A 144,179-nucleotide genomic window follows, 5' to 3' on the forward strand; every position below is an offset into this window, starting at 1 on the left:
CGCCTCAGTTTTTGTGTGCGTACACCCTTACCCTGTGAGGAGCCTCCGGTGTCCCCAGGCCCACCCCAACGAGCACCTGGGAAAGCAGTCAGCATCTCAACCCAGCTCGGCCCTCGGGCACAAAGGCTGCCTAATGACAGGCGTGTTTCTGTGGTGGAATTTCGAAAGCAGCAGGCAACAATTTAATTAGCTCCAAGTCAATAAATCTCCATGAACCCCAGCAAGGCAGTAAACCACAAGCCTTGCTAGCAATTATCAGCAGAAGAATATTCATGTAGAACCATGATGCCTAACATTTGGCAATACCCAACATGAAATATTTATAAGTTTCTGAGAACAACGAACAATGGAGAATGGCATTAAAATGCATCAGACTTAATTCTGCTGGAATCCTTAATTTAGGAAGAATGCACACGAAAGGACACAAAACACAGGAAAACCACAGATGACAAATGGTCAAAGGAGAGACAAATCACAAAATAAGTTCCCAGGCGCTTCACAGAATGTTTCTTTTTGAAAGTGACTGCATGCATGTTTTATGTAGGAAAATGTTGATCCCGGTGGGAGGGGGGGTCACAATGCTTTACTCACATATTTGTTATATATAACTACTCATCATATTATAATTCCTTACATTAAGCAGTCACTGGAGTCTGCCTCAAGTTTCACAACGCTAAACACTGCCATGGATTAAGAGGTGACTTTTGGCTTTGATGGAAGGGTTTTGATTTGAGAATTTATGATAATTTTGATATAAGAAGCTAATGGAATAAGACAGATAAGCATGTTTACCAGGCCCCAAGCTTCACCGTCTGCAAGATATGTGCACCCCACACACATACTTAACTAGTTGCAGTACAATTCAAATCTAGCAGATATACCCAAGTTCTTTGGGCTGACTCTGTCTATAGAAAGTAGAATATAGGGTTTCTCTCTCTGAAGTCATAAAAAGAGCTAATTTTCAAGAGAGGCAAAACAAAAACAAAAACAAACCAAGAACAACAAAAAAACAAACGAACAAAAAAACCACACCCCAAAACCAAAAAATAAAATAAAAACAAAAAAGAGTTGTAGACAAGCAGAATGTTATTTTTCCTGAATTATCATGGGATTACTTTCATTCTCTGATCCTTTATTATTTTTTTAAAAAATGTTTTTATTGATTTTATGGAGAATAAAAGAGATGGAGAGAGAGATAGAAACATCAATGATGAGAGAGACTCATTGATCAGCTGCCTCCTGAACACCCTATACTACCTGGGATCGAGCCCATCACCTGGGCATGTGCCCTGACTGAGAATCGAACCGTGACCTCCTGGATCGTAGGTCGACACTCAACCCATGAGCAACACCAACTGGGCTCAGCTGCCTTTTAAATCCTGCCAACCCTCCAGCAGCTCTTTGGAAGTGGAGTTTATGACATTGTTTATTTCGAGGATGATAGCTACTTCTCATTCGTTCAGCGCTGCCTCCCAATGAAGACCCAGTCTGGGGGGTCCAGGAAGGTCCCTCTGAATAAGTGGAATCTGATCTGACCTGAGGGGTGAGTGGGCTTTTACTGTAAGGGAAAGGGGAGCCACTCCAGGCAGATAGAACTGCATGGACCGGAGACTTGGGAATTCAAAGGATGGCAGGACCAATAGGGATGTAGGGCAGAAAGTTTGGGAGGAGGGCGACTTGAGAATACCTTATGAGTTAGATACAACACACAGGCTAAAGACTGCTCTCTCTACACCATAGGCAATGGATGTCTTTAGGTGGGAGAATAATACGAGCATATCCTGACTTTCAAAGATCAGTGGGGTTGTGGTGATGTCTTCCCTACGGGAACTGTATATCACACCTTGTCATGTACACCCCATGTGCCCAGTGCGGTATGAGCACCGTGCCAAACAGATGCCTACTCACGATGAAGGAAGAAGAAAGAGCAGGCCCTGAGCTGGTCTTGGACAAGCATCTTCCCTTTGCTTCTGACAACCTTGAGGTTCCCTCAGCTATTTTGTGTCTTCTTCAGCCAGTATTGGTTGAAGAGAATTCCATTTGCAGCAATATCCTTCATAATACACACTCTTTGTTAAAATAAACTCATTTATGTTTATTTTCTGCATAGAAATAAAGCATGACTAATGACCAACTTTCTTTCCTAAATTCAATAATTGTTTACTTGAACACCTATACTCTCTCATCATTGATGTTTCTATCTCTCTCTCCATCTCTCTTATTCTCCATACAATACATTTGTCTTTAGAAGGAGCCAAAATCATCCCTTCTCCTCCCCCCCCCCCCAAAACACACACACACACACACACACACACACACACAAAACAACCCACTTCAATACAAAGCAATAATTATACTTTACTGAAAGTCTGTATGAAGTACATATTACATATTTTGGGGTACTTTCAAAGTATTTTCTAATCAGAACTGAATTACAAATGACAGTTAACTTTTTAAACCAGTCCAGAAAATTAAATGTAACTGAACTAGCTCAGGTCCCTTTGGGGTGTGAGTGTGTGTGTGTGTGTATGTGTGTTCGTGTCTGTTCATCTTGCTGGTAAACAAGTTGTACACCACTTTTTTCCTTTTTTTTTTTAAATCCTCATCAGAGGATATTTTTCAGTTGATTTTTAGAAAGAGTGGAGGAGAGAGGAAGAGACAGAGAGAAACATCAGTGTGAGCGAAACACATCAATTAGTTGCTAGGGAGGAGCCTGCCACCAAATAGAACCTGGGCTCCTTTGGTCCACAGGCCGACATTCTGTCCACTGAGCAAACCAGCTAAAGCTATGCTACTTCTTTTCTACGTCTCGAATTTCTAGCCAAACTCTGGAATGGATGAGGTTCACCTTTAGTTTCCTTCTATCTCCTTTCTATGTCCTGTTAACATGGCACATTCTCCCTAGACCCCCAGCCGTGCAGCATCCCCCCTGCCTACACGCAGCACGGCGCTCAGGACAGTCCCGTCCCCATACGTGTCCTATCTGTTTGGCAGACGCACTTGTCACCTGGTGTGAAAACCACACAGATAGCTGGGCTGGAGGTGGGCTTAGAGGAAAGGAAGCCCAGAGGGCAAGGAATGTGTAGTCTTTAGTCTACAGCAGTGGTCGGCAAACTGCGGCTCCTGCGACACCTGTGGCTCCTTGGCCCCTTTGAGTGTGGCGCTTCCACAAAATAACACGTGCGGGTGTGCACGTACAGTGCGATTGAAACTTCATGGCCCATGAGAAGAAGTCGGTTTTCAGCTCTCAAAAGACATTTCAATCGTTGTACTGTTGCTATTTGGCTCTGTTGACTAACGAGTTTGCCGACCACTGGTCTACAGGGAAGACAGATAGTAGACACCTGATTATAATTGGAGAAGTACCAGGGTCTGGTGGGAGCATGTAGTCCCGTGATTGAGCAAACCTGGGATGTAGGAGAAAACCTGCACCGAGAAAATGGTGTTTAAGGAGTCTGTGTGTAACAGAGATTTTGTTTTTTTTCGGCAGGAACTTCTCTTTGTCTCAGGTAAATCCCTGTCTCCAGCAGCCCTGGGCTCTATCGCTGGAAAGCACCCTCCTCGCCAGGCCAACCCAGGACAAGCTCACTGACGAAGTGCCAGCCGCCGCTGGGAGGGGGACCCCTGGAGAACCAAAGCCCTCTGCGTTCATAACCTTCTGACCACATCAACCAGGGGCTTTGTGGTCTCTGTGTTAAGAAAACAGTCTCAGAAGTTGGGCCACGTTGGGATCAAATCCTGACCCTACCCGAAGAGCTGTCTACCCTTAGAAACATTGCTTAATGTTAAATTAGCCTCAACATCCTCATCTACAGGACAGGGAGAAAAAATACCTGACTTACATTGTTGTATCCATAGGATGATTTGAAGGCGCTAGAGACAGACAGCCCTGATTACACCGGCGTAAACAGTGAAGTTTGTTATCACATGCTAAAAGCAGTCTGCTCCGTGGAAATTCATCAGAACCCTGGTTGCATTTCTCTCTGGTTATCTCCATCTCTACCCACCCCCTGTGTGCGACCTCTGGCAAACAGCAGGTTCCGGGAAGTAGGTCAAAGTTCAACACGGAACAGAGGAAGAACAACAGGCTTTCTCAGGAGTGAGGGAACCCAGCCAGAAACATGAGCACATGTCTCATCTCCCTCAAGTCTTGTTGGCCAATGCTTGGTCACATGTTCATTCCCGAAGCAGAAACTGGTGGAAGGAATGGGAGGGCCCTTAGACCAATCAGGGCCACCCAGGTGCTGAGCGGGAGGTGACTTCGTGGCCTTGTGGCTGGACGAGGGGGACCACGGAACAGAATCCTGGCTCTGGGGAAAGAGGTACGGGGTCCTGAATTCTGGGAGCGTCTGTGAGGATCCCATGCAAAGTGCTGCTGCTGTGCTTGACTCACATAAATAATGAATCACATCGCTTTGGGGAAAGGGCCATGTAGGAAGTATCTGCAGAGAACAGAAACCAAAACAATCAAGGCGCTCACCTCAGCTCAGTGGCATCTGCTATAACAAACCACAGTACCCTCTCCCCAAAAGAATATCCCATTCTGCAGCAACAGGCCTGGCAGGTGACACCTACCTGTTCGGTCTGTTCAAACAATCAATTCATACCTCCTCCCCTGGGAACTGACCTTTAGGCCACAGTGATAGATGAAATAGAGAAGTAGACAGAGACGGGGATGGCAGGACACACACAGCCTTTATTGGAGGGAAGAGTACCCCTGCCGGCTGCTTCCACGGAGAGGGGCAGAAGAGAGCGAGCGTGGGAGAGGGGAGTACTGGGGTGTGTGTGTGTGTACAATCACCTTTAAGGATAAGGGGCGGGGCTTAGGGCACTCAGCACACGCTGATTGGTGATTAGGGACCTAGGGACTTAGGAATCGGGGGGCTTAGGGTATTTGGCAGGTGCTGATTGGTGGTTCAGAGCTCAGGTTTGTCTGGCCACAGGTGGGGTTTACATCTGTCCATCTACTGGAGGAAGGGAAGATCTATCACACAGCTGACATTCCCTGTCGCTTAGACCACATTCCACTTGCTAAGACCATTGTCTTTCCCCTCCGGACCTTTCCAGGATCTGGACACTTGCGGAGAATTCTCTGCCCAGAAAAAGCCCGCCTGGCGTCCTTTAAAACCTCTGATTCCCCATCCCCAGGTGCTGATGCCATTTGGGGGCTCGGCCCCTCTGGGTTCCAAATGACCTAACAAATGTCTTACCCTTCACCACCTTTGGCCTCGTGCGTTTCTCCTCGGGAGACCCTAACAGTACCTGGGGTGGGAGGCTCTGTGACACTAGAGAAGCCTCTAGAAAATGCCATAGGATGTGCAGGGTCAAAGTAAATCCTAAAGTGGTAGCTGTCCCTCCTAAAGGGGGCATCTCAGTGGAAGATGCCTGGGGCTGTTTTAGAGTCTTCCAGACCTGACACGTCAGAAACCAGAGGCCCACTGGGGTCGGCCAGCCACCGGAGGCCACCACCCCCATGAGTTTCTGTCTCTAGTCTCCCTCTCTGCAAACATCCCCCCCAGGCTCCCTGGATGCCTGCAACACCCACCTACCCTCCCAAACTGCCCTGAACGTTTGACCCCAACAAGAGCTCCCTCCAGTGATCAGCCCCGTGACATGGGAAAGAACCTCCGTGGCCTTGGAAATGCGCGCTCCAGCCTTCAGAGCCGAGGACCAGGCACATCGGGGAACCCGCACAGGGGAAAGCCGGCAGGGGAGGGGAGGGGAGAGTTAGTTCTGAGCTACTTTAATTCTAAATGCCTGACCTCGAAAAGCTGCCTGCTTTGGGTCCTGCCTGCTCCTTCCACCTCTCAGGTCTCCTCTTTTGTTTTGTTTTTCTAACCCATTTGGCGTCTTATCTGAGTTGTCACTCATGATTTGGCCTCTGGGGTTGCTGACCCAATTTAGAACGTTTGTTTTGGCTCTGACTTCACATTCCTTCGGGGACTTGACTTTCCTGAATTACCTGTCTGCACCTTGCGCAACTCTCAGCAATAGAGGCCTCATTCCTCTGACCTCTCCCCTCCCAGAGAGGAGGGTGCCCCTTTGCCGGCTCCAGGTCCCCCTACCCCCCCTGCCCAGAAGGGTGATTACCCAAGAGAATTCTGTAATTCACACTCACCTTCTTTCCTTGTACCCTATGAACGTGGCAGTTCTGAAGAGGTAGAAGAAAGCCATCTGATTGAATTGATTCCATCTCACCGGTGAATTAATCATACCCATTTAACACTTAAGCTTATCTTTACTATATTTCCAGTTTTTAGAAGTACATAAATGGCCTGGCCGGTGTTGCTCACTGGGTTGAGCGCTGTCCCATGCACCAAGAAGGTTGCTGGTTTGAATCCTGGTCAGGGCATATGCCTGGGTTTCAGGCTCGATCCCTAGTAGGGAGCGTGCTGAAGGCAGCCGATCGATGCTTCTATCTTCTCTAAAAAAAATCAATAAAAACATATATATGTGTATATCTATATCTATATCTGTATCTATATCTATATCTATATCCATATCCATATCCATATCCATATCCATATCCATATCTATATCTATATCTATATCTATATCTATATCTATATCTATATCTATATCTATATCTATATCATATCTCTATCTCTATCTATATCTCTATCTCTCTATCTCTCTATCTCTATATCTATATCTATATCTGTATCTGTATCTATATCTATAGAAAGATATAGATATCTATATCCATATCCATATCCATATCCATATCCATATCTCTATCTCTATCTCGATCTCTATCTCTATCTCTATCTCTATCTCTATCTATATCTATATCTATATCTATATCTCTATCTCTCTATCTCTCTATCTTTATATCTCTATATCTGTATCTGTATCTATATCTATAGAAAGATATAGATATAGATATAGATATATATTTAAAGAAGTAAATAAATGTAACAACACAAAGTAAAATATTTGGGGCCCAAGAAGTCTCAAGGTGGCGAGTTTCTCCCTCTGGGAAGCTGGAGTGTCCCCCGTCTCCCTGAGCTATTATTTTTTAAAATATATTTTATTGATTTTTTACAGAGAGAAAGGGAGAGGGATAGAGAGCTAGAAACATGGATGAGAGAGAGACATCAATCAGCTGCCTCCGGCACACCCCCTACTGGGGATGTGCACGTAACCAAGATACATGCCCTTAACCGGAATCAAACCCGGGACCCTTCAGTCCGCAGGCCGACACTCTATCCACTGAGCCAAACCGGTTTCAGCCTGAGCTATTATTTTTACCTCCACCCTCACTTTGTTCTGAAACCACAGAGCCCATAAGTGTTTTCAGTTTAAGATGACTTCCGTGGTTGTCATAGTGGGCACATAAGCCAATCAGGAGTGAATATGCAAATAAACCCAACCAAGATGGCTGCAGCCACAGAGAACAGGAAGGAAGCTTGGGTTTTCCCGGCAATGGAGGAAGCCAACCTTTCCACCTGCCCTCGCTGGCCTTGGCCAGGGTCGGAGCCGGGAGATCGGAGCCGGTGACCGGAGCGAGTTGGGGATCCCTGTCCAGGGCCTGAGCCTTGTAAATATATAAAGGGATTGTGGTTTTTTCCCCCTGGCTCCAGACTAGAGCTCTCCAAATCTCTGTAAGTGATAAAGGTGCTAGGTGCATCTTTTGTTCCAATGTTAGTTGTCCACCCCAGTTTCTGACAAAGAGATTCTTAATTCCTTGGGCTTTCCTGGCTGACAGGAGCATCTTTGGGGTAATGAGGTCCCTCTTGGTGGGCGCCTGGGTTACTTCAGGATGGGGGCTGGTCACCGGGAAGACCAAGCCTTCGTTGGAAGCTTGGAACTTTCCTCTCCACTCCCCCTCCTCCAAGCTGGGGAGAGGGACCAGAAGCGGAGTTACTAATGAATAATGCCTCTGTGATGAAACTGCCTTCAAACTCCCTAAACTACAGTGTTCAAAAGATTTCAAGTTCGTGGACACATGGCCGGGAGGGTGGCACCCCCAATTCCACCAGAGCTGCTGTGCTTGGGACCTTTCCGGCCCTCACCCTGCGTATCTCTCCATCTTACTGTTCATTTACCATTTATCATCTTCCCTCTTCAAAGAAAAGGCAGTAGCCGAAACTGATTTGGCTCAGTGGATAGAGTGTCGGTTCCAGGTTCGATTCCGGTCAAGGGCATGTACATTGGTTGCAGGCACATCCCCAGTGGGTGGTGTGCAGGAGGCAGCTGGTCGATGTTTCTCTCTATTGACATTTCTGGCTCTCTATCCCTCTTCCTTCCTCTCTGTGGAAAACTAATAAAATTATAAGAAAGAAAAAAAAAGAGAAAAAAAAGAAAAGGCAGTGAATGTCAGTGTTTCCTTGAGTTCTGTGAGACATCATAGCAAGTTATTGAACCCAAAGGAAAGGGTCATTGAAACCCACCATTTGTAGCCAAGTCCAACAGAGGCCTGGGTCACCTCGGGAATTGGCATCTGACGAAGTAAGGGCAGTGTGTGAGACCCCGTCTTTCACCTGTGCGATCTGACACTAGTTCCAGGCAGATGGTGTGGGACAGGTCTGAAGTGCAGGCCACCAGCTGGTGTCAGGGAATTGGTGGATGTGGGGACAACCCCACACCTGCTGTCAACGTGTTGTGAGCAGAGGGTAGAGGGATGGTATTTTCCCTTCAGCAAGCTAACGAGGGGCTATTGGCAGGCGATGGGTGGTTATACGCATGAAACACATGCCTGTCCCTGAGTCAGAGGTGCGTGTGAACTTCTGAGTCGTTTTGGAGACTAAGAATACAGAAGTACTTGCTATGACGTCTCACCATGTATCTGCACCTTCCACCAAACCTTTACTGAGAAAGCATGAGCCCCAGAATAGGCGCCTTTTAAAGCTCTTAAATGATGTACACAGGCAGTTCCATCCGTAACTGCCAAGTCCAGGTCATTAGTAGAAACAACTCTCGATGTTGTTATGAAGCTGCTTGATAAACAGGTTGCATAGACATATATCACTTCCTACGATAGGAAAGATCTGTGTAACTCTTATAAAATAAATGAGTATGATAGTCCCGTGGAAGCCGGCAAGGGGTCCCATGTAGTGTCCAAACGCAAGGACACTGGAACATGAGCAGACTCCAGAAAAATCTCCATTCGCCAAGGGACCACTTTTCAGTAACTGCTCAGGTCCGGTGACAGTGACTTGTTCATGAGACAGAGGCTCATATCCATGGCAACGTCCTATTGACATCAGTGAGCAAGCTTGTTTCAATGAAATGGGCCTCACGTTTGAGAATGAGCACATCCTTCGTGTAGGATGCTTATCTTCCTTCCCAGAGTGTGACTAATTTTGTTATCTCGGTTTCTGGAACATTTATCGGTTTACCACGACAAAGCCGGGAAATATGTCTACTGACATTCAAAATAAGAAACATATTTGTAGCTAGAAAAATAACAATATAAAAAAATAATTCCCCAAATTGAATATCCTTCTTTGTTTAACTTGAACCCCTGACAAGGGTTAGTCAAACAGCAGAGCACTTTTTTATGTTCTGTTGAGAAGCACAGACTGAGAGGAGCCAGAGGCCTGAGAAACTTAAAACTGCTCTGAAACCGCCGTCATCTCTCCTAATTAAAGAGTAGGCTTCTCTGAATCAGAGGACACTTTATAAGAAATGTAATTTATGGCAGCCCTTAACAAGGAAGGGGGAGAGAATCAAATTAAAAGCCTTAGGAAATAAAAAATTCAATAAAACAAAGGCAATCATCTATAACTCATTCATTATTTGTATATAAAGGCTACTACTAGGTTCGCTTTAAAAAAATTTTTGTAAAGAAAAAATGAATTTGCCTTAGCACTTTATAGACTAAATTCATTCCATCTTTGATTATCAGTGTGGTCTGTTGGAATGACACCAAATTCCAGGTTAATAAGTCTAAATTACTAAACTATGTTGGCTTTGCCTATATCAAGTCTGATAGAAATATATCAGTTGCTGGCTTTGGGGGATGTGTCTGTGTGTGTGTGTGTGTGTTTTTAACATTCCCAGGAAAAGAATTTATAGTGACTGTATATTTCTACTCTGGCCGCCAGAGGTCTCTACTCACCACTACAAATATTCCGAGCCTGGTTCCCGAACTGAGCCACAGACAGGCAGTGTGGACGTGCTCTTGGGTAAGAATTGCAAACTCTCAGGCCCTCTCTGACCAGAATCTGAGATGGAACGTCTCTAGGTGATGTGTGCGTACAGTAAGTTTGAGAGGCCTTGTTCTAGGTCATGGGAGTAAATAGTTTCCTTTCCTATAGGATCAGGATGCAGAAGTTTGAAAACTCAGAGGATCTTGCCATCCAGTTTCAAACCCAACCTCCTGACTCCAGATTAGTTTGTTTTTCATAAAAGCATTACAAGCCAAAAACTAGTCTTTTCCTTCAAATACTTGTTCTAGCCCTAACCGGTGTGGCTCAGTGGATAGAGTGTTGGCCTGCAGACTGAAGGATCCCAGGTTCGATTCTGGTCAAGGGCATGTACCTTGGTTGCAGGCACATCCCTAGTGGGGGGGGGGGGGGGGTGTGCAGGAGGCAGCTATCGATGTTTTTCTCTCATTGATGTTTCTAACTCCCTATCCCTCTTCCTTCTTCTCTGTAAAAATAAATAAAATATATATTAAAAAAATACTTGTTCTAAAGTGTTTCTTGCATGACACTTCTAAACAATCATAATCATGAACCCTTTTTAAATTTAATATCTGATTTAGATTGGAGTTGAAAAGCCTGTAAGTATTATCTAACACTAATCTAAATTTCCTCTTTTTAAAAAAATATTTTTTTATTGATTTTTTTTTTTTTTTTTTTTTTTTTACAGAGAGGAAGGGGAGGGACAGAGAGTTAGAAACATCGATGAGAGAGAAACGTTGATCAGCTGCCTCCTGCATACCCCCTACTGGGGATGTGCCTGCAACCAATGTACATGCCCTTGACCAGAATCGAACCTGGGACCTTTCAGGACTCTATCCACTGAGCCAAACCAGGTAGGGCTAAATTTCCTCATTTACAGAGTTGGGACCTACAGTAGCTGTGGGCTCTCAGTAAAGATTCCTCTCCATCCCATCCTTTAAAAAAATTATTTTCTTGGTAAAAGAACTGGCGCTGAGCTAGAGGAACTCTGGGAAAGGGACAGGGCTTGTCAATCAGGATGCGTAGCTCCCTGCGCTACTTGACAATCCCAGGATTCCTTACGGGACACAAAGCCTTGGACAAATCTTTTCTGCCATGCGTGCAGGGAGAGCCCAGAGTGACCTGAGAGCAGGGGCACTTCCTGTGGTGCCTCAGAGGGGCACTGTCAGCCTCTATATCATGCTCACAGGGAGGGGACTCTCTGGCCTGAGAGTATCCTGATTTTCAATGTAGTATCAAAAAAAAGGAAAGGTTTCAATTCCAATTGGCCAACAGAGAAAAATATTCATCTTTCAAAGTTGTCCAGAGCCAAAGAGAGGATAAATAAATATGATGATCAGATCACACCCCAACTGAACAGACCTGCTGGAATAAATGGGTTTCTAAATAAAAAATTAAAGAGAGCACTAATGCCTGGCCAGTGTGGCTCAGTGGCTGAGCGTCAACCTATGAACCAGGAGGTCATGGTTTGATTCTCAGTCAGGGCACGTGTCCGGATTTCGGATTCAATCCCCAGTAGGGGGTGTGCAGGAGGCAGCTGATCCATGATTTTCATCATTGATGTTTCTATCTCTTTCTCCCTCTCCCTTCCCCTCTGGAATCAATAAAAGTATATTTTTAAAAAATCTTATAAAAAGAGCACTTAAGGACAAAGCTATAAAACTGCACATTAAGTAAAAAGACTTTTTAATAACCCAATTAATTCAGTAGGTGAATCAAGAGGGTGAGTGGTGACAGATGACAACTATATGAGTTGACTGGAAAATGGGCCACCATTAGCATCACAAATCACAGAGCAAAGCAGGCAGAGATTGAAATCACGAGGGAAGAGATGAGATTTGGAAATGGGTGCAGGATGCCTGTCAGGTGGATAACACATTCTAGAAGTAAAGAAAGGAGCTCATGAAGTGGAAGAACTAATTTGAAATAACTTAGGATAAGTTTTTCTAAGCCAAAGAAAGGTGTAAATTTTCTGAGTAAAAAGGCTCAGAAGTCTTGATGGATGAGACAATCATACATTCTGGTAAAAGTTTCCAGGCTTCCCCTTTTGACTGTCATTGGATTTTTTAAACATACATTTTTTATTGACTTCAGAGAGGAAGAGAGAGGGAGAGAGAGAGATAAAAATATCAATGATGAGAGAGAATCATCGATTGGCTGCCGACTGCATGCCCCACACTGGGGATCGAGCCTGCAACCTGGGCCTGTGCCCTGACTGGGAAGCAAACCGTGACCTCCTGATTCATAGGTTCACGCTCAACCACTGAGCCATGCCAGCTGAGCATCATTGGATTTCTTATCTGCCACACAGGAAGCTGGAGGACAGTGGACTCTTATCTTTAGGTGATTGAATGAATCTTATACGAGGCATTTACAGTAGCTTATTGTTAAGGTGAAAGACATTGGAAGATGTGTACTAATCAGAAACTAAACCATTGTGCGTCCCATCTGAGGTAAACACTTGACAAAAGAACTAACACAGAGACTTCAAGAACTAACTAACACAGAGACCCAAAGAACTGACACAGAGACTTCAAGCTGGGGAAAGGTAAAGTAGGAGAGAATTGGAGATAAATAATTTATTGATTTTATAAATATGCCATTAAATATTGATGGATAGAGATGGAACATGTAATGGATCCACTTGTGTGCCCTGAAAACAAACAAGTTTGTTTTGAAGTTAAATTCTGTTTAGTTACTTCAGCAAAACCTTACAAATAAGAGTGCGAAGGGAAGTAAAAACCTTAGAGAGTTTAATTAGCAGAGGAGGGTTTTTGGGAGGGGGGAGAAAGGGTAAAAGGAAAGGATTCTACAGATTTCATGCCATTAGGTTGTGAGCAAAATGTGGAGAAATGAGAAGGAGGACATCAGTAGGGAAACTAGTTAGTCTCAGAGGGAGAAATACCTTTCAGAGAATAGGGCAATAGAGGCATTTGTTCTGATTTATAAAGCAGAAAAACAAACAAACAAACAAACAAACAAACAAAAAAACAGGTCATTAATTGAATGTAATATGATGGCAGAATTTCTAAATTAACAAGATGAATATGAAATGCACAGCAACAAGATCAGACCAATAAAACTAAACCAGGGACAACAATGTTAAGTAATAACCATATAATAACAGGGAAGGAATAGTTAGCATTTCCTTTCTTCTGTGTTGTTTGGGTTGATTCTGACATTCTTTGTCTACCTTTTTAAATGGAATATTTAGCTCATATATTGTCATCTTTTTAAAAATGTATGTAAGTCTTTTATTTTGCTAAGTACTGCTTTGACTGCAAAACACAGAAGTGTTGAGATGTAGCATTTTCCTTACTTTGTAATTCTATGTATTTTCTGAGAAGTTAAGACTTCTTTTAACCCATAGATTATTTATTTTTAATCCCCAAACTTGGTTTTTAGAGGTGCAGTGTGGAATTAATTTTTTTTAGTATTGGTGTCTAATTTAATTGTGTTGTGGCCAGAAAATAGATTTTTTAAAAAAATATTTGCTATGCTTGCTTTATGGCCTCCAATATGATTTTTAGATATAATGACTTTTTGATCAAGCTTACTCCTTTTTGCTTGCTTGACCTGTCAGTTGCTAAAGAGGTATATTAGAATCTGTCACTGTCATGATTGATGTCTAATTTGTAATTCTTCCAAATTTTGCTTAATATATTTTGAAGCTATTTTATTGAAGCTATACAAATTTTGAATTGATATATCTTCCTGGTGAGTTAAAAATTGTATCACTATGTATTGCCTCCCCCCTCCCATACATACCCTCCCTCCCCAGAGTTTTGTGTTCATTGGTTGTACTTATATACATGTATACAAGTCCTTCGGTTGATCTATTATCTCCCCCAGATATCCCTACACTCTCTGCTGTAATTTGACAGTCTGCTTGTTGCTTTACTGTCTCTATATCTATCTTTTGGTTCATCAGTTTATAATGTTCTTTATTATCCATAAATGAGTGAGGTCATGTGGTGTTTCTCTTTCATTGACTGGCTTATTTCACTCAGCATGATGTTTTCCAATTTCATCCAGGTTGCTGCAAATGATGAGAATTCCTTCTTTTTTATGGCAGAATAGTATTCCATTGTATATATGTACCATAGTTTTTGATCCAATCATCTGCTGACGGGCACCTAGGCTGTTTCCAAATTCTAGCTATTGTAGATTGTGCTGCTATGAACATAGGGGTGCATATATCCTTTTGCCTAGCATGTTTTTTATATATTTTTTTAAAATCAACCTTACTGTGTTCTAAAGTGTTAAGTTGATTACTAGCAAACAGAATGCAGTTGTATATCTGAAAAGATCTGGTCTATCTTTATCTTTGAACTAGATATATTAATTAGTCCATTTATATTTAGTGTGCTTATTAACTTGTATTTTCTAATTGTCCTTTTCTCTCCTTCTAGGTTTCTCTCCCTCATACTCTTTCTTGCTCTCTTTTGGAGTTAGTTTTTGTTCCATTTCTTAATATTTTCCTTCTGGTATTTTTAAGTGATACACTGATTCCATTTTTCAGTATTGACCCCCAAAAATAGAACATGCATACTTAATTAAAAAAATATACAGTTAATAAATAGCTTTACCCTCCTCCAAAAAATATAAAAGCCTTAGTTGGCATTTTCCCTCCACTTACTCCTGATTGTGTGATATTTATTATCCTATATAATAAAAGGCTAATATGCAAATTTCCACTGGGGAGTTTGACTGACTGGGAGTTTGACTGCTCGCTATGATGTGTGCTGATCACCAGGGGGCAGCATGGAATGAAGGAAGGTCCAGCTGGCAGCTGGCAGCCAGAGGAAGGAAGGTCTCTGTCAGCCCTGATCACCAGCTAGGCTTAGGGATCCTACCTGTACATGAATTTTGTGCACCGGGTCTCTAGTAGTTTATAACAAGAAATATACTGGGGTGGAGGGTGGAGGCAGGCTAGAAGATGGGATAGGGGGAAAGGAGACATATGTAATCCTTTCAACAGTAAAGATTTAAAATAAAATGAAAAAGGGAAATATATTTTTGGTCATCATCCCTGGTTCTGGCACAAAGCTGCTAACACTTGAAATTTCCCAAGTGACGTTATGTGAAGGAGGTGGCATTTGAACCTCACCTGAAGACAAGGGCTGGTTGCCTAAAGAACCAACCATGTGATTAGCAGGCGGGAACTTTCAGGGAAGGGAGAGGGGCTGGAGGTTGAATCAGCAGCCAATGGCCAAGGCTTTAGACAACCATGGGTGTGTGGTGAGCCTCCATAAAAACCAGAAGGGACTGGGTGTGGAAAGCTTCTGGATTGATGGACGCATGTAAATTTGGGGAGAGTGGCCTCTGAGGAAGGCATGAACGCTCAGCACCCTCCTTCCCTAACCACTAAGCTGTCCACCCGAAACCAATACAAAATAAACTTGCAAGAAAAAAGTCTATATTACTCTTTGAGGTTTCTAGAACATTCTGTCCCCCGACCCCTTTCTTTGTTGTTGGTGCTGGAGAAGGTTGGCATCAGCTGGCAGAGGATGCCCAGGCTTCCCGACGGCCCAGCCACATTGAGGCTGCCTTCCAGGCGGTTGGATAAATACAAGTATTGCCACTTGATTTTGGTGCCCAAGTATGTCTTACCAAGCATGAATCAATTGTAGGTAGGGTAACCATATGGCCCAGTTTACCCAGAACATTCCATATTATTGTTTTTTGTTTCAGCATAATAACGACACTCTCACTCTCAGAAGTGTCCTGGTTTGGATGATACATTATATGGCCATTCTTCTTTTAGCTGACAGCTTTTAACTTTATTGCTTCTCACTGCTCATATTGTTGGAGATTAAAGTATGCTTTCTATGATGAAAATACAAAAGTCATTAATTATTTCTATGGACAAAAGCACCCTGTGACTTAAAAGACAACTGTTCAGAGTTAATTACACATCCGACCCTCGCAGTCTCTGTAAATGAGCAGCAACTTAATTAGCTTCTGTTGCAAAGGAAGCGACTGGGAATCGCCATAAAGGCGGTCCAGGCGTTGCTCAGGCTCACCAGCCTGGATGCACTGAGACCTGTGACCCAGGGGGTCGGTCCACCAGCACTGCTACTCACTGGCAGTTCCCTGCACCCACACCTCCTGTCCCCCTGCCTCCCAACCAAAATATTTCTGGGACTTTCCCAATACCCAGCCTGTCTACATCAGTCCTGCGTTCATTCCCTAGTCTGTCTCCCTTCTCCATGTCAGTGGCCTTACCATGGTACTTGCTGTAGCGGTTGGGCCACACATCAGGCCAATGTCTTTGCACAGGTGCCCTTGATCAGTGCTCTCCAAGCTGCTCATCATCAAGGCTCACAGCGTGGCTGGGCTCCATGACAACGGCAGGGAAAGGCTCTCTGCTGACCCCAGTTGGTAGCATGCTTGTGCTCGGAGTTTATCATTTTCAGGCCCTTAATCCTCACTTTTATCATGGCTCCAACCAGGCCAGAGGGCTAGAATGGAACTCTGTGTGGTCTCTTTTCGCTTTGTCTTCCCTCTCTACCTCCTTCTTTTGGTCAAACAAAGCTCCCCATCAGATTACTTCGTGCACAATATACTTGGTGAGGGACATGTGAACTTCTAGAAGTATCCCAAACCCAGCCTCATCCTATTACATAGGACTTTGTAGTAATTAGGACTGTTTGAAGGTAGAATGACATGCCTGGCTAGGTCACGACTTGCCGGTAACACTGGCAACGTTCAAGGACTAACTGGGTCTGTGTCAAACCCGGGGGATTAGAGGGGTCCCTCCATTGGGTGAGATCTTCCACTTCAAAGCCGTGCAATCCGGGGCCTGCCGCTCTAAAATTAAGTCACATGCTATCCATCAGCACAGAAATGTGAAAAAAGTGTGTGTTTTTTTTCTCTCCAGTATGACACATTGGTTAGATTATGTTATTTACAAACTGGGAGAAGACCGTGGGTGAAAGATGCATTTTTGAAGCTAAGCTACCCTTTTTGCTTGCATGATTTTTCTTCTCCCTTTGCTCTTAACTAGTATTTTGGTTTGGGACAGGATATTCCTTTTTTTTTTTTGTTTGTCTGTTTGTTTTTGTTTTTTTAAATATTTATTTACTTATTTATTTATTAAGGTATTATATGTATACATATCTTTCCATTGCCCCCCCCCCCCCCGGGTTTTTCGTCCATTGGTTTTGCTTATATGCATGCATACATGTCCTTAGGTTGATCTCCCCCATTTCTTCCTATCCTCCCCACTATTTTTTAAAAAAATATATTTTATTGATTTTTTACAGAGAGGAAGAGAGCGGGATAGAGAGCCAGAAACATCGATGAGAGAGAAACATCAACCAGCTGCCTCCTGCACACCCCCTACTGGGGATGTGCCTGAAACCAAGGTACATGGCCTTGATCGGAATCGAACCTGGGACCTTTCAGTCAACAGACCAATGCTCTATCCAGTGAGCCAAACTGGTTTCAACAAGGGACAGGATATTCTTTTTGGACTCTTTATACCGTTGGCTCATCCACTTAGCCCTGCAGGTCAAACCCTTTTATGCCTACATTTCGTAGCAGAGCAGAGGCTGTCTGCTGCCATCTTGGTGATGAATGAACCCAGCCCTGCTCTGTGGTGAGCCTGGCAAGGTGCCTGGTATGCAATCACTCACCACTCCACCTTCCCCGTCAAAGATATGGGGTTGGTAGGTCTTTTGCCACTTCCTGGTTTCCCGTCACATACTATTCACAATAACTGACAGGATGTATACCAAGCTATGAGTAAGACTCCTTCCCCAGCAGCACCTAATCTTCTGTTTGGTTGCCGTTGCCATATCATCAGCATTTCTTCCCGGGGCAAGAGGTCTGCCCAGAAGAAGAGTTGGCATGGCGGAAACGAAATTGTAACAGAGGTTACTGCTCCAATTCCGCTTGTAGCAAACTTAGTGCTCTGGGGAATCAAAGGAAGCCAAGAGAGTTTAAATAAATAGTTCTGAATACTCAGTTACGCCCTCACGTTTAAAAATATCACTTTACATAAGCTGCATGCATATGCAAACCATATGGGAGACCCGAATCCGTTCCCTCCTCTGTAAAGGAAGGGGCTGGATGCAACAGCTGTGCTCTCCACCCAACACTTCGCCACGCAGTCAAGCATTACAAACATGAAATAATTAATTCTAGAAAATGTAACCATCCATCGCTGTCATCTGAATGTGTTTGTGCACAAATATTTGCACCGACCCTGCAGACACAATGCAAATATTAAACCATGTCTTATCTCTCATTGGCAGATAAACTAGGGGTGACTTCGCTCTGCCGGTGCATCGTGACTTGAAAACCTTCCCAGCTGAGCCAGGCCTGGCCCACGGGCTTGCGGGGTGTCTTCGCTGAGGCGCCTCTGCCTTCCGGAACCTTCCTGCTGCATTCCTCCATTCCCCATCCCCTGTCTAAGTCCATTTCCCCAGTTTGTAACTTTGTAGTGCCACACTGTGGGATTTTGCAGCTCTTTACATGGTTCTATGATATTTTTGGAGAAAAGCAGCTCTAAGAGGGACAGAGACGGAGAGACACAGAGAAAGAGATACACCCCTTTCATTCTCTCTATTACCATTTATCTCTTTCTCCTTCCCTGTTTCTCTACTTTTCCTCACTTTAAAACTATGAGAACTGCCTGGCCGGTGTTGCTCAGTGGTTGAGTGTCAACCTATGAACCAGGAGGTCTTGGTTTGATTTCTGGTCAGGGTACATATCCAGTTGTGGGCTCAATTCCTAGTGGGGGAATGTAGGAGGCAGCCAGTCAATGATTCTCTCTCATCATTGATGTTTCTATATCTCCCTCCTCTTCCCTTTCTCTTTGAACTCAATAAAAGATATCCATTAAAAAACCTCTGAGAACTATTTTATTAAGTCTGAATATGCTGGTGGTCTTTTTTTTTTTTTAAATATATTTTATTGATTTTTTATAGAGAGGAAGGGAGAAGGATAGAGAGATAGTTAGAAACATCGATGAGAGAGAGACATCAACCAGCTGCCTCCTGCACACCCCACACCAGGGATGGGCCCACAACCAATGTACATGCCCTTGACCAGAATTGAATCTGGGACCTTTCAGTCCACAGACCAATGCCTACCCACTTAGCCAAACCAGTTTCGGTGATGCCGGTGGTCTTGATCCAACATCTAGAAGGGTTCAAGAATCTGGAGAAGCACTGTGTGTAAATTAACACAGAGTCCAGAGACGAAACATAATTTTGAAAGGCATTTGGGGGGCCAGAGGAGCTTGGCTAAAGAAACCAAGTTCTCCTTTGTCTCAGGACCCCTTGCTTTTCTCTTAACACAAATTGTCCTAAGGCAAAGTAGACATACACTTCAAAGACCAGGGTTTGGTCTACAGCAGTGTTTCCCAAACTTCTCTCATGATGAGAATCACCTGGTGGAGTTGTTAAAACACAGATTCCTGAATCCCAACTAAGAAGTGCTAAACTAGAATTTTTGAGAACATATAGGTAAAATTGCATACCTAACTTAGTGCTGTGTATATAACATCTGTCTTAGAGCACTAGTTCAGTATACAATTTTACCTATATGTTCCCCAAAATTCTAGTTTAGCACTTCTTAGTTGGGATTCAGGAATCTGTGTTTTAACAACTCCACCAGGTGATTCTCATCATGAGAGGTTTGGGAAACACTGGTCTACAGAATCCATTGTCCAGATTGGAAGAATTAACTCTGGCTGCTCAGGTGTGTAGCCAGCAGGAGGCAATAACATGTAGATTAAAATGCCCTTAACTGTCTGGCAGCAAGCAATCATTTATGCATCCTTTTCAGGTTTGGGGAAATGCCCCCAGCCATTCCAGATGATTCAGCCCTGCTGACATGCTGGAATTGGCTTCCAGCATGAATACATGAGAAAAATGCATATTATGGTTCTCTCCTTATGCAAAAATACTTCATCCTTAGCCAGTAGGTGGGCCTGAGCCATATTTCCTTGCATGTTTTCTCCTCTGCCCTGTGAGTTTCTATCCCCGTTTGGGTACAGCCTAGGGTGAGGCAAGGAACACTAGAATCGGTCTTAGAAGACTCAAGCTTGAATTCCTATTGAGAATGTTACTAGAGTTGACTTTTCCATTTCACTTATGCTATGCAAATTTAAGATATATGCAAATATCAGTATCCACATATACCCACACACGTAGATACACACATTTTTATGTGATCGCCTAGTCACTGTAACCTTCAATATTTTCTTTCTCATTATAAATTGATGGACAGTTTTGTCTTGCCCCAAATTTTACACCATGGAAGTTGAGTCTTTTGAGTGTATAGTCACAGTGATTTTTATTTTGCTTTCAAATAAAAAGCATTAGGACAAGTGGGTCTATTCTACACATAGCCTGTGCTCTCTGTGCAGGGATGTCAGATGTCTGCTAACTCCCTGTTGTGTAAAGAGATCATCTCTAAATCCCTTGAGTGGCTGTTTAGCTGAAGTTTGGAGTCTCTTAATCTTATATTTGATGCTAAACCAAATAGACCCTTAGGGAAGAATTAAGGACAAGCCAGACAGTATACAATTCTTATTTTGTTGAAGATAAATCGTGTTTGTTGCATTAGGTGATCCCTACAGGGTTAGTTGAGAGCACTCTTACTCGTATACCCTCTCAGATAAAGCCATCTAGCTACACAGCTGGACTAAAGAGATTACATACTTTTATTTCATTATTTGCCATTTGGGGTATTGCCCTTTTGAAAATCAGAATGTTGTTCAGATTAATAAATAAGGTCATGCCTCCAAGACCACAATGAACCAACATCAGGGGGAAGGAGGTAAGTAGCAAGCCTTGATCCAAATGCCAGGAGCTTTCTTTGTGCATCTAGACTAGATTCTTGGGTTTTGTCCACAGGAACACCAGTATTACTCAAACAATAGGAAACAGCAGAGACTCATCAGGAATTAGCAAAACTTTAAGGAAACAAAAAATGAGCACGAATTCCTAAGAAACTGCTTTTTAAAACAATAACTCTCCTTTGGGTTGATATTGTGATATCTAAAATATATCCTTTGGCTTCAGAAAAATTATCATTGGCGAACATGTTATTCTGTTAAAATACAGATTTTGCCTAAAATCTAAGTTAAAATGAAAGCAACTCAAGTACTTCTCTATGAGGCTATTTAAATGTTTTTCTTCAATTGGAGGTTATATTTACAGTAATCGCTCGTGTTTATTGCTCTTGCAACAGTTATTTTTCTGGAATTCCATGGTATTTGTTCTTCTGTTTATCTGAACATTTCTCTTTTTCCATTGCTCTGTTTGGATGCTCTGCCTACCTAATTACTAAGTCCCACCATCACTGCAGATACCACAGAAGCTTTTATTCGGTACCAGGGTTCTGGTCAGGGCCTGTGGCCTCTCCTGGATACCACGTGCATGTACTAGGTGCCAGGCCATGACACTGGGCACTGCGAGGCTGCTGGGTGCTACAGTCTCTGCCATCCTGTGGCACCATTGCCTCCCATGGTTCGCTTTCGCCCGAGACACCCCGGAGCCCATACAGCAGATACTGAGGCGTTCCCCCTCAGGGCTGGGAGGGAAAAAGGGTGCTGAGGTGCATAATGTTCCTTGGAAACTTGGGAGAGGATTCTTGACTCCCTTTTAATGTTATGGGACATTAAACTGATCCAGCAGCTTGTGCCCAAGTTTTGTGAAGCAACTACATGGAGTGGCCAGTTTATTATGATCTCTGAACACATAATAATCTGGCCCCTCAGTGTATATCCTATATAACAAAAGGCTAATATGCAAATTGTCTCATAGGCCATGAGTTCGACCAGCAGGCAGGCCAGCCAACCACAAATGTCCCCTCCCCTGGACAGGCTGGCTGGACACCACCCATGCACAAATTCATGCACTGGGACTCTAATATGTATATACTGAATGGCCAGATTATTATGCGTTCAGAGATCATAATAATCTGGCCACTCAGTGTATATTCCCTTTTCTTATGCTACTCTACTTACATTCTGTTTAAAATAAGAGTCAGGTATGGGTCCATGGGGTGGGACCAGGAGACAGATCAGAAAGATCAACACAGCCATCCTTTCCCTGGATCACTCCCTTTTGAGTCTTGTAAGAAGCACATCTGCCTCCCTCTCTCTCCCTCAGGACCAGTGTTACGTGTGTGTTTTTCTTCCCCAGGAGTCATTTGGTTTTCATATAAATAGACTGCTACTTTCCCAGGTCTGAGTTCCAGAGTTGGAGGCACTCAGGCTTAAGCGGACACGACACTCCATATAATGCAGCCCTCCCTGGTGAGGACAGAGAGAGCAAGGGGTAATGTTCCCGAACCCTGTAGGTAAATTATTTTTTTATTTTTATTTTAAAAAAATATATTTTATTGATTTCTTTACAGAGAGGAAGGGAGAGAGATAGAGAGCTAGAAACGTCGATGAGAGAGAAACATCGACCAGCTGCCTCTTGCACACCTCAAATTATTTTTTCTGACCTTCTGTTATAATATATGTAGACTATTAATTCTTATCATGCACATAGCTATATTTTACTTCTTTATTTTCTTTACTTTGCTGTGCCTCAGTCTCCCCTAAGTGAGGTTCATAATAGTATTCAACTCATGGGGTTTCCAGGAAGCTTCAATGAGTTAATAAATGTTTCATATTTAGAAATGGGCTTGTATAGTGACCGCTACTTTAGTGTTAGCTATTATTATTTCTCCTCACCTTTTCTCATTTATTGTGTCATAGCTTGTCGTTCCTTGGCTAACTTAGTGGCTGCCCACATTTACAGTCACTATAGTCTTCTCCCAGCTGCCGGAGCCCACTTTGGAAATGCTGGGCCCATTGGTAGCATTTCTAAGTGAGAGACTTGATCTGACTCTGACTCTCAGTCCATTCTGCTGAGAAAATTCGATTCTACAAAAGTCTGGAGGAGAGAGCTCTGGATGGTGGTGCCTTGTGGACTCCCACGTCTCAGCTCAGTGAGTAAATGTTTGCCAATTATCTACCTTGTGCCGGGGGCCAGGCACCACCTCCTCTTGTCCTCGACTGAATGGACTCTTCCTTCCCCATGGAGGCAGCTGGGCAAGGTGAGTGGCTTCCTCCCACTCACTCCCAACAGCCTGGGAGAGCCCATCCATGCAAGGAGCAACCAGAACTTGGATTTGCTAGAAAAAGAGAATGTGGGGAGTCAGTAGGTGAACTTGTGGGGCGTCAGTAGGTGAACCTGTGGGGAGTCAGTAGGTGAACCCGCGCCAAGCCCAGGGGTGACTAACCTCCTGCTCCCTGGTTTTGCCCTGAGTGTGCAGTTTTGCTCACATCGAGGTAGGGCTCCTCTCTCCCTGTGACTCACCGCCCTCTCCAAGGAGGGGGTGTTACCTGGGAACATTCCCTTGGGCTGACCTCAGCAGCAGTCAGCCCTGACCTCGCCTGTCCGAAGGGCACTCGGGGCACTGGCTAGTGACCACAATAGCTTCCTGCCTCCCCTCACACCCTGTCTGCTAGAAGGCAACTTTCCTGGGAACTTGGCAAGTGACACCTGGTCAGAGACCTTTGTTCTTCCACACAGGAGGAGCGGGAGGGAGAGGAGGATATAGGAGGGGTGCAGGTGTGCAGAGCAGCAAGAAGAACCCATCTCAGAGGGCTCCCTGGGCTTGAGGTTGGGGTCATTGGTGGACTCGGACAGACTTTGTCACAGGGACTGCCTGGTAAACACAGGCTGCGGAGGGACCCTCCCCTTCAGCGGGGCTGGGAGAACACCAGAATGGCAAAGGGTGGCCTGGGGAAATGTCTCCTGGGGAGACATCTGGGGGTGTCTCTTCTCCATCTTCATGAATCCATGGGAAAATCCCAGCACAGGCATAAAAACAGAGCAAAGGGAAGATTAGATTGGTTTTAAAGATATTCTGAGGTCTGCCGATTCAGATAAGACCCTGAGAGAAAAGTAAAAATTCAGGCCCTCTCCTGGCTTTGAGTCATGGAGTAACCAGATGATATGGTAACTCAGAGGGCCTCCAGCTTCCTTCTTTTAGAAAAAGGAGCTCATGGTATCTCCTGCCATCTCCCCAAATGATACAGAAGGGGAGATTTACTGCACGTAGACATTGGTAGCATTGCAGTAAAAGCCACTGGTATTCCTTTGTGCCAAAGCGGGGCATGGAGTGACCTGCCAACTGTAGAGGAAGAGCTGGGCGGTGGAGACATCCCTCTCCAGTTCGAGCTAATGGTTAGGACCTCAGGTCTGAAGCTCGGAAGCAGAGTCAGGAAGGAGCTGCAGTGTCCCCTGAGGGCTGGCTATCTACATGGGACTGATGGGGAACTCCCATGGACCGGGAACTCTCAGGGCAGCATTGGAACAGGGGGCTTGTCTTTGCCCTGATGAAAGATGGAGCTCAGGAGAAAGCCAAAGCGGGGGAAGGGAAAGATCATGTGAGAAGAGGAAAGGAGAAAGAATCAATGCCCAGGGTAGACAGACTCATCATCAGGAGAAAAAAAGCCTCTCCTCCACGGAGCCATCTTGAGAAAGACTGCTTCTTGGAGAAACGCTCCAACAGAACACAGAGACTGTGGTGTGTTCCAGAGGCATGGTGGTGAGAAAGAGGATCTTACTCACTCGTGTATTTCGATGACTATGCTCTTAAGTTAAAAGCCAGGCTGCATCCAGTCATTAAGAGTTTATCTGGCACCTCCCCACTCACTCCCAGACAAGGCCTTCAGAGCATACAGAGCCCAGGAAAAGGCCAGTCAGATGCCACCAGGAACACCAACCACATGGAGGCTCTGGTCAAAACAAAGGGGCAGAAACTAATTCCCAATCTAATCCGTCTCTCTCTGATTAGAGTGAGTCCTCCATGAGGCAGGAAGCCCTGTCCTTCGTGCAGGGTTTTCAGCTGGGTCTAGCTAGGGTTTAAAAGGAATTCTTCATGTCCAGTCCCTTTTTAGGTTGGGCTGAGTCATTTTCTAGGGAGGCAAACCTCCGCATACCTCCAGATGGTCCATGTGAGGAATCATGGTGGGTGAACACTTGACAAGAAAAGGAAATGCCTCCATTGCCAACTGAAAGGTCAAGGTGAGGTGCCGGTAATGACCAAGTTCTCTAACATCTGTGAAAGGCGGAAACCTTCACTGCTTCACAAGACAGAAGCAGGAGTGATTTGTTTATCTAAAGCACATGTGTCAAACACAAGGCCCGCGGGCCAAATCCAGCCCGCCAGGCCTTGCAATGTGGCCCGCACCGCGCTGTCATCACTGCACTCCGCTGTCAGTTTATGACATTGTCAGTTTATGACTGTTCAGTAAACCATTCGGCCCGCGATTTAGGCTGGATTTTAGATTTTGGCCCCTTCTCTGATTGAGTTCGACACTCCTAATCTAAAGGGAAATAGCCCCCTGAGAACCACAAAACTGGAAAACCTATTACAGATTACCCTGTAGTCTAACCCCTGGGCCACATTTTTAAAAAAAGAGTTTAGACAGACAGATGATAAAAAGTAAACATAGTTACAGGTGACACAAATAGTGAGGTGGTGCCTGAGAGACAGAAAAAGAAAAGTTGTAGTTTTTATTCAAGTTTAAAAGAACACCAAGTAGTTCATTACACTTGAGCAAGAACACAGCCTATGGTCTACTCTAGACGTCCATCACAACGCCCTCCATCCTGGCTGCAGCCTGCGGGTCCTGCTCTCACCTCACCACTCCTCCTACCCTGTGCCCTGAGCTCTTACCTCTGCAGAGATACCTGGAAATGCAGGGACCAAAGGAAGGCTAAGGATAATATCCAAATTAACAAAACAAAAAACCCCAAGCCCTCCTCCACACACTGCCCCACAGGAAAGATGGGATGTGGGTCTTTCTGTACAGGAATTCCGAGGGAAATAAGGAGCATTTCAAGAGGTACGTAAGATGAAATCTTTGTTAGGAGGATAAATAAATAAATTTGTGGAAGACAATTTGCAACACACACACACACACACACACACACACACATATATACACATATATACATATATATATATATACACATATATACATATATATATATATGTATAAAAGCCCAAGCAACCATCTGACTGTTTGATTGTCTGACTGTGATGTGCAATGACCGTGTGGCTCAGTGGTTGAGCATTGACCTATAAACCAGGAGGTCATGGTTCTATTCCCTGTCAGGGCACATGCCCAGGTTTTGGTCTCAAGAGAGGGAGTGTAGGAGGCAGCCGATCAATGATTCTTACCATTGATGTTTCTCTCTCTCTCTGCCTTCCTTTCTGAAATCAATAAAACGTATATAAAAAATTACAGTGGGAAGAGTAGGAAGATATGGGGGAGATAAGAAATCAACCGAAGGACTTGTATGCATGCATATAAGCATAACCAATGGATGCAAAACTCTGGGGAAGGAGGGCATGTATGGAAGTGGGGGTGGGGAGGAAAATTGGTAAGATATGTACACATAGAATACCTTAATAAAAAAAATGAAAAAAATATAAAAAATATGCTGAATAAAGAAGACAGTCACAAAGATTACATGTTGTGTGGTTTCACTTATATGAAATGTCCACAATAGGCAAAACTATAAAGACAGAAAGCAAATTAAGATTGGCCAGAGTCCTGGGGAAATGAAGGGTTGGGAGATAATGGATGTGAAAGTCTGTGAAAGTACCAAAAGCCATTGGATGGTGCATTACAAATGACTGAATTGTATGGTGTGCAAATTGTACCTCAGTGATGTTAAAAATGAAGCATTTGTATCATAATTGAGTATTATGTGTAAAGACTGGTGGTCTGGAGAGGAAAATGTGCACACCAGCACTTCTCAAACTTTAAGTTACAAATCCCCTGGGGATCCTGTTAAAATGCAGATTCTGGTCAACAGGTCCTGGGTGGGCCTGAGGTTCTGCATTTTCAAGTTTCTAGTGGTTGCAGACACTGCTGGCTCATGGGTCACGTTTGAAGGATGTAAAGTATGTAGAAATAAAGTTGTTGTTTTTTTTTCCTTGAAGAAATTGTTCAAGGATTAGTGAGACAAGGCACCCAAAAAATGGGATTAAAGAAGATCTGTTTGTGAAAGGTGTGTATATGCAAATATTAAGTGCTATACTATTTTTCTGAGGATTATTTAAGTTTCAGAACTTAGAACTCTCTAAGAAAATGACCATACTGTTTTTCAAGACCTGCCTCAATACCATATTAATGTATGTTGGCCACTGTTTCTTGACTATCCCTATCCTCAGCCAATAATCCCTTCTTTGTTTCTATCATTCTCATGTCACAGCACACAATCGTGACTTTGTTCTCTGGTTTGTTCCCACATGACTAGCCCATTCCTGACTAAGCGTGCTGGGACCGTGGTGTAGAGCTGAGAGTGAGGGTCTTTCCTGAGTGTAAATGTGAGCTAGGAGAGCTTTCTGAGGTTGTCATAGCTCTTAGTCGCTGAACGATGATATAAATTCCTATCAATGAAAAAGGCAATGACTGAGGAAATTGTTCAGGGCTCAGAACATCAAACGGTGATCCCATTGTCGCCAGTGACTGACAGAGAAAACACAATTTCTCACCCCAGGATGCTGGTATGCCAGTTGTGTCATTGACTTTTCAATGCAGACAACTTTCCTAAAGTCTATGGATGCAAGAACGAACAAGTTGAATAGGAAAGATTTACTTGTTTCTATCTGTTATGTTATGCTTTTACCAAGAGCTGGATTATCAACTCAGTTTAAGAAGAGCTTTTATAATACTTGTGGCTCACCTAGCAGCCTGGACTGGAGATCTTCAGTTCCTTTCTTTTTTTTCTTTTTTTTTTTTTTTTTAAATGTATTTTTATTGATTTCAGAGAGGGAGAGACATAGAAACATCAATGATGAGAGAGAATCATTGACCAGCTGCCTCCTGTACTCCTCCCCACTGGGGATCAAGCCTGCAACCCGGGCATGTGCCCTGACCGGGAATCGAACAGTGACCTCCTGGTTCATAGGTTGATGCTCAACCAGTGAGCTACTCTGGCTGGGGGAGGTCTTCAGTTCTTGCATTGTCTAACTTTCCTCTGACCTTTCTGGCGATGGGAGCTGGGAAAGGCACGGCACCCGCCAACCCGCCCTGCTGCAGCCAGCAAGTGTCCATAGCATCCAGCCCCTGGCTCCGGATGCGGAGAACACACTCTGTCCTGAGCCAAAACAAACACTTCCCCATCTGGGAGGCCCACTGAATGACAAGCGGCTTTTGATGTAGACATCACTCCCCCAGAGAGCCATTTGTGTGGAGGCCAGCGGGGAGAGGGAAGGAGCTTGTCCGCCAAGATGCCCTGCTCTCCTGTGTTTGCTTCCTGCAATGCGATCCTCTGGGGTTTGGGTAGAAGCGATTACCCTGGCCCTTTAAAAGGAAAGTTGCTGCTGAAACCAGATTCTTGCTGGCAGAGCCCTGACATGCCTGTACTGGGGCTGATGAAATAATCTGCCGAGGACTGAGCTCACTTCGCAGGCCTTTGTGACTGGAAGTGGAGAGAAACCAGGCAGAGGTGTGACTCTACCACGTGTCATGTCGGGGACTCTGGGTAGCCTCCGGAGGTTTATGGGTCCTTTATCCCAGAAAGACTGAGACATCGTTTTGGAAAACGGAATTCCTGCAGTAAAAGCATAACACGGAGAAGCAGCTCAAAAGCAGAGCACCCTTGGGCCACTGCCAAGAAATAGAGGTGTGTCTTAAAGCTGATCCAAGTTTGGGGACCCCAGAGAACAGGACCCTACAACGTAATGAAAATTTTAAAGCATTGCTTTAAAATCATGGAAAAACAGAGGATCCAAGATGGCTGCTCGGGTATACACCTAGCCGCAGCAGCTCACAACAATTTCAAGGGAATACAACTAAAATGTAGAGTGGACATTGCCCAGAGCTACAGGTAGTCGACTGACTGAAAACTCTACAATAGGAAGGAGGGAGAAAACCAGAAGGAAAATCAGAGGAGCTGAAAAAAAGCCTAAGGTACGGAGACATGCTGCGCGCTCGCACGCACGCGCGCGCGGAGAAGTCGCAGCCGGAGAGGAGGAGAGGGCTGGGTGCTGCCTGGCGTTCCCTAGCAGGAAGGAAATAGAACCCCCAGCCTGGGCTGAACCCCCGAACCGGCAGCGCTGAGCCCCAAGTTATGTGCCAGACCCTGGGGACCCAGGCTCCGGCAGGGGGAGACAATCCCGGGGGACGGCGAAATGCGGGGCCCCCGGAGTCGCGCGCACATGGCGCGCAGAGGACTGAATGTTGACTCTGATGCTGGATTACCCTAGCCGGAAGAAACAAAGCCTCCGGCGGCAGCTCTGAGCCTCAGTCCAGACCGCCCAGAACTCCAGGTCTGGGCCAGTCCCTGGGGACCCAGGCTCGGGCAGGGGGAGACGGAGCTGTGAGGTGGAGTCCTGGGAGCGCGGGGAAAGGCCGAGCCCCCGGAGTCGCGCACACTGTGCGCAGAGGACAGTCTGTTGACTCTGATCCTGGACTCCCCTAGTGGGAGGGAGAAAGAAAGCTCCAGACTGGAGGAACGCCACGAGGAGCAGGAGCCCCTGCCGGACACCGGCCAGCCGGGCGCCAGCAAGGAGCCGGGCGACCGGGCCCCCAGTGGGGGGGGTGCCCCTGAGCCTTCGACTGCTGAGTGCTGGCAACGGAGCCAAGGACAGGGGCTGCTTCCTGGGCGGCGCCGACCCCGGCAACAGGCTGGAGCAGCGTGGGAGCCCGCGGAGAACAAAGGGGTGCCACAGGCCAACCTGCTGAGCTCCCAGGACAAGGAGGAAGAAACCAAAGAAGTTCTCAATGTGAAGAAATCAAGTGAGAGCAAATGATAGTAAAATTACTTAAGAAAGAATACAAAGAAGATCTTGAAAAATCAAAGACTAAGTCAGAACTCAATGCACCAGCCAACATTGCAACATAAATGCGTTTTGTTTTTTTTTAAAAAAGAAAAAAAAAAAAAAGAGAGAAAAGGGACAGAATGTTGGAACAGCGGCGACCAGGCCTAGAGTGGCCAGGCACAAGGCAGTGGCAGCTGGGCCCGGAGCAGCAGTGGCCAGGCCCCAGAGCAGCAGCAGCCAGAACAAGAGCATCAACGGCCAGCACTGGAGCAGCCAGACCTGGGGCAGTGGCAGCCAGGCCTGAGGCAGAGGCGGCCAAGCCCAGGGTGGCCAGTCCAGGAACACCCAGACACAGAGTGGCTGGGCCCGGAGAAGCCCGGTCCAGAGCAGCCGGGTTGGGAGCAGCCAGGCCCAGAACAGCAGTAGCCAAGCACGAAGCATCCAGGCTGGGAGCGGCCAGGCTCAGAGCAGCCGGGTCGGGTGCGGCCAGGCCCGGAGCAGCGGCGGCCAGGCTGGGAGCGGCCAGGCCTGGAGCAGCTGGGTCTGGTGTGGCCAGGCCTGGAGCAGCGGCTGCCAGGCTAGGAGCGGCCAGGCCCGGAGCAGCAGCTGCCAGGCTGGGAGCATCCAGGTCCGGAGCAGCCGGGTCTGGTGTGGCCAGGCCCGGAGCAGCGGCTGCCAGGCTGGGAGCGGCCAGGCCCAGAGCAACAGCTTCCAGGCTGGGAGCGGCCAGGCCCGGAGCAGCCGGGTCTTGTGCGGCCAGGCCCGGAGCAGCGACTGCCAGGCTGGGAGCGGCCAGGCCCGGAGCAGCCGGGTCTGGTGCGGCCAGGCCCGGAGCAGCAGCTGCCAGGCTGGGAGCGGCCAGGCCCGGAGCAGCCGGGTCTGGTGCGGCCAGGCCCGGAGCAGCAGCTGCCAGGCTGGGAGCGGCCAGGCCCGGAGCAGCCGGGTCTGGTGCGGCCAGGCCCGGAGCAGCAGCTGCCAGGCTGGGAGCGGCCAGGCCCGGAGCAGCCGGGTCTGGTGCGGCCAGGCCCGGAGCAGCGGCTGCCAGGCTGGGAGCGGCCAGGCCCAGAGCAACAGCTGCCAGGCTGGGAGCGGCCAGGCCCGGAGCAGCAGCTACCAGGCTGGGAGCGGCCAGGCCCGGAGCAGCCGGGTCTGGTGCGGCCAGGCCAGGAGCAGCGGCTGCCAGGCTGGGAGTGGCCAGGCCTGGAGAAGCGGCTGCCAGGCTGGGAGCGGCCAGGCCCGGAGCAGCCGGGACTGGTGCGGCCAGGCCCGGAGCAGCGGCTGCCAGGCTGGGAGCGGCCAAGCCCGGAGCAGCGGCTGCCAGGCTGGGAGCGGCCAGGCCTGGAGCAGCCGGGTCTGGTGCGGCCAGGCCCGGAGCAGCGGCTGCCAGGCTGGGAGCGGCCAGGCCTGGAGCAGCCGGGTCTGGTGCGGCCAGGCCCGGAGCAGTGGCTGCCAGGCTGGGAGCGGCCAGGCCTGGAGCAGCCGGGTCTGGTGCGGCCAGGCCCGGAGCAGTGGCTGCCAGGCTGGGAGTGGCCAGGCCTGGAGAAGCGGCTGCCAGGCTGGGAGCGGCCAGGCCCGGAGCAGCCGGGACTGGTGCGGCCAGGCCCGGAGCAGCGGCTGCCAGGCTGGGAGCGGCCAAGCCCGGAGCAGCTGGGCCTGGTGCGGCCAGGCCCGGAGCAGCGGCTGCCAGGCTGGGAGCAGCCAGGCCCAGAGCAGCGGCTGACAGGCTGGGAGCGGCCAGGCCCGGAGCGGCCGGGACCGGAGCAACCGGGCCCAGAGCAGCCGGGTCGGGTGCGGCCAGGCCTGTAGCAGCAACAGCCAAGTCCAGAGCAACTAGGTCGGGAGCGGCAGTGACCAGACCCGGAGCAGCTGGTTGTGGAACGAACCAGAGCAACAGAGGCCAGGCCCGGAGCAGCCAGGCCCGAAACAGCTCGCTCCTCGCCTGTCCCTGCCCACGGCTGCCTCTCAGACATGGCTGGAAACTTTTGCGGGAACTTGAGGGTCTGCTGAATCAAGTGATGAAGGCTTAGATCTGGATGTGTTGAGTTAGTATAGCGCTGGGGTGTTGATCTGTGAGTGCCTTGGGTGGGGCCTGGATGAGGCTGGTTGACCTATTTGAAAATGTCTTTTGTGTGAAGTGTATCATTGGGCATGTGGAGGTATTATTGATATGAGAAAATACTAAGTAACAGATTTACTATCTGAAAAGGGATTTACTATCGGGGAAAGGGAGGGAGGAAGAGACTGAACATAAACTGTGCACCTATGGATGAGGACAATGGGGGATGGGGAGGGGGCAGAGGGTGGGGTGGGAACCTGGTGGAGGGGGGAAGAAATGAGGAACCTTTGTAATAATATGAACAATAAAGATTGATTTAAAAAAAAAAAAAATAAAATCATGGAAAAACATCTCAATGATTTGTAAACTTATGTACAACACTGGATTCAGGTGGTTTTCACTAAATTTCATCCTAAGTGATACCTAAGCATTGAAGAAGAAAACAATCCCTCCTGTAAGAGGAGTCCCCTGAGGATTTTTATAAACGCTGCCCGCTGACCTGCTGAGTCACGCTGGGCCAGAATGCCTTTCAGCATTGAGCCCATCTAAGCAGACCCCTGTTTAAGGGGTTCAGCTGCTGAGAATATCGGGACAGTGTCATCATACACCCAAGGTGTCATTAATATGCAGGCTGGCATATTAATGACGCTGAGACTCAGACTGAAGGAGAAAAATCTCACAATACAGAGCAAAAGGCTTGGGAAGTTGCAGATTCTTGCTTCCTTTCAGTTGGTGCAGAAAATGGAATTAAGTGGGTTTTGTTTTTGTTTTTTAATATATTTTTTTATTGATTTCAGAGAGGAAGGGAGATGGAGAGAGAAATGTCAACAATGAGAGAGAATCATTGATCGGCTGCCTCCTACACACCTCCACTGGCAATCAAACACTCAACCTGGGCATGTACCCTAACCTGGAATCAAACCATAATCTCCTCATTCATAGATTGACGCTCAACCACTGAGCCATGCCAGCCAGGTGGAATTTGATGTTTTAGAGCAGTCATCCAGGAAAACCTCACTGCTCTCTCTGTCCAGCTGTCCAGCTTGGGGTTGACCACCAGGTGAGAAGTCTGAGGAGGGAGGCACCTCAAGAAGGGGACCATGGAGTTATAGCGGTTTCAGTGCAGGCATGCAGCATGGGAGGCCAGAAGCAGAGCCTGGTGCAGGACCTGGCAGGGGCTGAAGTGGGTAGACACCTCGGACATCCCCACATGCCCATGTGATAGGTCCATCCAGGCCTCGGCATCAGGGAGGCTGGCAGCTTGGAAGATCACTGGCCTGAGTTGACCAGCTGATCCAAGAGAGAATGTTCTCAGTCTGGGGTACCGCAGGGCACACTGTCACAGTGGGAGTGTACCTAGGGTAATTCAATTGAAAATGTTCTATTAAAATTGGTGCACAGCTCTTACTACCCACCTCATCAGAGAGGCCGTGTTTGCATGACATGACTAAGAAAATAGAAAATGTGCCTTCAGGGTTAACTTTTGGTATTCGTAATGGAGCACAGCATATAGAAAAATACAGAGAGATTTGGTGTACCAGAGGCCTCAGACATCTCAGTGGGGGCAAGGGCGTAATTCTTTATAAAGAACAGTGGTGGCTGTGCTGTGGAGGAGAGACCACTGGCTTTGAGCACGGACTTGATTCCAGTCTGAGTTCCGTCACTCACCAGTTATAAGAACTGTCTGGCAAGTCACAGACTCGGAGGTTCACTGCCATGCTCTGTACTTGGGGATGTTGTGTGCCCGTGGGGTGCTGATATCAGATAAGGCCGGGACAGTGCTTTGCCAACTTACAACCCTATATAATTTGAGGGACATCATTTTTTCCTAAGTAGTGGCTGTTGTCATCAACTATAAACCACACATCATCATAAATGGCATCAACACTTTCATTAAGTGCTGACTGTATACAACACAAGGAGCTAAGGAATGGGGAAACAAAGTGGTTTCAGGGCCGTGGACCTCAGGGCCCTCACAGTCTTCTTAGAGAGAGAGAACATGCTGCATCACCACTCATTATAATAAAATAAAAAACAGTACCCGCATCCGCAAGACTGACCTAATAGTGAGTCAAGAATGACCCAGGAGCCCTAGCTGGTTTGGCTCAGTGGATAGAGCGTCGGCCTGCGGACTGAAGGGTCCCAGGTTTGATTCCGGTCAAGGGCATGTACCTTGATTTTGGGCACATCCCCAGTAGGAGGTGTGCAAGAGGCAGCTGATTGATATTTTTAACTCTATCCCTCACCCTTCCTCTCTGTAAAAAATCAGTAAAATATATTAAAAAAAAAAAAAAAAAAAAAAAAAAGAAAGAAAAAGAAAAAGAAAAAGAATGACCCAGGAATGAGGAGTGCAGAGGATAAAGGGGAGCTAGCTTTTATGGGCAGGATCAAACATGAGCTGAATGTTGAAGGTCAGCCAGGACGTTGCTGGGTCCCCAGTAAACATTTGATCACACATGGTACAGGGGGCTTAGTGGAGAACAGAAGGCATGCAACCCCATGCTTACAACTCTCCAGATCTCAACTTTCTCTTAAAAATGTAGGTCACCCATCCTGGTTCCTACATATATCAGAGAAATACTGTAAGAAGGTAAAATGATATTTTAAATACTAGGACGTTAAGTCTTTTGGAACAGAGAACTCAGGTAAACAAAGAGACTATTATTATGTCATTCATAGTTTTTCAATGTTTTCATTAGACACCAAGCTAAGAACTTCTATTTATGCAACCCAGGGAGTCTATGAATGAAGGATTTGCTCGTATGAAGGATTTTTTTTTTTTTCTTGGTGCTCAGAACACAGGAGTATGTGAGTGAAAACCAGACAAGGGACTGGATTAGATGGCCAGTTTCTGTTTGCTAAATGGCACACGGACACCAAGGAGAGCCAGCTGTAGCCATTCCCAGGGCTTGTGGCATGCTCTAACATCATTGCAGGAACACGTGTCTCTCCTACATCCTTTCTTTCCTTTCATGGTCACTTCAGAGGAACCACAAAGGAGAAATCCAGACTTCCCAGCACCTGGAAGGTGATAATCACACGGCTCGAGCCCACTGCTCGGGAGACCAGCTCCCCGAAGCCTGCGCGGGCCCTGCCGAATGCCTTCTGCAGGAGCACTTTCGAGCTGGTGCTGTTGAGAAATGCCCTCAGTTTTCTTCTTTCCAAAGCGTTCTCCTTTGGGCTGTTGCCTTTTCAGCGCTGAAACAAAGGGGGCTGTCCAGTGATAAGCAAGGGCCCAGCAGCTGGCGCAGGGCGGGCCCCGTTGGCAGGAGGAGGGCTGCGATCAAATGAGTGACTCATAGTTGGAGGAGGCTGCCAACCCAGCTGCTCTGTGCCCCACGTGCCTTCTGTGCTGAGAACACAGTCTCCCCCAGCCCTCATCAACGCACGAAACTGTTCCGCCGGCCAGAACACCCAGCGAGCCCCTTCATTCTATCCATATTCAATCAGGTACTTGAAACAGCAGATGACTCATCTTGGACATAGCCAAGACCAACGGCGTCAGGCTCCCTTTGTTGAAGAGTTAACTGTAAGTTCCAGAAAGGATTCCAGTGAGTGGAGTCCTTGTTGCTTGCAGGGCAGCTCTCTGAAGTCAGGGAAAGCCATGACCACACTGGAGCCTCAGGAAAGCCAAGCCACAGAGCAGCACAATCTCTTTTTTTCTTTTCTTTTTATTTTATTTTATATTTTATTGATTTTTTACAGAGAGGAAGGGAGAGAGATAGAGAGCTAGAAACGTCGATGAGAGAGAAACATCCACCAGCCGCCTCTTGCATACCCCCTACCGGGGATGTGCCCGCAACCAAGGTACATGCCCTTGACCGGAATCGAACCCAGGACCTTTCAGTCTGCAGACAGATGCTCTACCACTGAGCCAAACCAGTTTCGGCTCTCTTTCTTTCTTAAACATCTTTCTGGAAGATCATCTGGAAGTACTTTCTGCTGAGACCTGGCCATAGTTCCCAGGTTGAGTTTGCTGTAAGGGATCCAGGTGTAGTTTATCAAAGAAGCATTGGATTTCAAGTGCAGAGGCCAGCAGCGTCACTCCTGGAATGAATAAGGGTCTTAGGATGAATTTCTTTAACTCAGGGGTCTGCTACTAATGCTGACTGCGGTTTGGAGGCAAGGTTTCCATCTAGGAGGAAAGACAGTGGTATCTCCCAATGGCAATAACATGTGTTGTCCTGAGAACCAAGAAGCAATAGCAGTGGGGGATTATTAAAAGTTGGATGAATTAATGAATGAACGGGTTGGAGCAGGGTGGAAAGGATGGAGGAATGGGGTCAGGGTAAGGGAGAGTGATACTTCTCTGAGTATTTTTAAAAATAGTTTTGGTGTAAGTGTCATGGTATATTTTACATACTCAAAATAAAACCAGTAAGTCTGGCAAAACAATGAAAATTGTTTCCCATTATCATGTTTGGAATGGTCAGGAAGTAAAGGACTCAAATAAAGGGCACACACGTTAAAAGTTTTTCTGGCTTTTAAGGAATCTGAAAAAAAAGCTCTGAAATGGAAATCGACCCAATCTAGAGTTCTATAGCTTCCTCATCCCTGGAAATCTTTGTATAGACATACAAGTATTTGCATGATGCCAGGGAGGGGTTGACAAGCATGACACTATAGATTGAATGTTTATGTTTCCCCAGAATTTGTATGTTGAAACATAATTCCCAATGTGATGGTATCAGGTGGTGGGGTCTTTGAGTAGTAATTAGGTCAGGAAGGTGGAGCCCTCTTGAGTGGAATTAGTGCCCTCATAAAAGAGACCCTTGAGAGATCTCTTGCCCTTTCTGCCATATGAGAAAATGACAAGAATACAGCCCTTGATAAACCAGGAAGTGGGCTTGCACCAGAACCAAATTTGTTGACACCTTGATCTTGGCCTTCCCAACCTCCAAAACCATGAGAAATAAATTTTTGTTGTTTATAAGCCATCTAGTCTATGGTATTTTTAAAAAAATATCTATTTTACTGATTTTTTACAGAGAGGAAAGGAGAGGGATAGAGAGTTAGAAACATTGATGAGAAATATCCATCAGCTGCCTCCTGCACACCCCCTACTGAGGATGTGCCCGCAACCAAGGTACGTGCCCGCAACCAAGGTACCTGCCCTTGACTGGAATTGAACCTGGGACTTTTGAGTCTGCAGGCCAATGCTCTATCCACTGAGCCAAGTCTATGGTATTTTGTTACTGAAGCATGGCTGGGCTAAGATCTGTGAATAGCCTTTTGGAGGTTATGGGACGTTATCAGAACTGGATTCAGGATAGTGGTAATGCAGGTGATTTGTCTCTGAGTCTTGTATTCTCGTTTCCTACCTTCTCTTCTCTCCTTAAACCTCCGTGATTAGTTCTCTCAACCTATATCCATTCCTGATTATCCCAAATGATGCATTAAGTCAGGTTTCTGTAGAACAATCTTTAAGTCCTAATACCATACATAAAAGTTTTGATAGTCTAACCACATCTAGTGTTCAGTACAGTGTTGTTTTAGAAGATAGCTATAATCACATCCGGTAAAGGATCCAGAAAGATTTTAACCTAGAATTCAGAATATGTGATAAGTGTATATGTTCAAGTTCCCACTGAGGTAGTCCAATGCCAAGTCAGCCATTGGCATGCAGAAAAATCCTGAGTAAACTTGACCTTTGCTTCCTCTACACTAGAAAGTGGAATAGATGTTGTCAAGTCCTAGGAGAAAAGATGCAAATCAGAGAAGACTGAGTGTCCAGAATCCAGTAAAGATCCAAATTGATCATGGAGATTCTAGCCAAACCCCAGATCCTCCTAAATCAATGATGTTTGGGTTAATTTGGACTCCTTTTCCTTGGACCATCAGGCTACCTCATAACCTCCTTCCCAAGGCAAGGATCCTCTTAGATACCTTCTGCCAGGAATAGTTCTCCTTTGCTGTCCTTTACCCTCATTAATTAGCATTGGAAAAGAGAAGAAAAGAAAGAGTAATTTGTCAAGACATTCACTCCATGGAAATTCCCCCAAATGTGTTATTCTTGCCTTTATTTTTAGCAATGACATCAGTTGGGTTAGATTTGGGTTTCTAATGAATCAATTCCATTCACATCACTCTTTATTAAATATGCCAAGCAGATTTTTACATTACAAAGTTACTCATTTTTAGTAAGAGTTATTTAATAAGTTCATCTTTAGATCTTCAAGGATTTATAGCTATTCAACAGAGTGGGGAAGGGCTGCCTCATTTATTGGCTATATATTTAAAGAAGAAGTTTTGGAGAAGTTATTCAAGTAACATGTGTCTTTCCTCTTCAAAACCCTCCTAATTGTTTGGTGGTCATGTGGACATCACAGAAGAGCATATTCCAGCCCTAAGTTCTTGAAAACCAGGAAGTGTTACACAGTACTACAGCTCCCCAGAGCCCCATCGTTTCAGATCTGAGCCTTGGGTTATGATAAGTAAATAATCTTTGAAGTGCTTATCTTTGCTTCTGGCAAGGGTATCACAATTCAGATGTACAGCTTCATAACGCCTACAGGAAAGAATTTAGAAGAAGAAAAAAAAGAATCCACATCTTGGCATGAAACAGGGGAAGGCACACTAACAACAGAAATTACAAATGTGAAGAGGATATGGGGGCGACTTGACTCAGAGCTGGAGAGAGAGAAAAAAAAGAACCACAAGATTTCAATACCAGTAGTTGGATCTAAAGCCAAGAAAAGAGATGAACTCACAGATACCAGGAGTATTAAATAACCAGATGTTATGAGACTGTCATCATGGCATCTGGATATTTAATACCCTTACTGCCGAACCTCAGTTCTGTGGAATAAGCTGCTGTTTCTGGACCAAATCTAGTTGGTGCTGAGCTTCCTGAGAGATGAAGCCATACATCCCAGGTGCACTTTGAAGTTACAAAAGAAGTTCTATTGAGCCCCGGAATTTAGTGGGACTGGAGCTGTCTGCCAAACTTAGTGTTTGTAGCCACAGGACCCACGTGGCTTACCATTTATGGGAAAAGCCAACCTGGTGGAGATGAATGGTTTCTACCCTAGAGAACCTCCTTGATGGAACTGGCTTGAACGGTACTTAGTTGGATTTCACCAATGATGGGTACAAGCAATTGCCCCACCTAGAAAAATGTCTTTAAACATGGAAGTCCTGGACAAATCCACTTCAGAACCAAGCACTGGGAATGGGCTTCCTTTACAGGAACTGTTTCCTGTAATGACACACAGAATTGTGCAGTCAGCTGTCTTCTCCTTTTCTTGGCTCGGAAGTACGTTTTATGTTTGATGGCCATCATTCTTTTCAATCAGAATGTATTGCTTATGTTCTCCCCCCGCATTTTTTACTTTTTGGTTCATTTTGGTTCTTAAAAACTCTTTTACAACCTCCCCTCCTGCACCTGCCCGCCCCCCCCCTCCCCCCCAATGAAGTGGGTGGCATATAAAAAATGTGCAATTAATTCAGAGATTTAAAATGTGCCTTTGATGTGTGTTTCCAAACGGCACCACACTCCCCTGGTGGACTATTTGTCTCCTCCCGCCCCATTGTTTATTTCCCCCAAGTGAGAAAGAACAAGAAAGCAGAGCAGCAATTCCACAGTGGAGGGTTTGCTTGGAAAATTCTTGGGAACAAACAACTGACAAAATAATACCCTCTGAAACTTAGGTCCTGTGGAGAATTATGATTCCAGCGTTCAAAGACTCTTTTCTCTTGTTCCAAAACAGAGTTGGAAGTGGGTTTTAGCCAGTTCTTTCCTGAATGCTTAAGTAACAACTGAAATAAAAAAATGTGACTACAGGTGCCGTCTTCACCCAGATGCATGGAAATGGAATGTCTACCTACCATTCCAGGCAGAGGGCGGAGCTTGCAAAAGCACGGACATGGACATGCAGATGGGGATCTGGCAGAGTTCCCCACCCTGCTTGCTAGCCACATCCCCAGATGTTTAGGACATCCATGCAAACCTTTGCCTTTGTCTCAAATTGTCCATAATAATCAACACGGTTTTAGGAATTCGTTCGGAAATTGGAAGAGTGTCCTTTCGATAAGAATACGTGGGCCTTGGGGGCTGTTTTCCTTCAAATGAGTAACGGTTGACCTTGGGTCACTTTGAAGAGGAGAAGTCCTGGTGCTTCCTAGTTCTGTGTCCATTTTCTTTTTTTTTCCTGTGTGCATTTTAAAGGCATGGTAGCCGGCTCCCCTCCGAGCCTGGCATCCCGCATGTGCACCTGGGCAGCGCTCAGCTTGCTGCCATGAAGCCAATGAGGACTAAGACATCCAGGAAACCTGTAGGGAAGAAAGGATCCCAAACGAGTCTTAAAGACCCAGTTGGAGTATACTGTAGGGTGCGCCCACTGAGCTTTCCTGATCAAGAGTGTTGCATAGAAGTGATCAATAATACAACGGTTCAGCTTCATACTCCTGAGGGGTACAGACACAACCGAAATGGAGACTATAAGGAGGACAAGTTCCTCTTTTGGGTAACATTTTTCCTTCACCGGGAAAGGAGGGATGTATTCATGAGAACTTGGAGGTCATCTGACTACCCTGTCAGTACTGTCCTGTATTCCATCTACAAAAGGAAAAGCGATGGCATCTACATCATCAATCTGAAGAGAACCTGGGAGAAGCTTCTGCTGGTAGCTCGGGCCATTGTTGCCATTGAAAACCCCGCTGACATCAGTGCCATCTCCTCCAGGACACTGGCCAGCAGGCTGTGCTGAAGTTTGCTGCTGCCCCTGGAGCCCCTCCTATTGTCGGCGGCGTCACTCCAGGAACCTTCACCAACCAGATCCAGGCAGCCTTCCGGGAGCCAAGACTTCTGGTGGTGACTGACCCTAGGGCTGCCCAGCAGCCTCTCACAGAGGCGTCTTATGCTAACTTGCCCACCACTGCTCTGTGTAACACAGACGCTCCTCTGCGCTATGTGGATATCACTATCCCTTGCAACAACAAGGGGGCTCACTCAGTGGGTCTGATGTGGTGGATGCTGGCCCGGGAAGTACTATGCATGCGTGGCACCATCTCCCATGAACACCCGTGGGAAGTCATGCCTGATCTTCCCTTCTACAGAGATCCTGAAGAGATTGAAAAGGAAGAGCAGTTGAGGCTGGAAAGGCTGTGATCAAGGAGGAATTTCAGGGTGAAGGGACCGCTCCTGCTCCCGAGGTCACTGCTGCGCAGCCTGAGGTCACAGACTGGTCTGACGGCGCAGGTGCCCTCTGTGCCCAGTCAGCAGTTTCCTACTGAAGACTGGAGGGCTCAGCCTGCCCCTGAGGACTGGTCTGCAGCCCCCACCGCTCAGGCTCCTGAATGGGTAGGGACAGCCACTGAGTGGCCTAAGCTGCTCTCCCACAAATTCTCAACTGAACAGAAATAAGGTTGATGGAAAATAAAGTTTCTTTAAAAATAAATAAAATAAATAAAATAAAATAAAAACAAGGATCATGCCCTGCTGATGTGGCTCAGTGGTTGAGTGTCAGTGCATGAACCAGGAGGACACTTCCCTGATTCCTGGTCAGGGCACATGCCGGGTTACAGACGTGATTCCCAGTAGGAGGCATGCAGGAGGCAGCCAATTAGTGATGTTTCTCTCTCATCGATGCTTCTATCTCTCTATCCCTCTCTGTCCTCTTCTCTCTAAAATCAATAAAAACATTTTCTTAAAAAAAAAATAAATAAAAAAAATAAAGGCATGGTAGCCGAAACTGGTTTGGCTCAATGGATAGAGCATCGGCCTGCGGACTGAAGGGTCCCAGGTTCGATTCCAGTCAAGGGAATGTACCTTGGTTGCGGGCACATCCCCAGTAGGGGGTGTGCAAGAGGCAGCTAATTGATGATTCTCTCTCATCGATGTTTCTAACTCTCTATTCCTCTCCTTTCCTCTCTTTAAAAAAAACAATAAAATATATTTTAAAAATAAATAAATAAAAAATATGATCCTTTAAAAAAAATAAATAAAGGCATGGTAACACACTGACTGTAGTAGACAGCAGGTGCCAATAAGGGTTAAACGTTTGCGTCTTTAAAACTGGAAACCGGAAGGAGCTTAGAACAGCAGAACGCTGGTCTGGGAATGAGAGCTTGAGTTCTACTGCTGCCTTTCCACGATCTAGTACAGGAAGAACAGCCCACGGCCACCCCCACCATTCACCGCTTCTCCCTGCTCGGGGAGGCTGATCCCGCCCAGGCATCCCCCCACCCCCTCCCCTGGCTGTCTGGTGTCCCGTTGGTCTTGGCCTGGAGATGACAGGTGGCAACGAGTAGGTGGTTCTCCCGTGCCAGTCTCTGCCTCATCATCGTCTCTTCCCTTAACCTTGCCCCCACCTTTCTAAGGTTTTTACATCAAACTATCTGGAGTGGATTCTGTTTTCATCCAGGCCTCTCACCAACACCCGCGTTAGCCAAGTGGAAATGGTTTGGAGCAGTGGGATTGAATTCCCAACCTGTGGAACCACACCAGCCGCGTCTAGATTCCGTCTGAGACTGTGGGGGTGGAATTGGGAGGGAAACGGGGAAGATAGGCCCCCACCAAGCCTGGGCTAGACCTGCTGCTCTATCAGGAGAAGGGCAAGACCAAGGCCACTCCAAGGGGCCCAGCCATTTTGCTTCAGTTTTACCCACCAAAGACAGTCATGCACTTGGACACCTGGGGATAAAAGAGCTTTGCTCGTGACTCAATCAAAAAATTTTTAATGACTTTTTTTGTTTTGTTTAAATAACAATTAGACAGGAAGGTGACAAGATCCAGGCTTCATTCTGCTGGCAGCCGGGTCCCCAGGACCTGGACTGAGCCAGAGCGTGCATCACCGCGGAGAGACCAGGAGCACCCGGGAGCAGAGGGGGCCCTGGGCGGCACGGACACCCTCATCAGCCTTTTCCATGGACACACGTTATGTACACATTACATCCGAGTAGGACAGTCACTGTACCATTTCCCCAGGGAGACACGAAGCTTTCTGAGGCAGGCAGGGCGCGGCGGGGTCAGGCCACGGAAAGGGGCCGGACGTGAAGCGGGTGGATAGCCAAAGTGCAGGCGGGGGCCGCGCTCACAGCAGCTGCAGGAGCCTGAGCGACTGCAGGAGGGCGCTGGGCTCGGCGGCCGCCAGGTACTGGCAGCAGAGCCAGTCCTCCAGCTCCACCCCTCGCCTGCGGTCCACGGCCTTCTCGGCGAACTTCATCATCATCAGGGCGCGCTTCATGTCGATCCAGTTGTGCAGCGTGCTGCTCAGCGCCTCCTCCGAGGCCCCCGGGCCCCCCTGCTCCACCAGCTCCCGCCGCGGCCCCCACAGCAGGCACTGCAGCACCCTCTTGGCCTCCCCGATGCGGATGCGCTTGATGGGGTCGGCCTCCAGCAGCAGGTGGGCGAGCCGCTGCAGGCCGGGCGAGTAGAGGGACAGGGCGGGCAGTGGTGGCAGGTCCTCCCGCCGGTAGTCCTGCTCCCACAGCTGGGCCCGCACCTCGAACGGGTTGGGCTGGTGCAGCAGCTCGTAGATGAGGATGCCCGTCTGGAACTCGTCGAACTTGCTGTACTGGGAGGCGGACACGATCTCAGGGGCCAGCCGGGCCTGGCTCTTCTTCTGCTGCAGGTTGGCGGTGCTGCCCGGCTTCTGCTTGGCCTTCAGGAAGTTGCTGATGATGAGCCGGGGCAGGTGCTCCTCCCTGGGCGCCCCCGGGCAGGTGGGGGGTGGTGGGGGGCTGGGGGTGACCCTGGTGGGGAGGGTGGTGGAGGGGCCGGGGGCGGGACTAGCAGCAGGGGCAGTGCCTGTGGTGGAGGGAGAGGTGCTGGTAGTGGTGGGGGCGGCGGCGGAGGAGGAGGCAGGGGGGCCGGGGGAGGCCTGGGGGGTGCAGTGCACCAGCAGCAGGTTCTCCAGGCAGAGGTCCCGGTGGATGACCCTGTGCTCCTTGAGGTGCTCCAGCCCGTTGCAGAGCTGCAGCAGCAGGAAGCACACGCGGCGCTCGTAGGCCTCGGGCTCGGCCCGGTGGGTGCCGGCCGAGTCCCGCACGAAGTCCGAGGCGGTCTGGTGGGGCACCTCCCGGGTGATGACCACCACGCAGTCCTGCTCCTGGGCGGGGGGCGGGGCGGGCGGGGCGGGCGCGGGGTCCTTGGGCACGTCCTTGGGCACGTCCGGCGGGGCGAGCATGCTGGAGGGCACCGAGGCCACGAAGTGGCCGCAGTCCTGCTGGATGTTGAAGTGCACGGGCACCGCCGGGCTGCAGTAGGAGGCCCCTTTGGGCTCGGGGCTTTTGCAGATCTGCGGGGGGGAAAGGAGAGGCGAGGTCAAGAGGGGGATCCATCCTCTGTTCAACCAACGGTGTTGGGGACATTTGGAAATCCCCCTGTGAAAAGGTGAAGTGAAACTTCCTTCACGCCATGCACACACATGAACTCAGAATGGTCACAGAGACTTAGGTATAAGGGACCGAACACACAAATGTTAGAGGAAAACAGAGGCAAGAATCTTGGGTTGAGCAAAGACATCTGATACCATACCAAAAGCATGGTTCCTAAAAGAAAGAATGGATAAGTTTGACCCCAGCAAAATTCAAAACTTTTAGGCTTTAAAAATGTACCTTTAAGAAAAAAGAAAGGGCCCTAGCCGGTTTGGCTCAGTGGCTAGAGCGTCGGCCTTTGGACTGAAGGGTCCCAGGTTCAATTCCAGCCAAGAGCACATGCCTGGGTTGCAGACTCGATCCCCAGTAAGGGGCATACAGGAGGCAGCCGCTCAATGATTCTTCTCATATTGATGTTTCTATCTCTCTCTCCCTCTCTCTTCCTCTCTGAAATCAATAAAAATAAAATAAAACAAATAAAAAGGAAAGGCAAGCAAAAGGCTTGGGAGAAAATATGGACAAGACACATATCTGATAAATGCTTTGTATCCAGTTTACAAAAAAAACTCATCACTCAGTTATGAGATAAACTTCCCAATGAAAAAGTAGGGCAAAGGTATGAACAGGCATTTCACCAAAGAAATATGTAAATGGCCATAGGCATCTGAAAAGATGTTTCACCATCATGAGTCATTAGGGACATGCAAATCAAACCCACAGCGAGATACTGGCTGCCGCCCACTAGAATGGCCATAAGGAAAAGGACAGACAATTATCAAGTGTCTATGACGATAAGGAGAAATGGGAACACTGATCTAGGGCAGGCGGTTTGTAAAAACAGTGTAGTCACTTTGGAACATGGTTTGGCGATTTCTGTAGAATGATCACACAACCAGTAAGAGTGGGGTCCCAGCCAAAACCGGTTTGGCTCAGTGGATAGAACGTTGGCCTATGGACTGGAAGGTCCCAGGTTCGATTCCGGTCAAGGGCATGTACCTTGGTTGCGGACACAACCAATAGGTGGTGTGCAAGAGGCTGCTGATTGATGTTTCTTACTCATCTATGTTTCTCACTCTCTATCCCTCTCTCTTCCTCTCTGTAAAAAAAATCAATTATATATATATATATATATATATATATATATTAAAAAGTGTGGGATCCCTGAGCAACTACATACAGTGTGGCCCCCGGCATTGGTAGGAAGACTTCCCTCTGCCCACAGTGCCAGCTGGACAGATCCTCAGGAAGCCAGATCAGAGCATGGGCAGTCAGCCTTGCTGCCCACCCCCAGCACCTGAATGGGCAGCAACCTGACAGGGGACTGGCCTGACCACAGGGGTGCATCCTTCCCGGGAACCTCAGGGTCAGACGCAGGCCCTAAGCTCGTGGGCCTTGGCTACGTTCTCTGAGGCTGCCCTCGTTTCCAGATCCGGGTACAGACGCACTGCCTTCTGGCTGGCCTGACCTGCAGGGCTGATTTCAATGAAACTGCCACGTGAGTCAGAGTAGCTGAAGGAAAACAGAAAGCTCTCCAGGGCCAGGAAACCCAACGGGCCAAAGGCACCCTCTGAGCGGAAAGCAGGAGTAAGCACACAGGTGTTCGCAAGCTCCTCTGGGGAATCCCCACACCCCTCTCTTCAGCATCTTTCTGTACTAATGACGACGCCAGCCACCCGGCCCTCCAGCGGCACTAATCCTCATCAGGTCGCCACACAACGGGAGAGCCTGGAGCCAGACACCGTGGGCCTCCAGTGCCCTGTAATTACCCCGAAAGGGACTGAAGAGGGTCTGTGATCTCCTCTCCCCAAGGCTGGTGCACAGCCTCAGCCTGGCTTTGTGGAAGGCAGGGATCAGTGTGTAATCCCCGGAAGAAAGGCTTCTCGCATCCACCCGGAACACACCATCCAGCGGACAATCCCAGAATAACCCTTCGGGCTGCTGCGCGGCCCCGCTCCAGTGTCTGCAATGGTCACAAGCTCACAGGCGCTGTTTTTAGAAGTTCCACAGCAAGCACTTTGCACAGAGATTTACTTATGCTGCAGCTACAGAACCCTTCTCAGCACAAATCTTGGGATCAAAAGAGTTCAGCCTCTTAGGAAACTTTTATCAACCTAACGGGGAAGCGGGGGAGGTAACACATTAGTCTGGCAATTTTTCTGCTATGGGAGTGGGATAGAAATAAAAGGGAAGTGCATTTAGCCTAGATTTTGGTTCCATTATGCCAGCAAACATGATTTTGGAATACTTTATCTAGAGGGCATTGTTGCAGGCTCTTTCTTATTCAACTGTCCTTAGCTTTTAAATGGCCGTCTCCTGCCCAGCCGATGTGGCTCAATGGTTGAGCGTCAACCAATGAACCAGAAGGTCACAGTTGGATTCCCTGTCAGGGCACAAGTTCCAGTTGTGGGCTTGATCCCCAGTGTGGGGTATGCAGGAGGCAGCCAATGAATGATTCTCTCTCATCATGGATGTTTCTCTCTTTCCCTCTTCCTTCCTCTCTGAAATTATATATATGTATATATGTGTATATATGTGTATAGATATATATATATTATATATAATTACAAATAAATAAATACAGATACTCTGGCTTTTGGAACACTATTAACTTGAAGGAAATTTAGGGGAGTGGTCCTCACAGATAGTCTTGCATATAAATACCAACCACTGGGTATGGGCCAGCCTGCAGTGCTCTCTCTGAGCATGTGGGAAACACAGTGCTGATGTCTGGGTCACTCCCTCCAGTGAGGGTATCTCAGCCACATGGCCACCTACCGAACTCCTGCGTGAGTGAGGCGCTGTGTCCACTCAGCCCTCTACGCATCAAATCCCATTCAATCTCCACCCACCAAATGAGGTAGATGGGATTACAGGAGAGGAAGCCGAGGGTCCACGAGGCTCCATTTGCTCACGATTATACAACAGACAAGAATTTGAGAAGCCAGAGCACGGGCTTGAGCGTGCAAGAGACCTCGGTTTACGCATAAACTCTGCAAACATTGATAAGCTGCCGATGCGCTGGGTGCTCGCAGCAGCTCTGTTCTGAGAAGCAGCCACACACAGCGAATTAGCGAATTCTGAACCACGGCTCCCGGGGGACATGCAAAGGGAAGTTCTAGCCAGCCTCAGGTTACAACATTTTCATTAGCTGGCCAACATAGAACCCTGTTTCATGTGGGTTTCTGTTCAGAGATGCCTCATTAACAGATGCTGTTGATTCATTAACACTGAACTCACGGCCAACAGCACTTTACCTCCTGCCTGCATGGAGCGGGTCCAGTGCTCTCCCAGAGGCACACCACAGCCCTCAGGAGCGGCAGACAGGACCCCAGCACTCAGCCTGGCCACTTAAACAGCATCGTCACTGCCAACAAGCCCCAAACTGTGAAGAACGAGGCAGTCACTAGACCACGGGAGGGACCCTGTTGACAACGAGCGCTGAAACCAGGTGGAGCGCCCCCTTGTGCCACCACTGCTGGGAATTTGCAGATGGGGCGATTCCAATCCTCCCCCCTCTGTGCATGTCCAGAAATGACCACAAAAATGCCGTAAGCATTTGAGTTACAAATATGTTTTAGCAGTGAATTCACAACATGGAATCCATACAGTGAGGACTGGCTGTATTTATCTCCAAGTCTGCCTTCTACCCCCTGTACAGGGCAGGATCAGCTCCTTCCTGGCGGCTGCTGGGAGCATTCAATGACACAACACGGGTGTGGCTCTCAGCACTTGCGTGGCTCTCAGCATGGGTGTGGCGCTTGGCCCAGGTGAGCAGTCGCTGGGGAAGGTTGCTATGGTGATGGCTCTGGCAGGTTTGGCGGCAACCGTGCTCCGTGCACACCCCAGAGCTGGTGTGTAGGTTATTGTACCAACCGAGGGCGCAGCTGCCTGGGGCATGGGCACTGTTTCCAAGGACCCCCCTTTCTCCGGGGTCTCCAAGGCCCGGCCCTGCGAACACTCCCAGGGGAGCGCTGACAGTTCGCACAGAGATGTAAATGAAGGAGCAGCGTCCATGGCAACCGTGCTGGATGTGGTTCAAAAACCAAAGAGCGGGTCATCTGGCTGCACAGACAGCTGGGTGGAGGGACGGGAGGGACAGGGGCGGGCAGCTTCCTTTCCATCCCCACCTGCCCCACCCCCTCATTTCATTTTCAGGCGTCTGCAGCGTTTTTGTTTTTTTTTTTGGCTCAAGACATTCACACAAACCTTTGATTCAGCTCCCATTTCAAACGTTTGGTTGAGCCAAGTCTTCCTTTAAACTTTGCAGCCTGGTCCTCACTCCCTGCAGAGAACCTGGGCGAAGTCACGTCTGTTCAATAAGAAAAAAAGGCCCAGCCGGCCCAACCCAGGCCCCTAATCACTCAACGGAAGCTCTGGGCCAGCGGTCGGCAAACTCACGAGTCCACAGAGCCAAATACCAACAGGACAACGATTGACATGTCTTTGAAGAGCCAATTTTTAAACTTCAACTTCTTCTAACGCCACTTCTTCAAAATAGTGGTATTTTGTGGAAGAGCCACACTCAAGGGGCCAAAGAGCCGCAGGTGGCTTGCGAGCCGCCGTTTGCCGACCACGGCTCTAGGTGACTGAGGAATGAACCTGGCTTCGAAACCTCACACACAACTAATAGCTTTCCCCCTGCCCTGTACGCATGAGCAGGGCTACAGAGCAGCCGTCCCCTCCTCTCTGCTGCGAGCCCCAGAACCAGGGCCCGGCATCAGTGGGAGCAGGTGCGAGCTGGCCTTTGTCCACAGGGCTCCCTACAGGCTCCCGACAGAGGCTCCTGCCCGCCAGGCGCAGATGAAATGAGCTTGGCGACAGACAGGCTCCAGAGGGGGACCCGCTCCCCTTCTCCGGGAGGTCAGACAACCGTGCTCCCGTCTAGACCAGGCAGCTAATGAGGCGGAACAGCTGCACGTGCGAAATGACGCTCACACCCCGCCCGCCCCCCAGCACCAGGCCCGGCACAGGTGCAAACGGATCTTGCGGTTCCCCCGTCTCTGACCATTTCCAGCCCTTCTCCGGAGCCCCCTCTCCACGGGACACCTGCACTGCCGAGTGTCCAGCAAAATCAGACGGGGAACACGTGGGGCCCTCTTCCTTCGAAGACCAAGGCCTCCTATCTCCCCGTTTCCTCAGGGTTTACTTTCCTACTGAAACGAGAAGTAACGCTTGCCTTTAACATCCTCCGGGGCAGCTGGGTTTTTTGCATTCACAATGGAGAATGCAGCTGATTCTACATTGTGACAGGAGGTTCTAGATTGCAAGCTGCACGTCGCAGTCACGTGTAGAAAACCCCGAACCCTGGTAGATCTCGTGCCAGAGGGCCCCTCAGTTCTTTGCAGGAGGGTCACATTGCTTTCGCCCTCGGGGCCAGAGGGACGAGGCCTCTCCCGCCAGGCTCTTTCCCGCTCACATGGAAAGGCCAGCTGTCTCCTGACGGTGAAAGAGGCCCAGGTCCAGCCCCAGGAGACGAGGAGAATGACTGATGCCCTTGGACCGGGAAGGCGGACGCAGAGGGAGGATGCACAGCTCCCTTGCTCAGGTTCACTGGGGCGAGCGACAATGAACTTCCCCAAGGCGCCTCCATCCCTGTGGTGTTCAGGGATCTCCATCTACGTTCCTTTCGTCGGTGGATACGGACCCCTGGCGCTGGGCGGAAGGTGGGAAGGGGCTGATCACATTCAGCTCACTGGAGGGTCCGCTCACTCCTTCCTCTGCCGGATACAGCACCATCCCAATAGGAGGGGACATGCCAGCATTGTGTTTTTCTTTTTTTTAACCGTGGTTGGGGGAGTGGCAGGGAAGGGACCTTACCAAGAGAGTAGCTATTGGGGTTAGATATAAAGAGGTAATGAAGCCGAAACCGGTTTGGCTCAGTGGATAGAGCGTCGGTCTGTGGACTGAAGGGTCCCAGGTTCGATTCTGGTCAAGGGCATGTACCTTGGTTGCGGGCACATCCCCGGTAGGGGGTATGCAGGAGGCAGCTGGTCGATGATTCTCTCTCATCGATGTTTCTAGCTATCTATCCCTCTCCCTTCCTTTCGTAAAAAAAAATCAATAAAATATATTAAAAAAAAAAAAAGTTAAAAAAAAAAAATAGAGGCAACGAACTTCAGGAAGTCCACAGACTCTCATTCCTGACCTTGGTGATTTCTTCCGTGTAGTGCCCGTCCTCTGGACACAGCCCCTCGTCTTCCAGGGCCTTGATTTCTGTACAATCACTGGACCTTCCTCATAGCCATCCCCTCCCCCTCCTTTTTTTTTTTTTTTCATAGGAAGGCAGCAAGTAATTGTATGTAGTTCCTTGAACATAGAAATCAGTGGTTCCCAATCTATCATTTAGGGTGGTGTCACTAATTTCTTAAAAGAAAAATCTCAAAGTAAAATTCAATGCTAATTTCCTTGGCTAATAATTGTAATCTTTTAAAATTTCACTCATACATAGGAAGCTGCCCCACCAAGGCTATTTAACATTAGTTTGCTATTTACATCTTTTCTAACTGGAAGCAAAACATCTTGGGACAGGTGATGGCAAAAGAGCGTTCAGGGTTCCCCTCCTCATTCCCAACCGAAAGCCTAAGCTTATAGAAGGGCCACAGACCCATCAGACATGCAAGGCACACTGAGAGGAGATGAAGAAGTCACACGGGAAGGCTTGAGTCAATGGCCAAGATCCAAATGGCCAGATGTGTGCAGATGCTCAACCAGCGGGCTTGAAACCGCACTCTGCGAGAGCAGTGGGGTGTGGCAGCAACAGCCCTGACCCAGGGGCAAAGATTAAAGAGCTGTGTTACCTTGGACTAATCACTTGGCTTCTCTGAGCTTCATTTGTCTTAACTGACATGATGGTAGCACAGGCATTGTAGACAAGACAACGCATCCGTCTCAGCCATCGGCTCACTATGGGCAAGTCACTTAATCATTTTAAGCTGCAGATTCCTCATCTGTGAAACCTACCTACCCTGTGGGGATTCAAGGTCATGTGGTTCATGCAGCTGGAAAAGAGTCTAGTTGTATAGTGAATGCTCAGTCAATGCTCTTACCCTTATTGTTCAAGGTCTAAAGGACAATATCCTAACTGTCTGAAGGACAACACCCTGTCTATCTTCTGTGCTAGACTGTAAATTCCATAGGAACCTCATGTCCACTTCTCTATACTCAGACCTTGAGGAAATACCTGGCCTATCGTAGGCACTCAGTAAAAGCCCCCTGAATGAATGAAGGAACTCTCGTTGCATTAAAAGACAACTGCTATCTTAATCCAACGAGATCACCTCCATTCATGCCTGGAAGCACAAAATGAATCATCCATTCACAGTACAAACCTCAACGCACCGTGCCCTTTGCCAGGCAGAGTGAGGTCACCCAGTATTCAGTGCTAAGAGGAACCTTTGGACTCAGCCCTCCCCTGGAAACCCGGAGAGGCGAGGACTCGCTCTGGCCACAGTCCCGCCGGAGCCAGGACCAGCGGGCCGTGCTGCCGATGCGGAGGGCGGTACCTACCTTCACGGCGTAGGTGCTGCCGGGGTCCTTGGAGCAGGTGGCGCAGTAGTAGATGGCGTCCCCCGAGTCGCAGCAGGGCTTGTTGCAGGTCAGCTTGAAGAGCGACCAGTTGTTCTCGTTGAAGTGCATCTCCTTCTTCTGGCGGCCCATGAACAGGTCCTCGCACTTGGCCACGAGGCGGACCAGGGACTGGGCGTAGAGCCCCACCAGCTTGGTGTGGGTGCCCTCCCTGCTGCTGATGCTGCTCAGCAGGCTGTGCAGCTGCAGCTGGTTGCTGCCGGTGGAGGCCTGGCTGGCCACGCTCAGCTGGGAGGAGGAGGCCGAGGGCACCCCCCGGCCCTGCAGGTTGGGGCTCCCGCGGCCGCTTCGGCCGCCCGCCAGCCCCGGGGCCGGGATCCAGTGGCCGTTGCCCTTGAACGCTCTCTCCAGAGGCTCCGAGGAGAAGGCGTGATGGTGGCGGCTGCCGTGGCTGGAGGAGAAGCCGAAGGGGGACTCCTCGTGCGTGCGGACGTTGATCTCCGAGTGGCTGAGGTTCAGCTTGGGGCTGGCCGCTCTGGGCTTGGGGGAGCCCTGGGTCCAGAAGAAGCCGTCGGGCGAGGAAGCTGCCCGGCTCACTAGCTTCTTCTGGGGCAGGGGCGGCGGCTGCAGGGGGCTGCTGCGGGACACGTCCTCCGTGGAGCCCGAAGGGAACGGGACGGGAGCAAAGAGCTTCTTCCCGCTGCTGCTGGGCGAGTGAGGCGGCTCAGACGATGGGCCTGACATGGAGAAACAAATAGGCTGGAGGTCAGTGCCATTCATTCCAGAACCCCGTGGACTTGCATCTACCTACTGCCCATCTGTCTGTCTGTCTATCTACCCACCCATCCATCTAGCTAGCGAGCTAGCTATCACAAAGCAATTCATTTTATTTTTATTTACCTCTCGAAGTGACGATATCCGCACAAATGAAAACCATTTAAATACAAAAACAGTGCACAGGCCTGGCTGGTGTGGCTAAGTGGACAGAATATACGTCTGCACACTGAAGGGTGATGGGTTCGATTCCCGGTCAAGGGCACGTACTTGGGTTGCAGGTTCAATCCCCGGCCCATCAGGGTGCATGCAAGCAGCAACCAATCGATGAGTGTCTCTCACATTGATGTCCCCCCTTCCCCGCCCACTCTCAAAAAATCAATGGAAAAATACCCTTGAGCAAGGATAACAAAAAAAACCAAAACGGTGTAGAGTGCCAACGAAGTCTTCCTTCTATGTCGGCCCTCAGCACCCAGGCCCTCTCAGAGGAAACCATGGCAGCAATTTCTCACGCATCCTTCTGGAGACACACCAATCAAATCAACGAACGCCATGCACACATGTACACAAAAAAGCAAACCTGCCCACTGTAGGTAACATGGCTTTTCTTCACTTGATGCAACTTAAAGATATATTCAAATATCTTAAAGATATTTCACAGCAGGTGTACAGATCTATGTAGTTCCATTTCACAGCTATCGATCATATATCATCCTATGCAAGTATCATCATCCACTTATCCAGTCCCCTCTTGAATGTCACTGAGGCTGCTTCCCATATTTTGCAAACAACACTGCAACAGCAGCCACACACCTGAATGCGTGCAGTTTGGCTGGATTTCGTTAAAAAGTCAGGTTTATAGAGGGTGCAATTTACCCACAGTAAAATCCCTCCCTCTTAGTGTGCTGTTGTAGGAGTTTTGACAAACATTGACTGGTGCCTCGGGGGCAGGCCTGGCCCGCAGATAGTTTAGAAGGCACAGGAAGGTGGTTTCAGTAAAAACAGCAGCAGCAAATAGATCTCAAGGGAAAGCAAATGTGTCCAGAACCCCCGGTCCCAGAGTGGGGACACTTTCTGGGGTTGTGGGGAGGTCCCCCATGGCCACAGGTCTCCACAGAGCATGGGGGTGTTCAGAATCATCCCCGGAGATGAGATGACGGGCTGGCCCAGACAGGATGGAGGCTGCACTTGACACTGGGCCGGCAGATAACGTGGCGATTTTCCAGTGAAACAGGAAGCCAGGTGGGAAAAGTTGTAAGGAGAAGCTACGGACATCGGAAATGGGAAAGGGCAAGCTGAAATAAGCCCCATCTGTGTCATTCTAAGAACTGACCGGAAGGTGCACCCATGACTTTAATAACAGCTTTTAAGGAGGGTTAAGAACAACAACACAGGAACTGTGTTCGTAGATTGGAAAACGCACCCTGTCGTCCTGGTTACAATGTAAAAGGAATAGGGGTCTTAGAGGGAAGGGAACGGGTACTTGTGCTGTGCACCCCGCATTTAGTTCCCGGGGCCACGTCACCGTGTGGGCCCGGACCACCCCCGCCTTCGCAGCACGGCTGGGGGAGGAGGCATAACGCACACACAGGCCCGGAGTCTGCGTGAAAGGCCCAAAGGAGGCAAACTCTCTATGAATGTTGTATCCCTCCTGCGGGTGCACATGACCTTACTATTAGCCTTTAAAAAAAAAAAAAAAGATTTAAAAAAATTTTTTAAAGAGAGAGGAAGAGAGAGGGATAGAGAGACAGAAGCATCCATGAGAAACATCATTGTCATCATCATCATCATCATCATCATCATCGAATGACTGCCTCCTGCCTGCACCGACTGGGATAAAGCCCGAAACCCAGGCATGTGCCCTGCCTGGGAATCAAACCAGTGACCTTTTAATCTTTGGTTCGACTCTCAACCACTGAGCCACACCGGCTGGGCTCTCCTAGCCTTCTATGCCCACTCTGAGTTCCTCTCTGCTTTCTCCAACCCGCATGGGGACAGAGTGGGCCCCCAGGACAAGCACTGGCACCAAGCCCTTCAGATCAACAGTGGGTCTCTGACTTAGGGTGCCCGTAGGGGGGAGGACCCTCTCAGGAGCAAGGTGAATGACCACTCCTCAGGGCTCACCTTGCCCTGGGCAGGGTAGATGCTGACACCCATGCCCCAGCCTCACTGCCAGCCAGACACACACACCCCCATAGTGCGTGACAGCAGGGGGCCTCCTGCCCAGTACAGCCCGAGTGCAGAGTTCACAGGAGCACAAAGCCGGTGCACACTGCTGTGCGTTGAACACAGGAGCTGGGAGCCAGCAGGCTCATGCCGAGAAGCCTGTGCAGCTGAGTGAGGCTGTCAGGGCCCACGCCCAGCACCTGCCACCGGGCCCAGGAGGAGTTCAGGATGGCAGTGCCCCTACCCACCTCGCCCTGCCTCAGCGGGCTGTGGTAGGCGGGGCCCAGGCTGAAGGAGTGACTTCTGTCCCTTCCAACAGGCCTAGGTTAATGATAAATCAAGCAACAGTGGCACAGTGGGACCGCCCACTTCACACACCTGTGTACACTCTCCCCTCGACAGTCCGAACGGGGCACATGGGAACCGATCAGAGAGGAGGGAGAGCTGATGGCACTGGTCTCTGCAGCTGGAACCCTGGCGTCATAGGTCCCCACCCCACGCTCCGGTAACAAGCTTTTCTCCTCCAAGGGCTGGGTCAGCAGTGGGGACAGACGAAGGCTGGGTCACCTCCTCCCTCCTTCCCGGAGCAGCACAGGCTGAGCCGGGAGGATCGTGTACTAACCCCCAGGCTACAAAAGGGAGGAGCGAGACTTTCCCAGGGCCCCGAGCCTCAGCCACCAAGCACCCAAGTGATGAGCAAGAAGGGGCCGAGCAGAGCTACGTCCTTTCCCAGCCTTTCTGCCTTCTGGACAGCAGAAGCCTGCCCCATCGAGCTGCCGAATCCTAAATTAATTTATTATGAAAATGCAGAAGAGCCTGGCTGGTGTGGCTCAGTGGTTGAGTGTCGACTTATGAACCCACCAGGAGGTCATGGTTTGATTGCTGGTCAGGGCACATGCCTGGGTTGCGGGCCTGATCCCCAGTAGCATGCAGGAGGCAGCTGATCAATGATTCTCTCATCGTTGATGTTTCTATTTCTCCATCTCCCTCTCCCTCTCTTTTTGAAATCAATAAAAGTATGTTTTTTTAAAAATATATATTTTATTGATTTTTTACAGAGAGGAAGAGAGAGGGATAGAGAGTTAGAAACATCGATGAGAGAGGCATCGATCAGCTGCCTCTTGCACGCTCCCTACTGGGGATGTGCCTGCAACCAAGGTACATGCCCTTGACCGGAATCGAACCTGGGACCTTTCAGTCCGCAGGCCGACGCTCTATCCACTGAGCCAAACCGGTTTCGGCTAAAAATATGTTTAAAAAAACACACACAGAGAGAATATGGGGGATGAGGAGAGAAAGCAGGGTATGATGTGCATGCTTTAATGAGTGCCTCCAGCAACAGGGACAGCCTGCCTGGTCCAGTCCAGCGACTGGGGCGGCTCTGACACATCAGTCCTTAGTCCCCTCTGTCAATCCTGTGCTTATTTTATGCCCCAATCCTCACTGGCTTTTCCTTGCGAGCATCTCCTTGATGCCTCCACACGCCCCTTCCTGCCTCTGCCCTGCTCTGCGGGGTGAACTGTAACCTTTGTGAACCCCCCTCCCCGCCTCTGCCGAGTTTCCTCATTTAAAAATGGACTGGATGGCATCGCCTTGAGGCCCCTTCCAGCACCGATAGTCTATAATTTCAGCCACTCCCTCCACCTCGACCTCTCCTAACATGCACTTTGTCTCAGGGCCGCCCCTGAAATAAAACACCTCCACGCAGATGGCTACGCTGCCCTGCCTCTCCCTCCCTATCTCTTCCCACAGCTGCCCACGGTGAACTCCCCGATCTGTAAGGGCAGCAGGAATCTTTAAACAGCCTGTCTGCACGCTCTTCTCCCACAGACTGCTGGAGAGAATCAGGAGGCTCTGCTTCAGCACAAAAACTAACGCGTGTGTCAGGCGGTGGGAAGGCAAGGGTGCGCCCTGGCTCTCCTGGGGACCGTGGGGGCTGAGCGAGGCAGAGGCTTCGATCAGACTCCTAGCCCACGACCACGTAGGCAAGGCGTGCTGGGTAATAGGAGGAGGTGTGGCTTCAAGGACCAGCATGTGGGCTGGTTCATTTTTCGGTCTTTCTTAGACACTAGTGTTTGCCACCCAGCAATCCCCGCGAAAAGTGCAAAATCATCAGGAGGATGGCGCTGCAGAAGGACACTCCCCAACCCGCCACTTCCCAGCCGATGTCAACGACGGAACCTACAAGGGCCTCTCAGGTGTGTGGGCTCACGGCCCACAGGAAGGATGCACTCTGCCCGGACAGCAGGCTATTACAGAGGCATGCTGTGCTTCTCGTAGTCAGAAAAGAAGTACTGCCTGCTACTGTAGCAGGCACCGCCTTCCGACCGGAGGCACCCTTCGGAACCCATGGGTACTTGAGGCTGTTCTCCAGATGTGGCACCGGAGCAGGTGATCAGACCACAATGCACCCGATAGCCGTAGGCGCCCCAGGCCCCTTGGTGCCTCGGGTGTTCTTAGGGCGATCCTGAAATAGATGCCGGCAGGTGGCCCTTCTGGGTGAAACCGGCTTCTCCACCGCGAGTCACGCAGTAGCTGCCTTCTAGGGATCCGGCCACCCTAAAGACCCACCCAGACACTGTCATTTTCTTGACTCTTAATGTGAGAGCCTCCTCCTAAACACAACAAGCGGCTCGAGCCTTACTATTTGCAGCAGCTGCCACACTCCGGGTTTAGAAGAGGGAGCACACATGCCTCCACACCTAAAATAGTTCCGGAATTCACACGCAAACCACTGGTTCAGAAGATTGTGTCTAAAATCATCCTGAAAGACTCGGGCCAGAGGCCGATATTCCTAGGACTCAGCTCCAAGGGCACATGAGACGGCTTCAAACACAGGCACACCTCGAAAGACTGTGGGCTTGGTTCCAGACCACCGCAAGAAAGCGAGACCTGCAATAGAGCGAGTCATGATCTCTTTGCCAAGGGAGGGGCGGGTCTGGCCTTCCCTTTGTTAAAAAAAAAAAAATATGCAACATCTGCAAAGCCCAATTAAAAGAAGCACAGTAGAATGAGGTATGTCTCTATGTCCTGGTTTATGCTGGCATTAGATCACTCCGTTTCCAAATTCTGGCTTACGATCAGGGTAAAAAAAGGGGTGAAAATGAAAAAACTTTTTCTGAGAAGTCTGCTTACATCATAGTTATGTCAGTGTAGGTTTTTGTTTTATTTAATGATTTTGCACGCTAATTGGGCCAGAGAGCTCCAGATCCCAGCTCCTTGAGTTTTCCTCCCAATTTCCAATTCTGCATGCAAAGCCAGGGGCCGACCACAGAGAACACCTCCGCTCTTTAGGGAAGAGAGACTGTTTCCTGTGGGAAACTACCCATCGCCCATGGGGCACTGGGCGGGATCTGAAAGGAATTTAGGGGGAGGTATGCCAGTTAGTGCCATTATCGTTAGAGAGGAGAGACATCAGAATCTCAATGGTCAGGAAAAGCAGCTTAAGCCCTTTGCAGGAATGCAGGCCAAAAGTTCAAACCGAGTAGGGCTGTGAGGTTTTCCTTATTGCAGGGTCCTCCTCTCGCTGGCTTTTAATAGGCACTTTCATTGTTCTCCGCAGACAAAATGAGAGCTGAGCTTAAAAAGGAAGTGGTCAGTCCAGTTTCCAGCCGAATGAATGGGCACGGTTGGGCTTCCTCGGTGCACAGCTCTGCCTTCCTGCAGCAGCTGGGCCAGAGGAGGCAAAGCACAGAGTCACAGCAAAGAGTCCTCGAGCTCCAAACCTGAGCTCTTGTGACTTACTATCCTCCAACTTCCAGGAAGGTAAAGCAAATGGAACTCTCTTTTGCTTAAAAACTTGGACTATCGCTTTCTTTTCTAAAAATGAGGATCATACATTGTCTAGCTGGACATGGCTGTATAGGTTTATCCATTCATCAGTCAGTATCTGTTGAGCGTCTATTCAATAAAAGGCACTGGGAACAGAGCAGATGGAGAAAATCTCGCCCTGCCCTGCAGCTCCCTGCAGCCCCTCAGGTTCAAGGTGAGAAAACCACAGCCATCTGTGCAGGCACCTTGCCAGTTTCGCACAGGAAGCAGTCATCTTGCAAGATTCCATCAAACCCTTTCCCCACCCCCAGAAGATGAGAGGGGACGGGGCCAGAGAATGTTCTAGCCTCGCATGTCATTTTTTCCTCCAGAGGAAAATTGTGCAACCTCTTGTTTGGTCCCACAGTCTGAATAGTCTCGACTCTGAGAGAGAAAAAAAAAAAAAAAAAAAAAAGCAAGCAACAAAGCATTCCTTTAAAAGGAATCAATCCTTGCTTTCTCAAGAAGGTAGACGTGGTCTGAAAATGGAAGCATGTTATTAGCATTTTACAACGGGATGGGAAATGTGGCATTTGTGAGGAGTCTCTCTGGACCACTCAATCATCCCAAGGAACAATAATCAGGACATGAATGCAATTTACATGCAAAAGAGACCCACTGTCTCGGTTTGGAAAAAGGGCTCGGAAAACATGCCTACAGCCTAAGCACGCCTTTCCATCCCTGTGAGGACACAACCACTAAGGGTTTTTTTCTCCCAAATTAACAGTAACATTAAAAGTTAGCTTAGAGCCCTTTCCCAGGCTGTTGCTCAAAGTGCAAATTGACATTTTTTAAAGGATAATCTGGTAACACCTATTTAAAACGCATATATATTTTGACACATCAATTCCTACTTGTAAGAATTTGTCTTACATATATGTCCATGAAATTATTTCACTCTATATCACAGGATCTTATGGTAGACTTGTAATGAAAATAAGCTAAACATGCACTGATGAGGGGAGGGTTTATTTAACCGATTCATACAATGAAAAACCAGGCCGCATTAAAAAAAGTGAGGTAAATCTAGAGGTTGTGATTTAGAAGACGTCAAGATAGAGTAAGAACAAAAATGCATAGGAATAAAGTTTATAATATTTAAAGCATGGATAAAAGTTTCTAAGATGATACAGAAAAAGATGTTCAAGGCGGGGATGGGAGCTGCCACGGGGATATCCGGACACTGTGACTTTTCATTCCGTACCTTTCTCCATTGTTTTACTTTTCACCATGACCTGTACTGACTTTATTGAAGTCATTATATACCGTATTTTCCGGCGTATAAGACGACCCCCTAATTTTACAGTTAAAACATAGGTTTAGGCCTATATTCGCTGTATAAGACTACCCCCCGCTTCCGAGGCAACACCAGTTCTTTTTTTAATAGACCGCCTCTCCCAGCACAGAACCCATCAGTTTAGGATCAAGTGCTTTAACAAGCCTTTTAATGGTCTGAAAACACACTATTTGTAGCTAGAGATTTTTAGATGCCCTTTTCAAGACCACTTTTATTTCTTATTTTATTTTAAAATATACATATTTTTATTTTTTAATTTTTTGCTGTATTTTTTAAAATTTATTTTATTGATTTTATACAGAGAGGAATAGAGAGTTAGAAATGTCGATGAGAGAGAAACATCAACCAGCCGCCTCCTGCACCCGCCCCCCACTGGGGATGTGCCCGCAACCAAGGTACGTGCCCTTGAGCACAATCGAACCTGGGACCTTTCAGTCCTCAGGCCGATGCTCTATCCACTGTGCCAAACTGGTTTCGGCAATATATATATATTTTAAAGTTAAATTTGTTATTGTTTGAAGTATTACATATGTCTCCTTTCCCCCCCATTGTTAAGACCACCTTTTATTATTTCTGTCCGGACAGCAGTTAAGAGCCAACCCAGGCACCAAGAGGTCACGGGTTGGATTCCCAGTCAGGGCACAGGCCTAAGTTGCAGGCTCGATCCCCAGTATGGGGCATGCAGGAGCCAAGTGATCAATGATTCTCATCCTCGCTATTTCTATCTCTCCTCCCTTCCCCTCTGAAATCAATAAAAATATATTTTAAAAAATACCATTTCTTCTCAGATAACAGCCTGAGCGGGGAGCGAAGGCTCAGTGAAGGTCAGGCTGCCACTCATTCTGACGGATGTCTGATCTTCGTGGACTTGCGCTGCCTCTCTTCCTGACAGGTCCTCCGACCCTCCCCGCCACCTTCCCATCTCCATTTCCCCTGCAGCACCTACGGCCGTCTGACACACTGGCTATTTAACTCCTTTATCTTCCTCCCTGTCCACCTCTCCCCACTAGGATGGGATCTCCATGAAAGAAGAACTGGACATTTTGGGGTGAGGGTGTCACTGCTGTATCTTCAACATCTGGAACTGTACCCAGCACACAGTTTACATTCAGCAAATAACTATCCAATTAATGATTGAATTAATATGTATATTTTTAAAAACCTACCTGGCATTATTATTGAGAACAAACAAGCTGACTACTGTCAAGATATTTAATTAACTTTCTGTATCTTTGGCCTGCTAGCTATCAAAGTACGAATACCTACTTTGCCCTGGTACATACCTTCATGTGATTTATAACTGTGCTCACTGTATAATGAGACCTCTTATCTAGTGTTCCTGCCTACAGTTTCAGTTCAATAAAGCACTCTCTCATCTTCTGGACTATGGGAACCTGACATCCACTGATTCTTGTTAAACTGCCAAACTGAATTTTGTTCTCCTAAACCAGAAAGGAAATCATCTTAGCAGCATATAAGATTTGCATATTTAAAAGTAACCATTTGGCCCTAGCTGGTTTGGCTCAGCAGATAGAGCATCAGCCTGCAGACTGAAGGGTCCCAGGTTTGATTCCGGCCAAAGCACATGCCCAGGTTATGGGCTCAATCCCCATGGGGGGTGGGGTGGGGCATGCAGGGGGTAGCAGATCAATGATTCTCTCTCATCATTGATGTTTCTCTCTCTCTCTCCCTCCTCTTCTTTCCTCTCTGAAATTGATAAAAATATATTTAAAAAATAAACAAAAGGAACTATCTGAAGCAATAGGCGTCTTCTGAAGATGATTTCATTTAACCGATTCCTTCCCCTCATCCACCCACCGTTCACTTCCTGGGCAGTATTCACAGATCTGTCCTGACACGGGCCCTCTGTCCCTCCTGCACCAGCTTAAACAACTGCTTAGACGGATTCTTCCTTCTACTGAGCTGACTCACTGTTCAACGGAACTGCCCACATAGACAAATGGGATAACAGATGTGCTTTGAGGAGCATGAAATGCGATACAAGCAGAAAATAAAGTTAATATTGATACAAAAATATCTGTAAACATATTTAGACAGACTTGTTTAAAAAATGGGACAAAGTTATTGATGACACCTGTTTGTTTTTCTTAAAAATTTAGGACTTTTTTTTTTTAAAAATATATTTTATTGATTTTTAACAGAGAGAAAGAGAGAGGGATAGAGAGTTAGAAACACAGATGAGAGAGAATCATCGATCAGCTGCCTCTTGCACACCCCCTACTGGGGATGTGCCCGCAACCAAGGTACATGCCCTTGCCCGGAATCGAAACTGGGACCTTTCAGTCCTCAGGCCGACGCTCTATCCACTGAGCCAAACCGGTCCCGGCAAGACTTTTTTTTTAATCACAAAGCCTGAATAGGAGAAATCTAACCTTCACCATGAGTCCTGATGTGCCTCCAAGGAGTTCACACAAGCTGCTACTATGATATAGCCTGGAATGAGTTCATGCTGACCTCACTCTGGCCAGCCATGCTGTAGGTGTGAAGTCAATGCATCATTTTCATTAGTGAATTCCTACTGTCAGAATAAGTATACAGAGAACCTAACTGTATATTATGTCAATATATAATATTAGAGGTAGACGCTACATTCTGGTTTTAAGGATCTTCTGCTTAAACTAATTCTACCTCTCCTATTCTGAGCCACTCTCTCAGCTTCAGCACCAGGTGACAAATAGTAATAGGAGGCACAATAAAAGTGAGTAAAAACTCATGGGACTGAAAGAGAATAATTCAATAACAGCCGTTAAGCAAGCGGTCTTGGTTAGTGACGAGGAGCTGAATCTAGGGTTTCTCGCATTTCATGACCAGTGGTTCTATATATTCTCTGGACTGATGCTTACGTGACATTAGAGAGAGAAAGAGAGAGAGAGAGAGAGGGAATGAGACAGTGCCCCTTTGGTCTCTTGCTAGTTTCAAAGCATGATTCTGGGGACAGAGCCATACATAGGAGCAGTAGTAAGAAATAGTTTGCTTTAAGGTACTTTCTTGTGGATCTGGGACTCCAAATTCTGAAGTGTATTTCCTCTGAATAACTGGATCACAATAGAGGGATAATAATAAAAATATAATCATTTTAATTCAAAAATGACAAGGTTAGGTGTCACCTTTATTCTCATCGATCCCCAGAGGCTCCCTCTTTCCTACCTCCACAAATCGGTTTCTAGGGCCTTGGACAATCAGCCTCTGCTTCCTGCCAACCTCACGTCCCATTTCCCCTGCCTGTTCCACGGAAGTGTGGCAGGCTGGTCTTCCCCTCTCCCCTGAGCCTTTGTTCCGCCTTAGTGTCTTCTTAACCTGCAAAGCCCTTTCCTCCTTAATCCTTGCCATACTTCAGACACGAGCTCAAGTCCCATCTTCTCAAAAAGTCTTTTCTGAACCCTCCATCAGCTCACTGACTTCTCCTTCTGGAAGCCTTTACAAGCACTCATGTTCTGGGCAGCTCAATTTCCTACCTTATTCCATCCATGTGTTATGTGTTGTTATTTGGTTTGTTTGTTAATCCTCACCCAAGGGTATTTTTCCATTGATTTTTAGAGAGTGGAAGGGAGGGGGAGAGATAGAGAAACACCGATGTGAGATAGACACATTGATTGGTTACCTCCTACATGCGCCCCAACCAGGGATTGTGATTGCAACCGAGATACGTGCCCTTGACCGAAATCAAACCCACGACCCTTCAGTCCGAAGACCGATGCTCTATCTACTGAGCCAAAGTGGCTAGGGCAGTGTCGTGTGTTCTAACCTTATCTTCCTACACAGACCTTAGGAGCTCCAAGAGCAAACATCATGATCTGCTGGTTCCGAGAAGCAAAGTGTTGAGGTCATTATATCCAGATCTCATCAACACCAGCTGGCAGGTGGCCAATGAGGACTCCCCCATAGAACTGGTCACATCCCGAGAGAGAGGGTCAGGGCTGGCCAACACAGGGACTCATGGTTCACGGGCCCGACCCAGCCCTCTGTGGAATAATATGTCTTGTGGAATGTTTGCACAATGGGATGGGAAAAGGAAAAAGATAGAAGCCCAGGAAAATCTGCAGAAAAAGAAAATCCTTTCTGGCCACATCCTACTCGAATCAAGGCTAAGATATTTCCTGTTTTTAAGTTAGAGCTATCAGAAGTTTCCCATCAGAACACACCACAGACGGACTTATAACACACGCTTTTGCCCTAGTGGTACTCATCTTTTAGACAGAAAAATGTTGGTGACAGTAACTTTTCAATGGAACCCTCTACTCTGAAAAATGCCTACTGACAAGCAATACTTCCTCAGGAGCGAGAGGGGAAGTCATGTTGGCACATGTCGAAACCTAAAGTTACAGCCAAGTTCGAGAGAAATGCAGGAGAGGACACACACACACACACACACACACACACACACACACAAAGTGTTGAAAGGGAGAGAGGTTTTAATACTGCCCATCACAGCTACAGAAAAACAAGAGTTCCCTTTCAGGAACATACCCAATCAGGACATAGCCACATATTATCCAAAGAGTGGAATGGATGGTGGCCTAATGAAACCTGCATACTTTTAATTTAATAGACATTTATGTAAACGCCTGCCGTGTCCAAGCGTGCACATGGGAACACATGTGAGTGCATGCATGCACCCAAGAGAGCTCCAGGTAGGGGGAGGGAGAAAGACCGAGAGGAACACGGAGGGTTGCCAAGAAAGAGGAAACTTTGGTTGGCATGTACCCAGTCCCGAGAACTAATCCCGAGCACAGAAATGGAGAGCAGACCTACACTTAGGTGGCTCATTAGCCAAGGGATTAGGAATCTTTCAACATGCTTTCAACTTCTGCCTCCTCCCATCTTGTTGCCATGCGATGCGCTGTGTATAACTGGGGAGTGCAGTATGGGATGAGGCACCTTGCCATATATTCACTAGGGAATTATAGTCAAGTGCTCCTCGGTAGAGTCTACTTCATGGGAAAAGCAGGGCCCAGAAAGGGGGTCTAGCTCAGTGCCGGGACTGACTGGCAGACCCCGAGCGATGATGAATAGATTACTGTGTGAAAGAGAGGCTAAGGGGCTGTTTTGCTTTAGGAGCAAAAAGCCTTGTTCACCTGCCTTCTTAGGCTTTTATTGTCACAACAGCTTGAACTAAAATTAACCTCTAGATACAATTAGTAAAGTGAGTATCCTTGAGAAAGCACCAGTAATGTCTTTCAAACAAGGACGTTTTGAAGTCTAAATGTAAAAGATTTTAGTAAAATACCCAGGTGGGAGGGCAGGGGGGTCAGACTTATTTGGAAAAGTCAAGGCAGGCGCTGCCACCTTCCGCAAGGTTCTCCAGAGGCCTTGGACCTTGCAGACTTTCTAACCAAGTCCCGTGCTTCCCCACAGCTCAGCCCTTGCAAAATTCTGGCAGTTAACTTGGGCCTGGCCTTACAGACTCAGGAGAACCTCAGCCTCCTTGTCAAGGTCAAGTCTGTTACCTCCATCACTGCCGGTCCTGGAGTCCGAGGCCAGGCTGTCCGTGGAGCCTGTGGTGAAGCTGACGTGGACACTCCTGAAGGACGGGCTGAGGCTCTCTGCGGAGCCCTGGCTCACTTTCTCCAAGTCAGAGCTGCTCTTGTTCATTTTCAAAAGGTGCCTGAAAGTTTTTGGAAGAAACAATGAGAGTGGTTAATTTAGTTTCAAGTTAAAACCAGGTTTATTGACCATGAACGCACTATGCTCTCTCTTGAAACCTGACCTATGCCAGCAAGTTTTAGAAAAATGATTTTGGGAAGAGAGAACAGGGGCTCTTTTGAAACTGTATGCACATACATGGCAGGAGGTTCCTTGGGTGGTTAGAAGAGGTGAGTGCATTAAATTTAGACAAATGTCAAAGCCATGATTTGGAGCTTTCATACTCTGACTATGTCTTCTAACACATTTTTGTCATCTATTATGTCCTGTGCAACAACTCTACAAAGAAAAATAGAATATTATATTATAAGCCAATGTATAGAGGTATATAGAAACTGGGTAGCTTTTGCAAGATCACAAAACAAGTAAATTGCAAATCAAGACTAAAAACAGAATTTCTTTTTTTGCCCGGTACTCTCTTGACATAGTTTCAAAGAGTCTAGGTTGTTCCTTGGAATTAAGAGAAGCATCATTTAAAAATTTTTAAACTTTTTTATTTAAAAAAATATTTTTTACTGTGAGGAATGGAGAGGGATATAGAGTTAGAAACATGGATGAGAAATATCAATCAGCTGCCTCCTGCACACCCCCTACTGGGGATGTGCCCGCAACCATGGTACATGCCCTTGACCGGATTCGAACCTGGGACCCTTCAGTCCGCAGGCCGACGCTCTATCCAATGAGCCAAACCGGTCAGGGCTCGTTTAAATTTTAACCAGACTTCTAATGCAATGCCTAGTCAGAACCATGTTAACATAACCCTTAGTCCAGAATTATGGAATACATCTGCCCTTAGGCTTCCTGTGAAATCTTTTTGTTGCATTTCTAAGACAACATTACCAACAAACCAGGGACAGGAATACCAAGTTCACAACAAAGGCCTTGGCCTTGGAGAAAACAGTTCCATTATCAGGTAGGGTGTTTAGTGTTATTGATTCCCCCTCCCCTCTTTCCAAGGGCTACATGAATATTCACTCTGACCTGACATTTTCACCACAGGGTGAGACAGAGGCCGATCAATGCAGGTCCTTCCCTGCGGGCGGTAACCCACATTTGTCTGAACTGATATTTCCTGATGACATTCTTGCTCCGCGGACAGCGGATCTATATCTCGATATTTGCTGTAGGAAATACACAATGCAGGATTGATTTGGCATCAGAACTGCCTTATTTAATGCATGTGACCTTACAGTCAAAAATGTATTGATTGTTCTTTGGCTCAGCATGGCCAGGCCCTGGGTAGCTCTTCAGAGTCACTGGAATCCTTTGTTCATTAACAGAAAAGTTTAGAGAAAGTCTGTTTGCCACCAGGAAAAGTGTTTTCTAGAAACATCTCTCTCTCCATCTTCAACCCTGAGAACCACCATGAAACATGCCTTTAAAGCTGTTAAACAGGAGTGTGACATTGATGGCAATAGTATGATTAACAGATTTTTATATTTCAATTTCACTGTAGGAATCTTGGAAATATCAAATCCTTAGGAAGGGCTATGGTAAAATACAATCATAGAGGTTTCCTACAATATTTTTATCCTCACCAGATCCATCGTAATGGCTCCTCAGATGAAGCCAAAATAAGGTGTGAATCGCAACAACTCCCTGGTGTAGGAGAGGAGCCAACTCTATGGCAGCCCAACTACTCTGCCCCCTCCAGAGTGGTCTCTGCTGTCTCTTGGGTCTTCAGGCCCAGAATTTTGCCAAGAGAGAAATTCCAGCACCATAGCTGCTGAGCTGACATAGCCCCCATTCCACAAACATAAGAAAAACACTCAATGTATATAAATAGATAAAACTAAAAAAATACACAAGTGCATGTATGAGTACACACACACACACACACACACACACACACACACACATTTACAGTAATAGCAATCATTGAAAGAAAAGAGGGAACTCAATGAGGGAACTCCACAGGGTGGACTCTGTGTGTCTGCATTTATAATAAGCTCCCAGGGGAGACACTACACAATATGCTTCAACACCACATGCACGCTTGCTGGGAGTGTTGGTCAATATTCTTCATCAGGTTAAGGAAGTGTTTCCATCCAGGTTTTTGAAGTGTTTCATATCCTTAAGTCATTTATAGTTATTGAACTTGATCAAATGTTTGTTCTACATCTACACAAAAATTATTGTTTCCCCTCCTTTATTCTGTTCATGGGGTGAGTCACATTAATAACTCGCACACTTTAATTTACTGCACATGGCTGGATTCAGTGTGACTAATATTTAACTGAAGATGTTTACATTTACATTCAAATGTGAGGTTAGCCCGCTATTTTTCTTCCTGGTACTCTTCTAGTCTAGTTTTGGTATAAAGGTTAAATCAAAGCCATAAAATGAATTGGGAAACATTCTCTCTTTTCGATGATATAATGTAGTATATATAAAATAGGGATTATGTGTTTCTTGAAAGAATGCTATAACTCCAATGTCCATCAGAAAGAAATGGTTATGTTGTGGTATAATCTTATAATGGAATCTTATATAGCATTAAAAATAAATGTACTTGATTTTAATGTACCAATGTGAAAACTATGCTTAAAATGAGTATTACAAGTAGCTTTCAAAAGACTCGAGTAAAGAATACAAGTGGTATTAAGTAGATATACCTCTTATATACATTTTCGAGACAATGTTATATATTTTTTCCATGTCACATATATGTAATATAGTGGAATTAATACTCATAAACTTCAAGTTAGTGGTTACTCTGGGTAGCAAGGAGAAAAATGAAAATTAAGTAAGGAGAGATTTTTCCACCATACCTGTAATATTTTGTTTTAAAAACCTAATATAATGGCAAAATGTTGATACTTGAAAAATCTTAGGGAGATACACGAAGGTCTGCTAAATGAATTTTTGACCTTTATTGTATGCTTAAAATATTGCATAAACTGAAAATGAACACTTCTAGGAGCAACAAAAACCCCTAGGGCCTGAATGAGCCCAGGAATGTCCCGGCACCTCTGTTGGCCTGTCTGTGAGCCTCCGAAGGGCACAGACCCAGGGATGACCCAGTGGGGTTTCCGTGAGGCCCCCAGCGGGACAGGCAAGCCCAGTGAGGGCTGACCCATCACAGAACAGCCCCGGGGGTGGAAAAGGTTATTTCTCAGACCTGACGACTCTCCTGAGACTCTGGAGGTGAGTTCTTCAGCATCTCGTCACTCGGAGGGAAAAGTCAGTTTTGAAGACTCACCAAGTGAATGCAGACAGAATCAGAGTGTTCCTAGGATTGCAGGATGCATTTTCCGCAGATCCTGTGTGTGTGTGTGTGTGTGTCTCTGTGTGTGTCTGTGTGTGTATGTCACGGTGTGTGTGTATGTCTCAGTGTGTGTGTGTGTGTGTGTGTGTGTGTGAAGGGAAGTGGGGAGCCTCCTGGAGCAGACTTGGGTACATCTTAGTGTCTAAGTCACAATTTCATGTCGTCATGGCTTCCGGGGACATTCCTGCTGTTTCTCTCTGAGAAGAGGCACGAAGAGCCCAGGATCCCACCAGGGAACGAACACCCAATAGGCATGCGGAACGCTCCGGTGTAAGTGGGGAGGGAGAGGGCTGGCCCTCCTTAAGAGCAAAATTTTGGGAGTGATGACTCTGGTGTGTGAGACGCATCAGAAACCTTCCACCCTGGAAACCTGCGTAATCTGCACTCTTAGAGAATTTAACCCGAGAATGAGCAAAACCACGTCAGATTTAAAAATCAAAGGGGAAGCCTGTGCAATGGATTTCTCAAAAAAAACTCTGAAAAGGGCTTCCTATTCTGGGTCCCCATAGAGCCTTCTGTGAGACCTAGGGCCAAAAGGCAATCTGAACACACGTAAAACGCACACCACGGCTATCCTTAGGTTTCTTTCAGGGCACCTTCCCCTTGTGGATGACAGTTTGTTTTTCACAAAACTGGCGCAAACCACCCATACGATGAAATCTGATGTCATGTCAGTGAAGGAAGTGGTTTCAATGGGCTGAAACCACACGCACTGGTCCTTCCTCTCCGGTGGTGAGTAAGACTCTTATCGGGGCCGGGGGAACGCGGCCCGCACAGATGTCTTTGCCCACGCAGAGTGATAACCGACTCGCTCCGGCTCAGACTTCCTCTCCTGCCTCCCCCTGCCCATCAGCCGCCGGCACCGGCGAGGAGGGGGCCATGCCGGGCCGGTGGCACCGCGTCCTTAGAGACTCCGGGCCCTGCAGCTGCTGCCCGGTGTTTTCAGAGCGGCTTTTCCCCCTATTGTCCTCAGAGAACGGAGCCTGGCCGGTGCTCTCCACACGGTATGGGGGGAAAACTAGAAAAAATAAAAAAGGATCCGGGCGGAAGAGCCATCTGCCAGACTTCCTCGTTTGGAGGAACAGCCTCTTCTAAAAATACCCCTGAGCTGGAGGCATGTCCGAAAGACTTCACAGAGGCCGGGCCGGTGTGTGAGGGGCAGGGGCTGGGTGGCAGGCTTCCCAGGCCGCTAGATTTCAAGTTCAAGAGTGCGATCTCAAGTGTGCCCGGGGCAAGTTTTCATTTTCACTGCCCTCTGCCGGGTTAGTCCACAGACGTCAGGTGGAGGGAGCGCTTTTTGCCTCTGGAGCAAAATCTATGAAAATCCGAGTGATGCCAGTGAGCAGCTTTAGGCTAGCCCTTTAGATCCGGACACATGCAAACCACCAAGTTCTTTGGGCTGCTCAAAGTCACTGCTAAGTTTAGTGGGGACTTGAAGAAGAACTCGGAAGGCGTAAGCAGGTTAGAAAACGCTATACACACTGAGAACATTACCGAGAAGAAGACAGAATGGGTTCAGATGCAAATCAACTAGGTCTCACCTAAATCAAAGAATGGAAACGTCTTACCATCCTAGACTCCAGCCCGAGGCGCCATCCTCACCAGCTGGCCCCCCAGAGCCCTGGGCCAGGCCGGGCGGTGACTGCAGGGTCCCTGAGGACGAAGGGCCGGCTGCAGGGGCGGCCCAAGCGCCCCGTCAGCCTGCGGTGAATCACACTCAGTTCCTCTCTGACTTCTCTACAAAATGCACTTCCTGCAAAACCACAGGAAGGTGGGGAAGGCTCTGCCGCTGTGACCTGCTGCCTTCAGCCTCCAATGGACGCACTGGGCTCCATCGGAAGGAGGGATTCAAACACCCTCCGCAATGCAGTGAGTTTCACCCTGTTTAGCAATCTCTACTGTTTAGCTACATCCTAAAGTGAGAATCCTTAACCGACTCACGCTGAGACACCAGGTCTGCCTGGCGGATAAAAGCACCCTGTTTTAAACGTACGCCCGTGTCACCTGGAGTGTGTCCCCCGTCCTGCTTATCCTGAACACCACTTCGGGTTTTTCAACAAATCAACGTTGATTACTGTGTGCCAAGCACCGTGTTAAGTGTTGGGGATACACCAGTGGGTGGAGCAGACACCATCCCTTCTAACTGGTCAAGCTCCTAGAAAAAAAAAGTATACAGAGGGTTCAACCACATCCTCAGAAAACATTTGCAGCCTTGGGTAGAACATCTTGGCTCCAAATCTGTCCATGGTACCGCTCTCTGGATGCTGGCCGACGGGAGTCCTGCCCAGAGCTCCTTAGGAGATTCCCAACCTCAGCCACCACACGGGATCAACCCAGGTCCTCCCTGGCGACAAACACACGTTCCAGACTTCCTCCGATAATCCCGCTTTCAAATAGTCCCTGCCCCCACTGTTTACCCATTAGAACATGTTTATCCATAGAACACATGCATGGATTTCTTGTTTGGAAAACAAATGATCACCCCTTTGGCTAATATACTACTACCATACTATAATACTTGCCCTCGAAAATCCTTCTCTCCAACTGGGCTAGGCCAGTGGTCGGCAAACTCATTAGTCAACAGAGCCAAATATCAACAGGGCAAGGATTGAAATTTCTTTTGAGAGCCAAATATTTTAAACTTAAACTTCTTCTAACGCCACTTCTTCAAAATAGACTTGCCCAGGCCGTGGTATTTTGTGGAAGAGCCACACTCAAGGGGTCAAAGAGCCAGTCGCATGGGGCGCGCGAGCCGCAGTTTGCTGACCACTGGGCTAGGCCCTCACTGTCCCTAAAGCTCTCTGTGTTCTGCTCCACTCCCCACGATGATGCAGGAAACCATTCTCTCTCCCCCTCAAAACATTTCCATCCTTAAGACAGGCTCAGTATTACTTACCTACGAAGCCCTCTCCAACCATGTCAGCCGGCTGACTAGCCTGTCCCTCTGGAACTCACACTGAACTGCACCTGACTCACATCACTGAGCATTCACTTAGGGTCCCGGTAAGATTACTCTAATTGTCTCATGTGAAACAGGCTTATTGTAGCTACCCCCAAATTACAAACTGTTTCAGGAGCTGTGTCATAGCCAGGACATGCTGGGACACAGTCATTATTAAACGCTTCTTGCTTAAGTTTATCTGCCTCTGTTTCAATACGTCGTTGGCATCTGAGAAGATAAATGTTTCCTTGAAGAAAAAAAACTATACTTGCCCAGCAAGACTTGCAAAAGGCAGGAACGATGAGCAAACAACCACCCCCAGGAAAGCTGGGTTCAATGGCAGGACCCTTCTTCTAGCTACAAAAAACAGCAGTCCCAGAATATCCTGACTTGGCACAAAGCTTGTAGTTTTTTTATTGTTGTTGTTTTCTGGGATATGAGATGAGAAAAGCAGATTAATGAAGCTGGACAGGTTTTTATTGCCTTTACCTTTGGTATTCTTAGATGATAATGCTAAGGGGATTATTTGAGCAGTGGCTAAGTACCACCTGAAAGGACTAGCAAGTCCAGTCTGCTTTGGGGGCATCTTTCCCCACTGATGGCTCAGCTTTACAAAGATAGGAAGTCAGCCGAAACCGGTTTGGCTCAGTGGATAGAGCGTTGGCCTGTGGACTGAAAGGTCCCAGGTTCGATTCCGGTCAAGGGCATGTACATTGGTTGTGGGCACATCCCCAGGTGGGGGCATGCAGGAGACAGCTGATCAGTGTTTCTCTCTCATCAACGTTTCTAGCCCTCTTTCCCTCTCCCTTCTTCTCTGTTAAAAAATCAATAAAATATTAAAAAAAAAAAAAGATAGGAAGTCAGTTTCGTTGTTGATCAGGTGATCTCTCTGGCGCAGGCCTATTCATTTGCATTGCAGTTAACGCACTGGTGACTTCGGGGCTCTGAAAAGCCCTTCGGTTCAACCTGAAGATGAATGTGCTTTGCATTCAGTGGAAACCACTTAAACACAGAACGAAAGCCATACTCATTTTTAAAGACAGAAAAGACAGACACCTTTAAATTAGTTAGTAGTTGGATTTGGTCGAGGATAAAAATGCTTAAATTGGTCAAATGGAAATTTGTAGGCATTTGCTTGGCTATCTACAGATCTACTTTGGCATTGAGAGATACTAATATTTTAAAAAGATGGCCTTTCTGGCCTCAGAGAATCAGAGTTGTTTATTTGTGGCCCCAGTCTGCATGGTTATGTACTGTCCTACAGCAGCTCTGGGCTGCCTGGGGCAGGAGAGGGGCCAGCAAATGTTTATCCAGTTATCTAGGACAGAGAGGTTTCAGCAAAGGCTGAGCACAGGGAGAGGCAGCTGCTGGGAGCAGGTACGAGGGCAGAAAACCCCGCAGCTCAACCCATCACCCAATTCATACACTGTCATCTCTAACACAATTGTTTTAAGAACCACGAGTTCTTAAGAACCAGGAAGCTCTTACATCTGTTCACACCAGGGGCAGATGGGATGAGAACATGAAAAGAAAGAGATGAATAACAAATGGAGGTGCAGACAGAGCAGCTGCAATCCGGAGGGGCACCCCCAACCAGCTGCCCAGCTCACAGGCCGGTTCTGTGTGGGAGGACCCACACAGAGGAACCATGGGGAAGAACAGCCAGGCAAGCACTTGAATAGCAAGTGTCCCAGGTAGACTGCAGAGTTACCCAGGAAGCCCACGACTGTGGTGGTTAAGGGTGTGAAGCCTGGGTTTGGGTCCTGGCTCCACTGCTTTTATGGGCTTTGCGCCTTGGAAGAGGCTCTTAATCTCTGTGCTTTTAGCTTCCCGTCTATAAAATGGGGATAACAATGCTTACGGGGCAAATAGGAAGGTCCATTGGGTTTACCGAGTTAATCTTTAACAAGTGCTACAAACAGCACCGGGTATGTAGAAGGTGTAAAGTTATGTAGAAAGATGAATGTAGATGGATGGACAGACGGATGGATGGACAGACGGTCGGATGGATGAAGAGAGAGAGAGAGGAACAGAAACAGAGACACCGAAAGGCAGAGACAGAGAGAGGACTTCAGCAGCCTCCAGTAAACCCATAATTCCTTGTATGACCTGGATAGAAGACAAAAACAGCAGATGGGTTAGAGATCTCACTCTTTCCTGGTACCTCCACTCTTATGATGTCTCTGAGGAGACTCAAGGAAGAAAGGGAATCAAGGTGATGCTTTTGATCGCATGCATTATTCTCAAATAACAAGGAAGAATGGATTTGCCCATCAACCAACCAGAACTCACTTTGAATCTACATAATCAAGAGCTTGATAATTTCCAGTGCAATCCCAGGTTCAGCGGCTGGCATACTCCTCAAATGACCAGGTTGCTTAGCTCCGTCATACAAAAGTTTAGAAACAGAATAACCCTTTGATTATGTAGCTTGCCTCCCCCTGCTGAAAAAGAACCTCCCATGATGCTTTTCCCCTTCACCCTCCTCCCCATCCTCTCTGCCAACACACAGAAGGTTCTGGTGATCGACTAAACCAAAACATTAGCAAGTTGTTATCCGCCAATTTGGGACTTGCTGCTGCTCTTGTCCTGACCTATTCCTGTTGGAACTCATTCACTGAGATGATCTGTGCCTGGCCGAAATCCTTTTGTTTCTAGACTATTGGTTTTGGCAACTGCACTTTTGGAATTCTTTCTCTCTCCTCCTCTTGACTCAGCAAATGCTTCCAGTATACTTTGTTGACCCAGACCTTGAGCCCAGCTTTTTGGCTTAAGAAAAACTAATATTAGACTTCATTACTACCCTCCTGGCTTGGGAGATTGGAGCTACTTGTGACAAAGGTACTAGGATAATCTACTTCTCCACTCCCGCTCTGGTCCAGCCTATGGCCCGATAAGGGTGGGGCTCCCTTCACACTCCCAGGACAGTTGTTCAGCACTCTTTTACCTACTCCTCAACAGCTTCCTCTCCCTCTCCTCTGCCTTGCTGAAACCTCTCCACCCAAATCCCCGCACCACCAACCAGACCTCACTTAAGAAGGTTCTTGGACACCAGCTGTGTGTCTCAATTCTGTCATTATCCACGTGGAGACAGCATAAGAGCCCACAGGTAAAGGGCTTCATCCCACAAGACTGCCCTCCATTGCAGATACCAAACTCAAGTCTGAGTTGTCACTGGTGCTTCTGACTGACCTGCTACAGAACTAAGGTTCCCAAAACACCCCTCTCCTTTAGTTCGATTAATATGCCAGAACAGCTCTCAGAACTCAGAGGAAAAAAAGTACTTAAAAGGATATATAACTCAGGAACAGCCAGACAGAAGAGAAGAATGGGGCAAGGTATGGGAAAAGGGGGCGGAGCTCCCATGCCCTCTCCGAGCGTGCCCACATCGCCATGTGCTCACCAACCTGGAAACTCTCCAAACCATGTCCTTTTGGGTCTTCTAGGAGGCTTTATCACATAGGCAAATGGATGAAATCATCAACCATTGGCAACTGATTCAAGTTCCAGTCCTTCCACCCTCCAGGAAGGTTGTGGGAGGGGCTGAGAGTTCCAACCCCTGCATCACAATGGCTGCTTCCCAGGAAACCAGCTCGATTTGTAGGCAGGTTCCAAAAATCACCTCATTACATAATAAAAGACACCTTTATGGTTCCTGGAAAATGGAGCACTCAGGACACAAGGGTTCTGTGATTGCACTGGAGAGGAAGACCAAGTATGTATTTCTTATTGTAAATCACGGGGTCACACCGGGTCACTCCAAACATCTCCCACCTCCACCTCTGTACCAGGCAGTCAGTGCTTCTCTTGGAAAGTACACAACCACAGACTGGTGCCACTTCTTGCTTCTCTCAAGTAATCCCCTCTCTCTCCATTTTTGTATTTACTTTAAGTGCAGAGGTGAGAGAACCATATGCCTCAATTAATTATATGCTTTCAAGTTAACCTGCATTATTTTAATTTTTCTCTTCATCCCCATCTCTAATTCTTTCCCAGCTTCCCACTCTCAGGTACTCATACTATATATTTCCTTGATAAACACGGTTGTATTTATCTTTAAAAAAAATATGTATATGCTCAAAGTCACTAAACATCCAAGAGATGCAAATCAAAATGACAATGAGAAACCATCTCACACCTGTCAGAATGGCTATCATCAACAAATCAACAAACAACAAATGCTGGCGAGGATGTGGAGGAAAAGGAACCCTCATGCACTGCTGGTGGAATGCAGACTGGTGCAGCCACTGTGGAAACAGTATGGAGTTTCCTCAAATGGAACTCCCATTTAACCCAGTAATTCCACTTCTAGGTATATTTCCAAAAAAATTAGAAATAACAATCAGATAGTATAGATGCATCCCTATGTTCATAGCAACACAATGTACAATAACTAAGGTTTGGAATCAGCCTGAGTGCCCATCAGCAGATGAGTGGATTAAAAAACCGTGGTACATCTACACAATAGAATACTATGCTGCTGTAAAGAAGAACTTTTACATTTGCAACAGCATGGATGGACCTGGAGAGCATTATGCTAAGTTAAGTAAGTGAGGAGGAGAAAGATAAATATCACATGACCTCACTCATTTGTGGAATATAGTGAACAACAAACTGATGAACAAAAATTGATTCAGAGACACAGAAGCATCAAACAGTCCATCAAATCTCAGAGGGAAGGCAAGTTGGGGTGGGGGAGAGGGTGGCAGTAAGAGATCAACCAAAGCACTTACATCCATGGATATGAGCATGACCAATGGACACAGTCAATAGGCGTTGGGGGCATGGACTGGGGGGCAAGAACAGACCGGGAGAGGTCAAGTATGTTTTACCCATGTTTCATAAGCAGAGAAAGGTAATGAAAGATATTCTCCCACAAGCAGACAGGGAGAGGTCACCAAGTATGTAACAAATCAGGACTTATATCCACGGATATGTTCATGACCAACGGACACTGTCAATAGGCGGTGGGGCATGGGCTGGGGGGCAAGAGCAGACGGGGGGTGGGGGGGAGAGACATATGTAAAACTTTCAACAATAAAGAATTAAAAAAACATGCATATTGCTATTTTGTGTGTTTTAAATTAATATTAATTACACTGTGTTATAGATCTTGTTCTGTTTCTTAGTTATTTCACTCAATACCAGTTTAAGGTCCCGCATATTTCTGTATGTACTTCTAGTCCACAGTTTCTGGCTGCTATTAAATATTTATTACACACTCATTACCTCTTCCTTTTCTCTTTCCCTAAGAGATGAATACCTGGGTTTGATGAATACCCCAGCTACCTGCTAGAAACAGTGTTGTAATCATCTTCCTTGCATATTATGTCCCCTGATTGACCTGTGTGTTTCTCCGAGGCATACACTCAGGAATAAAGACTGTTGAGCCCTGATGAGTTTGGCTCAGTGGATAGAGCATCGGCCTGCAAACTGAAGGGTCCTGGGTTTGATTTCAGTCAAGGGCATGTACCTTGGTTGCAGAAACATCCCCAGTAGGGGGTGTGCAGGAGGCAGCTGATCGATGTTTCTCTCTCATTGATGTTTCTAACTCTCTATTCCTCTCCCTTCCTCTCTGAAAAAAAAAAATCAATAAAATATATTTTTTAAAAAGAAATAAAGACTGTTGGGACATAATGTAGTCTTATACTCTATTCTACTGAGTAATTCATATTAGCTCCACCTATACTAAGTCCTCTATTTCAGTGGTCGCCAAACTTTCGGACCTCCGGTTGGCAACTGCTGCTCTGTTTAGTAATTAAAAGACTATTGAGCCAAAACTGGTTTGGCTCAGTGGATAGAGCATCGGCCTGTGGACTGAACGATCCCAGTTTTGATCCCAGGCAAGGGCATGTACTTTGGTTGCGGGCACATTCCCATTGGGGAGTGTGCAAGTGGCAGCTGATTGATGATTCTCTCTCATCGATGTTTCTAACTCTCTATCCCTCTCTCTTCCTCTCGGTAAAAAAATCAATAAAATATATTTTAAAAAAAGACTGTCAAGAAAATCTCAGACTCTGACTATAAGAAGAATATCTTTTATTACTTTTCTCTGCTTATGAAACATGGGTAAGCACTGAGAATAGGATAAGAAGCAGGATCAAGGGGCTGGATTTAGGATTTGCTGTACAGGCTATTTTTAAGTTTCGGAGAGGACATGAATATAGAGTAAGCACTTTTGAGAGATTTGGAGGGAGATCACCAAGTAAGTAACAAATCAGGAATATTCCTGTGTTGGTTTCCTCTACTTTCTCCTAGGGACACATGCTCTGTCGAACATCTCTATGCAAATGATGGCCTAACTTGTCACGAGTCAAGAAGACTTAAAAAAATTATATATGTAATAGGTACTGTGAGAACAGTAATTTTGTTGTTATTTCAAATTTAAATTTATATTATCATATGTAATTCCTATTTTTAAACTATTTCTTCAAAAGATTCTGACTTATCTTCTGCCCCTACCTCCTCACCCCCCAATCTGGGGCATAAAAAATCACCGCTACAAGCTGAAGAGAATAAGGCTAAGTGAACAAACATTATTTAACAAGATTTTAGGGACTGAAAAAGTAAATTTAAGGTCCATAAAAGAAATAAGACTTTAAATAATGGATAACAGGTGTAATGATAGCTATTACTTACTAAAGTACTGGGTCCCCAAAATTCATGGACTAGTCATAATCACTCATTAAAATTCATGACACATTTATAATTACTCATTAAGAGGAAACAAAACATGTTGACATGACAGTCAAAGCTGTCATCCAAGAGGATGACCACCTTCTGCCAAACACTTTGCTTAGAGCCCTCTGGCTGGACAGGCCACAGGTCCTCTCCCAGATATGGAGCTCTGAAATTAGCACAGGGAGCAGTTATTAAACTCACCATCTATAATGCCAATGATTTTGCATTATAGAGAGTAAGTTTTAGATTCTAGAGCTGCACTGGCAAATAGCCAGCATACGTATCTGCAATCTACTCTTGCCTAACCTGAAGACTGCTGATGGCTTACAGCAAGCTTTCTTGCAGGGTGGCCACGTGGTCACCCCCACTGACTATTATTGGCTCTGAAGGATACAGCCTAACTACTCTTGTGGTTTAAAAATGTGCAGTCACAGAATCTTCCTTCTCATCTGTACATATTAAGAACTAGAGGCCTGGTGCATGGATTCATGCACAGGTGGGGACCCTTGGCCTGGCCTGTGGGGATTGGGCCAAAATAGGATCTCTGATATTCCCCAAAGGGTCCCGGATTGGGAGAAGGCACAGGCCAGATTGAGGGACCCCACTGGTGCACAACTGGGGCTGGGGAGGGACCGAGGGAGGACTCCAGGGTATGTCCAACCCGTTTTGCCTAGTTTTGATTGGCCAGACCCCAGCAGCAAGCTAACCTACCAGTCAGAGCATCTGTCCCCTGGTGGTCAGTGTGCATAATAGCGACTGGTTGAACAGTTGAACGAATGGTTGGACACTTAGCATATTAGGCTTTTATTATATAGGATTATTTAAGCAACAACCCACTATATAAATAATATATCTTCAAAATTACATTACTTACTAATGTGTCCTACATTTTTCCAATGCCATTGTATTTTTATTCATTTGACTGTTGAATGGAGCTTCTGAAGAGCAGAAGCCATTCTGCAAGGCTTTCTACAGCTCAGGCCACGCAGCGGTAACACCGCCAATGATTTGCTAGGTTTCTGACTTCAGCTTTTATAGCTCACGCATTAGCGGGCATGAAATGGCTAAAAAAACCCAAACTGCTGGGAAGTCAGGGAGGTCACCTGATAGTAACAGACACTAAAAAAAAATTTTTTTTTTTTAAATAAAGTGAGTTTTTAGCAACATTTTAAAAATATATATATTTTATTGATTTTTCACAGAGAAGAAGGGAGAGAGCTAGAAACGTCGATGAGAGAGAAACATCGACCAGCTGCCTCTTGCACACCCCCTACCGGGGATGTGCCCGCAACCAAGATACATGCCCTTGACCGGAACAGACCGACACTCTACCACTGAGCCAAACCGGTTTCGGCCAGACACTAAAATTAACTGGAGAGTACACCATCAGAGAGAGGGAGGTCACCAAGTTTTTTCAAAGGTGTCCTTGATCTAGAAGTTCGGTTGCTTATGTAAGTTAGAGAAGCACAGGGCGTAAGCTGCCCAGGGCACGAGGCAGAAGCCAGTGAAGCAGGGAGTTGTTCAGAGCTGTATGCAAACAGCCGGAGCACCTTTACTGCCCAACGTGTTCAGGGACCTGCCCAAAAGCCAATAGAAGAATAATGAGCAATTTCAGCACGGAGGATGAAGGCGGATCTTAAAGGCTGAGAGTCCCCAGCTGCAGAAAGGGGCTGCTGAATATTCTTTGCAGTTGGTTTGTCAACCCTGATAGAAGGAAATGAAAATCCTCTCATGAGCAACCAATCATTTGCAACACAAACAGAGCAAATTTCTCACCGGATTTGTGAGTTTCCCCACCCAAAAAGTGGGCTGGCCATTCCAGGAACAAAGTCCCTCTGATCGCTCGAGGACAAAAGGGTTTTGATCATATGACCCAGGTGTGTGTTCTCCAACCTGCCTCAGAAAACATGGGAAACGTGCTTTCAGAGAAGCAAAACCACGCCCCAGAATTCCTTGCAACTCACTGGTGGGGGGGAAAAGAAAAGTCCTCAGGTGGTTACTACTTGAAAGGAGCATTCTGTGGCAAGAAAGGGCTGGCTCCACACCTGCTCAGCTTAAAAAAATAATGAGAGAGAGAGGGAGAGGGAGAGGAAGAAGGGGAGGGAGGGAGGGAGGGAGGGAGAGAGAAAGAGAGAGACAGAGAGAGAGAGAGAGAGAGAGAGAGAGAGAGAGCACCAAGTAAGAGCCCAGTAGTAAAAGTGACATGTACAATCATTGGAGAGTAATTAATCCTTGAAAGGATGCATTGTGCCCACATGGCCTTTACCCACCTTGAAGCATTACTAATGATTAACCTCAGCTTTTCTAACTGAAGGTGACAATGTTCTATTGGGCAACAGAGTTATAACGGGGTGTCCAGTGAAAACTTTGTGGTTCATGCTGACCTCTTTTTTCTAATTCAACAATCCTTCACTGATTATCTACTATAGCCCAGGCACTGTGCTAAGGTATCCTGTTAGAGAGTTTAAAAAAAAAAAAGTATGAAACAAGGTCCCTGCATACCAAGGAGTTCACAAATTCTTGAGGAGATACAAACACTGATCCAGTTCCATACAATGCAAGACACTGTGTGCATGCCTGTGTACCAAAACAGGCATGCACACAGCAGCCCTGGGGCAATCAGGAGACCTGGGTTTCAGAAAGAAACTTCGATACAAGTACTGGAAGTTACTGCTCCTCTCATCGACATTTCTTTCTTTTTTTTTTTTTTAAAATTTTTTTTTTAATATATTTTATTGATTTTGTACAGAGAGGAAGGGAGAGAGATAGAGAGTTAGAAACATCGATGAGAGTCATCGATCAGCTGCCTCTTGCACACCCCCTACTGGGGATATGCCTGCAGCCAAGGTACATGCCCTTGACCGGAATCGAACCCGGGACCTTCCAGTCCCCAAGCCGACGCTCTATCCATTGAGCCAAACCGGTCCCGGCTCATCGACATTTCTTGATGTGCAAGGCATAAGGTTAGGTACTTTGGGAGAAACTGAGATAAACAGGGAGTGGTCTCTGTCTGCCACTACCTACTGAACAAATATTTCTTGAGCATCTATTTTGTGCTGGGCACCAAACAGGAGATTATGGAATTACAGATTATGGAATTAAAGCATGCCCTTTATCTTTAAGGAGCATCAGGCATTCTTTTTCCTTTAATAAATGGTTACCTATATGCCTGTGCTAAGCTTGATCTTGATCTTGGATCAGGACAAAAGACAGTTAAAGGACTATTCCCAGGTAGCAAGCTGAGCTGACCTCTGCATTACTGAAGAGAGAAGAGAAGGTGGTGAGAATCCAGATGCTACTGTAACCAACCTCATCCATGGGAATCAAAGCAGCGGTGAGCCGTCGGTGGTCATATTACACATCTGCTCATTTAACCACATCCACTCAACCCTCAGGGACCTTAATGGGGAGGCGCTGGCTTTTCAGCACCTTGTACCAGGTGTACCAGAAAACGGGCACTTAGTAGATATTGATGAATTAGAGAATCTCTAATCCCTAGCCTTAGCCATGGATGCATGCTCAAAAAATGGGGAGAATGCCAGACACATTCTAATCTACCACTTTTCAACTCAATGATTTTTTCTTCTTCTTTTTAAATTACAGAATAGAAAGACAGGAATCCATTTTGACTCTCAGTGCTACGGCATCATTAGACGTCCAATATGTTTAGGGTCTATCCACAAGCTCATGGGAAGAGGCCAACTATGAACTTGCCCCTGGGTTGGCACAGAACACAAAGTTGCATTGTTGATGAATGTGCTTTGTTCCGTTAGCTAAACTCCATGTGTGGGGGTGGGGGATGGGGGGTGTGGGGTGGGATGAGGAAGGGAGACTCTCCTCTGTAGTGCGCCCAGTATTCCCTGTATCCTGGACAGACTCAACCTCCTCCGACTCATTTCTGTTTTGTCAACGAGGCTAGACACACTCAGAGAAGAAGGTTCTCTTAAGTGCAAACAGTGCTTTCTAATACGAAGTGAGCTTCTCAGAATGCCACATGGGAAGTCCCACTACGCACCATGGCTCTGGGATTTCCTTGGAAACTGCTGCCATTCCCTTGCGATCCGCTACCGGAGGCAGTGCCACGGGAGCCCAGGAGCATTCGGAGCTCTAATCCGATTGGACACGGGGTCTGGAGGCAATGACCCACCTCACCCCTCACTCTGCCCCCCCTCGGGGCTCACGCGGAGAGAGCATGCTCCCGGGAGACCACACAAGGCGGTCCGTCCCGTTTCTCTGGGTAGCACAGCGGCCACTCCCGTGGCCAGAAAGCAGCTGCGTCTAGGACACTGTCTCCACCTGCCTGCTGAGGAGCAGCATGGGAGGGAGGGAGGGAGGAAAATTAAGAGGAACCAAAAGCCCCAGGACAGACTCAGTCTCTGCTCCCAGAATCCCCTCGGCGGGGGGAGCGTGTGGTTAAGTGGTGGGCGAAACACACCATCAACAGGAGTGACAACTGCAAGGCAAGGTCACGGCCCCTCACTGTCTTGGTGAGACTTCTCTTTCTTTGGATCAGTCTCACCGGGGCCAGACTGGTTGGAAGCGAAACCCCTATAAACTTGTCCTAGTTCTCATTCACCTGTCATCCTCTAATTCCACCTCTGAGCCCCGGCTGCCTTCCTAATTGGGGGTTTCTCTGGGAGATGTCAGCGCTAATCAGATGATTCCCCGGCAACTGACCTTGTCACTCAAGAGCCACACGTCATTTCAAAACAGGTTTGCAGCTCAGAAGAAATACAGGGCAGAAATAAATCTGATTCTTGTGCATCTTAATTATTTCCCCAGGCACTCCTGCTCTCATTAAATTGCCTTAAGTCTTGGAATGTGACATTTGAACGAAGCAGCCCACACTTCTTTCCTGCGGGTTCTAGTTTTCTAGCCAGCAGTACTTGTCACCCCTGACCTTCTAACCCCGCCCTACATGGGAGTAGGGGTGGTCCAGAGGGGTTTGAGGGGTCTGCCAGGCTAAGTAGGTAAGAGCCAGTGTCTGCAGGAGGTTGCCTTGGAGCAGCAGGTGCAGAAGGACCCAGACTCTGCCTTGCCTGCCCCGGAGGAGGGCTGGGCACATGCTTAAACACCTTTGAAGCTAGCCAAAACAGGTTTGGCTCAGTGGATGGAGTGTCGGCCTGCAGACTGAAGGGTTCCAGGTTCAATTCCGGTCAAGGGCATGTACCTTGGTTGCGGGTACATCCCCAGTAGGGGGTGTGCAAGAGGCAGCTGATCAATGTTTCTCTCTCATCGATGTTTCTAACTCTCTATCCCTCTCTCTTCCTCTCTGTAAAAAAATCAATAGAATATATAAAACAAACAAACAAACAAACAAACAAACAAAACCACCTTCGAAGTTAAAGAGCTGTCAACGCATCCAATGAGCATTGAGAGCCTTTGTTCTACATGGCATCACCGCAAGGGGTGTCTCAGCAATCCTAGTGGGAGTTTACAGAGGACAGGGCCTCAGACAGACAGGTGAGGGAATGCCGAACAGTTAAAACAAGACCACAAGTCAGCCAAGTCATTCTCAACATGCATTTTTTTCCCCTTCCAAGTCAGAGTCTTGTAAAACAGGACCGCAGGCAAAGCAAAACCCATTCTCTGTACTCTCCCAATGGCCCAGAGAGCAGAGGGAGTGAAGGAAGTGTAAGGAACACTGTCCACCACCAAGCAGCCCCCTGCTCAGAGGTCTGCGTGAACGTGACGGGGTCCAGAGATTCGTCATCTCCATTCGCCTTAGAAACAGAACCCATCTGAAAATTGTCATAAGCAATCTAAACATAATTGTTAAGGACGCGTACATGACATAATTTTAAGTAGGATTAAAAGTTTTTAGGTGGAATTTTTATATTGTTACCTTTTTTTTTTTTTGTAACTTGAAATTTCAAAGTTTTGCTAAGATTAAGCAAAAATGATGAAAATGTATTAAATATCTAGATTATTTCCAATTAAAATAAAATACTGAAAACAGGTTTTTCTACTTTGGTTGCCTTTTACAGAGGAACTAAAGATATTTGGGTCTATTAATATACATATTTTGTGCCCCAATGAGAAATTTTCTATGAGAAAGCACATTTCTGGAAGTTACAAAAAGTATTTATAAATCCGACAATCCATAGAATGCTAATTAAAAGACAGTTCACAATTGCTTACTTCTTACTTTCCACTAGAAATTAAATGTTTTCAGAAGTTATGAATTCTAATATATTTAATTAAAGCTACTAGAAATAAATAGAGGAACAACTCAGTATTCAAGGAAAGCAGGATGTTTTGGTAAACCTAGTTGTTTGATATTAAAAGAGCGAAGTTTTGCTCAGAACTATGTAACTGTCTATATTTGCCTGTGAAATCTTTGTTTCCTTGGTTGAATAGATAACTAAATGTTATTTCACAGTAACCTATGATCCTATTTGACTAATAGGGTTATTAGTTTTAAAACCTTTTGTCATTTTTAACAAACTTCCCCAAATCAAATTTCAAATCTAGTCTTTTTGACCTCAAACTAACTTGGGATTTCGTAAAAGGCTCCTAGAACATCTCAAAAGGTTTTTCTCTCTTCTCCTAAAAAGGGAGATGTTACAGTCATCAGGCTCAACTGATATGTTAAAATACATAGGAAGTATTGTCAAATCAGAAGTAACACTAAGCTCTCTTTATTGTTGTATTAAGGTATGTGTTGTAAGTATATGGTGTTCAAGAAATTATCTGAAATTCCTAAATTCTAGTATGATCTGGTATAATGTTATAAAATGTTGCATGTTACAGGAATGACCAAATTTCCTTGTCAATTCTATTATAATAAAAACTCTCACCAAATATTCAATTTATAGTTACTGTTTTACTCTGAAGGTTTATCAACAGGTTCCTGAAAAGTGTTTTATCTTCAAGGAGGTTCATGGAGGGGACCTTTGACAAATGCACAGTCCTGATGACTCTGAGATCGTGGAGCAGAGCTGGGTGGAAATTTCCAGAACTAATTAAAATAAAATTTAAAACGCTGGGTTAAAAAAGAGCAAGAATTAATTACATGGGACTGAATGAACTGAGGAGGATGACTATAATGTTTATCCATATTCTGGACTAAAAGGAGAAGCAGCTGAGAGATGTAGACCACTACTTCCCAAGATGCCAGACTAAGACTTCCTACTTCAGCTAAACATGAAACCTTACTTCTTCTTTTTTAAAAAAAATAAAATATTTTTATTGATTTCAGAGAGGAAGGGAGAGGGAGAGAAAGAGAGAAACAACAATGATGAGAGAGAATCATAGATAGGTTGCCTCCTGCACACCCCACACTGGGAATTGAACCCAAAACCCAGACATGTGCCCTGACTGGAATCGAACCCTGACCTCTTGGTTCACAGGTCGATGCCCAACCACTTTTTTTTCCTTTACTCTGGCATTGGCCAAAGTAAAAAGATAATGCCATCACCTGTATGCCAGATCCTTGTTAAGGTGGATAACCTCTGGAATTCAGAAAAATATGTATGGCAGGCTAGGAGAAAACCTAACTGACTCCTGGTTTGAATGAGCAAAAGCAACAATTCCTGCAAAGGAATCCATTAATAATGCTTCCTTTGTGGAAGTGGATTGTGTCTGCTAGGATCTACCCTAAAAAACTGTGAGCCCGATGTTGTAACCTGTTATTACCAGAGAGATTCAGCAAAGAAAAACAAAAACAAAACAAAACAAAACAAACAAAGCAAAACAAAAACAAAACCACAAAGAGGATCAATAAAAATTTCAAGAACTGCTACAGAGCTGTACTGAGAGTGGCAGATCTCTTAGACGGAGAATTTGATCAAAAGGAAAGAATTATTAAAAAGAAACAATAGGCGCCAAATGAAGTCACTTTTGCTAAGCCCCACCAAGACTTAATCTAACTGCAACTGTAGTTTCTCCCAAGAATAGAATTTTAACCCAATCTGTCTGGGATTTCTAGTCAACCCCCATAAGGTCCTCTGCCGGTAAGACCCCCTGCCTTCCCTTAAGGGAAGGTGACCTCGCCTGAAACGATCCACTCTTTAACTTCCCCATCCCACCCTGTTTCTGCCCATAAACCCTCCTCTTTTATACAGTTCCTGGGAGCACCTTTCTGATTACTAGCTGGGATACGGCCCTGATTCATGAATTGTTGAATCAAGCCAGTAAGATCTTTCACGTTACTCGGTTCGATTTTTGTTCTCTAACACATTGCTATGGTGACTGGGGTTTCTTCCAGGCCCATGATTCTTAAACGAGAAAATTTTAGTTCCTTCAGGCTTGTTCCTATGGGGTGTGGGTGTCCCTGCTGCCATCAACAGCTTCTGCCTACATACTAAGCACCCTTCGCATCGGATCCCGTTCCTCTCGTGTGAGCCTTTTAACAAACGGGGCTATAAAACTATTCTTTTAGAGAAGAGTAACCTGGAGGCCCAGTCACAGCGGCCAGTGGCTTGTTCAGGATCACTCAGCCTGCAGGTGAGAACAGATGCGATAGGGGTTCCTGACGCCAAGCCCGTGCTTCTCACTCACCTGCCCAGGCCTGAGGCAGAGCCATACAATGCCCACGCTTCACTCTCATGCCCTGCTCGCTCCTCATGCCTGCTGACGTGCCCTCTGTGTTTAGGAACACAGACGGCAGCCAGACTGCCAGGCACAGCGGTGTCATCTTGGCAGGTGACTCTGGCTCCATCCCGTTTTGTCATCTGTAAATGGGGGCGGTAATTCCTACCTCCTAGGGCTAGTCTGGGGATCAAATGAGCTCATGTGCCAAACGCCCAGAGCATAGTCAACACCCTATACAAGGGAGCTCCTCTTAGCTGCTGAACCTCTCATTCACCTAGGGCACATGTGTCAAACACAAGGCCCGCGGGCCAAATCCAGCCCGCCAGGCCTTGCAATGTGGCCCGCACCGCGCTGTCATCACTGCACTCCGCTGTCAGTTTATGACATTGTCAGTTTATGACTGTTCAGTAAACCATTCGGCCCGCGATTTAGGCTGGATTTTAGATTTTGGCCCCTTCTCTGATTGAGTTCGACACCCCTAACCTAGGGAGTTAAAACTGTAACCAAAGGGAGTCGGTCCACCATTCCCCGGAGGATCTGAGGATGGCTCCCTCGCACAGCAGGTGGCCGGTGCGATGCCAGAAAAGCGCCTCACAGTCTCGGATACCTGGACGCTCAAAGGCCAGTGTCACAGCTGCGTCTCTCTGTGGCCAAGCCCCTGCTCCTGGCATTGACCCCGAGGTGCAGCTGACACAGACCCACTGGAAACAGTCTGACTATACAGTCTGTTCTAAAAAACTATAATTTTTTTTGAAAACAAAACAAAACAAAACAAAACAAAACAAAACAGCAGGCTTCTCCTTTTCCAGATAGGAACCATTAATAGAGGAAAAAAGTTTCCACCTAAAATGTAAATCCTGCCGAAACTGGTTTGGCTCAGTGGATGGAGCATCGGCCTGCGGATTGAAAGGTCCCAGGTTCTACTGAAAGGCATGTACCTTGGTTGCGGGCACATCCCCAGTAGGGGGTGTGCAGGAGGCAGCTGATTGATGATTCTCTCTCATCGATGTTTCTAACTCTCTATCCCTCTCCCTTCCTCTCTGTAAAAAATCACTAAAATATATTTAAAAAAGAAAATATAAATCCCATGAGCAACTCCATACCTTTAAAAAGGCATTTAATATTTTGGGGCCCTTTGAAAGGTACTTTACACTGGCAGGAGACCGCAGTGAAACAGCGGAGAAAGTGGTGAGTTTCACGTGCTAAAACGAAACTGCTTTTTTTTTTTTTTTCCTTTAAAAACCCACATCTGAGGGCTGCAAAGCATGCACAGAGCATCCTGCTATTCTGCTTTTGGGCCCAGGCCTCGTGGCCCCGGAGGTAAGAGGTCCTGCAGCACACCCTGGCCCTGCCCCTCTGCGTCCCCAAACTCTGGAGCAGAGCCTCCTCCTTTCACGTGTCTGAATAAGTGGAGAATTTCAGTTTCCTTGAAGACGCCTACGGAAGATACCTCAGAGGAACAGGGCGAACGAGAGTCCCAGAGTATAAAATGATAGGCACCAGGGGAGAAATGGGTTCCAAATAGCCAACCCCAGCAGGGCGCTGCTTGCAGGCTGTTGGCTGCCCACAGCCTGAGCCACAGCTCCCAGGAACCTACATAAGACAGGAGGGGAGGGCTGGGCAGCCGCTGGTCCTGAGTGCGGGGCTCAGAGCTGGGGCTGCAGGCCTGGAGCAGGGGGGAAGGTTCTGGAAAAGCCTCCTGTCCTGCCCCCAAGAGTCACAGACGCTGGTACTCACCTGGACTTGGGAGGTGGCGGAGGCGGCGAGAAGGACTCTATCCCGTTCCTGTCCTTGGGGAACTCGAAGGCGAAGGAGGCCGATTTGCTCATCCCGGTGCCCGCTTTGTCGTTCTGCCCTGAGGCGCCGTCCGAGGGGCAGAGGTGGTGCCAGGTGGAGGAGCTGGAGGGGTCCCCGATGCCCTTCGCCAGCGTCTCTCCTCCCCAGCTGTGACTCAGCAGGCTCTGCTCCCCCTCCTCCTCCTCCTCGATCCGGCACTGGTGGCTCCAGGCCCCCCCAGCCTGGTGCCGGGGCCGCCTCTGGTCCGAGGCGAAGGCGGCGGTGGTGGCAGGTGGGGGGCACCTGGCAGAGTCGTGGTTGGCGATGCCGTTGGCCCGGCAGGAAGCAGCGGGGTCGGCCGGGCACCGGGATGATGAAGGCGGAGGCCCGGTGCTGCCCCCCGAGCTCCCTTCGCTGAGGTCGGACAGTGGGGAGGGCGAGGGGGACACCGGGGACCCTCCGGGGCTGCCCCTGGACAGCTTGGGAGGGATGGCAGGCCTCCCCTTGGGGCTGTGCTGGCTGGCATCGTGAGGGTGGCCCTTCCCTTGTCCGGCTGAGGTCTTCGGGCCGCCAGCTCCAGGGTCCTGGCTCGCGGGCTGGCCCAGCCACTGCACGCCCACCGCCGAGTCCGGGCTGCTCAGGTAGATGGTCCGGTGGTCCTCCTTGGGGTAGGCCGCCATGATGGTGATGGTGGCCGCCACCTTGGTGGCCGCCACATCGGGGCCTTCCCTGTCCCGGCTCCAGCTGGACGCTGTTTTCTGAGTCCAGGTGCTCACCGTCCTGCCCTGGCCGTGGCCTTGGCCGTGGCCCTGGCCGTGGCCAGCTGCTGGCTGCTCCGCCTTGCCCTGCGGCCTGGAGGGCGCTGGGACAGCCTTCTTCCTCTTGGTGCTCTCGGCATAGATGGGCTCGGGCTGCAGATTCTCCCTGGGGTGGGCGGGGGGCTTGGGCTCCCCGGTGGGCCCCAGGCACCTGCTGGAGGTCGCTGCATGGCAGCCCACGTCCTGCTGCCTCCCGGGCCCGGGCTCCTTCACCAGGGAGCAGTATTCGCTCTCCGGATGCGGGGGACAGGGGCTGCTGGCGCCGCTGCTGGCGCTGCCGCAGGACAGGCCGTCCGAGGAGCCGGCCGCCGCCTCCGAGGGAGGGGACGGCTTCCTGGGGCCCGGGATCTCCGCGGGGCCCTGGCCACAGCAGTCGCTGGGGAAGCTCAGAGCCTGCTTCACAGCCTCCGCCGGCCCCACGCACCCTCCCTGCTCCCAGCAGGCCGGGGAGCGGGCCCCTCCGCCCGGCCTGTGCCGGGGCCCCTCGGCCTGGGCGGCGTCCGTGGCGGCGGGGCCCCTGGGGCAGCAGTCCAGGATGGAGCAATAGTCCCCGCCTTCGCTGTCCCCGGAGGGCGAGCGCCTCTGATCGCTGTCCTCCCCGGAGGGCCCGGCCTCCCGCGGGGGCTGTGGAGCGGGGCAGGCCCCGGGGTCCTGGGGGCAGCTGGGTGTCATCCTGGGGCCACAGGCAGCGGGCTTCCGGGGGCAGCTCTCCGGGGCGGCGGGCAGCTCGGGGCGGGGGAACATGGGCTTTTCCTCTCGCCGGGCCTTGTCGCCGGGGCCGTGCAGGCCCACCATGGCGTACACCGGCGGGCAGCGGGGGTGGCCGTCGGGGGCGGCGGGCTTCGGGACGCCTCGGAAGCTGCCCAGGCAGACCATCGGCACGTCGTCCTGCTTCGGGAGGGGCAGCTTGCCCGCGGCCCGTCTCCAGACCTGCACAGCCCCGGGGAGGAAAGCTGACGTTAGACCTCATGGAGCTGCAGCCACCGGTCTGCCCAGGCACCGAGCTGCCCCGCCCACTTGGGCCTGTCATGCTTTGGGCTCGGGTCTGGGAAGCAGGGGGGGAAAAATCACGCTCAAAAAGAACATTTTGCCTTTTCCCTAGAAACTGCCAGGGGAGGTAAGTTCTCCTACGGGCTTTGAAAACAGAGTTTGGGATTTTGTTTAATGTTTGTGTTTGTGAGTCTTGCGATAACCGTGCCATGGGACATTCCTAAAGAAACCGAGGTTATAAGGCCTTCTATTTTTATTATTTATTTATTTATTTTTGAATATATTTTATTGACTTTTTACAGAGAGGAAGGGAGAGGGATAGAGAGTTAGAAACATCAATGAGAGAGAAACATCAATCAGCTGCCTCTTGCACACACCCTACCAGGTACATGCCCTTGACCAGAATCGAACCTGGGACCCTTCAGTCCACAGGCTGACGCTCTATCCACTGAGCCAAACCGGTTTCGGCTATAAGGCTTTTTATAACATCTTGGGTGAGAGGGAGGGGGCAGGAGGGGGAGGGGGTGCTTTCTGAGATGAATCATGCCCAGGAGCTGCCAGTTAGAGGCAGCGACCTTAGCCGGGGCCAGCCCAGGTGGCTGGAGTCCTTGAACTCAGCGACAGAAAGGTGAACTGGTCACTCTCATCACCGACGTCACTGTCCCCTCCTCCTCTACTTCTAAAGCGTCCCGGACCCCCACTTTCAGCATCAGCCTCAGATGGGACCCTGCCTCTGGCTCTTTTCCAAGATAGTTTGGGTCCCTGGCTTACGTCCGTGAGGGGTGACCTGGTGAACGGACATGGCCAGCTTTACCAGAAACGGAGCAGCCCTGGGGGACAGGGAGCTCAGTGCCACCAGAGGAGATGCGTTTACGCAACTAAGCCTCCCTCCCCGGGGCTGACCTCTGACCTCTGACCTCTGACCTCCCAGAAGCTCCCACACCCTTCCCAGTTCCCTCGGTCCCCTCAGTATGATCGTTTGGGAAACTAAAACAGGCAAAGAGGTCACAGAGTTCACAAGCACTTCTTAAGACAGGTCCCCGGCGTCCAGCCCCGCAGACATGTCTGGAGCAGGCTGGCCTGTCCGTGCCCTCTCAGTAATTATGCCTTTGCAAGCGTTCGCTGTGGGATGAGCAGAATGGTCTACTCTCGGGATGCAACTGTTTTACTTAGTGATCCTAAATCAAAGCCGGTAAAAACCCAAGCTTCACAATTGGAAATATGAACACTGGCTGGGGATGGGATGATCTTAAGGAGATACTGCTAATATTTTTAAGTGTGATAGTGGTATATTGTGGTTATAGTTCTTAAAAGACTTCATTTTTTTTTTTTTTTTTTTTTTAAAAAGATGTACCCAAGTGAGGTGATGACTGGATTTGCTTTAAAATCATGGGGTAGGGAGGGTGAGGGGTAGAGACGGGTTGTAAGTTGATGATTGTTCTTACATGCTACATCATGGTGGATGCGTGGAATTTATCAGGTAATATTCTCCTTGTGTACACATTTAAGATGATCAGTTACCGTAAGCCCTAGCCGGCTTGGTTCAGTGGATAGAGTGTCAGCCTGCAGACTAAAGGGTCCCGGGTTTAATTCCGGTCAAGGGCACATGCCTGGAGTTGTGGGCTCAATCCCCAGTAGGGGACATGCAGGAGACAGCCGATCAAGGATTCTCTCTCATCATTGATGTTTCTATCTCTCTCCCTCTCCCTTTCTCTCTGAAATCAGTAAAAATATAAAATAAATAAATAAATAAATAAAGTTAGCCCAAACCGGTTTGGCTCAGCAGATAGAGCATCGACCTGTGGACTGAAAGGTCCTGGGTTCGATTCCAGTCAAGGGCATGTACCTTGGTTGCAGGCACATCCCCGGGGGTGTGTGTGTGTGTGTGTGTGTGTGCGTGTGTGTGTGCAGGAGGTAGCTGATCAATGTTTCTCTCTCATCGATGTTTCTAACTCTCTATCCCTCTCCCTTCCTCTCTGTAAAAAATCAATAAAATATATTTAAAAAATAATAAAGTTATTGGTTAAAAAAATATTGAGAACCTCTTTTAAAAAGCTCCATTTCGCATGCCCTGATATTTACCCAAATAATCAGTGAAGACAGACAGTCTCCTAAACGTCGAGGGGGTGGATTAGCGGTCCTTAGCCTAAAGAAACAGACTGGACAGGCGGGATACTAATCACTGAAAGGTCCTGAGTTCGATTCCGGTCAAGGGCATGTACCTGGGTTGCGGGCACATCCCCAGTAGGAGGTGTGCAAGAGGCAGCTGGTCGATGATACCCTCTCATCGATGTTTCTAACTCTCTATCCCTCTCCTTTCCTCTCTGTAAAAAAAAAAAAATCAATAACATATATTTAAAAAAATAATAATAAAACAAAAATAAATAAATAAAAGTTTCTAAGCTTTCTAAATCTCCATTTAAACATAAAAAGAAAAGAAACAGACGGGAAGGAGGAAGCGGCCAGGAAGGAGTGGCCTTGGGACAAGCCAACGGGCAGCCATCCTGCTCTAACAGCCCTTCCTGGCTGCCGGCCAGTCATCAAGCCTTACCGCAGGAGCAGCCCCGGTGCAGATGCCGCAGGGGTGAGTCAGGCTCACCTGCGAGGCGTCGGGGCTCAGGCTCGCCGCCTCCGTCCACAGGTCGGCGGCATCGGAGCTCAGCATGGTGGGCTTCACGGCGATGGTGGGCTTGGAGTAGGGCGAGCTGCTCACGCCCTCATCTTCCGGGCGGCCGTGCTCCGGCCTGGGGGGCAGGCGGGGAGGAGGGGGCAGGCCGCCCGCTCGGGGCTGGGGGCAGGGGGGCGACAGCTGGTGGTCGCCCCGCAGGCAGAAGCAGTTCTTGCAGGACCCGGGCTTCCAGATGTGCTCCACGAAGTCGCTGCACGCGGACATCTTCGGGCGGGCGGGGCTCAGTCGGACGGTCTGGTGCATGGTGGGTGGACGGGGCGCGGCTGGCTCATCCTGCACCGGGCGCTCCGGCGCGGTCGTGCGGGAGGCGGACGTGGGTCACAGAGCGGCTTCCTGGAAGGGAAGAACAGGGGTCTGATCAAAGCCCTTCCCGCCGGAGGACAGGCGCCTTGTCCCTGAGGGTCTGACTCCTGGATGGGCGAGAGGAGGAGAGGGAAGGGGAAAATGGGGGGGCGGGGGGGGGGGAGACAAAGCTCATCATTAGTCTCCCATGTATTCCCAGGCCCTCGCCCGCTTCTCATCAGGCTCTTAGTCACTCTCTCGTGGTGTGGCCTTATCAGAAGCTGTAAAAACTAGACGCAGAGAGCACAGTGACGTTCCAGTCCCTGAGAATCCGGAGCACCTGGAGGCTGGGGGCAGTTAAGCAGAAATCCCGTGGAGGAGGAGCCTGTTATCTCATCCCTGCATTCCGGGCCACGAGGGGTGCAGAGCCCGGGCCTCCGCCCCAGAGGAACAAGAACGAAGCAGCAGCACAGCCCATAAAACCGGTGGCTTCCGGGGCAGAAGCCACGAGCTTTAACCAAGAGCTATGTGAGTGGGGAGGTGAGTCTGGGCCCTGAGATCAGGCTCTCCTGCCTTGAGACCAGGCAGAGGTGGAGGGGGTGCGAAGGGGGAGAGCTGTGGTGCCTGCCTGTTCCCCCACAAGGGACCCCCGTCAGGAGGTCTGGCATCCTGGGAATTTACCTCCCCCCACCCCTGCTTCATACACATCATTCAGCCCGGCGCTCAGCGAGGTCAGCCTGGACGCTGCAGGCCAAGGGGAGGACGGACAGAAGCGCATAAGCACCTGTGGGTAGGGGTGGCAGGACGGGCCCAGGAGAGGGAGGAGAGGGTCACACGGTGATTTCCCCGTGATAACCCAGCGGGCTGAGTTGGTTGCCTCCGAGAGTAAAACTGAAAGCAGAGAGTTCACATTGAGGAGGAGCCCCACGGGCTGCAGATGGTGACCCATTAACCTGAGTCAGGTAGCTTTCTGCCCTTCCATAGACGGAAAAACAATGGCAGCCACATACACGAAGACCTGCTCCTAGACAAACAGTGTGGTGGTTCTGGGAAGAGAAGAACTTTGCTGGCAGAGCCTCCAAGCCACGGCATTGGTGAGGCCGGGGATGTCCCACCGGCGTGCCACCGGAGTTTCTAAAACATGAAATACCTGCCTGTTTAGTCAGGGGCACTGTCCTCTCTTCCCTTCGACGGTCAAATAAAAAAATGACAACGGCCAACACAACAATAGCCATCGGTGTGAATGAATCAAAATTATACCTTTTTTTTTTTTTTGGCAGATCGGCAAATAATGCACTTCTCGGTGTGCCGCAGAATTTTAGTAATTTCATCTCGGTGCGCCAGGAGATGAAAACGGCTGAAATGGCTGGGTCAGACGGAAAGCTCCCTTCCCCTCATTTAAAGAAACCGCCTTCCTCGTAAGGAAGGTTCCTGAGAAAAGAATCCTCGAGAGTCTAAAGGGAGCAGATTCCCAGGAAACAGGACGGTTCTGCCCTCAGGTTCGCTCTCCACTTTCTTCCCACGAGAGCCGGCTTTGAGGCTGATGCTCTCTCGGTGGAATGAGCCAGGTGTCCCAGGGATCATCCCAGCACCTCCGTGGGAAGCGCTATCTGTCTGATCTCCCACACTCCCAGGCGGGCGTGCTGGTTCAACAGGTGCTGACGCCAAGCTTGCCTCCTTCCCCTCCAGAGTTCACCTGGAAGCCCCCTCGTCTCTCAGCTAAAGGAATGCTCCGGATAAAATACACATGTTTGTTTTGAGCACAGACTCCCTTTCGGGCTGGGCTCCTCTCCCTGAGGGCGCCCCAGCAGCCAGTTCACCCCTTGCCAATTTGCCCTGAAGAGGTCACTAAGCCTCAATAAGCAGAGAGGACAGCAAGGAAAGCAAGGATTTTTCTCTCCTACCATCTCTGCTGCTAATTTCTAGAAGGGGGGGGCTACTTTCCCGGCCACAGCAGAGGCAGGCACAGCCCCCCCCGCCCCCCCACACACACATTGAACCCCTGGCAGAGGCTCCGCAGTCCCTGGGCGGGCTGGAGGAAGAGAGCTTGGAAACCAGTTCCCTGTGGGCTCCTCACAGCCCAGCAGCCTCCCCTGAGGCTGGGCCTGAGGCTGGGCTCCCCGAGGGGATGGCCATCCAACTGCTTTCCAAAAATGACCACAGAGCCACAAAGAAGCAGTTTCCGCCACAGACAACCCAGAGCACACACTTGTCATGGCTGCCTGCGGCTGTGGGTGCAGGGGTCCCCCCCACCCCATTACCATCACCAGGGGAGTTCCCTTCAGACCCCCCAGTTCCGGGCACTCTCTCTCGCCCACCGAAGACTCTATGATTCTCTGGCAACGGGCACAACTTTCACCCACAGGACTGACTGGGGCACAACTGTCACCCACAGGACCGACTGCTCAGAGACGCAAAGGTTAACCAAGCCCGGGCTTCTCCCTATCACCGACGCGCTGCATCCTCTTAAAACTGGTTTCTCCGTCCCAGCAAGCGACTTTACCGCCCTGTCCGGCTGGGAAGGGTTCTTTGCCAGTTCTGTCTGTCTGGAGAGGGCCTCAAAGGATCTCGGCTTGTTTTAAGTAAAAGACGGTGAACAGCTCAAGTGGCACTCACAGCCGGGGAGCCGCCCCTTGCCTCCCCTCCCGGCTGGCTCTCCGCTGCCTGGGAACGGCGATGGCACCTTCCCAGCCCACATTCCTTACCTCTGAGGGAAGGCGGCCCCCAGAAGTATGCAAATTCCCCCATTGCTGTGGGAGGCAGCGGCGTGAGGCTAGAGAGAGATCTCAGCATGCTTTCTGATCCAAGTCACGATAAAATGCCTTTGCCTCGGCAAACGTGTGCACTGGCCGTGAGGCTCCTCTTTGAAGCCCGGAGCTGTCAGATGCATCCCCACCTCCTTTCCAAAAGACGACAGAGAATGCTGGCCAGATCCAGAGCCATCCAATTAAATAGTTTGGCTCAAAATATCGCCCCTCATACTTGCATCAAATGTTGTCTATGCCCTACCCTGAAATGACAGATTACCAGAAAACACTCATCTAAAAAATATATATATACATATATTACAATTAAATGAAGGCAGCGATGGAAAATAAAAGTATGTATGAAAGAGGTTCTGGATTTCAAAAATCCATTGGCAAGGGCTGCCCCGGCAGAGAGGAGAGAGTGACAACCTTCACACACACACACACACACACACACACACACACAGGCTAGCTAAGTTATGGTAGTCACCTAACTTTTTATTTTATTTTTTCCCTTCTCCAATGCCACGCAACCCAATCTCAGCAGTAGCAAGGCGCTCTGGGTGAGACCCACTGCGGTTCACACCGGTAAGAAGGACACCGAGTTGCACAAGACCCCAGGATAAGAAAGCAACTGCAGAATTCTCCGGGGCTCCGAGTCCAAACTCAACTTTCAGAGAGGGAAGGGGTTGCTATCCTCATCAGTGCAGGCTGAGATCAATAAGGCCTCCGGACCTGACTTATTGCAAACCTCCTGGCCGCTAGATGATCGGGCTTGGCTCTCTCTCCCATCGGCTCTGCACAGCTCTGTGCTGGCTACTCTACCGGAGGGAAATGCACAGCTCCCGGGTTAGCTGGCCCTGCCTCCTTCCCCATCCATTCGCAGGACCTGAAAGTGGCGAGGTCCCTGTGTGTGTGGTGTGGTGTGGTGTGGTGTGGGGTGGGGTGGGGTGGTGTGGTGTGAGGTGGGGTGGGGTGGTGGGTGGCATGTCCCGGCTGGGGAAGGCGGCAGAGGCGAAGGGCATGCCTTTCAGAGGGCTCCGCCGTAGCTCAGCAAAGAGGGAAGCATCACTCAGTCCCTCTGGCACTGCATGCACCCCGGTGCCGCTCCGGCCCTGGCGCCCCAAACCATCACCATCTGAGTGGCCTCTCGCTCCCCACTCCCTTGCCCATGCTGCTGGGGTGCAAAGGCGGTCTCCACAGGAGCCATCCCCAAGCTCTTCGGTCTGGCCCCAACCCGAGCAGCGGGACCCGCAGGAGAGTCCGCTTCCCCGCCCGGAACTCCAAGGAAAAGTTTCCCCGTTTCCCAGAACGCGACGATCCGATGGATCGAAACCTCCCCTGCGGCTCCCGTGCGCTCGGGGCTGGGCGCCTCCGCCGCGGGCGCACGCGGGCCGGGCCGCCGCTCCTCCCGCCTCCCGTGGCCGCCTGTCACCCGGCGGCGCCGGCAGGGGGTCGCCCTCCCGCCCGCGACCCCCGCGATCCCGGGCTCCCCGCGGCTCCCCCGCGGCCCCGGCCGCCAGACAAAAAGGGGCCGAGTGTGCAGGGCGCGTCGCAGGCTCACCTCGCGGCCGCGCTGCCCCGGCCTCGCCGTCGGTCGCCGAGCCGCCTGCCGCCCGGCCGGGCGCCGCGGAGCATTGTTCGGGGAGAGCGCGCGGTGCGTGCCCGGCGGCGGGCGGCTGCCGTCTGCCCGGCCCGGGGCGGCCCGCGGGGTGGCAGCTGCGAGCCGGCCCCGCCCCTCCGCCCCTCCGCCCCTCCGCCCCTCCGCCCCTCCGCCGCCTCCGCCGCCGGTGACGCCGATCGCCGTGCTGCAGCCGCGCCTCCGGCTCCGCCGCCCCGGGTCTCCGCTCAGCCCCGCGCGCCGCCGGCAGACTCCCTCCGCGGCGCTGCCTCCGGCTCCCCGCGCCAGGCCCCGCCCCGGCCCCGCCCCCGGCCGCTCCGCCCCGCCCCCGGCTCCGCCCCCGCCCGGGACCTGGCGCCTTCTGACCCCGAGCCGAGCCCCCCCTGGGTCTCCCTCCCCATCCACAGCTCGGCGCGGTTTGCAGCTTTCCACGAGGTATGCAGAGGCGCCCCCCTCCGGCCAGTCTGCTCTGGGGGTGCCGAGGGCCGGGAAGGTGCAGCACCAGCTCTGGAGGGGGGGCCTCCCCGAACCAGAAAACGGGGGGTCGCGAGCAGAATGAAGAGGTCAGGATCCCAGACGGAGCACCTTGATGGTCAGTTATACCGTTTCCTTGGGAGGAAGGTGGCGCCAGACGGAGCCAGGCTGGAAATCACTACGGCGGGTCCGGGTCCGGGTCCGGGTCCAGCTCAGACCCCGGGCTGATTCGCGGCCTCAGGCAACTTGCTGAATCTCTGCATCTTCCTTTTCTCGGCGGCGTGGAATGCAGGGGTTGGACTGAAGATAGCTGCTCCTCCAGGCCGGGTCTTCCGCGGGCCAACATTACACCTGCGCTTACACCATCACCCTCCAGTGACTCATTTGCAGAGATAGAACAGGGTTCCAGGTAGTCATCTGGCTGGAAATCTTCACCTTTCACCGGGCTCAGGCCGCCTAAGGCCCAGTCATTCCCTGCTCTTCCCTCCCCTTTGCTCCCTACCGCGGGCTCACACCTTGACCTGGGTGTGTCTCAGGCCGCCAGCGGTGTAGGCTCAAACCTCCCTCCTGCCCGGGTGGGAGGAATGCGGCGTAATGGAACAGGAAGAAGACCCAGAAAAACACCTGCCGCCTCCCGCTCCAGGCCTCTCCCGGGAGACAGTGCATTGTAATTCCAATCAGGGTCCCCACCGGGCTGAGAAAGGAAGGCTGGTTCCCGCGCCCTCCCTGGGATCTGGCTTGGCCCAGCTGGGCTCCGACGGTGAGGATGCGGGTGGAGGAGAGAGAGGGAGAAGACAGGTGTTTTAGGTTTGGCTTCTGTGAAAGAAGGAAGCACGACGTGGAAGGGACAGGGAGGATACTTCCTCGTGCTCCAACGTCTCAGGTTTCTCCTGAGTTTGAATAGAATTTGGGGTAAGGTACTAACATTCCTTAAGTACCTACCCTGTGCCAAGCAAAATGAGGGAAATCATCCCCATTTTATAGAAGTAAACAAATGCAAAGCCCACAGCTGGAAAGGATGGGGTTGGAATCAGAGCTGTCTGGCTCCACTCTGCAGTTCCACTCTGCCACAGCGCCCTCTCAGAGCACGGCGGGTCCAGCCCCATGATCCTTTCTTTCCAAAGTGAGGGAAAACCGCTTGACCAAACCTGAAAGAGAAAGTGGTTAGGCTCCATCAGCATCCCGCACAGCGGAAGGGCCCAGCGGGTTCGTTTACCAACACCCCTCCAGGAGGCAGGGAGGTTCAGAGGGCCTGTGCTGGAGACATCCATGGCATCAGCTGGCGCATGCATGCAATTCAGTCACAATGTGACAGGGCAAACCCCAGTGTTTGAGGAGTTCCGGGTTCCCATGATTCAGGCTGGCTTCTCCCTCTGGGAGGCCCCCGTGGGGATACCCACCTGACAGGAATGATTACATGGGGAGCACTCACCTTCCTTTCCATTTTGTTTTCTTCTCTTTGCCTAATTTATTCTTAATGCAAGAACAGGCTGAAGCAGAAACCGGTCTGGCTCAGTGGATAGAGCGTCAGCCTGCGGACTGAAAGGTCCCAGGTTCGATTCCGGTCAAGGGCATGTACCTTGGTTGTGGGTACATCTCCAGTAGGGGGTGTGCAAGAGGCTGCTGATCGATGATCCTCTCTCATGGATGTTTCTAACTCTCTATCCCTCTCTCTTCCTCTCTGTGAAAAATCAATAAAATATATTAAAAAAAAAAAAAAAAAAGAACAGGCTGAAGAACGCAGCTGCAAGAAGCAAGGGCTCCTCGCTAGTGTGACGAGATGGGTGGTTCCGTGGCAAGGAACAGCAATTGAAGGGTTAATTCGGTCTTTCTGCAGAATAAACTGTTCTCAAGTGTTTTGCTGGCTCACCCAAAACAAACGCATTATACTGTATTTGCTGACATATAACGTGCATCTTCTTTATGCCAGCAACGTGACCTTAGGATGGCTTCATCTTGCCTAATGAAAAGAATCATAGTAATTAAAAAAAAAAACACACACACACAACACTTCCAAAGGCTCCCTTAGATCCACACGGAATGCCCATTTTCTTATGCAGTGCTCCACCAGTGACCGTTAAGTGTGCTATCTCCTCTGGAAAGCTCATGCATTTTAATCCACACGCCTCGCTTGAACTTCCACACTGCATCCTGCAGGGCAGTGCGATCTGTGCATCCAGGGCACTCTGCTTCTACTGCTTATCAGTGCGTTTTCAGGACACTTTTCACTGCAGGGCTTGGGTTCCCCGATACAGATCAGATCTTGAAGAAGAGTGATTCCCTCCAGGGTTTAAGTCCACGAGCACCAGACTGTACACGAGATCAGTTCAATCTCAGGAAATAAGGACACAGGCTGGGACAGGTAGGGCTTGGGGGTGGGGAAGGTAACAAAGGCAGAATGAGGAAGTGCATAGCGTTATATTAGACAAACGCCGCTCAACAACCACATTTCAATCATTGATGGACTGTGTATAAGAGCGTGGCCCCATAAGATTATAATGGAGCTAAAAAATTCCTACAGCCTAGTGATGCTGTAGCTATCAACGTTGTAGGGCAACACATTACCGTGTGCTTATGGTGCTGCTGATATAAACATACGTACTGCATTGCCAGTCGAATGAAAGTACAGCACATACAATTACGTGCACGCTACTTGATAATAAAGATAAATGGCCGTTACTGATTTATGTATTTGCTGTACTATTTGTTGTTATTTTAGAGTCGAGTCTTTCTACTCTTAAAATTATGCCTATTATGCCTCATATGCCTGGTATTTCCCAATGGCCTCTTGATTGCATCATTTTCTCTTGCACTTGATTTAATCTCGTGTTGTTTTGTACAGTAACCTGCTGTACAGGCTTGTAGCTTGGGACCAGTGAGCTACCCCTCATGGACTGAGTGTGTAGGCTGTAGCATCTAGGTTTGTGTAAGTGCTCTGTGTGGTATTCACACAATGATGAAATCACCCAACAACAAATTCCTCGGACTCTATCAACATTGTTAAGTGGCACATGGCTGTTGGGAAAATGCTAGTGAGGGTATGCGAGGGCTTAGACAGGGTGAAGATTGGACCAAAGTGATCCCATGCAGGACATGTGCCCAGTCGGAGCACAGACCTCAAAAACCAGAGAAGAGCTTCTCACCTTAATGTGAGAAAGGTGGTCAATTTTAGTCAGCACATCTGTATGGCAGTGGTCGGCAAACCGTGGATGGAGAGCCACATGCGGCTCTTTGGCCCTTTGAGTGTGGCTCTTCCACAAAATACCACAAAATACGGGCACGCACGTACAGAGCGATTGAAAATTCGTGGCCCATGCGCAGAAGTTGGTTTTCGGCTCTCAAAAGAAATCTCAATCGTTGTACTGTTGCTATTTGGCTCTGTTGACTAATGAGTTTGCCGACCACTGATGTATGGAGTCTTCTACGTGTATGAAGCACTGGATGAGGTCCTACAGGGAGGAAAAGAAACAGGATTAAGAGACCAACTATGCCAGGTAAGGTCTGTGAGAGGGAGTTACAAGACAGAAACACAAACCATGGCTTCACGAAGAAAGAGAACTTGAAAGACGAGGATTTTCATTTGGACAAGGGGACTTTCCAGACTGAGAGAATGATATCCACCAGGGCATGGACGTGGGAGAGGCAGAGACTTTTTCAGAGACTGACTAACCAGTCTGGCTGGAGCATGGGTGCTGGAGACAGGGCTGGGAGTGTAGGGCGACACTGGGCAGAAAAGGCTTGGACTCCAAGGGAGCCAACAGCAGAGCGCTGGCATTTCTGAGCAGCTCCATCCAGACCTTCCATCTCAGATGGATTAGGAAGTGGGAGGGGAGACTGGCTTTGAGTTTCTATTTCTGGTCCAGATGGGAAGTTTAGGGCCTTGATGAGGAGATGGCAGGGGGGATGGAAGGATAGATGTTGGATGGGTGATTTTGAAAGACACAAAGAGGGAGTTATGGGCATTGGCTACGTACTGATTCATTATGAGCCATAAGATATTCATTCATCATAGTTGCATTAGGGAGCACTTACTCTGTCTCAGGCCCTGTGTGCGGAATGATTTACATGCGTTCTCTCACTTTAACCTCCCAGAAACTCTGAGGTAGGTGCTGTTACTGAGGGAGAGAAAGGAATCGGTGACCCATAGAACTGTAGCCTCAGAGCCTGGCAGTATTTTTTAAAATATATTTTATTGATTTTTTACAGAGAGGAAGAGAGAGGGATAGAGAGTTAGAAATATCGATGAGAGAGAATCATTGATCAGCTGCCTCTTGCGCACCCCCTACTGGGGATGTGCCCACAACCAACGAACATGCCCTTGACCGGAATCGAACCTGGGACCTTTCAGTCCGCATGCCAATGCTCTATCCACTGAGCCAAACCGATTTCAGCAAGAGACTGGCAATATTAATGATGATATCATCAGTGCAAACAGGGGGGTCAGAGGATGTAATGTGTGGTCTCCTGAGTCTGAAGTGTATGGTAGCCATACGGAGAATGAAGTGATCTTGCCAGCGGTGGTGTCCAGGGCCACAGGAAAAACGAAAGAGGTCGGAGGAGTATGGTGAAGAAGGAGCAAAGATGGTTTGAAGAGGTGACAAATTGGGGACTCAGGAATATAGAGGAAGCCCCGAAGAAAGGGAGTGTGGACCCTCTCTTCTGGACTTCTTAAATCCAGAGCAGTAGGAAGAGATGTGTCTTGGAGAGATAGCCAGGGTAGAGGTGTTGTCAAGGGAAGTGCGGGCTTCAGTTAATGGTGTGAGGTGGGGAGTGTTTGAGACCAGCTTGAGCTCTTAGTGACTTTGTTTATATCAGTGGAGGGTGGGAGAGTGGGGGGGAGTGGAAGGGGGGATGCCAAAGGACTCTATGAAAGAACTAAATTAGAGGGAGGGCAAATGGAATGGGAAGGTGGGCTTGATAGGGATGCAAGTGGACAAGGAACATTTACACAGGGGAGGAGGGTGACTCCAGGTGAGAGAGGTTGGCACACCTGGAAGCCATGGGTATGTCCTGGACCTGCATTGGTGGCATTTGGAGTCCCAAAACCAGCATGGAGGGACTGGGAGGGGAGGAAGGGAAGGAAAATGCCTTTAAAACAGGAGTCTTCAAACTACGGCCCGCGGGCCACATGCGGCCCGCAGAGGAGTCTGATCCGGCCCGCCAGATTTTTTGGGCAGTGAGCGCAGCCAAGGTGTTACAGTAGGAATTAGTAGTTCATATAGTCCGGCCCTCCAGCTCTCTGAGGGACCGTGATCTGGCCCCCACTTTAAAAAGTTTGAGGACCCCTGCTTAAAAAATTTGCTGTGCGGAGTCCTTCTGGTTCCTTCTAGAAGATGACCTCAGCAAGCCAGTTAAAGGTTGGTCTAGAAAATTGTGCCAGGGTGTAGAAACCAGCAGAGCACCGAAGTTCAACACATTGGAGCCTTGGCTGAGAAAGTGAATGAGTTCAACAGTTAGGTGACAGACACAGCCTTTTGTAATTGAGATGGTTCCAATACTTTGCCTTCACCAAAATAAAAAAGGAACCTAGAGAGTGCTCACCTAGGTGATAATTAAAATAAAGATGGATGAAAGATAATAAAATAAAATAAAATAAAATAAAATAAAATAAAATAAAATAAAATAAAATAAAAGTTGGTCTAGCAAGCACACACAGCCCCCACCCCCTGCTACCCATTTCCTCCCAGTGGTAATTAGCTTTCAGTTGCCAACCCAGATTTATCTTTTTCTTCTCTGAGGTGTGGAAATTCAAGCACTTATCTGCTAATCCCTGTGCTGTGTCCCAACCTTTTTTTTTTTTTTTTTTAAAACAAACAAACAAACAACATTTTAAACATCTCTCCCTGACTTTAGTCCTCGGCAGTTCTCCACAGGATGAAATATTCAAAATAATTTTCAGTATCACATTCCAAGCACCAAATAGATTTCCTCCCTCAACTGAAAGCTTTTATTTAAATAACTGCAGGATACCTGAATGTCAAACCACAGGGGACTGAGGGCCAAAGGTTCAAGATGGTTATGATCTGTCTTTGGGATCAAGTGTCATAGAGCTCCGATGTCAGGTGTTGAAGAAAAAACAGTTTTCTCCCCCTTGACAACATAATTACAGTTAGATGTATATTCAGTGACAGTTGCTTTATTGCAAACCTCATATCCCCCCCACCCCCACCCCCCGCCCCAGATGTTATTGTTTTGGGTTGAATTGTGTTCTTCCACCTCCCAAAAAAGATATGTTGAAGTCCTAACCCTCAATACCTTGTCTACTAGCCAAGGAACGCCAAGGATTGCCAGAACACACCGGGTGCAAGGAGACACGAAGAAGGATTCTTCTCTGGAGCTGTCAGAAAGAGCCTGGCCCTCACTACACCCTGAGTTTGGATGTCCACCCTCTAGAGCTGTGAGACAATCCATTTCTGTTGTTTAAAGCTACCCAGTTATGGCGGCTGAAATAGAATTAGGAAACTGGTGTGGTTACTAAAATGAAAATGTTCCAATGAGGGATAGATTGCTGCTGGGCAGGAAATAAAGATTTTTCAAAAATCTGCTCAAGCTCTGTCCGGGTAACTCAGTTGATCAGAGTGTCCTCCTGATATGCCAAGGTTGTCAGTTTGATCTCAGGTTAGGACATACAAGAAGCAACCAATGAATGCATAAATAAGTGAAATAATCTCTCCCTCTCTCTCTCTCTCTCTCTCTCTCTCTCTCTCCCTCTCTCTCTCTCTCTCTCTCTCTCTCCTCCCTATCTCTCCTCTCTGTTTCTAAAATTAATCAATAAAAAGAATTTAAAAATCAACTGAACAGAGCATGACATACAGGAGACATGCTCATTAATGTCCACTATAGATGTGATGCCAAACAGTTCGCTGTAAAAAGGGCAGTGTCCCTTCATTCAACCTGCCCGAGGAAGAGAATGCTCATTCTTTCATCTATACTCTTTTCTCTCCAGTTTTTTTTTTTTTAATTCTTTATTAATGAAGGTGTTACATGTGTCCTTATTCTCTCATTACCCCCCCAACCCTTCATTTATGCCCTTACCCCGCTGTTGTCTGTGTCCATTGGTTAGGTTTATATGCATGCATTCAAGTCCTTTGGTTGATCTCTCTCCCTTACCCTCAGCCGCTCCTACCGTCCCTGAGATTTGACGGTCTGATCAATGTTTCTCTATCTCTGGATCTGTTTTTGTTCATCAGTCTATGTTGTTCATTATATTCCATAAATGAGTGAGATGATGTGATATTTATCTTTCTCTGCCTCGCTTATTTCACTTAGCATAATGCTCTCCAGGTCCATCCATGTTGTTGCAAATGGTAAGAACTCCTTCTTCTTCTTCTTCTTCTTCTTTTTTTTTTTTTTTTTTTTTTTTTTTTTTTTTTTTACCACAGAGTAGTATTCCACTGTGTAGACGTACCACAGTTTTCTAATCCACTCATCTGCTAATGGGCACTTAGGCTGTTTCCAAATCTTAGCTATGGTGAATTGTGCTGCTATGAACATAGGAGTGCATATATCCTTTCTGATTGGTGTTTCTAGTTTCTTAGGATATATTCCTAGAAGTGGAATTACTGGGTCAAATGGGAGTTCCATTTTTTTAACTTTTTGAGGAAACTCCATACTGTTTCCAGAGTGGCTGCACCAGTCTGCATTCCCACCAGCAGTGCAAGAGGGTTCCTTTTTATCCACATCCTCACCAACACTTATCGTTTGTTGATTTGCTGATGATAGCCATTGTGACAGGTGTGAGATGGTGCCCCATTGTCATTTTGATTTGCGTCTCTCGGATGGTTAGTGACTTTGAGCATGTTTTCATATGTCTCTTGGCCTTCTTCTGTTTTCTTTTGAAAAGCATCTATTTAGGTCTGCTGCCCATTTTTTGATTGGGTTGTTTATCTTCCTTTTTTTTAAGTTGTATGAGTTCCCTGTAAATGTTGGAGATTAAACCCTTATCAGTGATAACATTGACAAATATGTTCTCCCTGCAGTGGGATTTCTTGTTGTTTTGTTGATGGTTTCCTTTGCTGTGCAAAAGCTTTTTATTTTGATATAGTCCCATTTGTTTATTTTCTCTTTAGCTTCCATCGTCCTAGCTACAGTATCAGTGAAGAAGTTCTTTTGGCATATGTCTGAGATTTTGCTGCCTGTGGATGCCTCTAGTATTTTTATGGTTTCCCATCTTATGTTTAAGTCCTTGATCCATTTTGAGTTAATTTTTGTGTATGGTGTAAGTTGGTGGTCTAGTTTCATTTTTTTGCATGTATCTGTCCAATTTTCCCAACACCATTTGTTGAACAGGATGTCTTGACTCCATTTTATGTGTATGCTTCCTTTGTCAAATATTAATTGGGCATATTGGTTTGGGTTGATTTCTGGGTTCTCTATTCTATTCCATTGGTCTATATGTCTGTGCTGTGCCAGTACCTGTCTGCATTTTTTAAGGTCTACAGTTAAGGAGACATCTTCAATGAGCTGGAATTTGCACAGATGAGAAATTCTTGACCTTCACATTCAGGTTGTGTGAATATTTAAGGCATATTTCAAAGCCCACTGGATCCCTCAAAGGGATTTTCCTGGGTCCACATACATTTCCAGAGATGACAGTAAAAGACATTAGAGATCACATTTAAACTTTCAGTGACAAATGGAGATGCCCTGAATGACCAATGTGACCACTCCAAGGTCTCATAAGACATTTCATAACACAGTTCTTCGGAACTTTCAAGGTTGTTTGGTTTTGATGTGAACTCAGCTGTGTGTTAAGGATGTGAAAATGAGAACTATTTGAGGAATTAATTCATAACGCCCACTGCTTGGCTCTCTGACTGAGCTGGGGTCAGAATTGGAAAGAAGCAGAATATTTTACATTAGGAAGGGTCACAGAGAGAAAACAAACACATTGAAAGGTTTGTTTAGTTACCCTAAAGAAAATCTCCCCATAGTGCAGCCACTTTGGAAAACAGTTTGACAGTTTCTTCGGAAGTTTATCATAAAGTTGTCATAAGGTCCAGTGATTTTATCCCTAGATATCTACCTAAGAGAAATGAAAGTATGTCTAGTCAATAATGTGCACACATATTCTTACAGCATTATTTATAATAAAGAGTGGAAATAACCTAAATGTCCATCAACTGGTGAGTGAATAAACAATGTGTGAGACAGCCACATAATGGAATATTTTGTCAGTATTTTAAAAAGAATAAAAAATTGATAAACTGATACATGTGAAAACATTCATGGATTTCAAAGACATTGTGCTAAGTGAAAGAGGCCAGACACAGAAGACTACTTAATGTGTTGATTCCATTTATATGAAATAGCCAGAAAAGGCAACTCAGTTAGAGACAAAAAGTAGATTAGTGATTGCCTAGGTATGAGGTGGGATAGAAGTATGGGAACAAGGATTAACTATAAATAAGCATGAGGAATCTTGAGATGATGGAAATGTTTTAAAATTGGATTGTGATGATATCTGAACAATTGGACAAATTTACTAAAACTATTGAATTGTATGCTTAAAATAGTTGAACTTTGTGGTTTATAAGTTGTACCTCAATAAAGTTGTCTATTAAAAAATTGAATATTTTTCTGATCAGGAGGCTCAGTTGGTTGGAGAATCATCCTATACACCAAATGGCTGTGCATTCAATCCCCCAATCAGGGTGCATATCGGAGGCAACCTATTGATGTTTCTCTCTCATATCAATGTTCCTCTCTCTCTTTCTCTTCCCCTCTCACCTCCTCTTTTCTCCCTTCCCTCTCCTTTCCTCCTCTCTCTTTAAAATCAATAAACATTAAAAAAAAATAGAACATACCACATGGATGAACCTTGAGGACATTATGCTAAGAAAAATGTCAGTCATCAAAGGACAAATGCTATATAATTCCATTTATTTGAGGCACCTAGACTAGTCAAATTTACAGAGACAGAAAGTAGAATGGTGGTTGCCAGGGCCTGGGGAGCAGGGGATGGTGCATTGCTCTTTAATGGGTAGAGATTCAGTTTGGAAAGATAGAGTTTTTGAGATGAATGGTGATGATGGTTAAACGACGGTGTGAATGTGTTTAATGCCATGGAGCCATACACTTAAGAAAAGTAAAAATGGAAAACTTTGTGTTCACCCTTTACTTACATATTTCTTCACAATTGAAGGAGAGAAAGAGAGAGGGAGAGAGAGAGAGAGAGAGAGAGAGAGAGAGGAGAGTGAGAGCGAGAGAGAAAAGCCATCTTCTGTAAGTGAAGTGCCTCCTTGTGAAAGATGAACCAGGTCTGAGAAATCTCATGTTATATTTGGGTCAATGCACTTTAATCATTTCCAAAGCCGTTAGTTATTAAACTCCTGTAGGGAATAGGTCCATCCATCTATAATAACAAAAGGGTAATATGCTAATTAGATTGTATGGCCCTCTGGGCATCATTCCGGATGTCCTTCTGGACGAAGCTGGGACTGGAGGGAAGCCGGTGTCCCGGGTGCCAGAGGGAATCTGGTGCCAACAGCTGGGGGGAAGGGAAGCCTACTTTTACTGAATTTTTGTGCATTGGGCCTCTAGTAATTCTATAAAATCACAGAAACGCCAGGCCTGTTGCTGCCTGGTAAATCATGGATGAGAAGCATCACATGCTTCGTGTGTTCCACAGTCCCACCATCCCATCCCTTTCCCCTCGCCTTCTCCAGGGCGGTGGTTCTGGTGTGATTAGGTCAGTAGGCTGCCACGCCCTGACCTTTGTGTTGTCTTGTTGACTCCTCCTGGAAGCCTTGTGTGTAATGTTACCTCCGAGACCTAGTTATCTTGCCAAAACCCAGCCATGTGAGTGTCATTACACGGACCATAGCTCAGGGGTTTAACTCACAAAGGTGAGCCAGTGTTTTAAATCATCTTTTCCTGAGGATTGTTCAATGGGGGGAGACAGGGGCGGGGTCCTACTTATCAAAAGAGAACAAGTCATTTGCCATCTGTTGTACCAGTTTATAAACCTGTTGAAACCAAAGTGTTTCCTTTGCTTACTCGCTCTTGAAGTGAGGTGGCCTTTTTTTTTTCTCTTTTTTTTTTTCTTTTTTTCCCCTCTCTTTTGCTACTTATATTCTTACGGTTCTCAAAGGAAATACACCATGAAAGGATCTTAAGACAGTCTTGTGGACACTTGAACATTATACTAATAACGAGCCTCCGCTCTTCCCAGGAGTTGATTCCATGTTGATACAGCACAAGTAACTCTGGGGAGAAGTCTTATTTCTTCCAATGGTACCCCACATGGTGCATGGTGACCCCTCCCTCCACCGTCCCACCAAATATCCCAAATAACAACAACAAAAACCTTTAATCTGCTTCCTCCTTTCAGGTTTCTGAGAGCATGAGCTCAGCCAAGAGACAGATGCTGCCTGATTTCTGCGTGGGGAGCAAACAAACCTCCCCTCTGGGACCTGCAGATACGGGCACTCTTCCCTCCATTCCAGGTCCACAGTACATAATTGACTTAGGTTATAGATAACCTATCTCTGTCTACGCCACCCCCAGAGCCTCCTACAAACACCGACTTTTATTAGCAAATTACTTCTCCCCGAGTCATCATGCCATAGAATTAATATTCTCATTTCGAACCTCAATAAAGTGATCCTTTATTGTTGTATTTGTGTAATCAAACCCGTCAATAATCAAGTAGAAAAGATTGGGGGGGAGGGAGGGGATTCATGTGTCTCCCATATCCTCTGTCTAAACCCCCAGAGAGCATTGCACACGATGTCACCATTGCAGCCCTCAGCGGAGTCAGGCTGATCTGCTTGAGGATTTGCGATTCCAACTGGTTCTGACATTCAGTGATGGTGCTGAGTGGCTTCCAGAGGGACACTGGGTAGAATGTCCAGTGCCCACAGAATGTAAGCGGCTGACCAGCTTTGCAGGGACCGATGAATGGGAGAAAGGGGGCACCGTGTCTAGAGAGGGGGAGGGGAGCAAAGGCTTGAATTAATGTATTGGAAAGCCCAGGCCTGGGTAAGGAGCCTTTAGGATAATAGCTCTTTGAACTGGCTGCTCGTTTCCCCCGCTTTTAGAAGCAGCAGTGGTGGATGGCTGGGAGCGCTGTGGAGAGAGCAGGGTAGGAAGGGGGTCAGAAGACACGTGATGGGGCTGATTAACAAGCGGGCTTTGTATGCAGCGGCCGGGACACCTGCAGCTCCTCCAGAGGCGCTGGCCCAGTAGGGGCTGTTTGAATGAGAAAACAGCTTCCAAAAAGATGTAACGCAAGAACATAAAAGGGAAAGAAAAGTGTGCAATTGCGAGATGAGGGAATTGTCAAGCTTTATCTCCGAGTCTTCTTTAAATAAACCTTTTAGTATCTAATATCCTCACCCGTAGGTCAGGGGCTCCCGGAAGGAGGAGAGCTGGTGTTTTGCTCAGAAAAGGAATTTGCTTTCAGACAGACATGTATTCACCAATCTCCTTTCTTTCAAAAAAATAAAAATAAATAAAATAAAATAAAACAAATACAAAATCTCTTCCAACTCAGCTGACTGTGTCTGAGTGGGGATGACAGCAGCATTCACTGACATAATCCCATAGAGCTAGAGTCCAGAATGGACATAAATGTGACTTTTCATATCGGGCATAGTGTTGCTTTGTGTGTCATTCAATTAAAGAGCAGGCATCACAGTGCTGTTGTGTGGCAAAGGGGATAAGACAGAGATCCACGTCTCTGGGGCTGCCATCTAGCAAAACCTGTGCTTGACAGATTGGCATTAGTATCTTCAGAGAACTGGAAGGGGACAGTTTTTGGTTTCCTAGGGTCTATACTTATGGGTGGGGAGGGGAGAGCAAAAGAAAAAAAATCCTCATACCTTCCATGGTCAACCAGCTTAGCCCATATCTATTTCTAGATGGTTATGTCTCACTTACTGATAGCTTCCATAGCTAATAGAGCTTTGAAAAACATCGAATGTGTGATTATACATGTGAGATAGCTATCTTTATATATATATATATATATATATATATATATATATATATATATATTATTTCAGAGAAGAAGGGAGAGAAACATCAATGATGAGAGAGGATCCTTGATCAGCTGTCTCCTGAATGCCCCCTACTGTGGATAAAGCCTGAAACCCGGGTATGTGCTTCGAGGGAATCTAACCGTGGCCTCCTGGTTAATAGGGCACCCTCAACAACGAAGCCATGCCAGCAGACCATCTTTCTATCGCTCTCTGTTGAGATGCCAAATTGTCAGGTAAGCTCAGCCTCGTAAACTTGGTTTCAGTAGGGCACGGAAGGAATTAAGTGGGGTATTATCACTGTCACTCTTTGGAAAGCCTTTGCTGACTCTGGAAGTTGAGGTGACTGTCCATTCTTGGTACTTTCACTGGCTTCAATGTCCTTGTCTATAAAACAGGCAGTGATACCTCCTCAAAAGGTTGTTTTGAAAATTAAGTAAGCTAAGCTATATAAAATGCCCTGTTTAGAACCGGGTATCCTAGTCTCTTTGGGCTGCTATAATAAAAGTTCCCTAGAGTGGTGGCTTGTACACAGCAAACATTTATTTTTCACAGTTCAGGAGGCTGGAAAGCCCAAGATCAAGACACCAGCAGATTCAGTGTCTGGTGAGAAGTAGCGCTCTGGTTCATCGAAGGTGTCTTTTTTTGCTGTGTCCTCACGTGGTAGAAGAGACGAGGAAGCTCTCAGGGACCTCTTTATAAAGGTACAAATCCCATTCATCCCCAAAGACCCCCCACCTCCTAATATCACCACTTTGGGAGTTAGGTTAGAGTAAACAAATTTGGAGGGGGAGGGGACGACCCAAACAACCAATCTATAGCACTTGGCATATACTATGTTCTTGATAAATGATGGGTATCATCAAAACATTCATCCGAAAGTTAAATCCATTCATTCACTCATTCACCACGTGTTTATGGTGAGAACGGACTCTGAACATGTTCTGATGAGACAGTGAGGAGCCAAACAGAGATATGTTCCGATTTTCTGAACCAGACAGTGTAAAGGGGTGTTGTGTGTTTGTGACAAAGCCAAACAGGACCACACATTTCTGATGGCAAATTGTAGCAGATATTCTGAATACAGAATGCTCTATACGGTCCTAGAGTAGGGGAACCCCATCATGTAGGGAGTCAGAGAGGTCTTCCCCATGGAAGGACAGGCCGCAGAGATTGCAAGGATCAAGGATGACCCTGTGGAGGCTGGGGCCTGAGACAGAGCAGGATGTGGGAAAGGGTATCTGTTCTGTTGTGGTTTCATTGTCCTCCTTTTGGAGGATTGGGGTATTTATTGCTGTGAACTTGGAAGAACTAAATTCCAGTGCCTTTTTCTGGCACGTGAATAACTGTCCTTTGACATCACAAGGATGAGTATGGAGGGAATGTAGACAATGCAGGAGGGAAGTTTGGGATCTGCAGGAAGACACCTTAGGGAGGATTATGGAGGCAAATGGGGAGGTGCCAATAGGATCGTGGGGTAAACACAGGAGCACTGGGCTGAGAGTCCACAGAGCTGTCCCTGGCTAGCAGCCTTGGTTTACAGACAAGAAAACCAGGGTGCAAAAAGATTGTTTTACCCAGAATGCACACCTAGTAGGTTGTGGAACTTAGACTAAAACCCAGGCTTTTTATTCTGTTCCACAGATGGAAAATTTGGGAAAATAACTGCTAAGGTTCCTTCCAGGTCTAAAGTTTAATATTATGAAAGATTCCTATGGTGCTTCCTCAAAAAATAGAAAGAAAGAAAGAAAGAAAGAAAGAAAGAAAGAAAGAAAGGAAAGGAGGAGAAAAGTGAGGTAAACAAAGAAGGAAAGAAACAGAGACAGCAGTAGAGACAGAAATAAAGAAGAGAGAAAGAGGATAAAATAAAATAAAAAATCTTAAATTCTACCTATGACTTTTCAATGTGGGAACGTGTCCAGTTTAATCATTTATAGAACTATTAAATTCCACATCAGCATGATCACCAGTGAAATGTTTTGTGTCCATCCCAGTGTAAGGGGGGCAGTCAACGAGGGACTTCTCCCCTGTATTGTCATAATGGTTATTTCAGCCAATGCTTGATTACCTGTGCCAAACGCAGAGCCAGCCGCAGAGACATAAACCTCTTGGAGAGTTCAGAACCATTCTGAGTCATTAGCTTCAATAATTCTCCAAAGGCAGCCAGCTGGTGGCTCCCGCTGAGCTTCCTTCTCTTAACCACTCCCAGGCCATGGTTTGGAGCCTACAGGTTAAGACAGTGGTCAGCAAACTCAATAGTCAACAGAGCCAAATATCAACAGTACAACGATAGAAATTTCTTTTGAGAGCCAAATTTTTTAAACTTAAACTTCTTCTAATGCCACTTCTTCAAAATAGACTCGCCCAGGCCGTGGTATTTTGTGGAAGAGCCACACTCAAGGGGCCAAAGAGGCGCATGTGGCTCACAAGCTGCAGTTTGCCGACCACGGTGTTAAGAAATTAGAGCTGGCACACAGCAAAGAAACAATTCACTTTGCACCCAGGGCAGACAGCAGGTGACATCACCTGGCTGAGATTAGGGTCTTGAGGGGAGGCAATGCCTTGTCTTTTTGTTGTTGTTTTTGTAGATGCGCATCCTTAAGTATGTCATCATTGACACAATGTATTCACCCTACCAGTGATTTTTCTCTTCCGTATTTTCTACTGTAACCAGTTCTACCTATAAAACTCACCCCAAACTGCAAAACATCAACGGGTATTTTTTCCATGGATTTTCAGAGAGTGTAAGGGAGGAGGAGAGAGAGAGAAAGAGAGAAACATTGATGTGAGAGAGACACATCGATTGGTTGCCTTCCGCATACTCATAACTGAGGTATGTGCCCATGACCGAAATTGAACCTGAGATCCTTCAGTCCACGGGTGAACACTCTAACCATTGAGCCAACCCGAATAGGGCAATGCCTTGCCTTGATTTTTTTACAGAGAGGAAGGGAGAGAAATAGCTAGAAACATCGACGAGAGAGAAACATCCACCAGCTGCCTCCTGCACAGTCCTCACCGGGGATGTGCCTGCAGCCAATGTACATGCCCTTGACCGGAATCGAACCCAGGACCTTCCAGTCCACAGGCTTATGCTCTATCCACTGAGCCAAACTGGTTCTGGCATTGCCTTGTCTTTTTATTACTTGAACCAAACTTCCTTTTTGGCTGCTCCAGGTATAAGGCAAATGTGCTTGTCCTCCAGGCCTTTGGCATTTCCTCCCTCCCTGAGCCGCAATGGCCAAAGACAGGTTCTTCGTGCCAATGTCTGCTTCCCTGCCCTCCCTTGCCACACGCACACTTTTTCTGTTTACACCTTTGTAAAAAAATTTAAATGTGTTGCCAGTTAAACATAATATCAAAGGCCCCAAGGTGTTTATTTCTGTTTCTCTATTAGAGGAAAGGAATCACGATAAAAATAGTGCTTTGTGGTTCTAGTGGCATTTCCATATTTTAAAAATAAAATGTTGGTGAGAGCCACACATCCTCTCCTCACCAAAAGGTCCCTTATTTAATAAAGCAAATGTTTAACGAAGTAGAATCTGTGCTTTTCTGTGGAGTACTGGGCCGTGACATTGAAACTTGTTACTAACAGCTCCTGGGCTCTCTGATGCAGAGAGAGAAAGCTAGAAAACTAAATGTGAGCTACTCTGACGTGACACTACATACAAAAATAAATCATCTACAAAAACAGCGCATTAGTAACACACCTATTTTTAACCAAAGTTAAAGAAAAACAGAAGGATCTTCTCCATACTTACCCGAATTCCATCGTTCAAGACTTTTCAAATGTTGGAGGAATAGCTAGAAATGAACAGATCAGAAAGCGCAGTGATTTATAAGACAGTCGAGAGACAAAATAAGCTCAGTTTTGAGAGCTACTTCAAAGAAAACTGGACACGTTTTGAGAAGCAAGGGACCCTATTTTAGGGACGAGGCCATTAGAAAACATTTCTGTTCAGAAATGTCATCTGTGTGTCATGGGGTCCCCAGCCTCTTATGTAACTCGAGACTGGCTATATTGGGTCTTGTCACTGGAGAGTAAGCTCACTGACTTTAGAAAAGATACTGTTGCCCTTGGAAATGCAGGCACATGTCTAACTTCTCCTTTTTAAATTTTATTATTTATCCTTTAAGAATATTTTTAATTGATTTCAGAGAGAAAGAGAAAAAGAGAGAGAGAGAGAGAGAGAGAGAGAGAGAGAGAGAGAGAGAGAAAGAGAGAGAGAGAGAGAGAGAGATCAATGATGAGAGATAATTACTGATTGGCTGCCTCCTGTACACTCCACTCTGGAGATCAGGCCTGCAACCCAGCCTGTGCCCTGACTAGGAATCAAACTGTGATCTCCTGGTTCATAGGTCTACACTCAACCCCTGAGCCACTGGCCAGGCTCTAACTTCCTTAATTGCCCATGCTGAGTATATAAACTATAGTTTGTATTCACATTTTTGAATGTGTATATTTAGACAGTATCTTTTAAGCTTAACAAGTTCTTTAAAGTTTCCAACTACTTTACAAAGTAATAATTCTTTATTTTACTTTCTCCAAATACCTCATTTTCTACCTCCAAAGGTTAACCCCAGTTCCCCTTCGGGCTCCAGGGAAGCAGTTGGTATTCTCCCACTACTTCTGCAGGTTTTCCTTAAGTCTCTCTTGGCCTTCCCCTAAGCTTCATTACACAACTTCATCCTAGATACACCTCCTTAAATCTGTCATTATTGACAGAACACATTCACCCTACCAATGAGTTTTTCCTTCCATTGTTTTCTACTTTAATCAGTTCTACCTATGAAGCTCGCTCCATCTTCCATCTATATTTTATTCATCCTTCAAGGTTCATCTCTAGGTTATTCTTCACCTCCTCTCTCCCTTTGCTTCTCCCCCCTCTCTCTTTCCCTCATGTCTTTCCTTCTTAATCCAATCCACTCTGTACTCACATACTATTTGTATGGGTCCTTTCATGTTACTTGCATGCCTCCTTTAACTGTTCTTAACCATTTCACAGGTTTCTCTCTTGCCTGGAGAGGAAGAGCCCAAAGGTCAGATATCTTGATTCACACTCCTCTCGCCCAGTAGGGGTGAGCTTTGCATATAAAAGGAGCCATATGTTATGTTTCAGAGTCTTTGATGGTTTCCCTGTCAATCATTGTCAAGAAAGTATTTTATTGAGTCTAGTCTCTTGCCAACTTTATTCCCCACTTGGATCACTTTTGTTGTGGTCTATGCACATGAGCACACTTGCAATAATTGAGAAAGCTGTTATTTCCATTTGAAGAAGCAGAAAGGGGATTCAGAGAGTTATCACATAGATGAAGACCATGCTGTGTATCAAGCATTTGCAGATCCATGGAGGCATTTGACTAAGAATTCCTTGCTCTCTTTGCGTAAAAGAAGGAGAAATAAATTATATGGAATCTGAGCCATATTTGGACCCCAAAGCATTTCGTATTCATTCTAAATTAATTACTGGCTTTCTGGATTTTGTAGACTCTATCAATCTCATGCGCTTGTACTGCACAGACAGTATGACTGATTATTAGGGGTCTCTGCTCTGATCAGACCTACCACACTCTCTCAGTTCTCATCACCACTTTATGAGCCGGGGGCCTCATTTTTTCCTTATACAATTTCTATCCTTTTTTGGTGATAAGTTACCAAAAAAATCAATACAGTCTTAGCCTCATTGCAACATAGGGAGATAACGTTCTGGGCAGAGCTGAAGGCCAAGCATAGCCAAGAGTTTGGATGCTGTTGATAAGAAATAGTAAAAGGCCGGTGTTGATAAGAAATAGTAAAAGGCCGGAAGCTAGATCACCCAGAGAAGAGGATCTGATGCAGAGAGGGTGCAACAGGATGATATTTTCATGTACACGTATTGGGGGGTAATGTGGAATTGTGACTTTGTAAGAATGCTAGGACTAGAGAGATTAAATTACAGGGAGGCTCAATAGGTTAAAAAATGGAAGGAGTTGAGTTGTAATGTGGTGAGTGTGCTCCCAACACTGATAAGATGGAAGGACTTGCATTCAGGTAATTAATCAAGATACTACAGAAGAGATTCCTGCATTGCATAAAACTAAAAAGTGAGTGCTCTATAATGATATATACAAATCACTCTAAACCCAAGGTTCTGCTAATCTATGATGGTTTCCAACTCATTTATGTTCTTTCTAATATGTAACACCTATCTACCTAATAAAAGAGTAGCATGCTAATTGACCATACCATTGTGACACCCACCAGCCAATCAGGAGTGAGTATGCAAATTAACCCAACAAAGATGACAGGTTAATTTGCATACATAGGCTCCCCAGCTGCTCGGGGGCCTCTGAGCGAAGGCAGGGCCGGTAGCCAGGGGAAGGAAAGCCCATTCTGGCACAAATCTTCATGCATTGGACTTCTAGTAAACAAATAAAAGTCCAGCTTCTGACACAGAAATGAATCAAGATTTTATGCAAGGTCAGGATTTGGAGAAAGTCTAGGTTTCCCCAATATCAGTTTTGATGCCTTCATTCCAGCTGATCTTTCTTAAAAACATGGTGATCATTGAGAAGACAATGCTAATTTTGTTCCCTCCTTTACCTCCAGTACAGAACTTGATACATACAATAGAGTGTTAGGCATTAAAAAAAAAAAATTTAAAAAAACAATGATTGGTTGCTCTAAACGTATCCAACTTTCATTTTATGCCAATTTACAATGGCTAGGAGTATCAAATAATTAGACTTTTGGGGAATTATTTGAAGAAAAAGTACCATTTATTGACTTTAAAACATATATCACATTTAATCTCTAAAATAATTCTATGAGTTAAGCATTGTTACTCCAATGTTAGAGTGAATGGAGTTGGAGAAAGCAAGCAGCTCACTCAGGTTCGCACAGCCATGGAGTTGTTGAGCTGGTATTTGAACCTAGGTCTCTTGGATGCCACAGCCCTTTCCACAGAATCCCATAGCCAGCTCCTCATCATAGATCCTGCATATTTTTGAAATACAGAAGGCAATGTTTACTTTGGAAAGAAATGGCTTGGTTTCACAAGGAGGAGGCAGTCATTGCTTAGTGGGTAGGCATGCTGGCTTTGGCAATGAGCTGGCATGGTTTTGGATGTCAGTTCTGCCCTCTCAATAGCTGAGTGCCCTTCAGCAAGTTTATTAACTTCTCTAGGTCTCTGTATCCTTACCTGACAAAGAGGAGTGCTCATGGAATCTTCTCAGAGCCCTGCTTTTAACTGGAAATAAAATTAGGGAAGGGCCAATGAATAGGGAAGCATGATAGAAGAGAAAAGCAAAACAAGCAGATAGTTAGTTCCTTGGAAGCTAGACTTACTGTTCACAATAGCCCTCTTACCGGCCCTAATTGATTTATTCATGAAAGGTTATTCTCTCTGGATGATTCTGATCATCTTTCCATCTTCCCTGCCTAGCTCAGTGCTCCAATGCCTGATTCACAGTGAGAGAGGTGAGTCCAATGAATGGTCTGGCTATGTGGAGAAAAAAACACAGCTTGGGAAAGGCAAGGATCAGCAGCTTATATGCAATGCAGACTGAGGTGATGAACAGCCTTGGTAATAAGGATCCGGTGTATTTGTCTGTGGATCTCAAAGCCAGGTAATCCCAGACTGCAATCCCAATGGCAGTTAGCAGTGTGTTGGGCTGTAAAAATGGCCTCCGTGTGAGGAGGATGTATAGCACGTATAAATGATCTAAGTCTGCAGAGAAAACAGAAGTAAACCCTACCCATCAGGAGCATGTTCGACACTAGGACAAATCTTTATGTTATCCTCTGGAAGTAGTCGCTGTAGTCAGCATGGATACCATTTGGGGCAGTACCTTCTATCTATGAGACCTAGATGATCTCATCATTTTTTTTTTTTCAACTCCCCTTTTGCCACCCCCAGCAAGCCACGTGTCAAGCCTCCGATGGCATTCTCCTTCATCTTCTTAAGGCAGCTGGGATCTCATCACACTGTTTCTGCGAACAGTCCCTGCTTTGGAATCCCAGTGCATCTTTGACCTGAAACTCCTCTGCTAAGTTTTTGGCAACTCCCTCTCCCCCACTTTTTTTAAAGAAAGATTTTTAAAGCAAATAAGAAACTTGTTCTTTTTTGTGTCGCTGGTACTATAACTTCCAGGCCAGAAACAGAAACTCTGCTGGCGCTCACATGGTGCCCCCCTGGAGAAACATACCAGCTGGGATGGGAATGGGACTCCTCTTCCTGGGATTTCAGCCCGCAGCATCTCCACGCACCACGAAGGTATACACTGGTGGCATGCTTTCAATCTTCCAATAGATAGTGACCGTGTGCAATACAGAAAAGCAAAGCACTGCAAAGAGATACAGAGATTAAATGGAGAGCAGTTTGCCGCCTGCTGCTTCCCTGCCAGATCTCTGCAGTGTCCTTGCCTCACCGCTGAGCCAAGCTCGGGTGGAGCTGCCAGGTCAGGAAGGCTTTTATCATTCCCATTGCTTTTCCTCCCAGAACATTTGGCCACAATCGTTGTCTTCCTCTCACTCTCTCTCTGGGCATTTGAGTTAGCATGCATCTTTTTTTTTAGAAGTCATATTTATTGAGGCATAATTTATATATAGTAAATTCACCCCTTTTAGGCTTTGCAGTTCTGTGAATTTTGACAAAGGTATATCGTCACATCACCACCACCACAATCAAGATGTGGAACAGTTCTGTCAACCCCCCAATTCCCTCATGCTGCTCTGAGGTCATCCCCTAGATTCCATCTCTAGCCCCTGGCAATCACTGACCTGATTTCTGTCCCTATAGTTTTGCCTCTTCCAAAAAGTCATATTAGTAGAATCCTATAGTAAGTAGCATTTTGAGTCTGTCTTCCTTCATTTAGCCCAATGGTCGGCAAACTCCTTAGTCAACAGAACTAAATATCAACAGTACAACAATTAAAATTTCCTTTGAAAGCCAAATTTTTTAAACTTAAACTTCTTCTAACGCCACTTCTTCAAAATAGACTCACCCAGGCCATGGTATTTTGTGGAAGAGCCACACTCAAGGGGCCAAAGAGCCTCATGTGGCTCGTGAGCTGCAAATTACTGACCATGGACTGAGCCTAATGCATTTGAGATTTACCCATGTTGTTCCATGCAGTAGTAAGTTGTCCTTTTTTCATGCTAAGTCGTATTCCATTATGTGGATATACCACAGTTTGCTTACCCATTCCACCAACTGATGAACATTTTATTTGTTTGTGGGTTGTGGAGATTTTGAATAAGAATTCATCTGTAAAGTGTTGCTTTTCAAGTTAAGTCAATCTTGCCTTTGAGTAATTTACTATAACGTAATGGTTAACAATTACACTTTTAGTCTGCTTTGGTACTAAGGTGTTATCCTTCGCCCTTTTAGCTGACGTAGTTGTTCTGAAATATGATCATAACTAGGACAGACTGCCCTAGCCGGTTTGGCTCAATGGATAGAGCGTCGGCCTGTGGACTGAAGGGTCCCAGGTTTGATTTTGGCCAGGGGTGCATGCCTGGATTATGGGCTTGTTCCCCAATAGGGGGCATGCAGGAGGCAGCCGATCAGTGATTCTCTCTCATCAATGATGTTTCTATCTCTCTATCCCTCTCCCTTCCTCTCTGAAATCAATAAAGAAATATATTAAAAATAAAATAACTAGGACAGGCTGGTCATGGGAACGTGTCCTCCATCAGATAGCCTTCTTTTTGCCCTGGTTGCCTAGGCTTTCGACTTCCCACCTGGAGAGCAGAGCGCTGCTTCCTATCCATAGCTGAGCAGGCGCAGATGCCGCTGGCTGAAGGACCCGGCAGGCGGTGGCTGCCTGAGAGAGACCCAGTCGTCCCTTTTGCAAGAAGGCTATGACGCAAAGCGTCCTGAGTGAATGGGTTTCTAACTTCACCCTTAGGAAACTGGGAGCCATACTTTAATTCTTCAAACTCTGTTACATTTTGCAAATTACCTGCCCGAGGAGAAAAACACGTTCTCAGATATGTAAATGCTGGTTTATTATATAGTGCGTGCACTTAAGATGGAATTTGTCTTCTAGATGCACTTGCCTCAGGCAGGATAGTGTTGCGACATGCTGTGGTATCATATTGCAAAACTACTGCTGTTAAAACTTCTCTCTCTCCACCTCTTCCTTTTCCCAGAAAAAAATAAAGGGAGGGGGGAGGAGGGGAGAGGTGACACGAAGAAAAAGACGAGAAAAAGGGTAGGAGGGGCTAGAGAGTGGAGAAGAAAGGAGGAAACCCTGGTAGTGAAACAGCACTTTTCATCTTAGAATCTCAGAAGTTATTTTCAAAATCAACTCACTTGACCTCACCTGACTGTCAGGCCATGGGACACCAGGGAGGACCAGGCGAGTTCTGGGGAGAACCACAGTGTTACTGTATGTGTCATCTTGGCTGGAACATGGGTGCCCAGACTTTTGGTCTCACGTCGTTCGGGATGGGCTGTGAGTAAAGCGGGTCATCTCCATATGTGGGTGGGCCCTGCCCAGTCAGTGGAAGGCCTGAATAGAATGAAGACTGAGCTTCCGGAACAGAGGGAGTTCTGCCAGCAGCCTGCCTTTGGGCTTGAACTGCAGCTCTTGCCTGGGTCTCTAGTCTGCCAGCCTACCCTGCAAGGCTCCTCAATCTCATGAACAAATTCCTTAAAATAAATCTCTCTTGATATACAGATACCATATACAGACATAGGTATGGATATAGACACACACACACACACACACACACACACACACACACACTTGTGTATATACATATGTACACATATCCTGCTGGAGAACCTTGAACATAATTCACATGTTCAGCCAGTGGCAGGAGAGCAGCCATCTGGGTGAAGGCAGGAGAGTGCAGTGGCTGATGGCAGAGGCTCTGCAGCCAGGTTATTGACTCCTAAGTAAGGCTCTGACAACTTGTCAGCCATGTACTTGGTCACTTTATTTGGTGGCAGTTCTACCTGCCTTATGGAAAGGTGAAGGCGTAAGGGTTTTGGAGACTCAGCCGCAATTATCGTTACCACCTGAGTCCCACTGGCACCTTCCTGGGACCTGGCCCACACTATCAAAGAGATGCATTGCTTCTGGAAACCCTGAAAACGGCAGCGTTCGCAAGTTTTGGGAGGACCGAACAGTTACAGCAAGGCGAGCATTTCCATGAAGGCTTCTCTACTTGTTATTGAGTTCTTACAAGGCAGCTATCCCTTGCGAAGTGTTTTACCCAACGGAAGCCTCCCAGCAAACACAAAAGGTAAGCACAGTTGTCCCAACTGTGTAGGCGAAGAAACAGGCCAGGAAGGTGAAGAGCCGTGCACCTGAGCTCACATGACAAGGTGATAGGCTAGTTCTTGTGGGATTCGTCACCACAAGGTCAAACCAAAGGCAAACACACACACACACACACACACACACACCCACACACACACGTCTTCCTAAAGAATTGCAGAATTTCTGCATTAGAGAGAATATTAAAGACAATTTATTCCCACCCTCCCCCAAGCCATAAATCTCTTCTCTAGCATCTGCCTCAGCAAGCACTGAGCTGCGGCTGAATATTTTCTGCCCAGGAGCCTGCTGGCCACTGAAGCAGCTCCTTTCCTTTTTGGGTAGCTCTGCTGAGTCTGAATTTTGTTGTTTGGTGGTATAGCAAGCCCAGTCTGCTTCCCGATGTTGTCTCCCCTTCGGCCCCATCCTGTACCCGGGAGCCATGCAGGCTCTTTGCACACAGATCGATGTACACCCCCCTTGTCCCATTCAGCTAAATTTGAATGATGTATGTGGCAGAATAATTCTGAAGTATTAACTAGTTTGTTCCCAGTACATTTCCATGAATCACTTTGTCCTTCCTCTATAAATCACCAATGACAGTCTTGTCTACTGTCCCAGAAAAAATTAAACAGCAGATGATAGAGGACATAGGCCATTCTGGGTGCCTGGCAGGAGCAGGGATGGAGCAGAAGAGGGCTGCGTCAGAAGGAACTGCTTGCATAGCAGTGAGGGACAGCACGCGCGATGTGTGTGGCTCCTGGCCAGGGTGAGGGAAGACAGTGGGCCCCACAGATGCCAGCTTGGATGGGTGATGGCTAAGGATTAGAAGAACCCCAGACCCTGCAATGCCTTAGACACAACATTGGGGCAAAAAGGGGAAACTGAATGGGCTGAAGTCTCTACCACGAAGTAATGGCATGAAACACAATTTTAGTTGGTTTATGGAAAAATCAAGTCATATTTTTTCTCCAACAAAATGGAATCTACATTGGCTTCTATCCATCCCTGAAAAGGAGCTGGAGAAAAATGGTTCTTTGATTTTGAATATTAGTGCCATCTCTGGGAGGGTCCACCTCTAAAGGTGAGAAATCAGGGTCCCAGAAACACCCTGCGAGTTACAGGCAGATACTTATCCTCTATTGGTTCCTCAACTCATCTTGTCCAGTTACCCACATTCTTTCAAAAGACATTTATTAAATAACTGGTGTATGCTGAGCTCTGCAGTTATCATCAGAAAATCAAAGACAAGCTGAAGCTGGTTTGGCTCAGTGGTAGAGCGTTGGTCTGCGGACTGAAAGGTCCCAGGTTCGATTCTGGTCAGGGGCATGTACATTGGTTGCGGGCACATCCCCGGTAGGGGGTGTGCAAGAGGCAGCTGGTCGATGTTTCTCTCTCATCGATGTTTCTAGCTCTCTATCTCTTTCCCTTCCTCTCTGTAAAAAAATCAATAAAATATATATTTAAAAAAAGAAAAAGAAAATCAAAGACAAAAGAGTCCTTGTTTCCAGGAAAACACTAAAACGTATGTGCAATTAAGTGGCCATGTTCAATTGGTTTAAAAACATGCAGATAAGTTCTCAGGTTCCTTTCCTATGCACTCGATTAAACTTTTACCCTTAAAAGTGACCATGAGATAACCAAGGTGCCATTAGATCTATCTCTGGGAGCATGTGAGATCCTGAAGGAGATCGTTGGGGGATGGAATTTGAGGGAGCCGAACTTCATAATGGTTGGGGCCACCTTGTACTGTGTGAATCACTCGCAGTTCACAGGCAGGTGAGGCAGAGCTGGGCTTTCTTGGTGACAATGATGGCATTTCCCAGGACAGTGCAAATGCAGGAGTGAGATAACATTGTTGGGCAGCTATGCTCTGTGCTTGGCACAAATTATTTTATTTAATCCTCACAAGAATAAATACCGTTGTTCACCTGTATTATTGATAAGGAAATCAAGGCAGCTAAGAAGGTTAATAACCTGCCCAGAGTCACACAGGTAAGCAGGGACAGAACAAAAACTTAAAGCCAGGTCTGATTCAGAAGAAAATCCTTTCTCTACCAGATATTATTGGTGCTGGAAAATGCACACAGGGCATTTGAAAGCCCAAAGTTATAAAAGTTTTCTTATACCACATCAGCTAGTCATAGGGATCAGCAAACCCTTTGCCTGTTTTTGTAAATAAAGTTTTATTGACCTAGCCACAGGCATGAAAACATTCTTATTTGTTTACGCATTTCTCTTTGGCGACTGGATGCCTCAATATCAGAGCTGAGCAGTTGTGACAGAAACAGTGGGGCCTGCAAAACTGAAAAATATTCACTATTCGGTCCATTCTAGGAAAAGTTTGCTGACCCCTAACTATGCTATGGAAAAATATGATAACAATACTACACAAATAACTTGCCTAGATAATGTTCTTTTTCATCGGGAACATTGAAGTGGTCTCTTGCTATTAGATTGAAAGGATTGAAGAGGCGTCTGATAATCTTGCTGGGTCTCTGTGACCCAGTTCATCATGTCTGAGCAGAAATTACTCATCCTCCCATGTTCTCGAATAGTATCCTCTCGAATTTATGAAATGTGCCAACATCATTAGTAACAGACTTCTCAAGGATCTCACTTTTTTATTAGTTTGCGAATTAGTAAGATGGCCTAACCATATGTGAGAGAAGGACAGAAATAATTACTGAAAAACTTGGAACATTATCTGGGTTTGAGAGCGACAAGGTAACTGATGCTGCTGGGATTATCTCTTTTGAATTAGTGCCAGTCATGGTATGCCAAGAAAATTTCTTTCAAAGGCAAAAGGAAACATGTCTAGGGCGTACACTCATTTACAAAACAATATATATGCTTTATGCATAGATACATATTCACACACACACACACACACACACACACATTTTCGGCACTCCAGCCTTCTCCCAGTTGAGATTTATTTTGTGATATTTCCTCTATGGCTTCCAAAAGACAGAGTTAGCCTTCTCTTGTCGAGGTTCCTCTTCTTTTCCAACCCAAGACGGAAGACTTTCCCCCTCTCGTGTTGAAACCCACAGTAATTTCAGAGTAATTTGCATTCCTTCTTGCAAATCATCCTCTTTCCCGGCAATTTCCCATTGCCTCTTCCAATCACCATTCTCACTTCTCTTTAAATTTGTTTCCTGGACATATGGTCAGCCCAGGGACTGGGATAGTCACGCACAGCTAGAGCAATGACACCATAAGGAAGGTCCACAGAGTGCCCACCCACCCCAGGGTGGTAGGTGCTACAAGATGGGGACACTTAGTCACCCCGACAGAGGACTGTTTCCTAGTAGGGGTGGTGACTGATTAGAATCTGAAAGGATGAGTAATGGTCATTCCTAGGAAAGTGGATGGAGGGGACAGGAGGGAAGGCACTGGGCAGGAGGGTGCAAGTGCCCAGGTGTTGCTGGCAGGAACTTGGTCTTTGGTTCTGGACAGCCTTCCTCTTGGCTGAGTTGCTGCCTTACCCTACTCCCCACTGCCACACTGCTGCGGCTGCCAGGGCGGTGGGGAGTGTTTGAATAAAGCCACCCTTGGATTCGAGGAAGTGCCTCCAGGCCTTGGAGCTCTGTTGGGCCTTACCTTCTGTTGCTTTCTCCGGTAACAGTGCCTAAACACACATCATCCTTTTCCTCCACAGGCTGTGCCGGGCTGGCTCGCCCTGGGTGGTGCAGGTTATAGTTGCTCCTCTGAACTCACTATCTGGACTAGATTAGAGGCGTGATCTGGAGCGTAATCAAAGAACTGCCTTCGGGACTTTCCTTATTTAGCGAGCAAACCAAAATGGCATCTGTAGACTCACACCCACGGTGTAGTCAAGCCAGGTGACATACTCAGCGCATCCTGTAAGGAACGGCTCCTTTCCTTCCAGAAACCCTGGGCAGTCCCGCTGTCAGTCTGGGGGTGTCATGAATGTCTGTGACTTAGAGTCAGTGTCAGCCACGTCTCCGTGGGATCCCATCTCAACACGCAATATAGTACAGCGGGCCACATATAATTGATAATTTCCCCCCTGTCTACAGACTTAGAAATATCTTTTTTTCTGAATTAAATCATAAATGTGGATTTTAAGTAAACACTCCCTGAATAAAAACTTTAGAAAGTCGACTGCTAAGCTTGGTTGTTGGTTAATAATTTCAGAACTCACACTGTCTGTTAATATTTTGCCGGTGGCCTTATCTGGCAACATGGGGTCTGCCTTACATAGGAAGAGGGCATGAGCCCATGCTATTCAGCTCAGTTTGGAGCAAACGTATGACACGGGACCCTGTGACTGGTTCCTGCTTCGCCCCTCGCAGCCGTACAACGGGGACATTCTTTTTCTAACAGGGTCTCTGAGACCAGCACGATGGAACTGTCTCAGACTTGTTGGCTGGCTGTCACTTTGGATGATGCAAAAACCAGGCACCTCTGCTGGCAACTTAGAAAACAAAAAGACGTAATCGGAGAAGGAAGTTGTAAAGAAATATTTGTAAAAGGTATCTGATTAACTTTTTAAGCCCTTAAAGAATCTGGCTTTCCGCTTGGATATTTGGCTAACTCCTATGGAAAACGGTTCACTCTAATCACGTTTCCAAACCCCTGCTGTGTTATGTATTTCATGTGGAGAGAGCCAGGGGACAGAAAGAAGGTCGCTGCTCCTTCTAGGAAATTTCACAAGCACCTTGGTTTTTATTCAAAGGCGTTACAAAGGGCAGATGGGGCATGGTAAGAAAGACGTCTTGGCTGATTCCATTATAACTGTATTTGCCAGTTGAGCAAAATGACCAGATTTCAGGATATACCTGGGATAGAAGAAATTTGAAAATTTTAGATTTGATAGCTGAGCGTTGGGTGAGGGAGGGGTCTGCACAGACAGCACCCCTCTGTCTGACACAGCCTCTGGCCCATGTTCCCATCATAAGCACCCTTTTGCCCATCTCTAGCCTGGTAGTCAGGGAATGAGGCTTAATTATCTGCCCATTTATCTTCTTCTATCAGCCCGTGGCTCCTTGATATCAGCCATATGTTACTCATATTGTATTCCTAAACCCTGCCCAGAGTAGACACTCCATAAGCATTTTGCAAGGAAGGAAGGGAGGGAGGGAGAAAGGGAGGAAGCGAGGGAGGGAGGAGAAAGGGGAAAGGAAGCAAGACATTATTTATAATGTCTTAAAGAAAGACATTATTTATAATGTCTGCAAAGCTATTGGACAAGGGAGTTAGTTTGAGGAATTATGTCATCAATACCAAAGTATGGTTTACTTAGAATTAAAGCACAAGTTATAACTTAACCATCTCTATGGGCCTTATATAAAGAAAAATAAGCACAATATATTTTAAAAGACTTTTTTTTAAAAAAAAAAAACAAAAAACTAAACTGATAAGATTTTTCATCCTCAAGAATAACTGGGGATATTAGCTTTGCAACGAGTAAAAGGTAAAAAGAGGGAAATGGCTGAAATGAGGTTAAATGGATGATTTGCATAAATAATTACAGTCACCACTAAAAACTTCCAAAAGCCTTCAAAAGCAAAGAAGGAACTATTGCTAAAATAAAGCAGCTTTACTTTATTGTCGTTGTTGTATATTATGAAAACAAAATATTTTGTAAGTCTTACTGATAAGGGGTTAATTCTTTGTAAATACATTTTTTTTTAAAAACCTGCACAATGTTAAGTGTATTGGTTAATCATTAGAAAGCTCCCAGTTTTCCTCTTTGTTCCACTCTTTAAACAACAAGATTGTAAATCCTTGAAGTTTCCTTGGAGTTATCTTAGGTAAAGTCCAAAGTTTAAGGGAAACCATAAACCTTGCCACCAGAGGAACCCTGACTGCAGAGAAGTCAAAGCATGCTGACTTCTCTGTCCCTCCTCCACCTCCAAACCATTTCTTTCTTTCTTTCTTTCTTTCTTTCTTTCTTTCTTTCTTTCTTTCTTTCTTTCTTTCTTTCTTTCTTTCTTTTTAAAAAAATATTTTTATTGATTTTTTTACAGAGAGGAAGGGAGAGAGATAGAGAGCTAGAAACATCGATGAGAGAGAAACACTGACCAGCTGCCTCTTGCACACCCCCTACTGGGGATGTCCCCGCAACCAACGTACATGCCCCTGACCAGAATCGAACCTGGGACCTTTCAGTCCGCAGACCGACACTCTACCACTGCGCCAAACCGGTTTTGGCCCAAACCATTTCTTGAAAGAGCCATCAATACCTCGCTTCTTACCCATGATTTATTCAGAATTTTAAAAACTAACCTTTTTATTTTAGAACAACAGTCTTATATTTATAGAAAAATGACAACAGTAGTACAGAGTGTTCCCACACGCCCTGTACCCACACTCTCTCAGTGTTAACATTTTACATTAGTATGGTACATTTGTTTCAATCAATGGACCAATATTGTTACACTAGAAGCCCCATGCATGAAGATTCATGCAGAATAGGCCTTCCTTTCCCTGGCTGATGGCCCAGAGTCACCTTTCTGCCCAGAAGCCCAGAGCAGCTGGGGTGGTGCAGAATACTTGTGTCGCCATGGTAATGACACAAGGGTCCCACCCCGCTCCTGGCCCCTTGGTGCCTGTGTATGCAAATTAACCTGTCATTTTTGTTTGGTTAATTTGCATACTCACTCCTAATTGGCTGGTGGGTGTCATAAAGGTACAGTCAATTAGCATGTTACTCTTTTATTAGGTAGATTATTATAAATAAAAGCCATGTTTATTCGGGTTTTCTTAGCTTTTCCTAATATTTATTTTCTCTTCCAGGGTCCAGTTCCGGACACCACATTGTGTTTAATTGACAAATAGTCCTCTATTCCACTTGGCGGTGCCAATCATTTAGACTATCCTTGTTGGATCATTTTGACAGGTTTGAGGACTCATGGTAGGGTATTTGTAGAATTGTTTTTCTTGTGGGTAGACTGGGGTGTTGGGTTTTAGGAGGACGGCCACAGATAAAGGGCATTTCTCACAAGGTAGCAAGAGAACATAGTATCCCAGGGACTTAGCCCTTTGATGTTGAGCTTGGTCTCCTGGCCAAGGCAGTGCTTGTCAGCTTTCTCCTCTGCAAAGTCACTCTTCCTCCTCCTCCCCATACCCTTCTGTTCGGGAGGAAGTCACTAAGCACAACCCACACTGAAGGAGTGGACAGTGGTGCTCTACCTCCTGGAGGGCAGATGACAGAAACCACTTTCTGCACTGGCCATATGTCTCTTCTTCCCTGTTATTTATTCATTCAGTCACTTACTTATATTAGCATAGACTCATGCATATTTATTTTTCCTTTTACTTTGGTTAGAATCAGGTTCTACTTTATTGATTTTGTTACTCAAATGACTCCAATTCTGGCCTCTAGGAGCTCTTTCAGTTGGCTCCTGTGTCTTTGCCATCCCCCTGCCATTGTGTTTTGTTTTTTTGGCTTGTTTGTTAGCCCTTCCTTACTCTCTGGCACTTTCAGATACTCCAGGCTCATGTAGTGCTTCCTGCCCCATCTCTCCATGAGTCCTGGCTCCTTTACTGGAGGATGCTATTAGAAACCAAGACTTGGGTGCCAGGTCCTGTCTAGAGCAAGGAACAGATCTGGGTGTGTGTACTTACTTGTATAGATTCCCATGTTTATAAATGTTTCTTTATGTTAACCAAAGTCCATACTGATAAACCTATTAATATATGTATAGTTAGCTAAACAAGTTCATACAATGTTCCAATGTAAATCCATTTATACATGGGTTACTCTAGTCTTCCCCCTTTGCTGATTTGTAAACTTTCATTCCAATAGTGAAAACTCTGACCCCACCCCCTGGCTGTGTATTTGCATACTTGCTTATTCCCAGGACCCATGGATAGCAGCATCTGCATTGTTAGCGTGTAACCATGAGAAACCACTCTCAAGCAGAGTGCCATCTTCCGCATACTTCCTTTGCCTTTGGTCTTGCTTATTTCCAAAGTTACTCAGCACCTTCGGCACCTGCCCTGCTATGGGTCTGTGTCATACATTGACCATCCAGTTAGATTCTTTACCACACTCTGCCTTCCACCCTGGGGTACCCCATCTGCTAGATCCGTGGTCGGCAAACTGAGACTCACGAGCCACATGCGGATCTTTGGCCCCTTGAGTGTGGCTCTTCCACAAAATACCACGGCCTGGGCCAGTCTATTTTGAAGAAGTGGCGTTAGAAGAAGTTTAAATTTTTAAAAAAATTTGGCTCTCAAAAGAAATTCCAATCGTTGTACTGTTGATATTTGGCTCTGTTGACTAATGAGTTTGCTGACCACTGTCCTAGATGATTTTCAAAATTTTGAATACCCATTTTGTTATAGATACAGATCACATGCTTAGCGCAGATTTGCTATACTGTTAAAGTTTTTAATTAGTTCACATCAGCATGATAAGCCACGGAGATTTATCAGTTCAACAATATTTCCTGAGTGCCCCCCTGGTGCAAGGCCCCTTTGGCTTGCATCTTCCTTGGCATGTCCCAGCCGTGGCTCTGCATGACCGGGCGGTTCAGGAAGCAGTGACTAAGACTGACTCAGGACCTGGACTGTCATATTTGTGGCCACATCTCCGGAACCTGAAGATTCCTTAGATTTGTATGACCGCACTTCCGTCGGTGGTTCCAGAATCTGCAAAAATAATCTATTCGGAGAACTACATTTATATAAAGTTAGAATTGTCTGTGCTTTTTCTTATTGCTCTTTTGCTCTTAGTAAAAAAAAAAAAAAAAAAAAAAAAGTAATTTGAACTGCAGGGGAGAGTGAGTAATAACTACTAAAGTCAAGGCCAGCTTTTGTCTGCTACAAATGCCTTCAGCACGACTTAAATTATAATCCGCTTTGTCAATCTGCATTTACTGAAAACAACAATGAAGTTGCTCCACACTCCCTAGCGATCTGCTCTATGGCACTTCTATGGGCTTTATTCGTTGTGCCACCCACAGTATCTAAACAGCTGATGAAAGTGCATGTGCTTTATTCCCTTCCAATAAAGAAGGGAAGGCAATCACTGTTGCTCCTCCCATTGGCGGTGAGATGGGGGAATGGGCTTGCTGGCATTAGCACATGAACACGTAGATTATTGTCCTTAAGGGTATGAGTGCTTCATAAATCTTTCCAACTCCATCTCGTCTAACTCCCGGCATGACCCCGTCCCCCGTGCTGGTACAAGATTGTCCCGTGAGGAATCTTTATTTCTACAGCTGCCATAGCAGATTGAGGAGCTGATGGGAACCGTGCTGTGGGATTGTATGATTGAGTTAAAAAGTGGAAGAAAAAATATTCTGAAGCCCTGGCTGGTGTGGCTCATTTGGTAGAGCATTGTCCTGTGCACCAAACGGTCACCATGAAAGGCACTCGATTGCACATCAAAAACCAATTCAGTACCTAATGTGAAAAAACAAAAACAAAAACAAAACACAGCCTGACATTTAAAAATGGAATAATATTTCAAGTATGTTAAGCTAACAGCATTCTATAGGAACCACACAGCCCCCTCCTCTCCTTCTCAGAGGCCCTAACCTATGGGGTCCATGGTGCACACTCACTGTCCCTCCCGAACATCCCCAGTGCGGTGACAGACTCATGCTCTACAACCTTAAAACCTTCGATTGCAACCCACGCTGAAATTACAAAGGCAATAAAATGTGTGGGTGGAAGCTTGCCAAACATTTGCAGAGTACTGTATTATTCAGAAAGCCCTCTAAAAACATTTGATCTCATTTGAATAACGCTTTCTTGCCAGTGTAGCTGTATAGGTTTCTTGCTTTCTCTTTTGTTTTGTGTTATTTGATTTTAAAACAAAGACATCTACGACGCTTTTAAAGAGAAGGCGGGCGTTCGCTCCGACTAGCTTTCTAGATTTAGCCCACGGGAGAACTGTGTTCAGTTTCCTTTTTTGGTCTCCCAGACCTTGATCTCTAAACAAATACAAGAAGTATGTCTCTACACCCTGGGTAGAAGTTAGCTAATCATTGACATGGGAGACACCCTGCTACTTGCACTTAAAGAAGAAATTCCCAGCTGCTCTGCAGACTGGGTTTCTCCCGAGGCAAAGAACTGTCCCCTTAAGGGGCCCACACAGCCCTGCTGGGATGTTTGGCAGCCTGCAACCTGTCCGCTCCTTTTCCAGCACCTCTCAGAGTGCCCAGCTCAGAGAATGGCACTCGGGGATGTTCCACGGGGGGTCAGGATGGTGTGTGTGTGTGTGTGTGTGTGTGTGTGTGTGTGTGTGTGTAATTGCCACAAAGGAGCCCTCCTTCAGTCCTAGGTGCTTGCCAACAGGACAGATGAAATCCTCTTAAGACCATGTGATGAATGGATTGTAGGTGAAGAAACTGAGGCTGTGATAGAGCAAGAAGTAGATATGATCTCTGTCCTTGGTTCCTGGAGCAGAGCTCCTAAAACCCGGTTTCCTGAGTGCTGGAGTAATAAGAGCATCTGCTGTTAAAAGTATTTGGTATGAGTCCCTGGTTTCTGACACAAGATCTTCTAAGACCCTTGGGATTCTGGAATGACAAAAATGTATTTTTGTATGCTAATGAGATGACTGGTGGCTGGGGTGGGGGTGGGGGGTCCTCGAAATAACTTCAGGAGGGTAGCTGTTTGTCAGAAAAACCAAGGCAGGACTAGAGGATTGGAACTTTTATCTTCACCCCCTGATTTCCCAGGAGAGAGAAGGAGCTGGAAATTGAGGTAACCACCAATGGCCATGGTTTAATCAATCATGCCTACATCATGGAACCTCCAAAAAAATTTTTTTTTTAAATGTGGGGGTAGGTATGTATGTGGGGGAGTCAGAGAGCTTCCTGGCTGGTGAATACCTCAAGGTGCTGGGAGGGTGGGAGAGGGCATGGAAGTCCCTGGCCCCTTCTCATATACCTTGCCCTCTATATCTCTTCCATTTGGCTGTCCTGAGTTGCATATAATATTATATTATAACTAGAGGCCCGGTGCACAAAATTTGTGCAAGAGTAGGTCTTCGCAGCCTCCAGATTTATGCACCCTTGGCCTGGCTTGTGCCCTCTTGCAATCCTGGGCCCCTCAGGGGATGTCAGATAGCCAGTTTCAGCCTTATTCCTGCAGGTCTGATCCTGAGCATTGAGCATCTTTCCCCTGGTGTTCAGTATGCATCATAGAGACCAGTCAACTGGTTGTTTGGCCATTTGGTTGCTTAGGCTTTTATATATATAGATAATGAGCTGGTAATAGTATAGTGCCTTCCTGAGTTTTGTGAGACTTCTAGCAAATTACTAAATCCGAGAAAGGGATCTGGAGAACCTTGATTTATAGCCAGTCGCTCAGAAGTCTGGGAAACCAGGTACTGGCAATTGGTGTCTGAAATGGGAGCAGTTTTGTGAGACTGAGCCCTTAACCTGTGCGTCTAATGCTCCCTCAGGCAGCTAGTGTAAGAATTGAACTGAATTGTAGAACATCCAGCTGGTGTCCAGAGAGTTAGGGAGTTTCTTGATGTTTTGTGTCACAGTGTGATGAGTAAAAATGGTTTATAGAGGCTCAGAGTGGTTAACTTGTTTAACTTCACACGGCTTGAAAATGAGAGAACCGGGATATGAATCAAATTCTCGAGATTTCAATTCTATCATTCCACGTTCTCCATGATTTATCTGTTTGACTTTTGGGAGGTTCCTGTTAATCCTGCTGCTGATAAAAAAATGTACTTCATGAGAAACCCATCGTAGCACTTGAAAATGAACATTTTGGTGATCTTTACCAGAGGGAAAAAAAGCATAAATATACCACTGAATATCCCAGGGAGTTCATAGGGCTGGCGTGCCATGTCTGGAAATGAAGGTTCTGATCCCAGGTTCACTATGGACTAAAAGAATTACTTCTGAAAAGATAAATGGGCTCACCCTTAGGTTCATTTTCTTCTACTCTTTCAAAGTGATCTGTTATCTTCTGAGATAACATGAAACTTCTGAGATAACATGAAACTTCAGGAAATCACATTGTTCAATTCTGGTGAAAAGGCTCAAGAATAATTTGTGCCAAAAATTCAACCAGCACACCGCCACCGGCAGATACAGCCGCTAAACCATCCCCCACCTGCCATTACCATCACCACCACCAATACCACCAACATGATCATCACCATCACCACCATCATCATCAAGTTTTCTTAGGACAAAACAGAGGCAATCTTCTCTTCCTCATGTGAATATCACATTTATGATTTTCCTTTCACTAAAAAGTCATATCCCATAAATACCCATGCCTGTTCAAACTTCAAATGCCTAAAGCATGACTTTGAGAGGATACAGATTAAGTAAAAACAAATATCCAAGCTGCATAAATGGCGGAGGTAGTTTACAAACTTCACCCTTTGATCAGTCAAATTCTTCTCGTTGTTTATTTGGAAGTGGTCAGCCTTAAAAAATGTCTTTGAAGTAAGCTTGTATATATACTCTTCCCAACTCATCTCCCCTACCTTCCAAAACATATGCACACACTTGTTTCTAGAATAACATCTGGCTCCTGCTTATGGATTTATGCTATGTAAATAGGAATGTCTTCTCCCCTTGCTTGTCTTTCAAGGTCCTAGATTAATACACTCTATGACTAATAAACTGGAGATTAGACTTTGCTCTCTAATCTATAATGAGCTGTATTATAAAGAACAATCCCTGTGTTTAAAAACTGTAACTAGTAGATATGGCTATTAAGATTAATTTTTTTAATCAACCTATTAGATTTTGAACGCACAAATATTGTCCTTTTCTGAAAAGTCTAAGAATCCATCTGAAACTGCCCTCAATTAATGTGACTTGTTTTATGGTGGCAAACTCTCTCCTTTTCAAGCAGGATTTGATTTTTTAAGGCCTCCTTTAGAGGTAGGCTGTTGAGTGAAGGAAATAAATGATCAAGTCGAGTATTGATTTCTTTTCCAGTATTAATTTTACTAAAAAATCTTGGACTCAACTTATGTCGCTTTGTGGTTACATCACCATTTCCCATTTATTTATAAAAGAAAAAAATTCTGTCATTTCAATATATGTACAACTGTGCTTTATGTTTTTTATTATTTATTTACCACAAGTAAAGGTCAGGAATTGTTATCTTTCTTTAATTTTTATTTATTTATTTATTTATTTATTTATTTATTTATTTATTTACCGTTTCACTTCATTACTGCTCTGTGTGTGCCCCACGTGAGCGATGAGGTGCTTTTGTAGCGGGTTCCCACCGTAGGAACGGATCTCCAATGTAATCCGAGGACTGCCTACTATAGTCCCAGTTATCATGTTTATAAAACCGTGGCTCTGCAGCTCTGCAGACATAGCTAAGTGCATTCATGACTTATCTTACAGCAGGAGCCTCAGTTAATCCAGGCTTTTCCTACAGACAGAATGGCCGGGGATTGCCATGTAAACCGTTATGAAAGAATCTGGAGAAGGAAGGACAAATATGCTGGTTCCCATGTAATTTTTCTGCTGTTTCATCTGAGTGACAAGTGGGCACCCTGATGTGATGTATAACCACCCCCAAAATGGAAACAATGGCATTTCCTATTCTGCACAACTCTCCTATTCTAGACAGCCAATGCCTTTTTTTTTTTAAGTTTGTGTTCCCCCCTTATTTATTTATTTATTTATTTATTTATTTATTTATTTCCCCATCACCAGTTATCCCCCCATACCCTCTACCACCACCTCCCCTCCACCCCACAATCACCACACTGTTATTCGTGTACATGAGTTCTTTCTTTCTCTCTTTTTTCTTTTTTTTTGCTCAATCCCACCATGCCCCCACCAACATCTCCCCCACCAGAGCCAAAGTCAATTTTTCAGACAAGAAAAGAGCCAGTCCAGTGTACGGTCACGAATGACCCGAGTGTCTAAAGTCTAAGCCCCTTTGTTTCCGCACCATGTGCCTCACCCAGGCAGCTGTACGTTCAGGGCGATCCACTGAAGTCAAATGTCTGGAAGGAATTCCCTGATCTGGCTCGGAACATGATCAGCTATTTTTAGGGTTCCAGCTGATGTCCTTCGCAGTTCCTAGAATGATCCCAACTGTTGCCACACTTCCTTCTATTGAAATAATTTGGGAAGTGAGCGGTGGGTGGAATTTTAGTCTGCAAGTATCATTATTGCTGCTTTAAAGTAAACAAGTTCTTGGAATTCTTTCCAGCAGCCTGGTCAAATTTGGTTGTTGCCTCAGCATTGGTGGGCTTAGAAAGTGATGGGAAAATAAGCTCAAGTGAATTGAGAATCTTGGGTTTCTATCTCTTTCAGTAACTCGGACAGTGAGCTTCCCTTTGGATTGTCCTTATGGTAACTTTTACATTGGGTTGGGTTCTGCTGAGTGTCATGTAAAGGCTGACAGATTGTGAGAAGGTGGGGTGGGCCCACAGCCTCTACAGCCACTGGGGTGCTTGTCAAGATTTAGATGCTCAGACCCCATCTAGATCTTCTGATCAGATTCTCCAGGGGTCAGTCCCAGTGACCTATAATTTTTAATGAACTACCAGGTGCTTCTTACACCTAATCCTGTGAACCACTGCTGACCAGGAGGCCAGAGATCTAGGGGTTAGAAATTGGAATTCTGGAGTGCCCCACCCCCATTCCACATTCCTCTATTTTACACATTGGAATTTCCCTTATGCTTTCATTTGAAGAAATATTTGTGTGTTAAAAAAAATTGAAAAAAAAAAAAGTTGGACACTTACTCCAGCATAAACATCTGAAAGAGACCTGTTCATGCTTATCTTCCCTGGTGATTTCTCTCTGGGTGGAATACAAATGAAAGTGCAAGAAAGTGATTGTGTCCAGAAAACTCCGGACCATAGAAAGCCACTTAATTCAGCTACCCCAAGGATGCGATTTCACATTTCCAGCTGCAACTGATTTGTGCAACTCAGGGGGCCCTGAAGACAGGCCCCCCATGAATGTTGGCTTGTGTATCTGGGCCATTGCTCTACCCACAGTTGTACACCCAGGTCCTATCCTACATCCAATACTCAAATCTGGCCTTCAGCCCAAGAGTTCCTCATTTCAGAGAAGTTTAGGAATGTGACATATACTAACATAATCAAAGAATACATTCCATATGCTGGTATTTAAGTCTCACAGAACGAAGACATTAAGGACATGTTAATATGGTTGCTTGTAAGATAATTTTGTATTGTGGTATTTTGCTTTCCTAAATGCCTGAAGAAAGTCTCTCCTATAGTGTTAAACTTAGCAAGCAACCTAGAAGATGAAAGAAATTAGTGGAATTTGAAATTTTAAGACCATTCAAAACTAACGTACCCAGAAGTATTCCATTGACTTTCATATAGTATAAAAACTCACTAATATGATTCAGATAAGTTTAATAGCTTAAAAATCTTCAAACTCATAAAATATGGTACATAGTAACTCATGTATCTTAATTTATTAAGTACCAACTATATACAAAGCTCCATATTACTATATATTTTATAATAACTACAAAGGAAATGAAATATTGAGTCAGGCCTTCAAGAAATGTACAATGGGACAGCATATAAAGGAGAGGAGTAACGTTCATATTACACTCTATAGCAAATGCGAAGACTAGAGTTCTGTCATTACATATGGAAGAAGAGACAGTCAGAGTGCTTCTTTTAGGTGTTTTACTCCTACAAAGGTGAGGTATACTGTTTAATGATGGTACCTTTTGCCATGGGTTCCTTGTTGTATTTGCGTATGAGTGTGTGTGTGTGTGTGTTTCTCTGGGTGTATTTTTCTCCCCTTTTATGTTATTTTTAAAAAAATTCTCCTTTTTAATACATATGCACTAGAAAATTCAAGAGTTAACCCAGAGTCACCCTGGCTGATGTGGCTCAGTTGATTGAACATCATCCCATGCACCAAAAGGTCGCTGGTTCAATTCCCAGTCAGGTCACACTCCTGGGTTGTAGACTTGATCCCCAGAAGGTACAGGCAGGAGGCAGATGATCTATATTTCTCTCTCATCAATGTTTCTATCTCTTTCCCATCCCTTCCTCTTTCTCAAAAACCAATAAAAAATATTTTTTAAAAAAGTTAACTCAGAGTCAACTACCATTGTCAATTTCTCAGGTTTCTTTCAGATATAAAATATAAGCATAATGTATTTTACCTTGGAGATTATTTCAAATAAAATGATAAGTAGCTATTGTACTTTAAATGGCTGGGTAGCATTCTATTATCTGAATTCTATTCATAGAATTCTATCCATAATCCCCCCTACACACATACACACACACACACACACACACACACACACACACACACCTATATTAAAAATGTTTAGGGTACACTAATAATCTGGTGAGTTTTCTTAGAGTGTAATTGTCTGCTCAGACTGCCATAACAAAATACCACAGACTTGAACAAGAGAAATTGATTTTCTTACAGCTGTGGAGATTAGAAGTCCCAGATCAAGGTCTAGCAGGGTTGGTGCTAAGGAGAGCTTTCTTTCTGGCTTGTAGACGGCCAGCATCTTGATGAGTGCTCATGTAGTCTTTCCTCCACGCAAGCACTTGAAGAGAGATAGAGAGAGAGATAGAGATAAAGAGAGAGAGAGAGAGAGAGAGAGAGAGAGAGAGAGAGAGAGAGAGAGAGAATGTGTATTTTTGAATCTCTTCTTAAAAGGTCCGGAAACCTATCTAGTCCAATTGAATCAGAGCCACACTGTTATGACCTTAATTATATCCTTAGACTCCATCTCCAAACACAGCCACATTGGGGTTAGAGCTTTAACATGTGACTTGGGGTGGGGGGGGCGGGGGGGGGGGAAACACAACAATTCATTCCGTAACAGAGAGTTTCTATGAGTTCACTTATACAAATGGAAGGTGTTAGGGGAGTATTGCAAGTTGCAGTTTGAAGCAGTGACAGCCAGTTTTTAAATTTTTGCAGGACCTTGCTCTGATGTTTTCTTGCTGGATATTATACTAGGCCTGTGATTCAAAGCAGGATGCTTAAATCCCAAAGGGGAATGGATAAATTATTAAGAAAAATACGAAATATTATAAAAAATACTATTTACAATTATCCTATCTCATCCTTCTACAATGTATTTTTTTGTGCTATTTTATAATATATGGAATGTATTAGTACAGTTTACTGGCACATGATGTATAAAATCATAACTATAATGAGGAACATGTCTGGCATAGTTACTGATGGCTGCGCAGTCACAAAGGCTTGAGATCACGTGAAAGAAACAAAGATGGCCTTTTTCATGGTGTAGACATTCACGAGCACAGTGAAGATCCTGAAGCTTGATAGCAAGAGGAGAGCACACACCAAAAAATCATCAAAGAAATAGAAAATGTTGATGGAAGGGATAAACCATGCGTCTCCAACTCTAGAGGAAAGGAAAAGGAAAAGGAGAAGGAGGAAGGTATGCTTATTATTTCACAATACCTTTTAGCTGTCGGCTTCGTTTGCTCCACTTATTCTTAATAGTCAACTTGGTGGCATGACTCCAACCAACCACAAGTGATAATTGTGCCACTGTTTGCACTTGCAGGGCACAGCGATTTCTTGCAGAGGGCTTGGCGTTGCTCAGAGTTTATCTTGAACCATGTCTGTGTTTCCTTCAATGAGGGATGTTGTCTGGCCTTGACCCAAACAGTCTCTCTGCTGCTTGGTAAGAGAACTGAGAAGCTGAGTTGACTGCACTCCCACAACACTCTCGGGTGTAGGAAACCCCATGCATGAACTGTTTTCTTCAAGAAGATGTTTTACAATTCATGTGTCAGCGATAGGCTATCCTTCAGGAAAGGGTGGAAAGCAGCTCTTTGTGGGCTGACAGAGCCTTTTCTACCTGGCTACCATGAAGCATGTAGAGTTTTATGGGAAACCCCCAAGTTGTCCTAAAATCAGAAGGGCCGCTTCTACTCAGTTCCCGCAAATAGTGCTTGTCTCTCTTTGGCAAATGCTCAGGCCTGCAGTGCACAAAGAACAAAGTCCTTGTTAGACCAGGCATTTGCAGAGAATCTGGGCTGGAAGAGGGGAGGAGATTTCTCTCTCTCTTATGGTACCACAGAGACATTGGGGCAGGGCTGAGTGGGAGTGGATGCACTGTCTGCTCTCGGCCAGGGGTTGAAGGTACTAAAATGAACAGAGCAACTTTCCTTCCAGGAAGAATTTACACACAAGACAGGGCCCAGTACTTTGATTCAAACTTTTGGACAAATTGTGTTTGCATTTAGATCTATGCATTTGCTTTTCTTTGGGAGGCACTTCATAGATTGCAAAAGATCTGTGACTCCTCCTCAAGATACCCTTATGAAGAATGATTGTTCTAGAGGAATTAGAAGCCCACAAATATTTTTTCTTGGACATCTTTTCATTCAAAATGGATGTTAGTGCCTAGACTTGAACAAATGCATCAAGGGCACATCGGGTGAAATATATGGTGCTGGCATGCCTTCCTGAGGTCCACCCACTAACTCTGCTGAAGGTGTGATAAAACACTTCCAGGCAGGTGGAGGCAGAGGAATTAATGGTGATGGTGGTAGCAAGAGATCCTATTTTTTAAATCTTTATTGTTGAAAGTATTACATATGACCCCTTCCCCTCCCCACCATTGACCTCTTCTATTGGGTCGGCAGCTAAGTAATTGCGGGTTTCACACATATATGGCTTCAGTTGAATTTTTAGGTTTGCAGACGTAGTAAAATGTAAAACACATTTTGTTATTTGATAGTTGGCTATTCAGCTGTTAATCAGTAAAAAAAGTTTTTTGACCTGTTTTGTAGTTTTCGTTTGGCGTTCGTTGAAAAATGGAAAATCAAAAGGAACATTTTCGTCATATTTTGCTTTTTTATTTCCGCAAAGGGAAAACGCATCGCAAGCTCATAAAAAGTTATGTGCTGTTTATGGTGACGAAGCCTTAAAAGAACGGCAGTGTCAAAATTGGTTTGCCAAATTTCGTTCTGGTGATTTTTCACTCAAAGATGAAAAACGCTCTGGTCGTCCAGTTGAAGTTGATGACGCCCTAATAAAAGCAATAATCAATTCGGACTGTCACAGTACAACACGTGAGATTGCAGAGAAGCTTCATGTATCACATACATGCATTGAAAATCACTTAAAACAACTTGGGTATGTTTAAAAACTCGATACATGGGTTCCTCACGAACTGAAAGAATCACAGTTAACGCAACGCATTAGCAGCTGCGATTTGCTAAAGAAACGTAATGAAAATGATCCATTTTTAAAACGACTGATAACTGGCGATGAAAAATGGGTTGTTTACAACAATATCAAGCGGAAAAGATCGTGGAGCAGGCCAGGTGAACCAACTCAAACAACATCAAAAGCTGATATTCATCAAAAGAAGGTTTTGTTATCAGTTTGGTGGGATTACAAAGGAATTGTCTACTTTGAACTCTTACCACCCAACCGAACGATCAATTCTGATGTCTACATTGAACAACTAACGAAATTAAACAATGCAGTTGAAGAAAAGCGGCCCGAATTGACAAATCGAAAAGGTGTTGTATTCCATCATGACAATGCAAGGCCACACACATCTTTGGTCACTTGGCAAAAATTAATGGAGCTTGGTTGGGATGTTTTGCCACATCCACCATATAGTCCTGACCTTGCACCATCTGATTACTTTTTGTTTCGATCTTTACAAAACTCCTTGAATGGTAAAAATTTCAATAATGATGATGATGTCAAATCGTACCTGATTCAGTTTTTTGCTAATAAAAACCAGAAGTTTTTTGAACGTGGGATTATGATGCTGCCTGAAAGATGGCAAAAGGTCATTGATCAAAGTGGGCAATACATTACAGAATAAAGTTATTTAGTTCCATGAAAAAATTGTCTTTGATTTTCTTTTAAAAATCCGCAATTACTTACTTGCCGACCCAATAGCTTGGCTCCCCTCCCCGTCCCCTTCCCCCCCCTCCCCCCCCCCCCCCCCCCCGGGCACAGCAGGCCTTCACCAACCTATTGTCTGTGCCCATGGGTTGTATGCATACAAGTTTTTTTGGTTGATCTCTTCCCACCCACCCACCCCCACCTCCTATTTTTAAAAATTTTTTTAGGCTTTTCTTTTCTTTTTTGACATAAAATTTCTCATAAGAATAAAAATCTGGAAAATCCCAGCATAAGCACTTTGAATAGAAAGAGATGACTTTATCATAATACTTGAAAACTTTTCTTTTCCTACACATCTTCAAGGAAGATGAAGCTACAGTAAGAACAACACGTGTGGCAGGGAAGAGAAACTGTCATTCAGTGGTTAAGAGCACAGACTCTGGGGCAAGACTGCCTGGGTTCAAGTCTTGGGTCCTCCAGTTTGTCCCTACTTTACCTCCATTTCCTCATTTTAAAATTGGGATTAATAACCATATCAGTTTTATTGGGTTGCTTTTATCTAATAAGCTAATCTGTGTACTGTTCTAGCACAGTGCATGATTTGTTGTAAGTGCTGCATTAGTGTTTGCTAACGTTCTTAAGAGTACCTCCCCTCCAATTCCCTCTTACATCTATCCCTTCCTCTCTGGTCAATAATAAGCCTGCAGAGGTGATCATTGACATTGGGAAGGGATTTGACTGGAAAGACCAGAGAGAAAAAAAAGAGTCTGTGAGCTTTGAGTTTCAAAAGAAGACGCTGAGGAACTGAAAACAGGATAGAGATAATAGGCTGGTAGAATGTCAGATGAGAAGTAGGAAAGTACACCCTCCCCTTCACCCTCACCCACACATTGCCTAGAAAAGGGTGTCATAGTTTGGGAGGAAAGAGAATTAGACCTGAGAGTTATGAGAGTGTAGACACTGGTAGGTTTCTGAGAAAGGAGGTAACCACATCAAGTGTTAGGGAAGCTGGAACCTAAAACCAACCAAACAAAAACCAACCAACCAACCAACCAACCAACCAAAAAATCCTCACATAAAAGTTCATAGGATTTGAGACTAGAGTGAACCCATGCCCCATTTCTTTAAGGTTCTGGGAAAGTGGCAATCAATGACTATATAGTGTGACTTGGCATATGTGGCTTTAGTCAGCCTAGAGAGTTCCCTAGGCCCACCATGGCCCAAACATGGTTTCTTGGCCCACAGTAGTGGCAGAGAAGCTGGGAATGAGGTTGCCTCAGCAACCCCCTGGGTAGACAGTGATGCAAGGTGTGATGGCACTTCCCAGCAGGAACCAGAATGCATAGATGACAGTGAGAATGGAGACCATGTACACCTTCACCAGACACCTCATAAACCCTCCTGGCACTCAGATACCACACCAGGAAAAGGGGAGAGATGGAAAAACGGACTGTGCCATTCTGGGGAAAAATGGGACTTGAAATAGAAATTCATTTGTGTGATGAAAAAATCAATACGTGTTTCTTTGTGCATTCGAATTTGCAGACAAAGATTCATACCTGCTCTACCTGTTTTCTCCCTGACTCAGACATTGACATCATCCAGGGAAAATGAAGTAAGTGTTGGCTTGAAAGATTTAGTTCAGCACTGGCAATCCATGAGTCACCAGGGTGGGTCTTTATTGCCTATCAGGATCCCATGAAGACAAGAAGAGACTAGGAACAAGGGAGCAGTTGATACCATGAGATCAGGGTCCTAACACATTGATTGGGGTGGAGAT

At 46.7% G+C, this 144,179-nt stretch overlaps 1 protein-coding gene and 1 pseudogene across 3 annotated transcripts; one reads left to right on the forward strand and one right to left on the reverse strand.

Moving 5' to 3' along the window:
- Window positions 1–39,645: 39,645 nt before the first annotated feature.
- LOC311618700 (small ribosomal subunit protein uS2-like) lies at window positions 39,646–41,353 on the forward strand (annotated as a pseudogene). Its single transcript has one exon. The product of its transcript is annotated as a small ribosomal subunit protein uS2-like (transcript).
- A 1,297-nt stretch (window positions 41,354–42,650) lies between these two features.
- PRAG1 (PEAK1 related, kinase-activating pseudokinase 1) lies at window positions 42,651–98,003 on the reverse strand. Of its 2 annotated transcripts, XM_084876896.1 has the most exons (6): window positions 97,834–98,003; window positions 93,151–93,573; window positions 88,705–90,491; window positions 65,347–65,504; window positions 51,814–52,568; window positions 42,651–44,228 (listed from the first exon to the last, which is right to left on the reverse strand). In XM_084876896.1, the coding sequence occupies exons 2-6, from the start codon at window positions 93,481–93,483 to the stop codon at window positions 43,023–43,025; spliced, it is 4,239 nt and encodes a 1,412-aa protein (XP_084733022.1). In that variant the 5' UTR covers window positions 93,484–93,573; window positions 97,834–98,003; the 3' UTR covers window positions 42,651–43,022. The 2 variants fall into 2 exon arrangements, with proteins under 2 accessions (XP_084733022.1, XP_084733023.1); XM_084876897.1 differs by lacking the exon at window positions 97,834–98,003 and having other exon boundaries at window positions 93,151–93,594.
- Between the last annotated feature and the right edge of the window lie 46,176 nt (window positions 98,004–144,179).

Source organism: Pipistrellus hanaki, assembly GCF_964339955.1.
Source record: "Pipistrellus hanaki genome assembly, chromosome: 3".
Classification (NCBI taxonomy): domain Eukaryota; kingdom Metazoa; phylum Chordata; class Mammalia; order Chiroptera; family Vespertilionidae; genus Pipistrellus; species Pipistrellus hanaki.

Excerpts from the sequence above, each read along its gene's own strand:
- PRAG1 (XM_084876896.1), bottom strand. The coding sequence starts at position 93,483 with ATGCACCAGACCGTCCGACTGAGCCCCGCCCGCCCGAAGATGTCCGCG. Across the intron at positions 90,492-93,150 it reads TGAGCCCCGACGCCTCGCAG|GTCTGGAGACGGGCCGCGGG; the intron begins GTGAGCCTGACT and ends GGGGCTGTGCAG. Across the intron at positions 44,229-51,813 it reads GCAGCACCTACGCCGTGAAG|ATCTGCAAAAGCCCCGAGCC; the intron begins GTAGGTACCGCC and ends TCCCCCCCGCAG.